Raw genomic sequence first — 133,114 nt, 5'->3', positions numbered from 1 at the left:
TGCCTCCTTTGTTCTTCGAGCCCTGAAGTAAAACATGGTTCAATTGTTGGCAAATAGGGGCGTTAAAGAACAGGGTCACTGAGTAGAAAAATGAAGCCTGGGTTTGATAGTTCATTCATTCAGTAAACACTGCCAGAGCACCTACTGTGTGCCAGGCACTGTGGCAGAGACCTGCCTTCAAGCACACTCAGAATGCCACTGAGGTGTAAGTGGTGTGGAAGAGAAAGGTGCCAGGGGCTATGGGAGTCCAGAGAAAGGGCATCTAACCCAGTGCTGGGAGAGGTCGAGTGTCCAGGGCAGCTTTCTCCGAGAAGTGATGCTTGAGCCAGGGCTCAAAGGACAAAGCCAATCAGCTAGCCTGATAGGGAGAGCGAAAACTTATATGTTGAGGTCTGAGTGAGCTCAAGTCTTTCCAAAAACTCCAGCAGATCTGAAAGGCTGAACAGGTATATTTGGGGTATGGTAGAAGGCCAGATTCCTGACCGAAATCCCAGGTAGGACTCAGGCCCAAGTTTCAGACCCTGAGCTCCCAGGCCAGCCTCAGGCCAGGAGCCAGCTCCTGGAACAGGGCAAAGGTCAGAGCCACCGGGCTGACCCAGAGTAGAACTTTCCAGCTCAATGACATGAACAAGTGTGCCTCACCCACCGTGATGTATCTATCCTGTGCTTGCCTCTCTGGCCTGAGGCTTGTTGACTACCATGCCTCAGAACAGACCCGAGCTGGTGCCTGGGGGTTCAGTGGGAAAACCTGGGGAACCGGGGGACTTCAGGGCCAGGAGCTAGCCAGGTCATTGTGGAACAACCTTCCTCTAGAACTCCCTGCCCAATGTAGTCCCTGAGGGTAAAAGCAGATCTGAGGTCCTGAGAACTCAAGGTGTGTCAGACATGGGCATAGTGATGGGACTGCCCACCTCCCAAACCTGCAAAAGTCTTACCTGTCCTGTTTTTGACCTAAGGAGACCCCCCAAGCCAAACCCCACCCAGCCAGTAGCCTGAGATACAGGGTATTCTGACCACGGAGTCTATACTCTTTTCCCTGTGTTTGTTGGCCTCAGTGGTGTGTGTGTCTGTGTTGGGAAAGTAGGGAGAAGGTGAAGAGCACTCATTCCAGTCAGTCTCTTCAGGCCTGCGGATGGAATTAGATCTTTTGCTGACCCTAAAGCACCAATCATGGGTTAGCAGAAGAGCCTCACCGGCACCTCCATGCCTGTTTATCCCCTCAGCTAAATTTTCTTCTTGCCAAATACAAGGCCTTTCTTCCCTGGGCTGCCCATTACATGGCATCAAGAACTACATAGTCTTCTCTCAGAGTTTTCATGGCCTTTACCAATCCAGGTTCAGCCATTTCTCATCTTTAGCTCTTTCTGCAACCCCCACTCCACCCCACTCCCCAAACACACACACCTGCATGAGTTCCATTAGGAGCTGGGCCTCCCAAGATTTTCTTCCCTGATTCTTATGGTTCATCCCTCACATCAGCTCCCTCTTGTTCTCTGAGGCCAGAAGAGCAGCTTTCAATCAATCTACTTCCCACTAATGGCCAAACTTCTCCAAAAAGTTGTCCATACTCCACTGTTTGTTTCTGATGATTTGTTTGTTCCACCCTTGGCTTTTCCTCGGTTTAAAGTCCAGTGACTTTTAAACCCATAGGAACAAATAGATTTTACATTACAAACCAGAATACACACATACACACTCAAGTGAAACAAAACTTTCCTGAAACAATACTTATCTTTACTATGTATGATGCACTTCTATTCTATTCTATTCTATTCTATTCTATTCTATTCTATTCTATTCTATTCTATTCTATTCTATTCCACTATAAAATACTGGCAAGATCTACTAAATTGATATCATGCCTCACTAATGGGTTGTGACGTACCGTCTGAAAAATATTGATTCATATTTTGACACTCAGAGCCTCAAAGTAGTGACATTACAGCAAAAATCTGTCAAGAAAGAAAAGTCAACTCTAAGATTTTCAAATAGGCTAGAGACAATAGTTTGCAAAGAAAAGACTTTTAATTTTCAAAAGCCTAGGAAATTTCCCCTTCTAGGCAGGATACAATAGATTGTGGCAGGCCAGTACTCCTATTGCAATGAAATGAAATGAAGCTTTCCAGCTGTTCCCTCTCCCCGCCCCTCAGGACATTTGCCAATATGGCTAATGCCACTGGCTAATGATCAAGCTTTGCCCAAAAGGAAGACCTCTAATGGAGGAAAGAGAAAACAGCAAAGCTTTTAGTAGCCACATGGTACTAGAATGCCAAATTGGAACACAGGTGGCCTTAAAATCACAACCAATTTTCTCCACATGACATGACATTTGCTGAGTTTTGGGCCTGAGAATGTATTTAATAAGCAGAGTGAAATCTTCCACAGTCCCACCGTGCTTAAAAAACAAAGGCTCCCCAAGAAGAAAGGGCCTGCCTCAAACACAAGGCCAGCTCCCGCCTCGTTAAATTTGCCAGAGTATGACACTCCATGGGGACAAAGTCTGGAAAGATGAATTGGGGAACCTCTGCAGGGCAAAGCTGAATCTCCAGTTTTCCATGGCTGAAGATACAGAGATCTGCAAGATTCCCAATCAAAATCCACATGTGAGGAATGGGGATAAACCAGAGATAGATTAAGTCTTGCAAAAATTGAAATTCAGTCCAAATCCTTAATTCTTCATTGGATCGAGATGATCATTCCTCACCCCCATCTACTTAACAGAAAAAAGAAGGAATGCTTTATCAGAATACATCACCTGAAGTCTCTCTACCTCCTATGCACAATATCTGCATATAGTTAAAACAAAAAAGAAAGAAAAAGAAAAGAAAAAACATAGTCAGGTGAAGAGGCACAAAAATACTGGGGGTGCCAAAAAAATGTATACAAGTAGACACCACTTTGGTCAATGTTGCTCAAATAGTTGTTCGCCATCATCAGAAGTGTCTGGATGCTGATGGTAACCACTTGGAGCACGTCTTGCAATTGCAAAAGTCAAATGTGACTTGTATTCATCTTTTGTTATCGGTACATTTTGAGTATTACAATTTTAATACAGTTTTCTTTTCTTAAATGTGTATACATTTTTTTTGGCACCTGCTGTATAATTTATAAGCAAGAGAAAAAGTAGACAATAGAAGCAGATACCCAGATCATTCAGATGCTGGAGTTAGTAAACAAGACTTTGAAACAACTGATGGTAGAGAAACTGGAACTCTCACACATTGCTGGTAGAAAGGTAAAACGGTATATCCACATATCAGCCAAAGTTCACTCAGGATACTGAAACCACACAGTAATTTGGACAAGCAAATTTTAATATAAAGAATTAAGTATAAGAAGGGACTATCTGCCTACTAAGCAGAAAAGCGAACTCTAAAGAATATGGTTAAAGCAAATATGAAGAACAGCCTCTAGGGCTGAGGCAGAGCATCCAAGGAAGGAACAAACTTGTATGAGGCCCTGACCCTCACCTTCTACCAACAGGCTGAGATCCATACCTTGTTGGAGCCAGCGCAGGCATGACCCACTGAATGATGAAGTTCATGCAAGTTCCATGCAGATGGAATTCACTGGAAAGCATTCCTCTTGGGTGCTGAGGGAAGCCATCCATAGAAAGGTGCCATACTGTGAAAGTTGCTGGAAAACCTGCCACAAGAGTGATGCACTGGAAAGTCAACCTCTGGAGTATTGGAGGAAGCTGCTCGTGGAGATGTGCTATGTGTTTCTAGTCGCCACATTTGCAGGAACCATGTGCTACAGGATCCTGCCAAGTGAGCATATCAGAACCAGGAAGAGAAGCTCCTTTCTCCTGTAGTGGCTGTTAGTGCTCTCCACTGACAAAGCTTAACATGGCAAAGGAGAAATGTTTGCAGGGTCCAGACCCATTACCAGAGAGCAGGTAATTAAGGCTGGATTTGGAGCTGAGAGGCTATAAATTGATAACTGGCACAACTGACTTTGAAAAACTGTTTAGTGGAACCTACACCTGAACCTTCAACCTTTCTACTTCTAGGTACATCCCTAAGAGAAATTAGTAAATATGCTCACCAAAAAACATGTACAAGAATATTTATAGCAGCTTTAGTCATAAAAGCCCAAAACTGGAGACAACCCAAAGGTTTATTAACTGAAGAATGAATAAATAAATTGTGGTTTATTCATATAACAGATCACTATATGGCAATAAATAACAATGAAGTACTGATACATAAACAACACAAATGAATCTCACAGACATTATATTAAGTGAAAGACGCCAGATGCAAAAGGCAACATATGTGAAGTCCAGTAAAAAGTAAAACTAACTGATGGTGACAGAAGTGAGAATAGTGGTTATCTCTCGGGCGGGGGAGAGTGGTAACCGAGTGGGAAAGGAGAGCTTGGAAATGTTATGTATCTTGATGTGGGGGTGGGGGTGGGGGTGACATGGATATATACAAATGTGAAAATTCACCAAGCTATGCATTAATGATTAGCCCGTTTTACACATTTCACTGCAAAGTCAAATCATCCCCACCTAGATTAGTGTGTTGAATAAAACAAAAGGTAGATAAAATAGATGAAAGGAGAGAAAAATGTCACTAGATAAGTGGAATCTACAATAAAATAAAATAAACATTCTAGAACTTAAAAAGTATAATAACTGAAATTAAGAACTAATTGGATAAGTTTAATATCAGATTGAATACAGGATTAAAGAACTAGAAGACCAATCAGAATACACTAAAACTAAAAAAAGATCAAGAGAAAAGGAGATAATAGTATAAAACACACGTGGATATATTCAAATGCCTAACATTCCTATCACTGGAGTCCCAAAAGGAGAGAGAGAGACTAGGATAGAAACAGTCTTCAAAGAGAAAATGGCAGAAAATTTTCCAGAACTGGTGAAAAACATAAATCCGCAGATTCAAAGAGCTTGGTGAATTCCCAACAAGGTAAGCACAAAGAAAACTACATGCAGGCACATCATATTAAACTGCTAAAAACAATAGCAGTTTAATTTTTAAATAATTTTTAAGAATCAGACATCTTTTTTCATTGAAAAAAATCCTTTGATCAACATTTCCCAGAGCTGAGAAGCAGCAGAGCTTGGCCAAAAGCCATTCCCTGCCACGTGAACAGTGTGGCCTGGCCTCTCCACAGGAGACACCCTCGATGACATTCTGCAACTTGGAGCCTGAGACCAGTATCCCGGGCATTTCTTCTCAATAATCATCTAGCTCCAGCTTGCAAAACAGTGGAAAGATGATTGCCATTCATCGCCAGATGTTTTCATGAGTCTTAGTATTTGAAATACTGTCATAACAAGTCAGAGAAAGAAAAATTGCCTGGATTTTTGAAGCTGAACTACAGGGTTTGCTCATTTAAATTTAGCCCAGTTTTCTGAAATCCAGGAGCAGCATCCCATTGACAAACAAGACAAGAAACCATTTTTAAATCCCTGATGGTTTGAGTTTTCAAACATTATTTTTACATTAAAACAAATATGGGCATGGTACATAATATTCCAAAATGTGCATAAATCTTTGTGAGAAATATTGGCAAAGTTTAGAGAATTCAGAAGGCCATTTAGCATTCAGCCCTCAGTCTTTGGGGCAGTCATTCAGGATGCTTCAGGGGACACAGGGAAGGAACAGTTTTCCTTAATGAGGTCCTAGGGAGTTGACGTACTCAAAAGCTTCTGTTGTTGGACCAAATAGATGGGCGAGGAGTTCTGTTCTAATGGGAAGTTACAAGGGAAACAAGTCCTGCTCTGCAATCCCCCAGAGGAGCCTAAACGACCAAGGGGCAAAGCTCATTACATCTCCAGAGGTATCAGGAGCCATGAAGGTCAGAGATGTCACCCTACTTGCAAGCTAACAAGGTATCCTCACATACTTGGATGGATACCGGCAGCCGATGTGAAACTCTTGGGTTGGAGATGAAGGATAGGTTTTACTCACAGCAACAGTATGAGCCAGGTTATTAGCATTTTTGCACAGATTTCCTGAACCTCCATTCCCATAGGACAATACAGAGGGACAGGTACACCTGCGCATGCCGCGGGTTGTGTTATAGGAGAAGAACCCTGAGCTTCGGGAAACCAAAGCTTTTACACCGAGAGTGAATATGCTTTCTGTAGAGGAAGACATCACCTCTATCTTCCAAGGCTGGAAGCAAATCTGCCCTTTGTTTAGAAGAAGATACTATATTATCTTTCGGGGCTGTTCACTGTATAAACATACCTGAAAAGACAGTTAGGAATAAAGGCAGTGAGTGCCTCTGCTTGTAAATGTCTGCCACCAGGAGACCCTGTGATCGGACTACTCTACAATGTGCAGAATGTCTCCTGGCCATCTCCTCACGTCTCAATAAGCCTGAGTGGTGGGTGCACAGGTTTATTAGTCCCACTCATGATGGGAACCTGAAGTTGCATGATAAAAGACTCACTAGAACATAGCTGGGACAACTTGTCCTTCAGGGACGCGCAATACAGATCAGCAGTTTGATGGGAAGCCTCAATGGCTTCTACAACATGAGGAAAATGCAACACAACCGGGTTGTGTTGGTAGGCTCACAGAAACAGGCTGCTTCCGGTTTGTGGCTCACTAGCTTATGTTTGCAAAGTCAGCCTCACAATCAACAAAATCTGCTAGAACTAATAGGTGAGTTTAGCAAGGTCTCAGAATACAAAGTCAACATACAAAAATCTATTTTTTATATACTGGCAGCACATAATTGGAAAAAAAGTAAAAACATAACAGCAATTTCATTAATAGTAGCATTAATAAATAAAATACAAATGACTTGCAACAATGATAAAACATTCCTGAAATGAAAAAGTAAATAAATGGGAAGATATGCCACAGTCACAAATTGGAACACTAAATATTATTATGCTAATTCTCCCCAAGCTAATCTTTAAATTCAATGCAATCCTAATCAAACTTCCAACAGGAGTAAAAGAAACATTAGCAGGTTAATTCTGAAATTTATAGGAAAAGCAAAAGACTTAGAATAGTTAAAGAACTCTGAAAAAAACAAAACAAAACAAAGATGACCAAAAGGTGACATACTGTATGACATGATTTATATATCGTTTTCAAATGACAAGAATTTAGAAATGAAGGACAGAATAGTGGTTGCCATAAGTTAGGGATTGGGGTGGGGGCACCACAAAGATTCCTGTGTTTAGGATCTTGACTATAGTGGTGGATACACAAACCTACACAGGTGATAGAATTTTATAGACCTTTACACACACACACACACACACACACGCAGACACACACACGAGTACAACTAAAACTGGGGAAATCTGACTAAGATGGGTAAATTGTATCAATGTCAATATACTGATTGTGACATTATACTATAGTTTTGCAAAATGTTACTATTGGGTGAAACTGAGAATAGTGCACAAAGAATTTCTCTGTTAGTTTTACAACTATATAAATCTACAATTATATGAATAAAAATTTCAATTAAAGAATGAATTTGAGATGAATCATAAGCCTAAATATAAATTTTAAATAATTCTTTTCATTATCTTTTTTAAAAAATACATTTTACTGGGGAATATTGGGGAACAGTGTGTTTCTCCAGGGCCCATCAGCTCCAAGTCGTTGTCCTTCGATCCAGTTGTGGAGGGCGCAGCTCAGCCCCAAGTCCAGTCACCGTTTTCAATCTTAGTTGCAGGGGCCACAGCCCACCATCCCATGTGGGAATTGAATCAGCAACCTTGTTGTTGAGAGTTCGTGCTCTAACCAACTGAGCCATCCAGCTGCCCCTCATTATCATTTTTAATAATTCCTAGTATTATAACTTTTTCATAACTCCTAGAAGAAAATAAGGCGAGTATCTTCATGACCAGGGGTGGGCAAAGAATCTTTAGGAAAAGATGTCTTAGGGCAAAGAAAACAATAAACATAGAATTTTTTAAATCCATTAAATTTCATCAAACTTTTAAAACTTCTGGTCATGAAAGCCATCCTGGTAACATTAAACTGGCAGATGGGAACAGAACGTGCAGCATTCCACATCTGATACTTCACCTCTTGGGCCCAGAAGTAAAACTCATCCCTGCCACCCTCACTGAGGAAAACTAGTCAAATGTTTCCATCTGGCTGTAAAGAAAGTGGTGGCCACGGCGACCCTTGACTGGGAAGCTGCCTCCCAGCAGTGATCCTACACTCTGAATAGAGAGCATGATACCTTAACAAGAACAGCAATAGCTTTACTGACAAGACGCTTTAAAAGACATCATCTCTCTCCACAACATTTCTGAAAGGTAGGTATTACAATAGTCCCTGTTTTAAAGACAAGGAAAGGAAACTAAGGCCGAGGAACCTTTAGTAACTTACCCAAACTCACAGAGATAGGCGATGGTAGGTCCAGCATCCAACCCAAGTCTTTTTGACTGTAATGCTCCCAGTTCTGCTACTCCCAGCTGCCTCCCTCACAGTAGGGACATGTTGTTAACTCATGGAAAAAGAAAACATAATACGTGGAAACAAAGAGGTATCAGCCTGGACAAAGATGTAGATGTACAGTCTTATCGTCTAAGATAAAAAACTGAAAGTTATCTGGGCAAATATGTGGACGGTGTTGGTTTTGCTCTTAAACTGAGGAGGTTCACTCTTGTTTTACAGTCACATCACAGTTCTGAGGTGTTTTAGTAAAGAAAATGTTCCCGTGTGCAATTTGGACCACCGAAGGGTTTCCCTTGAGTAAATCACCACCTTGTGGCAATGAACATGACTTGCAAGAGAAAGAATAAAGGATTTTTTTTGGTTTGTTTTTTTTCAATCTTTCAGACTCCAAAGCACAGTAGTGACCCTTAAAGTTCGAAGTTTTTGCATGAAACAAAGCAAAACAAACAAACAAAAGACTTCCCTTAGGGCAGGTCTAATTAAAACAGATGTCTTTGAAAAAGACATCTGACTTTTGAGCAAAGAAATCAAATCACTGACCCATATCATAAAATATGTAAAAAGCGGAAATTTCATTAAATCAAGATGTACAAAGCTGGGGTGACCCAAGGTGATCCATTTTGGGAAAAATTGAAGAGGCTCCATAGTGTCCAAACTGTACATTTTTTAAAGTAAAAAGGATTACTATTAATAATTGCATGGGACAACCCGTGTAAAATTAGGGTGCCCCAGGCAAATTGGGGACACGTGGTTCCCTTAAGTTTCTTTCTGTGGTTTAGCCTGGCAAAGATGTGACTACGTTTTATAGTAGAAACCACGTGGTGAGAAATCTAACCCTTTCAAAAAGAATAAAAAGTTTCTTTCAGTGTGCTGGCAGGAGGAATTTAGTGTCTGGTTTGAATTTTATTTTGGGAACTAAGTTCTAAGGGAGATTTCAAACCATTCAAGAGCTTAAGTAACCACCACCCTGTGGCAACAAACACCCCTTGCATGTAGTGGACCTACTTTGCAATGCTGTGTCTTATAGACACCATCGTCCGGATGTGCCACAGTTTGATTATTCATTCACCTACTGAAGGACACCTTGACGGCATCCAATTTGGGGTGATTATGAATAAAGCTGCTATTAACATTTTATGTGCAGGTTTTTGTATACACATAAGTTTTCAAATCGACTGGGTAAATATGTAGGAGCACTACAGCTGGATCGTATGGCAGTGCTGTTTAGCTTTGTAAGACACTGCCAAGCTGTCTCCCGAAGTGGCTGTATCACTTTGCATTCCCATCAGCAATGAATGAGAGTGTCGGCTGCTCTGTATCTTCACCAGCATTTAACACTGTCAGTTTTTTGGATATTAGCCATTCAATTAGGTGGGTAGAAGTATCTCCTTATTGTTTTAATTTGTAATTCCTTGATGACAAATGAGGTTGAGCATCTTCTATTTGCTTACTTGCCGTCCGTGTATCTTCTTCAGTGAAGTATCTGTTCAGATTTTTGCCTATTTTTAAATTGGGTTATTTTCTTATTGTTGAGTTGTGTATATTTTGGATAAAGGTCCTTTATCAAATTAGTGTTTTGCAGATATTTTTTTTCCAGGCTATGGCTTGTCTTTTCATTCTTTTTACAGTCTTCTGCAGGGCACAAGTTTTTAATAAAGTACAACTTAAAATTTTTTCTTCAGGTATCATGCTTTTGGTGTTGTGTCTAAAGAAGTCATTGCCAAATCAAAGATCACCTAGATTTCCTGTTTTCTTCTAGAAATTTTATAGTTTTGCATTTTACATTTATGTCTATTATCCATTTTGAGTTAATTTTCATGAAAGATGTAAGGTCTGTGTCCAGAATCATTTTATTGCAAATGGATGGCCAATTATTCCAACACCATTTTTTGAAAAGACTATCCTTTCTCCATTAACTTTCCTTTGCCCCTTTGTCAAAGATGAGTGTTCATTTGTATAGGTCTATGTCTGAACTCTCTATTCTGTCCCATTGATCTATGTATCTATTCTTTCACTAATATCACATTGCCTTGTTTATTGTAGCTTTATAGTAACTCTTGAAATCTGGTAGTGCAAGTTTTCCAATATTGTTACTCTTCTTATCATGTTGGCTATTCTGGGTCTCTTACCTTTTCATATAAACTTTAGAATTAGTTCACTGATTTCCACAAAACAGCTTGCTGGAATTTTGACTGAAATTGTGTTTAATCTATAGGTCACATTGGGAAGAACTGACATCGTAACAATATTGATTCTTCCTATCCACAAACAAGGACTACATCTCCATTTATTTACATCTTTTTTATTTCTTTCATCAGCTGTTGTTGATTTCTAGTTTAATTCCATTGTGGTCTGAAAACATACTCTGTATGATTTCTATACTTATAAATTTGGTAAGGTACGTTTTGTGACCTAGAATATGGTCTGTCTTGAATGTTCCCTGTGAGCTTCAGAGAATCTCTATTCTGCTGTTGCTGGATGAAGTATTGCTTAAACGTCAATTAGATCAAGTTTATTGATATTGTTGTTCAGTTCAACTATATCCTTGCTCATTGTCTGCCTGGTGGATCTATTCATTACATAAAAAGTGGTGTGGCCCTTTTGCCTTGGGAGGATGCAACATGAAGACAGCCATATATAAACAAGGAAACAAGACTTCACCAGACACCAGATCTGCCAGTGCCCTGATCTTGGACTTCTAAACCTCCAGAACTATAAGAAGTAACTTTCTGTCTTTTATAAGCCACCTAGTCTGTGGTATTTTTGTTATCACAGCCAGAATAGACTAAGGCAATATGATTCATGAAACACTGAATTGTACATTTTTAAAAGGGTGCAATTTATTATACATAAATTGAACTTCAATAAATCTGACTTAGCATACATTTCTAATAGCACCAAAAATATAAAATATTTGGGAATAAATTTAACCAATTGCATGCAAGAATTCAACACTGAAAATAATATAATATAGCAAATACAAAATAATGAAAACCAGAATATAGGGAACTATACCATGTTTATGGATTAGAAAACAGTATTATTAAGATGCTAATTCTCATTAAATTGTTAGATTGATGCAAGCCATTCCATGTCAAAATCCCTCAGAGTTCCCACAGCAATTCAATAAAGAAAAGGATATCATTTTTAAAAACTGATGCTGAACAATGAGATTTGTGCATAAAAATAAACCATATATAAGCAAAAATGAATTCAGAACAAATCATAGGTCTAAATTAAAATGCTAAAGCATTAATGCTTCCAGAATAATATATAGAGTATATGTTGCGACCTCTGGGTTGGTGAAGTTCTTAGGAGAGATTCTCAATCATCACTAATTTATTAAAATTAATGTTTTACTAGATAAGGGTTATTCAAGAACTTGCTCTCTTATCTTTGCAATTTTTAATTAAAGATGAAATTATTTGTAAATATGTTTATCAAAAAATAAATCTAAAGTCAGCATGAAAAAAAATCATTGTATTTTACCTAATCAACAGAGATCATTATAAAGACAAGGTATTGCAGGAGGGAAAAAAAAAACAAGTGGTGTGAAGTCTTCAGTTTTAAGTTGGTCTATTTTTCCTTGCAGTTCTATCAGTTTTGCCTCATGTATTTTGATGCTCTGTTAAGTGCATACACATTAAGTATTACTATGTCTTCTGGAGAATTGGCCCCTTTAACGTTCTGTAATGCCTTCTCTTCATCCCTGATACATTTTCTTGTTCCGAAGTCTGCTTTGCCTGAATTAATACAGCGATTCCGGCTTTCTTTTGGTTAGTGTTAGCATGGATAGCTTTCTCCACCCCTTATTTGTGTCTTTATATTTAAAGTGGAATTCTTGCAGACAACACATAGTTGGGCCTTGTTTTTTTATCCACTGACACGCTCTCTTTTAATTGGTGTAGACGATTCACACCATTTTTGTAACTGTTTTCTATTTGTTCCCCTTGACTTCTATACCTACTTTTGAGTTTGTAATTTTGTGTTCTCTGTCTTACAGCGAACTCCTCCAGATCCCTCAAAAACTGGAGCGACCCTGCCTGGCATGCATTAAGTAACAGTAAAAAGGCTGCACACCAGCTCTGGTGGAGCAGGAGGGATGCAGGGATTTAGGGCGCAACTGTGTAACACCTGAAAGCACAAGGTCTCTTTCTGCTTGGCGGGGTCCAAACTCCCCAGATACTGACAAACATTTCAGCCAATGAGAGCATTCTTTCAGACCAATTCTGAAGACAGTGGGCGGGACTCCCTCCTGCCCTCCTGCGGGGCTCAGAGTAGGCGTGACTTACATGTTTGTTACCCTGCTGACTTGGCTTCCGGCTGTGTTGCCACGACGACAGTGGCTGGGTCGCCACAGACTGGGTTGGAAACTCTCGCTGCACGTTGAAGACCGTGTACCTGTGCAGGGATCGTTCGCGGTGGTTCAGTTTCCCAGGAATACATTTAACAGTAGGAATAACCGTGTTCTGTAGCCTTTTTACGCCCGAATTCATCCACCGGCGCTCCGATGCCATGGTTCGGAGCCCCACTCCGGTCTCTGTGTGCGCCCCTCCGCAGGCTCCGCGACTAGGAAGGGGTTTCACAAATTCGCAGGAAACCCTGCGGCAAGCTACGAGCTCGCGGGCTGCAGGCTCCGCTTCCCCTGTGGGATGTTCATTGCATCGGTGCATTTATTTGCTGCCACTTATCTTTACCTGAAAGGGGTTGGGGGGTGGGGGGCTTTGTCTAAAGGAAGCTTCCTGATCCACGCAGCTGTTTGTCACAAGGCTGTGGCCGGGGCAGGTCCCAGCCAACAGTAACAGGGCTTTTGTCTTCTTTGCAGAGCTATGGGCAGCAAGAAGAAGGAAATTGCTCTGCAGGTAAGCCTCAACGGGCGCTTGTTTCCAGCACTTGGTTAGAATTGGGGGACAAAGAAGACGGTGGGGAGCCGAAAGTGCAATAGAAGTGATCTCCAGTTTGCTAGCAGTATCTAGAATATAGACCTCGGACCCCTAGTGATAACAAATTTTTTCGTGCACTTAAATATGAACAAATATAACATTGGGTTTATTAAGCTCTTTATGCTCCTAGTGCTTATGCAGCCTTAAAACCCTAATATGAGTTAAAATAAAACTACAAAAGCAAGAAAATGTGGATCAACATAATTCAATGGGACATATTTTTTGTTTAAATATTACTTGCAACTTACTGCAAGAATATGATACAGGTTCTTGAGTTTTGGCATGCATCTGTAACTGTGCTCTCTGGAGACCCAGTTCTCTCATGACTGCTCTCTGCAATCATTCGCTTATTTGACAAGTATGTTTTGATATTTATGTGCTATGCATTCGTTATATAAAGTGCCTTACTTCGTTTGCGTCTCAGACAAGTCAATGGTAAGTCAGTGTCTGTTCTCTTTTCCATGTCCTGGACAATAAGTAGTGAGTGGGTGATTCTAAAGTGATAGTAAAAACATACAGGCAGGGCCGGCCCGGTGGCTCAGGCGGTTAGAGCTCCGTGCTCCTAACTCCGAAGGCTGCTGGTTCGATTCCCACATGGGCCAGTGGGCTCTCAACCACAAGGTTGCCAGTTCAATTCCTCGAGTCCCGCAAGGGATGGTGGGCTCTGCCCCCTGCAACTAAGATTGAACACGGCACCTTGAGCTGAGCTGCCTCCCGGATGGCTCAGTTGTTGGTTGGAGCGCGGGCTCTCAACCACAAGGTTGCCAGTTCAATTCCTCGAGTCCCGCAAGGGATGGTGGGCAGCGCCCCCTGCAACTAAAATTGAACACGGCACCTTGAGCTGAGCTGCCGCTGAGCTCCCGGATGGCTCAGTTGGTTGGAGCCTGTCCTCTCAACCACAAGGTTGCCGGTTCGACTCCCGCAAGGGATGGTGGGCTGCATCCCCTGCAACTAGCAACGGCAACTGGACCTGGAGCTGAGCTGCGCCCTCCACAACTAAGACTGAAAGAACAACAACTTGAAGCTGAACAGAACCCCCCACAACTAAGACTGAAAGGACAACAATTTGACCATTGTTCCCCAATAAAGTCCTGTTCCCCTTCCCCCAATAAAATCTTTAAAAAAAAAAAAAAAAAAAAAAAAAAAACATACAGGCATGGGCCCTGGAATTAGGAGGGAGTGCTTTGTCAGAGAGATCATTGGGATGGTCTGTAATATGGGTACATTTTAAAGTACAATGTCTCATAGTCAGCTCTGCCCAAAGGATAAATGTTCAGGCTACCAGCACCCCCTGGAGAGTAGAGCACCAGTGGTCTTGAGACACATGATTTCTCTTTTATTGTCCTCAGTGGTACCAGTACTTTGCATGTGAATTTCGAAAGCCTAGTGATTTAAAATGGGAGAAGAAAATGTCAGTCTAAGGATACCACACGGAGGGAGGGAAGAGCTTTGCACCGGAAGCCCAAAGATTTGATGTAGTTCTTGATTCTTCTCTTAGCCAACTCTGGGACTTTGGATAAATCACATCACCTCCCTCAGCTATGTCAGTTCGCCCATCTATAGAATGAAGATGTTGGGTGAATCATCCCTTAGGGCCTTCCAGCCTGATGTTCTAGTAGTCTCAAATTACAAAACTTTCCATCTGTCTATATTCTGTCTGTAAATAAATTCTAAGTACCTCGTCCTAGCACTTGTTGCGGCTTGAACGATTTCCTCAACCTCTCTGAGCCTCTATCTGTTTTATGTAAACAGGAGCGATAATACATAATCTGCAGAGTTATTGTGACAGATTCATTTAGACACTTCTAGGCTGGTCTGAACGCTGTCTGTGGCGGCTCTAAGATTTTTGCCTCAAATGATTATCTTGTGTCTATACCCTATATCCCCTTTGGGGCTAATAACATTTTTCAGTATTTTTTTTCCATGTGTATTCCCCAGAGCTGTGAGTTTAATGTGATACTCAAAGTGCTTCCATCTGCTAAGGTAGGTGCAGACAGGGTGTGCACTGAGGCATCTATGTAAACGTGTCTCTCTACCAGGTCAACTCCTTGAAAGCAATGCTCTAAGGTCTGCCAACCAAGGAACGCTTTCCTCTCTGGGGGTAAGACTACTTAGGGTTCCTTCTGTGACTGAGACACAAATTGCAAGACATTCAGAGACAGTGTGGTCAAAAGGTGCCACACGTTCCCCATCCATTCCCTAGCAAAGGTAGGGCTTAGTGGAGTCCAAATGTTCCCCATACTGTTCTGCTCCTGCCCTGCTCCTAGAAGGGAGATTCTTCCTTTGTCCAAAGGGTCTTGGACCCACTGCTGGTATGGCATGGCTCACTCCCCCACAGGCATGCTTCACAGAGATTTGCCACTGGCTGATGGCTGAGCCTCTGAAAGTGATGCCTGTGAGCGAGAGTGTGGTTTCCTCAGGACTATGGTTGTGAAACCCAGAATGACATCAGTTCAACTCTCTTACCTCAATTAAGGCATCAAGAAGACTTTTCTGCTTTTTCTTTCTTTTTTTTTTAAAAAAATCAAAACAAAAAAGTATGGAAGCATGATTTCTTCAGAAAGATGGAGTTTTAATAGAGGATTTGCAGATGTTACGTGTTTCCAGCCCATTTAAAGGGACAAAGACCTTAGCATATCCATATTTAGAACAAGTGGCAATTATCATGGTCTTTTAATTTATAGTTGCAAAATAGCTCCCCACAAAAACTTACTAATTACAAAGGGAAAGAGAATAATTTCACAAATAATTTCACAGTGGAAGGGCCTGACAGACCACCTTAATCAAGTGATCACAGTGAGCATCAGCAGTAATGAGGCAGATGGAAATTGTGTGTCACCTGACAGGATGCAATGAGAAGAACACTCTTCTGTTTCTCTGACACTCCAGCCAATTCCACCCAGCTCCAACCGATCCAACTAATTCCAACAAATCCAACCAACTTCAACCAGTTCCAACCAAGCCACCCAGCTCCGACCAATTCCAACCAGTTCCAACCAATCGAAAGATGCACGGCCTGACTGTAATCAGGAGGAAATGTCAGACACACCCAAACAGAGGGACATTGTATAAAATAACCAGCCTGTAGTCGTCAAAAGTGTCAAGGTCATGAAAATAAAAGAAAGACTGGAGAACTATTCCAGACTGAAGAAGACTAAAAAGAGACTTGACAAATCTAGCACATGATTCTGATTAGAGCTTTTGCTTTCAGGATTTATTGGGACAATTGGAAAACTTGAATGGAGTCTGAGGATTAGATAGTAATAATGTATCAGAGTTTATTTCCTGGTTTTTATGGTTGTATTGTGGTTATGTAGGATAATGTATTCAGGAATAGAGATATCAGGTTGGTAATTTACTTTCAAATAATCCAAGGAAAAAATGTTCTTTATACTGTACTTGCAAATTTTTCTAAATTTGAAATTGTTTCAAAATAAAAACATTATACAAAAAATTAACTACTTATAAAGACAGATAATACATATTTCTCCTTAAATTTAATTTTTGATGTAAACCAGAATACTTTGTAGATAAGAGAAGAATGTGAAGAAATGGCAATAAATATAACTTAATTATTTCTCATGTGGATGTTTGGATATATTTAACAAAATATGTGCAAAATGTATGTACAGGGGCAGCTGATGGCTCAGTTGGTTAGAGCGCGAGCTCTTAACAACAAGGTTACCGATTCAATTCCCACATGGGATGGTGGGCTGCACCCCCTGCAACTAAAGATTGAAAATGGCAACTGGACTTGGAGCTGAGCTGCGCCCTCCACAGCTAGATTGAAGGACAACGACTTGGAGCTGATGGGCCCTGGAGAAACACACTGTTCCCCAATATTCCCTAATAAAAAATTTTTTTTAAAAAAAGTATATGCAAAACATTGCTGAGAAAATTAAGGAAGATTTAATAAATGATAAGAAACATCATGTTCATGAACTGGAAGACTCAAGCTTGTTAATATTTCAGTTTTTTCTTAAATTGACCCATAGAATCAATGCAATCCCAATTTTGCAGAAATTGTCAAGCTGGTTCTAAAATGTATATGGAAATGCAGAGGACCTAGAATCGCCAAATAGTCTTGAAAAAGAACAAATATGGAGGCCTTACACTGCCTGATTCCAAGACTTATTGTAAAGCTACAGAAATCAAAATTGTATGGTACCGGCATAAGGATAGATAAATAGATCAATGAAACAGAATAGAATCCAAAATAAATCCATCCTTACTCAATCGATTGGTTTTAACATAGGTGCCAAAGAAATTTAATGGGGAAATAAATCTTTTCAACAAACTTTGCAGAAACAACTGTACATCTACATGGAAAAAAAACACACATCACAATCCTTCTTTTCCAACATACACAGAAATTAATTTCAGATGGATCAGAGACTTAAATGTGAAAGCTTAAATTATAAAGCTTTTTTAAATATTACTTTCAGGACTACAAAACAGAATAATGATTAGGTATTTACACCCCTCACAGTGATAACCCCACCAAGTCTACTACCCCTCTGATACTGTACATAGCTATTACAATACCATTGACTATAAAGCTTTTAAAAGAAAATAGGAGAGTATCTTTGTGACTTTGAGGAAAGATTTTTTAGAAGGACATAGGAAACACTAACCATAAAACTAAAATTTCAATAATTAGACTTCATCAACATTAAAAATTTCTGTTCAACAAAAGACACTGTTAAAGAAATGAAGAGGCAAGCCATAGACTTAGAGAGAATATTTACAGTACATATACCTGAGAAAGAACCTGTACCCAAAGTATATGAAGAAACCCTCTATAATCTAATACAAAGGCCAACAATCCCATAAAGAAAATGAACAGACCAACAGACACTTCTCACAGAAGATATACAAATGGCTAATAAGCATGTTAAATACTGTTCCACACTATTAGTCACCAGGGAAATGAACTCAAGCCACAATGAGATACCACTACATCACCATGAGTGTGGCTAAAATTAAAAAGACTGACATCAGCAAATGTTGGTGTGAATGTGGAGCAACCAGAACTCCTGTGCTTTGCTGATGGAAGTTTAAAATGGTACAACTGGTTGAGGAAAAATGCTGGCAGTTTTATATTAAATTGAACATACATTTACCCTATGTCCCAGCAATTCCACTCCTAGATACTTACTGACCAAAGAGAAAGGAAAACAGAAACAATAAAATTTAATAAGAATGTCCATAAGTCTGTATTCATAATAACCCCCAACTGGAAGTGACCCAACTATCTATCAAGCAAATTATTATATAGTGACACAATATAATATGCTCAGAAATTTTTTAAAAAATGGACTAATGACTCTACACAGATGAATCCCAAAGATACACTGATGAAAGAAGCCAGCACAAAATAATATGTTGTATTATTTCATTTATATGAAGTTTTAGAATAGGCAGAATGAATCTATTGTGACAGAAAGCAGGTCAGTGTTTACCTGGGACAGGGAGTGGGGAGTGACTGGAAGAAGACATGAGGGAACTTTCTGAGGTGATGCAAATGTCCTGTATTGTGACAGGGGTGTGGTTACAGAGGCGTATGCATTTGCCAAAACTCACTGAACTTAGTTCACTCTATAGAATTTATATCTTAATAAAATATATAAGAAAAGAAAAAAAATGAAAAAGTAACTCTCTGAGCATAAATACAAATGTCAAAACTTAATGTTGAGTGAAAACACAAATTATAAAAGGACATCTACAGTATGTTACTATGTATGTACATTTACAGGCACAAAACAATTTTGCATATTGTTTTTGGACAAGTAACAAGCAAATATTATTTTCTTTAAAATGCTTGTGATTTTCTTAGGATAGTGGTTATTCCTGGGGAAGGAGACAGGAAGAAAGGAAAGGAGAAAAGAAGATTGGGGAAAGAGGACAGCTTGAGTTGTACTTGTAACTACTTCATTGAGAGAGAGAGAGAGAGAGAGAGAGAGAGAGAGAGAGAGAGAGAGAGAGAGAGCCGGAGCAAGCAAATATATCTAATTTTATCCTCCTCATGCCCTCAGTTAACATAGTGTTTGTTCCTCTTTGATGTTAGGTCAACATCAGCACCCAGGAGCTTTGGGAGGAAATGCTCAGTTCCAAAGGAGTAACAGGTAATTTAAGATATGTTTTTAGATCCATTCTTTTCAAAATTGCTAACTGACAGATTGAACCATGAAGAGAAAAAAGCTGCAGTGACCACCATTTTCCTATAACCTTGAGTTTCATGAATCAAAGACCAGGTGATTTCTTTGTACATATATATCTGGCTTGAACATCTGTTGGTAAGTTCAGTCCAGGAAGCCAGTCCGTATTTGTAGTTAACAGGGTTCCCTTGTTTTAGAGCCGATTGTCATACTCAGGGGTTGTTTGGTGTTAAGGAACAGAATCCTCTTCTAATGACCTGAGGCACAATGGGGGAAGACATTGGAAGGAATATGGGGAGCTCGTGGAATTCAAGGGCTGGAAAGAGAGCCAGGCATCCCGAGGCACTGGAACCAGGGACCGCACTGTCCTTTGGGAAACAGCACAGCCATTATCGCTGGGCCTCCTCGTCCCCTGTCCTCCATGTATCAGTTATCTATTGCTGTGCAACAATTTAGCCCAAACCTTTAAAACAACAAACAGTTATTGTCCCCCAGTTTCTGTGGGCCCAGAATCCAGGTGTTGCTGAGCTGGGTGCATCTGACTGTAGTCCCTCACCAGGCTGCATTTAAGGAGTAAGACAGGGAATATCAAGGCTCCACTAAGGTCAAATTTCTTTCCAAGCTTGGTCCTGTGGCTTTGGCAGATCTTACAAGGTCATTTCCAACTTCATTCATGTGACTATTGGCAGGATTCACTCCTTGCTGGCTGTTGGTCAGAAACATCAATTTCTTCATAAGGCTACTCACAATATGGTAACTTGTTTCCTCCCCCAGAGCAGGGCTTAGAGAGAGACAGAGAGAGAGACGAAAAGCATAGTGTTTTTGTAACCTAATCTCAAATGACATCCCATCACTTTCACCATATTCTGTTTGTTAGGAGCCAGTCCCTAGGTCCCGCCCGCACTCCAGGGCAGGGCCGTACACAAAGGCATACATCCCAGGTGACAGGAATCATTGGAGGAATCTTAGAGGCTGCCAACCACACCCCACTCCCCCAGTACTGCTCTCTCTTTTCATTGACTCTAGATATCTCTGGCCTCCATTTCTCTCTGTGTGTCTGCTCAGTTCTCGTCTCTATGAATACGCCAGCTCAGTCAGCTGTATCTGTCTGCTCTTACCTCTGCATTGCCACCACCCCTGTGACTTCAGCATTCAAGCCCCTCGCCTCCCCTCTCTCAGGACTCAAGCCGTCTTTCCAGCCCCAGAACCCACTGTTCCCTGAGCTCCAACCTTTTTCCTGAACATGCCACAAGTTTTCTCACGGCTTCACTTTTATGCATGTGGTTCCCGCTACCTGGAATATCATGGCCCCAGCACAACCTGTAGAAATCTTTCTCATTCCCAGGCCCAGCTCAAAAGCGGCCTCCCTGCAGGAAAACTTCCCTGAACTTCTGTGTGCTCACTTCCCCCTGGGAGTCTCGAGCATTTGAGGGTGGGGGGACTCTGTCTCAAAGCCCCCCAGCACACACCCAGCTTGGTGTTCCCCATCTGGGGGCTCTCTTGGCTTTTCCCATAGACTTGAAACCCTGTGGCATTGTTTTCTTCTCCACCTGTTGCAGACTTGTCCAGGCCTGGGGCTGAGCAGGTGCTAAACAAACCCTGGTTGCATTGATCCAGGAGTGTGGGTGGGAGTCTTGTAATTCTTCTACTACTAGAAGAATTGCAGAAGCTTTTCTGATGGTGCCAAGTCTTAACTATTGTGTCCATGTGTCTTGACTGTGCAACTAGAACATGGCTCCAGGGCAAAACAACAATTACTTTTATTTCTTAACAACAGTCAGAAAACTACCACCTCATCAATTTTTGAGAATCCGCCACATGCCAAGTACCCTGCGTGACCATAGCTAACACCTAATACATGGGGGCTCTCTGCCAAGCCCTGCTCTGAGCCGTGCAAGGGCCTGTGGTGGCTAAAGGGGATCTTCTGCCCCTTCTCATCAGACGGCCTTGACGAAGACACGCTCTTCCCTCTTTCTAGAGCCAGCAGAAATTTGCTTCCAAAGTCAACCACCATCTTGGAAGTCTTGCCTTCTGCTAGCTCACTTTCATCGGCCTTCAAACATGCAATAGTTTATTCAGATTTACACACACACACACACACACACACACACACACACACACCTTTCATTTTCTCTGCCATTCCTTTCCTGCCAGGTGTCTTCTCTGTTTTGCTCCCTGTCTTCCAAACTCTTCATATACTTCCTCTCTAGCCCTTCACCCCCACCTCATAACCTTGTGAAGTGTGCCTTTGTCCACACCACTCCTTGGAGAGCCAGGGCGAGCAAGAGGTGATGGGAAGCTGATCCAAATGACTAGGCTGAACTATCAATGCAAATCTTACATAGAGATTCCTAGCTAACTGGGTCCCAGTTCTTTTCACTGGAGCTTGAACCTGCTCTCCTTGGTGGGCCTGAGTGCAGGGTCCTCTTAAGTCTTCAAGGACTTTTCCCTGGCTTGACCCAAATGCCTCTCTCACCCATTACTCCGGTGTACTGAAACCCCCAGGTCCCTTAACTGTGAAGCTGTTCTCCTCAAAGAAGCCCAGAGTTTCATCCCATCCTGGGTGCTCAGGAGCCCTACTCCCTCTCCTGCCTCTGCTGGTGTGTGGGTGCCTTTGAGACCACTTGCTTAGATACTCTAGTTGGTACTGGAAACTCACCGTGTCTAGAATCAAGCTCACTTTTCTCCCTCAAACACTGACTCCCTGCCTCCACCCAGTTCTTTTTCTCTGCCAGGCTCAAAGGTGGGGTCCTTTCCACACCCACATGACTCTCACCCCAGGCCTTTGCCTCCTTTTCAAAGTCTCAGGGATTCCTCCATTCTTTCCCTCCTGTCCGAGCTGTCACCCTGTGTCTGCCTTCCTCATCCCTCCCATACCCAGCTTGGTTCTCACTTTCTTTCTGCAAAACTATGCTGCTTGGTTGAACCAACCAATATTCCTGAATTTGTTCATCTTTGCTTCTTTCTTGGAGCAGCTGAAAGAGCGGGGCTATGGCGTCAGGCAAACCTGGGTTCAAAACTTGGTTTCACTGGTTGAGAATTTTTTGTTTTAACCTTGAATCAGTTACTTCACCTCTTTGAACTTCAGTTTCCTCATCTCTATAGTGAGATAATAGTACACATATCGTTTGTTTTTTGTTTGTTTGTTTTGTTTTAGAGAAAAGCCGAGTGCAGATACCCTCTTGCAGCTCAACAAATATTAACGCCCTCTGCTTTCTAAAGTTGACTGTGAATCTTCATTGCCTAGGAAATGAGGATGAAACTCCTCAAAGCCTCATTCCACACTCCTCCAGTGGTCTCTGCCACCAGTGCCCACAGCCCACCCCCAGGCAGTCTGGTCCACAACGCTGCCCAGGGCCCCTGGAGCCCCCACCTGTGCCTGGCTGCCCATCTTCCCGCCTCGGCTTCCCACTCTGCCCATCCAAGCCTGGCATTTTCCACAATGCCAGTGCAAGTCACCTCTCCACTGGGAAGCCTTCCTTCCCTAATTAGTACAGTACAGTGCTGCCAGAGTCTATGCTAATTTTAATAATGATGATTTATATTGTGTTTTATTAATAGTTCTCACACGATGTGAAAATTGTGAAGTGAATCTTCGAAAAATAAAATCACAAATGGCATGCTATGACATTTGGGGGGCCTGACAGTTTCTAAACAGTGTCTGTATTACCTCCCTGTGACTGCGCCGCGCTAGCTGAACAGAAATGCCCACCTGTGTGGATCTGGCACAATCTCTGAGTGTGGTGGTTTTTGGAGGACATCCTTCCTCTAACATGTGACCACGGGTGCGTCACAATTTAGCACTTGCTGTGCCTTCATGATCATGCTGGGCAGGTCCCATATGCATCCAGCACATGTGAGCTGGCCTAGCTCCCTTACAGGCTTCATGGTCAAGTGCAGACGAGAGAGGTTCCCTCACACTCCACACTCCAGCCACGGCACACTGCACAGATTGGGACCAAAGAAGAAAAAGGTACCCAAGTTTCCACCTAGGTGTCGATCAGGTTCACTTTCCAGGAAAATAGTGTGGATTGTACAGTGTAAATACAACTCTCCTTTACCCAACGCAAGTGGCTTTTCGTTCAGCAGGGGGAATGGTCAAAGCTGTGTTTATCATCAAAGTAGCAAAGAGTTGATTGTATGCTGACAGGTAACCTCCAGTGACTTCTTCCTTTTAGAACAGATGGTTTCAGTCCAACTCAAAGATTTATTGAGGGCCACTTTGGGCTAGGCCTGACCCTGAATGTAGCCTGGAAATTCCTTAGGCTAAAAGGGTCCCTGTTAAGAAAATGATTTTTCATTATGTTTAGAATTCAGAACACTGAGTTGCTAGGAGTGAGGGATACCTGTGTTTCCATCCTTGCTCATAATCTGATGGGATAATAAATTCCTGGAACCATTAATAGCCCTGCAAACATCCATCCATCCGAGAGGGTTAGAATGTGCAGGGATAAATCTGGCCTGAAGTGGTGGGCGCTGATGCTCACTGATCGTCCCTGCGTTCCACGCAGTTGTCGATGTCTATCAACGCTGGTGTGGCCCCTGCAAACCCGTGGTGAGCCTCTTCCAGAAGATGAGGATAGAGATTGGCCTGGACCTTCTGCATTTTGCATTGGTATGATCCTCTCTTAGCAGCATGTCACCCAACACTGTAAAATAAAATTAAACATTTCAAAACAGGAACAGGAAGTGTGAACTGCCTTTTTTTCAGCTCACTGAAAAGGCATCAGCTGTGGAATTTTTTGTTATTAGTCTCGATGCTTCATAATTTCTCTAGAGATGAAGATTCCTCGCTGACAGTCACTCTGGGCTGGGGCAGTCTCTGGAGGCTGAATACAGGGACAGAATACGTGTCACCCCAGGGCATATGCTCCTTCTTGGCTCAGGAACACTGGGAACTCGGACGTTTCACTTTCAGAACGCAGGGTTTCAAGATTTCTGTCCTCTGCTCCTAAAGGGGAACTTCTAGCAAACATTTACTTGGATTAATGTATGGAAATAGGAATACATTCCGGAGTGAGCAAGTGACACTGGATATGCTGCCCAGGTTGGAGGTTCATAGACGGAACACAGGAGAAAACAGACGTTACGCGAATCTCTCAACAAGCTTGACTTAAGGACTTTGCTCTTCCTCCCTTGGGAGTCAGTTTTGATGCTTCTGTGGAGTGTATGGAGGAAATGCCGGGACGGGGGACTCGTTATGTCCATGTATGGCGTTTCTCAGACACTGAAGGCAGTCGGAAGACCTTCTGTGGCTGCAGTCATGGCAGCAGTAGGATGTTAGACATTGGAGCTGCCCATACTGGAGGAGTAACTGGGTGGGGAGCAGGAGGAACCACACTTCCTCCTCAGTTTCTTCTTCAAAAAGTACATTGCCAACAATTTTTGCCCAAATGTTGACAGGACAGTTGTTATGATGAAAAAAACAATAGAAGGAGAATCATGAGAGCAAGCCAGAGCTTCACCTGGGGAGGGCAGTCATGGTGTATGTGTGTCATCTGTAGTGTAGGGTGTGTGTGTGGTGTGTGGTATGTATGTGGGTCTGTGAGTGTGTGTAGGGTATGTGTGTGCATGTGGTCTGTGTGGTGTGTATGTATGGTGTGTGCTGTGTGTGTGATGTGTAGTGTATGGTGTGTGTGTGTGTGTGTGTGTGTGTGTGTGTGTGTGTGTTATCCCGTGCAGTTCTCCTGCCATCATGCCCCTGTCCCCTCTGTGCCTCAGGCTCCTGCTGACAGCTTGTTTTCTCTAGGCAGAGGCAGACTGTCTTGATGTCCTTGAAAAATACCGCGGGAGGTGTGAGCCAACCTTTCTGTTTTACGCAGTAAGTACATTTTCAGACCAAGAACTATTTGATGGTTGCAAATCATTAGAGTTCAGATAGATGCGTCTCACTGGCATTAATTCTGACTGAGAGTCACCAAAGAGCCTCACTGATTCAAACAAGTGATGTGGTTTTCTCCTTGCTGTCTTTATTTTGGCTAAGGACAGTGCCCTGAAGTCATGGCAATGCAGGCCCCTGCCTGGGATGGTGGCCTGAGGTCACTGCTTGCAGGCGGAGAGCTGGGGGTGACACAGCTCCTGGGTCACTCTGCGCTTGGGCGGCCTTCCTGACTGGCTGTGCAGAACAGGGGTGCTCCTTGTGTCTCACACACACTCCTGCCTGAGGTGTCACGCTCAGAGCAGGTTTCAAGCTTTCTATCCTTTGCTCCGCAGAGGGGAGTCTCCAGCAAACAGGAATTCTCCTTTGTGGGGAGGACAAGCTCTGCGTTCACCTTTATGGATTCATAAAACGTGAAGATATGTTTATAGAAAGTCAGAAAAGAGGCACTATTGAAGAAGGCCACGTGGTTCAGTGTTTGAAGCTAGTCTGATGTCTCTGGGTGTGACATCATGCTCTGGCTCCACGAAACCTCAGGGCCGACTGTCACACCTGGCTTCCTAGGTTTCGGTCACCTGCCAGGCCCTGAAGGCAAATGACTGATATGTGCCTCCTGGTCTGGTCCAGCCCCCTCATCATACATCAGGCAGACGGGGCCCTACCCCCAACCCCAGCGCCCAGGTCTCCTGATAGCCAGGCCCTGGTTGTTTACTTTGGAAACCTTTGCGCTTCTGCCCTCAGCACTGCAAGTATTATAAATTGGAAGCATATCAAACCATGATAAAACATTGTTTGAGCCTTGGGTTTTAGTAGGGAGACCGAACGGTTATATGATGAAACATGGGTGGAGGTGGGAAGGAGAAATGGGAAGGAATTGAGATGAACATGCCCTACAGCCAAACTGACATGGGGCACAGTTGCAGAAAAGGGAGCAGTACCACAGTGGTTTGGTTGCTGGAGCCCGTAGTGATTAAAGCAGCATCATAATTGGCTGTGTTAGAACGTGTGCCCGGGCGACAGGCTCCATCACACTCTCAGCCTGTGGTGGTCCACTGGGGGTGGGTGGGAGGGAAATGGAGGAGAACCCACTCTAGGTGAACTTCTCCCTCTCCGGATTGCTCCTTTGTGAGTCATATGCATAGAGATTGCTGGAAAAGTTGAAGCAGGAAACTCAGCATCACCTCAAACACCACCTCCACCTGACCACCTGAGTCGGAGTTGGGAATCGAGTCTTGCCCAGAACCCCAAGCGTCCTGTACACTCCCCCTATTAAAGCAATGATCTTACTCTATTGTAATTGTTTCTCTGCCTACTGGGCTCCCCACTCACTCACTCACTATGTCTTTCCACGGTCAGTGTTCCTACTCTTTGCCTTTGACTGGTGCTTGGCAGAGTAAGTGCTCAATAGATACTTGTTGAGTGAATGAACCATGGACAGGCCACACTTGGTCACTCACAACATCGTGTGCCCTGTCCCTCCCTTAACTAACTCCCAGTTGCCCTGAAGGAAGTTTTGAAAGGAGGGGCATGGGGCAGAAGGCAGAGATGGGGACGGAGGCTGGGGGCCTGGGGTTGACCTTGACCTCGGGCACACTGCTAAACAAAGCTCTTGGACACTCTCGCTGGCTCTTGAAAGAGATTAATATCTGGCAAGAGGGTTTCATGAGGCTTCAGCAGCACGTTGTATTCCAGGGAGGAGAACTGGTGGCTGTGGTTAGAGGAGCAAATGCCCCACTGCTGCAGAAAACTATCCTAGACCAGCTGGAGGCCGAAAAGAAGGTGTTGGCCAAAGGCAGAGAACGGAAAGTGGTAAGGAGGTCACTTCTGCAAGCAGCAAACTCACAGGTCTGCTCCCAGGGCAAGGCCAGCCATTCCGGCCCCTGTCCCATTAATTTTCCCAGAGCTGTCAGCTGGAAGCTTCATTCAATGACCACCCAGGTCCTCACTGAGAGTCCAGGGGAGAGCAAGTGCTATGGTCATCATGACGTGTATGCATTTTGAAGCGTTCTTTTCAAAAGTCACCCCCTTCATCCAGAACGCGTTAACTTCTTTTATCCATTTCCCTTGCATCCCCCACTTTAACTGGTAACGGGTTTCTGGATCACTGACAATGAATTCAGAGATGAAAATAAAGTTATGGACTCACATAGTGGGTAGGAGAACTCCAACCTCAGGGTGAAATCTCTCCTGGTGACTCGTCCTCCTCACTTCCCATTCCTGAAAGTTTTGCTTGGGATCGCAGAGGGTTCACGTCTTGAATTTAGAAATTAAGCTCTGCCATGACCATGAGAAGTAGGGTCGGCATAGTTTGTGATTTTGGTAAATCGTTTCCATGATGACATAGACAACGAATTGGCTGCCTTTGAAAAGTTAGGTAGAGAGAGGTATTTCCTGGTGCTTTGAGCATCTGCCAAACAAATCTTAACATTGTTCAGGGTTCATTGTTCAACTTTTCATATTCAATTCCAAATAGCAAAGCCTGTTTTTATAGAATGGATTAGAATCAGACCACATTAGTCCCCCAGAAAACTGGCAATTTCCCCCCCAAAGGACAATCACAAATGTGTGTGCCTCCTCCAGGGGAAAACGAGCTCTCTCTTTACTGCCCTGCGCTGTGTAGCCAGTGACTCAATATTTCCTTGCATTTCAACTCGTCCTTTGTCTTCTTGCCAACTCTCTAGTTGGTCTCTCTTTTTCCTTAGTTTCTGCTCGATGCTTGCGAAAACAGGCAGAATCTAAACCTTCAGAGCAGCATGGATTTCCTCGTCTTTGAACACCCTCCCCCCACCTTCCACCAGCTACAAGAAAGGATCTTGCAGTTTCCAAGACTGATAACCCTGACCTTCTTTTCTTGTTCTGTATTTTGGGCCTTTACTTTTTTGGTTTCTGGAGGTTCTGGAAGGTCCCTGTGGTAACTATAATTAGCTAACTACTTTCTGTTCATGACCAATTCGTACTAGATTAAAGATGAGGCTCTTTCTGATGAAGACGAACGTTTTTCCCACCAAAAGGACGACGGTGAAGAGGAGGACGTGGGTGAGTGTAGAACTAACAAGCAGGGCAAAAAGGCAAAGCAGACTCAGATTTGATATGGTTTGAAAAAAAATATGAGTAATCAATGTATTGAGCAATCTGAACTCTGGGAAGATTCACCGTAAAACATTTTGTCCCCAGTCACCTGACTTCAAACACAGTGTCAGATCTCCCTTCTGACCTTTATTGACATTTGGGGCACTTTTCACAGCTGTCTGATCATGTTAAAATATAACAAGTGTGACTTTCATGGCAATTCCCAGGCATCAGGAAAAGCTCCATTTAATAAAATGAAAGGTAGTGACATTAATAATGTAAAGTAATGATGCTTGTGTTTCCTTAGTCCTTATCTGAGCTAAGGAGCTCAAGTTTCTTTCTTTCACCTTTTTTTCCCCTGAAGTGTCAGAAAGTCAGCTGTACTGAACACCTTCCCCCCTCACAGCCCTGCACCCTCTTCCTCTTCCTCCCCAAGTATCAGCTCGCGGATTCTACACTCAGGGCATCACAGTTCTCCCTGAACCTCCACTAGGAGAAGAACTTGACCTGACAGTGTGAAGAGAAGCCAGAAGTCAGCAAGGTTGTTGCTGGGAAGAAGGGAAGGTCACGAGAAACCAGGGACACCAGGACTAAGTTCAGGAACCAAGACGGGAAGAGAAGGAAGAGTCTGATTATTGCACGAAGTAGAAAGGCCGTTTGTGTGTAGATAATGAGGACAGTTTTGAGTTGGATTCTAACGAGGAAAGAGGCCCAGTGTAGGAAAGCAAGAAACTTCAAGTGTGAAAAGAACAGTCATCGACTTGGCTTCCACGGGAAACACTGGTCGCGCCCTTTTGGGGTTATCTCCTCTTCCTGCCCTCCCCCATTGTTTCTTCTTAAATCAAATCTCTCCACCTCGAAAACAGCAAAACCCTGCCCTTGCCCTGAGCCTGCCTCTCCCCAACGCTGAGCTTCCGAACTTCATCCATAATGCTGGGGCCACCCACCTGCTGCTCCTGCCCTGCCCTGCGGACCTGGCCTGTGTGCCCGTTTCTCACTGAACTGGTGCTCACCGGGGCACCAGTGACCTCCTCTGTGCCAAATCCAACAGGCAATTTCCAGTTATGTATCCGACAGCATCTTTCTGCAGATGTGGGTGATGTCAAAGTGTCTTCCTTCTCAAAACCCTCTTCTCTCTTGGTTTCGTGACCTTTCTCATTTTTCCTTCTACGTCTCTGACCTCTTCTCAGCCTCCCCTCCACTGGCTTTTTTTCTTTTGCTCCCTTTTCAGGCTGGAGTTCTACGGGCCCTGCTCTGGCCTCTTCTCTTCTCACCCTACGCCTCTAGCTGATCTCACTCATTGGTGAATTTATAAGGAAATTTACTGTAAGAGTCCTTTAAAATCTAAGTGTTCACAGGATGTTAGAAATAGTACTCAAAGAAAAATGGATAGATTTGTTGCTGCAAATGATTTACACGTTTTTAAAGATTTTTCAGAGGCAGATACTGTGAAGTTTCATTGCAACACAACTGATGTAAAAGCTGAGAACAGACTATAGTCTATGGGGATAGAGAATCTGTGGGGAGTGTAGGTAGCTCACCAAGGCCAAGTTCGTACAAACAGGGATACATCACGGACTGGCCACTGCCCTCTCTACAGCTTCTGCGGGCCTGAGCAGACTACAGTCATGTGGCACCTTCCTCAATGCCACAGCTGATTGGACCTATGGACACTGACCAAAGGACAGCCGGTCAGTAGACTGGTCAGTGAGCTACGACTGTTGCTTTGGCTGCAAACAACGAACAGACCCATCTGGTCTTCTCTCAGGAGAATCTGAGCTGAGTCAGAGAAGACTAAAGTTGCAGTTTGGTCGTATGTGCTGGCGCTGCAAAGTTATGTAGACTCAGGGCCTAGGACAGCCATTATGGGCCACGTGGAAAGTTAAAAAGGAAAGTTAAAAAGAAGCATTGGCAAGGGAGTCAGTAGAGTGAGAGGAGAACACAGTAGACAGCAGTTAGAGGCCACGGACCGTGAGAGGGTGTGGCCTGCATTACCTCTGTGCCAGCTCCCCTTCTCCCCCTGCATACCAGCTCTCTCAGTTGTTTATGGGTTTCTGTTCCTGAGTAGTGTTTGATCTCCTTCCCATCCTCACCCCCCTTCAAAGCTCCCCTTCCCAGGTTTGTGACCCTTGCATGTCTCTGTCCCTTCCAGCCAGGTTGAGGTTAAGGTCTAGAGCCTGACCCATGCCTCCACTAGAGTCCATGTCTGCAGGGACACAATCAGAAGCCCAGGCAGGGGAACCCTGGGAGCTGTGGGCAGAGGGCTGCATGGTCCCTGTGGACGGCCTCCTGAGAGCCTCAAAGATGGGTGCTGGGAGCCCAGCATCTGACAGCACCATTCTTGGCTTATTGCAGTCTCATCAGAGAAGTCCTGCACCTTGGCAATCATTAAACCAGATGCAGTGGCCCATGGAAAGACTGACGAGATTATTATGAAGGTAAGAGACACCACAATTATCCTATGCATTGTCCTCGTGTCTCCTCTGGTGGAAAAACGGATGGGGCATCGTGCAGCAGTGTCCTAGTGGGAAGAGAAGGCGTCTAAGGAGTTTGAACCAAAATCCCATTTAAATAAACCAAAAATCTTAAATCTCAGTGGGACAGATATGACGACAATGAGGGTATTCACTGCTTTTAATATTGCCTTTTCTATTGTCTTTTACTTCCCAACACATTTAAATGTGAATTTAGGCTTGATTACATTTTCAGAATATGCATGTGTGTATATATATTCCACAGATCCAGGAAGCTGGGTTTGACATCTTAACAAATGAAGAGAGAACCATGACAGAGGCAGAAATGCGACTCTTCTACCAACATAGGGCTGGAGAGGTCGGCTCCTCTGCTTCCATACACCCAACACATTCATTCCTTTTTTTCTCCAATGTTAATGTTTATAGGTTCATACTAGTTTGGGAGAAATGAGAGTCTTATGAAGAACAAGAATATGAACAGCAAGTGAATTGTGAATTTGCTCTCAGAATGATTATAGGTTGTATCAGGTAAAAGTTCTTTGGTTGCAAGGAAGAGATTTTTGACTCTAAAGTAATGAAACAAGTAATTTATTGGAACAATACTCCAGAACTCCCAGAATTAACTGAAGGAAGAGAACTGAAGGGCGATGAACAGAAGATGTTGGGGAGAAGAACCAAGACCGTTTTAGGGATCTCAGGAGCAAAGCCTTAGGTGCTGCCATTGGAGAACTGAGGTTCAGCCACTGTCCCTTTGCACTTGCTTATAACTCACCTCCTGGGAGGGAGGGTCTGGTTCGCCTCGCTTGGGTCACAGCCCCACCTCTCAGGTGAGGTGTGTGTATGGGGGTGGTGGTGGGGAGGAATAGGCCTCATGGTTGTCAGGCAGACAAGGACCAAGTGAAATGGGGAAGGGCTGTTCCCCAGAGGGAAACCAGAGTGCGGTTACATGAAGAAAGGGGAAGGGTTACAAGGCTCTGTAATAAAAGTCTTTACATCCCACCTCTGTTATCCAGCATCCACATGATTCCCATACACGTGGTCTTTCAAATGCCCCTATTTAATGTTATAATCTCATGTTCAACCCAAAATGAGTCAACTCAAAGTCTCATCTTTCTGTCTTTAACTTGTATATGGGTGCCTCACCACCACCCCACCCCTCGGTCCCTCCCCCGGCATGCTGGCTGGTGGCAAGGCTGCTCATGGACCTCTCCCATCCTGTGGGTGGGGTGGGCCCACTGACCCTCTGCAGGCCCAGGCCCCTGCCCTGGGTCCATCTCCCCTTCCTGTTCCAGGAGGCATTTGAGAAGCTGGTACATCACATGTGCAGTGGACCAAGCCACCTCCTGATCCTCACCAGGACTGAGGGCACTGAGGACGTTGTCGCCGCCTGGCAAACCCTCATGGGACCCTGTGACCCCGATGTGGCAAGGAGGGAGCAGCCTGACAGGTGATGTCACCAGCTGTGATTCTTTCATTTATCTCGAAACCTGAATCCGAGGAAGTGGAGAGCCCTGCTCGATGCTCAGCCTGGAATCCTGGGTAACACAGAGGGCTCTCTGACGGCCATGAAGCCCCCTCTTTCTTATATATTTGGGGAGACCTTGACATCCTCACCGTCTGCGCCAGCCCCCAGCCCTTTGCAGTGTGCCTCCTGCGACCTGCCTCTGTGCTGCCTCCTCTGCCCTCTTCTGACGGCGGCTGCGGGACCCAGTCCTCACTGCTCTGGAGCCAGGGGCCCATAGTGTGGTCCCAGGACCACTTGCAACACTCACCCAGGAAATACAGACTCCAGGGCCCCACCCAGGCCTGCCAAGGCAGAGATTCTGGGTGAGGCCTAGGAATATGCATGGCAGACTCAACTCCCCCGCCTACGCCCCACCCAGGGTGTCTTGAGCATGAGCGCCCTGGTCTGTGTACAGCACTAGGCTGCTTTGGGCTGCTCCTTGCCCCCGTGCGTTATCTAGCCTGGCACCACCAATGCCAAATCCACTGTGTCTTTTGAAGATGAGAGAGGCCCAGCCAACAGGAAAGAAATGAGTAAGAAGCCAAGTAACTGAGGTTGAACCATGTGGTTGTAGGGGGCCAGGAACATTCACGTATGAGGCAGCGTAGACTAGGGAAAGAGCCCGGTGCTCGGATCTTAGGGTACTGCACACTCAGGTAAGTCCTTTCTCTGAGCCTCAGTTCTCTCATCTGTAGAATAGGGATATGAGCACCTATCGTGGGAGGCCGTACATTGTCACGGTTAAGAGCACAGCTTTCAGAATCCCTTTTCTTCCTCTTACTGTGTGACCTTGGGCCAAGCTTTAATCTCTCTGTGTTTCAATTTCCTCATCTGAAAAAAAATGGAGACTGTAATAGGACCTGCCCCAGATATTGATATGAGGATTGAATGAGCACATACATATGAAGCACTTAGGACAGTGCCTGACGCACAGGAAGTCCTAGCAATATTAGTATAGTATTATATTACAGGGTTACTGGGGGATTAACTGTGCAAACTCATGTCAAGTCCTTGGCAGGGTGCCAGCCCCTGGTTGTAACATCAACAAAATAGCAGCTCCTGGGCTTACACTGGGGCTCATGACAGAGTCTCCCTCCCAGGGCTGTGGAGCAAATGAAATAACAGCACATATGTGAAGCACCAGCAACGTGCCCAGAACACCGCCAGGACGGGATGAATGTCAGCCACTATCATCCTGGCTGTTTTCTTGGCATTTCCAACAGAGAGAAAGCATTTTACAGAAATGCAGGGTGCTGATTGGTCATTGATGACCATGTTGCCTGAGAGCAAAACATTTCTTTTGCAAATCAAACAATTGTGTCTTGTACATTTTGCCAATGTTCCCAGTCTCCGCGCTCAGTACGGCACAGAAATGCCCTTTAATGCGGTCCATGGAAGCCGGGATAGAGAAGACGCCAGCCGAGAACTGGCTTTGCTCTTCCCCAGTTTTAAGTTTTCAGACCAAGTTCCAGAAGCCGCTCAGGGTAAGTCGTCGAGGTACGTTTGGTCTTTAGTGAATCTGGAATGAGTATGTGGGGGACTGATAATAACTATGTGGTAACAAGGTCTTCAATCAAATAAGGTCCTTTTCAGACAACAGGAGCCATTATGTAACTTCAGTAGCAGTCCTAATCAGTTTTGCACGTTCATAGAGTAAGAGAGTTGCTTTTTAATACCGCATTACATTTTTGCTGCATTCCTACTTTGAAGCCATATTTTCGTTGCAAAGTTACTTTGCATTTTCCCGTGGAAACCACTGGAAAAAATTAGTTTGGAAGCCTACAGCAAAGCCGTTCAGAGGCCAGATGTCACCCCCTCACTTCCTCTGTGCTCTGCGTACCCCATGCTAAGCCCTTGGTGGGGTAGCTGAAGAGCAGAGGGGCCATCTGCCTGGAGCCTGCTGCGACCCTCATATCCCTCAGCCCCCACATTTTGGGAAAAGCATGCTGGGTCATCAGCTCTGAATCTGGGTGAAAAAGCCAAGGAGTTCAGAGGGCATGTTACTTACCCCATTCCACAAGTGGGAGACGCAGGCCTGGCCCACGCTGCTCCTGCTGCCCAGGTGCACTCCTCTGGTTTGAGCCTGAGCTGAGGAGGAAAGGGTTAGGGGGTGAATAGCCTAGGAAAACCAAAGGATGTGATGGGGGATCCTCAGGAGGAGGCTGCATGCAGATCTGAAATGGTAATAACCTGTCTCCCTACATGTTTGGGTTTTAACCCATGTATTTACCTAAGTGTTTGGTATGTTCATGGTCTCCTCAGATCTGAATCCAGCCAATAAGAGTAGGTGGTGTGAAGACAAGGTGAGGTTGGACCGGAGTGTACCCGTGCTGGCCCTTGTTTAATACTTGCTGCTGCCTACTGCCCACTGCCCGCTGAGGGCCAAGCTGACAGTGCCATGGCGTTTAGGGAAGTGAGAACTCATGGAAAGTACCAAGTTTACACTTCCAAGTGTTTGCTGTGGTTCTTCAAAGCCATTCCCCTGCCTGGAAGAACTTTCTCACTCTGGTGATGGTGGTACTGCTAGGGCCAGCTTGCCTCTGGGGATCTGCCCTCAGAGAAGACCCACGATGCATTTCCTTATGTGCCCATGGTCATGGGACATCATCCTTTGAGGGGGTGGGGTGGGGTTTAATTGGAAATAAATAGGTGTAACCCAGGACCAAGTTTGGGGAAGAACAAACGGAGTGAGAAATACTCACCAGGGTTATTGGGAAGAGTGTTGTGAGATCATCAGGCTGACTTTTGGGCCTCAGGTAATAATGAGCACGGGACAGTTCCAGAAGGGTCTGAGCCCATTTATTCTCACACCCTGGGAATACATGCACAGCCTCCTGCCGGCATTGGGGTGCTGTGATGCCGCTTCATAGGGGTGCTGATGTTCTGCCCATTTGCTTGACACGTCCCGCCCAGCAGTGTTTCCTCTGAGGGGCCGGGGCTGGGGGCAGGGGCCAAGGGCACTGGAGACAGAGAATCCTGAGTTTGAATCCTGGCTCCACCAGCTGAAGAGCCTCTGGAAAGGTACTTACCTCTTCTGAGCCTCCTCTGTGAAATGAGGATGACGCACCCACTATAGCCCCATAACGCCTCTGTAAGAATCATCTTCCTCATAGGCTGTTGTGAAGATGAAAGGGGACAAAGGATGTCAAGTTCTTAGCCTGGTGCCTGACACACATTCAGTGCTCAACAAATGTTCCACATTCTCCTTAATCCTTTAATTCCCAGTCAGCAGCACACATATTAGGATCTCTCTTTGCTGTCCCTTCCGCCCTGACCCCTGACTTTATCTTCTGAGATGTAGTTAGAGCCCCTTTTCCTGTTCCTTTGTGGATGGGACAGCCTGTCCCAGCACGGGACAGGGCTGTTTCAGAAGTGCTACAGAACAGCTGTCGTTCCACAGGCCATGAGGCGGAAGGAACCACGGGCCCCACCCAGGTGCTTCGCTCCCCCGAGGACGCGAACTGAGATGGTGGCGCCGCCTTCCAGAGCATGTGATGGGGCGAGGTTATGACATGTCAGTGCACTTGTGTCTGTTGCCTACAAGGAAACCTCTAGAAGTCGACCTTACTTTTTTGAGCACCAATACATTTTTGGTTTAGCTATCTTTTATGGCCAATAAACATATATACTTTCCTGCCTTATTAATATATAGAACACATACTTTTTTTTTTTCTATCTCTGGGATTTTACAAAATAAATGGACATCAGTTATTGTACTCTGCTGTCACATGGTGTCATCTCAGGGGACACTGAGTTACATAGGACAGTGTCTCCCAATAATAAATTTACTTTATGGATTAAACAACTTTTGAGCTTAACTTGGTAACTATGAACTTGAAAATAGTGCACGAACATTGGGTATGACACTTCCAGGCATATCAGCTTGGAGGCAAGTAGATATAAATAGGTCTTAAATCTTCATGCTGCACTCAAGCCACAAGGGCAGTCCTGCCACACTGCCAGATTTGCCATTTGGGACCTCCCTGAATCGGCGTGTGCATGTAGTGCTTGGGGTTACATTTGGAAACAGGGTTCATCTGATTTTCCTGACGCTCCCTTCCCCGATATTTTGGGGTTTCTGATTCTGACTAAAGTCTAAGTTTGAAACCTGAGAGCTCTTAGTGGAGCCAGGTGGGCTCCAGCTTTAACTAAATTTCCTGGGTTAGCCGTGCCTCCATTGTTGCACCCTTGAGGGATACCGGTTTCCAGTGAAAAGTAACTATTATTACCCCATGAATATTAACACGCACACCCATTCCCTCTTACCAGCTTGCTCTTTGGTTGGTTTGTAAATTTACTAAGCCCAGGCATACTCTTTCCTCTCTGGCTGAGCAAAAGGCCGGGTTCTTCTACATCGCAAGGCAAATGTCAGTGATTTCCTGCTCATTTGCTGGTTTTCTCCAGAGAACTTCGCTCTCCAACTTGAAGTGCTTTAAATAGGCAGTGAGCTCCCAGAAGACGGCCCTTCCCAGGTGCCTTCCTCTTCCTGCAGCCTAGAGCACAAGACACTCTGTGCTGGCACTGGAGGTAGGATGAGTCAGGCTGCATGAAGCTGGAGACCAGAGCCTATGACACTGGGGGTGGCTGCCTTTCCCACGACTGTGTCACCTCTGGATGGACACATGCATGCCCATTCTGCTCATCAGCATTGGTACAGACCCATGTGAAACAATGGAGCCCTGACAGGATAGTCAGGAAAGTGGAATCCACTGTTCCCGATTCCCAGACCACCCCGGGGTTGTGCTCGATTGACCCCTTGTGAGTGGGCTCAATGGCTGTGCCCACCTCAGAGCTGATAAATGCCTTGGAGAAGCACTAGAGCCCTATGCCTGGCCTTCCACACCATGGGTGCCATGTGCCTCTGAATGAGCTACTTGGGGATGTACCCAGCTGACAGCTATCTGATCTCCCCAGAAGCTGGGAAGCCACGGGTCTTCCATCACTGGATAGAGCAGATGAGAGATGGAGCGACAAAAGTCTCTGAAAGCAGGGGAAAGAGAGGAAGAGGAGGTAAGGGAACTGAGGTGGTGGGAAGTGATGTGCGTTGATGTCTGTGATGATTTTTAAGCCTTCCCAGGAAGTAGCTGGGAGTGGCAGTGCTGGGAGGGAGAAAGCAGGAGGGACGCCAGGTGATAGGGCTAGAGTGGGAGCGGTGCTCACACCCCTTCCTTCCACTACATGCAGGGCTATTTCTTTTCTCAGACTCCAGAAGGTTCCTGGCAGAAGGAATGGGGAGAGGCAAGGGTGGGGGAGAGAGAAGGCTCCTGAGAGTGGCTACAATGTCAGCCCAGTCTCTGAGGATGGAACTCCTTGGCAGAGACCCTGGCCTGGCTTCCTCCAACAGAAGAAAAACAGGGGCTGCAGATGGCCACTGTCTGGGGCCTCAAGGCCTCTTAGCTCCTGGGTGTGTGTGCCTGACAGGCTGGAGGGCAGGCCCAGCTGCATGAAGTCCAGAAAGTTGGCTTCTTAAGGACTGGCTCTGGCCCTCCCTCAGCGAGAGGGCTGACTGCCTGGTGGACAAGGCCAGGAGCCAGGGGGTGCAGCGGTAGAGGGAGGAAAGGCAGGCGGCTCAGGCCGGCCATGTTGTGGCCCTTGGGGGTGGGGGTTCCCTCAGCTTTCTCTGAAGCCAGGTCATGGACCAAATTTCCCTCATACTGGGAACTGACCTGTGCCTCTTTGCCCAGCAATCAGAAAAAGTCAGTATAAAGGGGCAGGACTGGGGCAGCAGCAGCCATCTCCCAGCTGGCAAGGTGTTGGGAGCTCTCTGTCGGCTCTCCATCAGGATCTGGAGTCAGTCTCCGTTTCCTCTCCTCCTTTCTCAGGCCTCACTACCAAGTGTCCTCTGTGGCAGGGGAATTCCCTCCCCTGCCAACCACCTCCCCATCCTCCCCCCAGGTTCTGGGGCAGGTGTCCTTGGCTTTCTCTCTGGATCTAGTGAGACCAAGAAACAGGAGGTGCTTCTCTACATTTTAGAGCCGGGGGAAAAGGAGGCAGCAGTGAGTGACAAGTGCCTGTGAGTCTTTGCAGAGGGACAGCAGCTGCCTGTGCTGAGCAGCGGGGCATCTGCCACACTTTGGGCCCGAGTCCAGGGGCTGGTGGCAGCGGAGGTGTGCATACATAAGGGGAAGAGGGGGACTGAGGGGGTGGAAACATTGGGGGGATGCTGGTGGCTGGGAGTGGCCATCCGGAAAGGGTCTGCTAGCCTTCAGGAAGCCAAGAGAGGGGTCCCCAGACGGCTGCAGATGCCCTGGTAGCTGTAGTGACCCTAGGGTATGGGCCACCCCCTCTGAAATGCAAAGTCACGTCCCAGTTTCTCATTCACCAAGAATCACAGGTTGCAGAAGCCAGTACACGTTATTTTCTAATGCTTCCTAATGTTCTAGACATTTGGAAAACAGACTCCTTTATAGAAGTTGCCATGATCTTTCTTGGCTTTTATTAGCATGTGTTAAAATCATATTATCCAAACACTACCAGAAGAACATGTATTGTTCTGCATAAAGTGCTTAAGAAAAAAAATGCAACGTATTAAACTGGACATTCTTTCTAGTTCATAAGTTTTGGGTTACAATCAGGGCACAAAAGGAGAAACAGAATGCAGTATTAGAGAGCGAGAAGCTTAGTTAAGAACGTGGGTGGAGACACAAGATCACGTCCCATTCCTCCCACCTCCTTACGGACTGAACACTGCACCTGTGTAAAGCAGCAAACAGCTTTGTTTTAATAAATACATTTTCCTTCATTCAAATCAGAAAAGTTAATTAAAGCACTTTTTCTTTGATCATCTGTTTAAAGCCACAGGCAAGATTTATCCACAGAGTTTAAGTGTGAAAGTGTTATTTCATTGGGCCTTCAGCTTTCTAATGCTACCTGGCTTCAAGATTGTCTGAGCAATTCATTATTGGTTTCTTCATATTTACCTGGTACTTTGAAATACCAACTCTATAGTGTTTTGTGTTACATATGCCAACCAAGGATATTTTCTCAGGACTACAAAAGTCAATGGAGTGGGCCTAAATAAGGCTTTATTCCCAATAAACTAGATTTTCTTTAAACTGGCTTTCTCACATTAGCACACTGACAGCTGCACAAAACCCAAATCCCTGTGGTGACAGATTTTTAAATTGGTGATGTGCTGAAAAAATAACAACTTGGAAATCTCTGTGTTTGAATCTTGGGTGGTCATGTTGAGAACAGGAAAAATTGCATTAAATACATTTAAAAACATTCATTTGCAATCAAACATATGTGAATCTCCCAAGGAAGGTACAGGGCGGTGGTGGGGCGGCTGCAGGGCGAGAATCCTCACCAGGGGTGGCTGGTGTCCTTGGGCCTGTCAGTGGCACAACTCATGGCAAGCTTCTGGGCTGCAGACCTCGCTTCCTGCCACAGTGCCTTTGACCTTTTACAAAGGGAAAAGGAAGGCTGGTTGTACCTTCAAACAGTCAAGAGCAACCTCTGTTGAGTTCACTTTGAAGCTGACCCAGAAGTTGGAGCAGGTGCCAAGCCAAGGGCTGCCGAAGGGCTAAGCAGCACTCGCTGTGAGAAGAAGTCATCTTCGGTCCTCCTGGGGAAGAGTCCCTTTCCTTCTCTCAAACTTCAGTGCTTTGGGTTTCACGCAGGAAAAGATCTTAGCCGCATCTCTTACTAAAATTTCATTTTACAAAAGGACACTAACTAGCAGTCCTGAATTACTGAGTTAGCTAAGAGAAAAACAGCTTTTAAAACTATCCTGTTCTTTGCTTCTTTCCACAGATGGATCTATAGAACGTTCTTTAGTTTCACAGTGATAGACGCTGTTTCCGGAAGCACAAGGTGATTGGATTTTGTTTCCAGAAAGTGATGACCTACTTTAATTTGAGCAGAAGGTTCCATGACTGGTACTAACTCCTGCCAGATACTGCGACACCAAAGACAGGATTTAGGGCAGTTGGGAGGCTCTTGGTGCCCAGTTCCTGCCAAGGGAAGCCTGCCAGAGACATGGCTGGGCTTTCACTATCAGTAGTTATATTTTCCTTTGATGTCTTAAAATGCCTATGATGAATTTGTCCCCTCATTCTACTCTGCCCTGTCCATCTGTCTTGGAAGCCTGAGAGCTTATTGAATTAGGCTGATATTGACGGCAGTAAGATGCTAGCTTACTATTTTGCACAGCACCATTTATCGTGCCTGTTATTCAGGCCAACTATAGCCAACCTTTTCTTTTTCTTTTTTCTTTTTTTTTTTTTTTTATAAAGAAAATCTATGTAAGTTGAGGTTCAGAAATGCATATATTTTTTACTTACAAATATTCATCTGACCAAAATTCAACATAACCTTTATGGAACACTTAACAATTGTTTTGTTTTTAAAATAACATTTCATTCAAACTGTATATAATTCAGTAAAGTTTTTTTATACAGCAAGCAATGCTTAAACCCTGGAAAATCTGTAGAAAAGAGATTTTCACACAAAATAAGAAAAGAAAATTTGAGGTATCCCCCCACACACATCCATTCATCCTGACCCACGTGCACACTTTCACACGTGCACACTTTCACACACACACACGTGTGTGTGCAGACCCATTCATTCTCACTCACAAAGTGGCTGCAGCATAGGCAAAAAATTGTAGGTCCAAAGGAAAATGATTGATTGTTCTAATAAAGAGTCCAGGTAGCTCAGAAAAAAAACAAAAAACAAACAAACAAAAAACAAAAGAAAACACAATAGTCCTCTGAGGAAATTACTACCTCAAAAATATGTTCTCAAGATGAATTTGAGATCTAAGCCTACCAAATTGCTTTTGCAAAACAGCTCCCTGCAGTCCAAGGTGACTTGTGCAAATAGAAGGAATCAAATGAGGCTAGTTCCTGTACTTCCTTTAACAAGGACATGGGATGCTCGCAGGTGCCCAGGGTGCTCCCGTCACGCCAGGTACTGCTGCAGTGCCGTCTTGGCCCTGAAATCACAAAGTTCCTGTTAAACATCATCTCAGAAGTGTAATTAAGGGAAAAAAAGACCTGTGGCTCAAAGATGGTAGTAGGGTTAGTCTAAAAAGTTAGGTCCCCAAAAGGAAGTAGGGTGAGCCCCACTGGGCACCTACCCTAAGGGGCAGAGATCCGCAGTGGGCACTTACTTCCAGCACATGCTGGCTGCACTCCCCTTCCTGTGGTCCTCTTAGCAAGGGCTGTCCTTGCTCTGACAGCTGCTGCAGCCCAGTGACATTCTATAGTTTTCCTCTGTCACTGGCATATGGTTGTCATGGATTTGGAATTCTTTACATTATCCTATTGCCATGCAGGTTTTATCTAGTGCCACAGGACACTGGGGAGGACACTTAAGGTTCTGGGAAACTAGGAGGAAAAATGACCAAGGAAGAAGACGTGTAGGTGATTAGAAGGTCCATGGAAGGGGCAAAGAGCTCATGGGATGAGGCTGTCGTGGTTCCAATGTCTCAAAACTGAGGAAGAAAAGTTATAATCGCATCTCGTTCTTCTCATCATGCCTGATGACACTGGTCAATGTGAGAGGTGGGTTAGTTAGGGTGACTGGGAAAGAAGGTGGCTAGTTGGAGAAGAAAAGATGTCACATGGGCAGTGACTTGACCTATCCCGATCCTTGTAAAAGTGACTTTCTTTGAGCTGGGACTGAGGAGGCCTCCTTTACTACTTTTGTTATAAGCTTCAAGTTTCTAAAGATCCTGCAACTGTGGGAATTAGGAAGTCCCTTCTACATTATGGAAGAAAAGGCTAACATTTTCAGTTAGTATGAGTGCATTGGGCATGCGACAGCTGGACTCAAGTGCAGTTTCTATATAGCAATGTAATAGACATAACCTACACTTTTAAAAGTGGTATACTAAGAGGTGTTCTTACAATTATCTACGACTTTTAGAAAGATGATAGTTGCAAACAGTCCAATTCATCAGAACAGAAAGGCTCTATACAGACTATCTCCAAGTTATGAGTGAGTTGGAGTCTAAAGGTCATTTTCCTACATAAACAAGGTTATTAATGATGCTACATGATACCCCTTAATGACTGTCCACCTCATCTGAGGCCGTCTGAACCTGGGGTGGAGACGGCTAGTTAACAATAGCTCCTCATCTGAAAGTCAAAGACTCACAAAGCCTTAGAGACAGAGGAACCTGAGAGATGTCTTCTTCGGGTCCCAGACTTCGCTGTGCCATGGTAGGAATGTCCACTAGAAGGTCTTGACTGAACTTCTGTATTACTCTTTAAAACTGCCAATTGAGACTCCTTCTGGGTCTTTCTCAGGGGTTGGCTATGTCTGATTGTATTAAACCTCCAAGATCATAACCTTATTCTTTCTGCTACTTATTATTCTCTAAGGAGTCTTTCGGATAGATGATTTTGGAGGCAAGATCATCTTTCCCTAGAGAACTTACGGTATCTCAGACCTTGATTCTTTTAAGGGTGCTCAAGAATACTGAAAACTTGTGTGCCACACAAATTTGGCAAAATAGCACCAGATTGGTCTAAGCAATGTAGGCCAGGGCTCAAACCTACTCCATTTCAAGCTGGTGAGGCCTCTTGTGGTGTTTTAGGTCATCTCAGAGATAACACGCAGCAGAACTATTTTCATTTCTGAACAAACATGGGAACCACCAGCTCGCAGCCAGAAGAGACGGGGTGACAGAGCCCACCCACCATTTGCGTCAGCAGCTGTTACTACTACTGTGGAGGGGCAGGTTCCAGTTCTCAAGGTGCAGCTCAATCCAGCCTTCAGCACGTGGCTGGCCTTGACTTGCCTTTGAAGTGACAGACATCTGAGCAGCAGCCTTGGGCTGCAGTTATTCAGGGATTTGTCTTCGTTAAGAGGATGGCAAGCTTCAGGAAGTTATGGGCCAGTTCTCTGTGCTCCAGAGTCTGGCATAGACATTCACTCAAGGAGCAGTAACCAACTGCCTCTTCCTCTCAGTGGGGCAGACAAGCAAGCTGACAGCCATGACACAGTGTGGTATGTTCTGTGGGTGCTACGGAAGCACAGAAGGGGTCCCTGGCATAGCTGGGGTGGTGGGGTGGGGTGGTGGAGAATGTCATCAGGCAAGACTTTGGGGAGTTCTGGAGGATAAATGGCCACTGACCAGGCATTCTCTTCCCTTGCTCTCAGGACACCTATGCACCTGGGTCTCTGCCTGCCTCACTGGTTGTTCCTTCTGCTTCTTTGCTGGGTATTTCTCATCTTCCCCTAAATGTTGGAGGGCCCTAGAGTGTGGTCCTTAGCCCTTCTCTTTTCTCTCCTTTCTCTGATTCTCCCTAGGTGACTCCATGACTTTATACACCATCCAAATTTACATGTTCAGCCCCACTCTCCCAAGTCGCTGGGTATCTAATGGGCATTCCAAACTTGGCACGACCAAATAAGAACTCTTAATTCTCCCTATCCCTACCCACTTCTCTTGTATTCTTCACTGTCTGGGTAAATGTCAACCCCTGTCCAGGTGCTCAGGCTAAAACTCCAGGCATTTTCCTTTCCTCTTTCTTAAACATCCTACACTGAATCCATGAGCAAATCCTGTTGGCTCTACCTTTAGGTTAAATCCGGAATCTGACCACTTCTCAATAGTTCTACCATTACCACTCTTACCTCTTACCTACATGACAACAGCCTTTAACGGGTCTCCCCGTTTCCATGCTTGCCCTACTAGATGATTCTGTACACAGCCACAGTGATCTTCGAAAAATTCAGATCAGATAATATCTCTTTTGCTAAAAACTCTCCACGACTTCCTACTAAACTCTAAATCAAATCCAAAGCCTTTACTATGGCCTACAAGGCTCTTTTCTTCATTTGCCCCCCCTCACCTCCCACTTCCATCACTCTCCCCTTTGTTTTTCTCCAGCCTCACCGGTATTCCTGCTGTTCCTTGAACATGCATACCAAGCTCATTCCTGCCTCAGGTCCTTGAGCTCACTATTTCCTTTGCCTGGAACACTTTTCCTCTAAACATCTGCCTGGCAGACATTCTGATTTCATCCAGGTCTTTGATAAAATGTCACATCCTCAGAAAGGCCTTTACTAACTAATCTATGTGAAAAGAAACTTTCTTACTCTCTATCCCCTTACCTTGTTCTATTTTTCTTCAAAGTACTTCTCGTTACCTGCTATCATATTATATATTCATTTGCTTATTGCCTGTCTTCTGTACTAGAATGTAAGTTCCATGAGGGTAGAAACGTTACCAATGTTATTCACAATTATATCGCCAATGCCTAAAACAGCATCCGGTAGAGGTTAGTATTAAAAAACAAACCAACATCTGTTGAATGAATGAGGATTCAGAGGAGAGGGGACTGGGATGGCAAATCAGATGGAACAGAACGTGTAAATGCATGAGGCTGTGATCCTGGAGAGGGCAGGTATAAGTGGGTACGGGGTTGAGGGAGAACACAGGGGATGAGAAAGGCAGGGCCAAATCATGAAAGGCTTCTGAGCTATGTTTAAGAGTCTGGAGAATGAAAGTTAATGTTCCTTGCTGTTGTAATGTACAGAAGTGAGCTGGAAAGTGAAAGCTGTGTTAGAAGGGAGTGTACACAGCTAGGAAGAACACTTTTGGCTGTTGTGAGGGTAGAGGGCTCTCTGATTATGGCTCTTGCCTCTCCCAGTGAATGATGAGCTCTTTGAGGTCCAGGACTCCACAGTGGTCACTGCTGTATCCCCAGTGGCCAGGCCAGGATGGCGTAAGGCAGGTGCGCAGTGAAGTTTTGAGCTACTGAATGTTTTTATCATTGGCCTGCCTTGCTGCTTTCCAAAAGACCACATGCATTTCTATTCTGATGATTAAGGGAATGTAAGGAGTAGCCTCTGGATCCTCTCCAGTTACCCCCTAAGATGACCCAGGCTCATGTTGATTCCGAGTAAGATGAGAGCCTTTATTAATTTGCTATTATTAGCAATAATTAATAATTATATATCATTGTTATAAGTAATAAGTAGTTTGTCTCTTACTCAAATGTCACACAGTTGGCTCACAGAAAATTAGAAAGGGAATCCAAGAATCTAAAAGATTTTGTTTGGTCATGTGAATTACTAGGCAATTCAAACTCTTTTGTAAAAGAATCCAATGTACCCCAAAGCAAGGCCCTTTTATTTTGATACTCACTTGTCACAAAGGTTTGAATCTGGTGACTGACTCAGTTTGTGTAGAATATCTACGATGCCCATCTCTCGTAATTTATCCTGGCGTTCTTGTGAACCTAAGAGATGAAAGCCAACAGGTTACTGGGCACATGTCCTGGGCTGTCACTCTCCTTGGTACACCATCAAGGACCTAGCGCCTGACCAGTGCCCTCCACTCTCCACCCTTTCTATCCCCGTCCTCCACTCTCCCCAGTGTAGTGGCATCCCTTATGCTTGGATCCTCCAATAGCATTCTAACTGGTCTCTCTGCTTCTTGGCCCTCTTTCCTGTTGTCTATCCAGGTTCTGCTCCTGAATTCATTTCTCCAGGGACCACAGGATCCAGGTCAGATTCTTCAGCCTGCCACAAGGTCCTCTGCCATTGGGCCCCAGTCTCATCACTTCTTTCTGGCCCAGCAGGTTTTGTTTTGCCCCTTCTGTCCTCTTCCACCCTCCACGGACCGTCCAGCACTGCCTGCTGCCCCTCGTTAGCATGTGGCAGATTCCAACTTCATACTGCTCTGGTCTTTCCTCCAACAAGAACCTCCTTGAGGGGCAGCCTTGTTTCCCTGGCACCCGGACAGTCCGTGGACTCTAGGGCCTGTATGCTGAATCCAGTTTCTCCTCCTTCTACTTGTTCTGGACAGAGTTGCTGAGCAGAGTAATCCTCCTGGAGTCCCTCCTCCCGCCTGAAGAGCCACAGTGACTCACTCATGCACTGACCTCGTCTGGACCCAATGAACCAGAATCTCTAGGGGTGGAGCCCAAAACTCTACATTTTAACAAGTGGCCCAAGTGATTTTCATGCAGCCAACCCAGCACCGAGTCCCACTGCACTCCTGCATCTGTTTGCTACCTTAGTTGCACAGTGGAATCATCTGGGGAGTTTTGAAAAACACGTATGGCTTCACACAAACCTGAGCCCACCCCTACTCATTCTGATTTGTAAGTAATTGGCCTGGTGTGAATATCCCCAGGAGAGCCTAATACACAGCCAAGGTGGAGAACCTCTGATCCACAGAGGCCGTCTGACAGCTTCACCCATCACACTGCATTGCTCATTTATCACCAATGCACCCTCTGCTCCAATAAGCTTACTTGCCTGTAGTCCTTATATGTGCTTTCTCTGCACACAATGAAAGGCCTACCCTCCTTCCCACTGTCATCTCTCATTTTCTTCAAGTACATCTCACAATCCTTCTCAGCTCTCTCAATGGCAGGGGCTGCCAGTTCTACTGTGTTTCCCCAAAAATAAGACCTAACAGGAAAATAAGCCCTAGCATGATTTTTCAGGATGACATACCCTGAACATAAGCCCTAATGCATCTTTTGGAGCAAAAATTAATAGAAAACCCGGTTTTATTTTTGGGGAAACACGGTACATTGTTGAGTCCAAGTTGGGAGCTCAGTGTTAAGTGTCCAGCTGACTCAGCTGGTCCCATGGCTCCCAAGGCAACTCTGTTGGCTGCCTGGGGCCCAGTGAGTGGTGCCTCTGCCCAGGGTCTCAGAGCCCCTGCTGCCTTCCCTGGCAGAGAATTCCTTTCCAGAATTTTCTTCAGAACAAATCTCACCATCTCTTACCTTCCTCTTCATTCCATATGAGGTTTGATATACAAAACATAGCGGCAAGCTGCAGCTTGATATGTGAATGACCCTATTTGATGCAGAGAAGGAAAATAAAAATGGTGGTAATCTCATTTTAGATCATTTGTTTTGTGTGACATAGCATAGGCAATCCCAACAGCCTAGGAGTTTGGAACAGGGGTTTCAAAATCAAATGCCTTGAGGGGCCACAAAGTTAGCACTAATAGGGGAGTGGGTTGGACTAAAGAAAATACGGAATGGGGGAGAATGTGGTGAACTGGGGAGTGAAGCCTTGCCAAGACACTCATATTTAAATTTTAGACACCCTCTGGCCACACAAAACACCTCTAGGGCCATAGTTGCAGCCTGTAATTATCGTTCAATCCATGCACACAGGAACACTGGCATAATTCGATGCTTTTGACTTAAGCTATGCTTCATTTGTACTGGGACACTTTCAGTTTACCAGTGGCTAACAAATTGGATGGGTGTGCATTTCGTATTTATCTCTTCAGCGACTGACTATCTGATTCAAATTACTCTTATTTGTATAGGAACATCTCCAAAAACTGACTGAGTCTCTATTTGATTTACCTTATTTGAGTCTCTACTTGATTAATCTCTACTATTGTTAAGGAGACTCCTATTCATCTGAAACACAATTCTACCTATTTTTCTTCATGTACTGAAAGTTCAACCATTTTTGTTTAAGTTGGATCATTTATCCATCGAGAGTGCTTTCTCCTAAATGACAGAGGACCCAGTGGTAAAACAGTCTTTACGGATGGTTTTCCTAGTAGATAAAGAAAAGAAAAAGTCCCTAGCACATTTAAATAATTATGCATATCTGAGGAAAAACCAGTGGTATATGCTCAATGGCTTCTTAAAGGCTAGGACAGACTTATTTTGCCATGTAGGACTGTATGTCAGCATAGACAAAGAAATGGATTTGGCTTCCTCCATTAGAATTCTATGTTGGTGATTCGTTTTTCCTTTTACCTGCCGAGACTTTTTAAGAGATGTCCAGCTTGGGCTCCATTAAAACAAAACAAAACAAAAACAAAAAACAAAAACAAAACTTATCATCTGCTCCTAGTCTCAGGCCATCAGTAAATACTTGTTGAATAAATGATCTTGTATACAGTACAACAATAATCATTTATTATGCATAAGTTCATTCATCATTCATTCAATGAGTATTTTTTAATTTTTTTTTTTTTTTCAGTTACAGTTGACATTCCATATCATATTAGTTTCAGGTGGACAGCATAGTGGGCATTTGGATAACTTATGAAGTGACCTCCTTGGTAAGTCTAGTACCCACAGTTATTACAAGATTACTGACTATATTCCCCAGGCTGTACTTTACATCCCTGTGACTACTTTATTACTGTCAATCTGTACTTCTTAATTCAATGGATATTTTTTGGGGAAACAAATTGCTGTGATTGAGAAAACTGGAAGGTGGAGGGGTGGCAACATAATTTAGGTGGAATATACAGAAAAGATCTCTTTGAAGGAGGTAACATTTAAGCACAGACTTAAATAGGAAGGTGCCAGCTGGGCAAAGAGGTAGGGGCTAGGGATTTGGAGAAGGAGAAAAAGTTCCTGAAAAGGTCTGAGGTAGGAAGGAGCTGTATGGCTTGTGCACACTGAGAAAGAAAGTGGAGCAACACTGGTTCAGAGAAGTAGGCATGACTAAATTGGGGGCCCTTAGAGGCCACAGCAAGGATTCTGGGTTTCATGCTGAGTTGACAGGAAGCCCCTGAAGGATTTAAGCAGTGAAGGGACAAGATCTGATTTACATTTTGGGAAGATTACTTGGGCTGCAGGGGTGTGAAGGCGGCTACTACAGCCAATCAGGCAGGCGACACTGCGGCGTAGACTAGGTGAGGGCAGTGGTCATATAAAGACAGATTCCAGGTCAGATTTGAAGGAAGGGCTGACAGGACATACTGATCAATTGGATTAAGGTGAAAGAGCGGGAGAAATCAAGATAGACTCACAGGTTTGAGCAACGGGGTAGATGGCAGAGGCACTACACTGACACAGAAAGTCCAAGAGAGGAGAAATTGAGGTTTAGAATAATTTTTAAGCATCAACATTAAAAGGCTTCAGACAGTCAGATGGAGATGCTGAGTAGGCAGGGGGATACACAAGTCTGGAGGTCAGAAGAGAGGTCTAGGCTGGAGGTATACATTTCAAAGTCATCAGCATAGAGATGACAGCAAAAGTCATGGGAGTATATGAAATTCCCCTAAACCAGTGGTTCTCAACTACAGCTGTACAAAAGAACCACCTGAGGAAATTTTAAAAACCCTGAGGCCTCAGCTACTCACCAGACCTAGTAAATCAGAATCTCAGGAGGAGGGGTACAAGGCAACAGACTTGGAAAGCTCCCTAGGAGGTTCCATTGTGCAGTGACACGTGTGCAGCACTGATCTCAAAAGGAGCATGTAGGTGAGAACAGGAGGAGGTCCAGGGCTAAGCAGGGAAGTATAGTGCCATGGAAGCCAAGAGAAAAGGATGTTTCCAGGAGGAGGAAACACTCAGCTGTGTTGAAGTTTGCTATAACTGAGGTAAGACGAGGAGAGAAAACGCGCCTTTGAATCTGGCATCATGGAGGTCATTGGTGACCTTACCCAGAACTGTTTCAGTAGAGCACTGGGGATGGAGGCCAGATGAAGTGGGTTAAAGTGTGGATTCAGAGGTGAGGAAGAAGATAGCATGTGCAGGAGAGGCTTTTAAGAAGTCTGGCTTTGAGTATCAGCAGAGGAACAGGCATACCTCGATGGGTATGGGAAATCAACAGAAACTTTTAAAAGACAGAGACACTATGTGGACCTGGTATTGGAAAGATTAGGGGGTTCCAAGCTGAAGCAGTAAGCTTCTCATTCAGCAAATATTTACTAAGCATACAGTAAGGGCCAGGCACTATACAAGGCGATGGATATGCAATTGTGCTCAACACTGATACAGTCCGTGCCCTCATGGAGCTGCCACTCAGTAGGCACACAAATAAACCAATATGTATCACTATAATTGAGCTAAGTGCACTGAAGGGAACAGAAATAACCCACACAGACAAGAGCCCATGAGGCAGAGTCAGGTGAGCGAAGGGCTGAGCGGTGAGACGGCATGCCAGGAAGGAGTGGGGAAAAGTATTCTGGGCAGAGCAGCCAGCGTGTGTGAGGTTCCTGAGGAGGGAAACCACATGAGCTTTTGGAGGATCTGAAAGAGGTCAGTGTAGTGAACAATGGGAAGAGGGGAATGAGAGGAGTTGGGGAAAGAATCAGGTCATGCAGGACTTCACAGGCCATCACAAGGGGAGTATGGATTTTATTCACGGTGCAACAGGGAGCCGCTGCATGATTCTGGCCTCTGTTCTCTTATGAAAACAAAAAGCGAGGTCACCACTAAGAGTGATGAGAGGGAGAAGTAAGGTTTAAACAATGAGCAGGTAAGAACCTCTTCTTGTAGAGAATGGGGGTGCCCGTTTGCTGGAGAACCACAGGAGGGAACTAGTCTGTGCTGAGTGCCTATCTGGGTTATATAAATGTGAGTTTAATACGAAACCAGTCAGCCTGATTCTGGGCCATTCTCTACAGCCGTTAGCTCGGGCATGGCAGGCAAAAGAAGACAGGTTCCCCCATGGTTAGGGTTTTGCTAGAAGACGTCAGCAGAGTAAAAAGAGGAGGGATATTTGATATCCAGATATTGGCAATACGCAGTTTCTGGTGCCAGGATCCAGGGTACTCCCATGACAGTAGGTGGCTGAGCTGTTCGGAAGTAGGTGACAGATTATGTTTGAAAGCAAACAGGTCAAAGAACAGGTGCCAGAGGCTAGAGGGTCATCTGCATAGGACTGAAGCCTTGAGAGGTAAGACAGGGATTGCAGAGGCTGAGAGAAAGCCAAACGCTAAAGTCTTCGCAGAATAACATGCAATCAGATGACACGGGTGGGGAATGCGGTGGCGGGTGGTGATACTGCCAATGGCACAAGCTGCAAGGACTTGCTGTTGTTTCTTTTTGTTCAGGATGAAAGAGAGGTCCTTGAATCTATTTCAGAGTAGTCTAGTCTTCTTTTGATAATCTCTGCATGATTCGTTTTGCGCTAACAGTGCTACAGTCACTGCCTTCTTTCTAATGTGCAGCTAGTGAAAAACAGTGAAAGGGGACAAAGGCCTACCATGTAATACTTGATTTTCTGCAGGATGTCATCATTGGTCATAATGAGTTCTTTTGCCGTTGTCCCATCTGCTATGTTGGCTAGGATGCACAGTGTCTGGAAAAGAACAAAGGGCCAGCAATCAAGAAAGCTCTTAAGTCTCCAGACTCAAGGTCTCTCAAGAACTTGGGCAACTTCCCCCCTCAAGTATGTGGATTCTCACCGGTTCCACTGTGAATGCCTTGATTTCTCACCCCGTGGCCTCACTGCCAAAAAGCATAACATACCTAGGAAAGACTACCCAAAAGAACCCAAACATTTCAGGGGTTTCTTTCTGGGCAAAGGCAGGCACGTCATAGTTCATGCTCTCACATAAATCAAAGGGAAAACATAATTTGTTACTATTTTCTCGAAAACTCATTTCTAAGAGAAGCTTCTGTCCCTGACCCACAAGGTTTCTTCAGGGAGGTAGTCTCTTTGGTGGAAGCTTCATAGGTGCTGCAGCTCCCCGCCTACTCCCTCTCCCTCTCCCTCTCCCTTTCCCTCCAAATGCTACTTGTGCCCAAGCGCATGACCTTCTGGGTAAAGGCCTGTCCATTAGCCATGGACGGTTAGGACCTCTTGACTTTCTGAACCCTATCAGAGGAACAGAAAGGGACGCAAAATGTGTGAAGGAGCTTAGTCCAAATGGGCCTACTGTGGAGACTGGAGGGAGCCTGTGCCAGCTGGCAGGACATATTTCACCACATCGGTACTAGAGGAAGGAACTCTCACAGGAAGAGGCTGTTCTTGTCAGCTCTTGCATTCTCACAGCCAGACAAGCAGGAGGCAAGGATTAAAGTAAAGGTGAAAGGACTGAGGTAGGGATACCAAGCCAGTGTGCCAGCCTTAGCAATTCAACAAACTTTACTGAGCACCTATAACGTGCACGCACTGCACAGGGGCATTAGGATGAGGCACGAATAAGACATACGCCCTAACTTTGAAGCCATCGCACAATTACATCTCACTGCGGTGTGACTGAGGTAAAAACAGAGATCCAAGAAAGCACAGAGTAAGCACACTTGCTTGATACTGCGAGTCAGGGAGGGCTCCTTGGAGAGAGCGACACTGAGTCCAAGAGCAGTCCGTCAGAAATTACTCAAAGCAAGTGACGAGAGGTGGGGAAGGGGTATAAATCCAAATAATTTTCTCCAACTTTAATCTTTCTCTTGGTTAGACTTAGCTAATTAAGCTTGTGGGTGATAGCTAATTGAGGAGACTTGTTCTCTTTCTATGGCCCAAACGGTAGATACCTTAAAGGGTGTTTCCTAGATTAAGATATCTTAATCTAGGAAAAAATATCTTATTTTTCCTAGATTAACATACTGTAGTAACTAAACTATTAGGGAGTGAGCCCTGAGGTTTGAACCAAGAAAGGCTGCCTCTGGAATATAGGAGACATGGAAAATGCAATTTATAATCTAAGACCTGAGCAGGCACTGGGGCAAGAACTATTCCAGGGCACTTAAATCATGATTAGGAGACCTTGACATGCCCCAGAACTGGGACACATGATCTGGGGAAGATGTTAGATTTCAAAGTGATCTGGTACCTGGTGAGTGAGCCTGTCAGAAGCCTCGCAGGTACAACACCCTTGTATTTCTCAGGACTGAGGGGGCAGCAAGGGCAATAAACAGGTTTGAACTATTTTCTTCCCTAACTTTTTATTATTAGAAGTTACTAAACACTGAAAAAAGTTAAAAGAACAAACAGTACAATGAACACCTATCCATATACTATCACCTAGATTCAACATCTACAAACAGTGTACCAATTTGTTCTAGAGAGTGAGGGTCTGTGCAAACATGTATGTGTATGTATGTAGTATTTATTTTTTCTTTACGTATCTTTTTTGGGGGGGCTAGCAAGAAGACGGTGGCTGAGCTAGCAAGCGCAGATTGCAGTTAGCAAGTGGGGTTGGTTGGTTGTCAGAGAAGCGGAACGCAGGTTGCAGATCATGTGGCTCCTGCTTCCTGTCTCCAACGCAGCCGCCACTGAGACTATGGCGGTATGACTCCCCTATCTGTGGCTCCGTGCGTGTTGCTTTTTGGCCTCACCATATCCTGCGTTCTTATGTGGGGAGCGGGACCAGAGACCCCGCATGCACCCTGCGTGATAGCTCTGCATCCTTGCTAGCACTTTGTATTGTCTCTAACATTGTGTAGACATTCTAAGAGATATGTAGTGATATTTTGGGGAATATCTGTTCATATCTTTTGCTCAGTTTTTTATTTGGTTGTTTCCTTATTGTTGAGTTTTGAGAGTGGCTGATATATTCGGGCCCCAAGTCATCTGTCAGGTATCTGATCTGCAAATGTTTCCTTCCAGTGGATGGCTTGTCATTTCATTCTCTTAACAGTGCCTTTGACAGAGCAGAAGCTTTAAATTTTAATGAAGTCCAATTAACCGATACTGGAAGATGCTTTTAATGTCATGTCTAAGAACTCTTTGCCTAATCTAAGATCTCAAAGACTTTCTCCTGCATTTCTTTCTAAAAGTTTTACCTTTTACATTAGGTCTATGATTCATTTTGAGTTAATTTTTGTCTAAGGTGTAAGGTAAGAGTTTAAAGTTAATTTTTTTTTTCAGTTGTTACAGAACCATTTGTGGAACAGACCATTCTTTCTCCATTGAACTACCTCTGCACCTTTGTCAACAGTCAACTGGCCGTATTTGTGTGGGTCTATTTCTGGACTCTATTCGGTTCTACCGATCTCTATGTGCTCTCCTTTTGCTAACAGCAAGTACACTGTCTTTTGATTACTGTGCTTTGATAGTAAGTCTTGAAATCAGGTACTGTGAATCCTCCAATGTTGTTCTGTTCTTTTTTTTTTTTTTTCAGAACTGTTTTGGCTATTCTACTTCCTTCATCTTTGCAACAGATTTTGGAATCTATAAAGACAGAGGTTTCAGATATGTACACCTATATGCATACTTACCTAAAATCATGTTGGGATTTTCATTGGGATTGTATTAAATCTATAAACTTGGGGAGAACTGACATTTTTAACATGGTATATTTTGCCATTTACTTAGGTCTTGGATTTTTTTCATTATCAGTATTTTGTAGTTTTTCGTATACAGATCTCACATCTCTATATAAAAAACTACGAAACACTGATCATTTTTATGCGATTTCTATATAAGCATTTCATTTTTTCTGAGCTACTATAAATGGTACTGTTGTTTTAAATTTCCACTTCCACTTGTTCACTGCTAATATATAAAAACACAATTGATTTTTCTATCTTGTGATGCTGCTTAACTCATTGATTAGTTCTAGATTTTTTGATGATTCCATGGCATTTTTACAGACATTCATTTCATCTAGGAATAGTTTTACTTCTTTCCAATCTGTATGCCTTGTATTCCTTTTTCTTGACATATTATACTTGGTTGGAATTCCTGTACGATGTTGAACAGGAGTGGTTAAGAAGGGAAATACTTGTCTTGTTCCCAATCTAAGGCAGTGAAAGGTATGTTCACCATCTTGACTGCGGTGATCATTTCACAGATATATACATATGTCACCGTATCATATTCTATACTTTATTTATATGCAGCTTATATGTCAATATACCTCAATTAAAAAAACCCCAAAATTTATCAGATGCTTTTGAAAAGAATTAAACTTCCAGCTCGAACCAGACAAAGCCTCCCACAGTTGCCTGCTTTTGGACCATCACCAAAACCTGTGAGAGTATCTTTTGGGTTTTGCCAAAACATATTATTGCTGTTGGTCTTTTCTTTTGCCCTCATCCAAATCTGGCCTCACTTTGCTTCACTTTTCAAGTTAGTGGATTTCTATCTAGGTGAGTTGTCTTTATAGACAAAATTCATTCCTATGCTTTCCAGGTAGAACAGTTTCTTTTGAATAATGTGTCTTCTTCATTGTTCTAGTAATGAATCTCATTCACCCTAACCTCAGGGATGCTTAAGAGATTATATTTTTTCTGTGTTAAATTTTTGTTCGTCAAAACATAGTTGTTTATTATTGAATTTTAAGAGAAATCATCTAAAATATCTATCTTAAAACCATTCTGTCAAATCTGCCACCTTTTTTGACTCACATATTCAATCACAGCTCCTAAATCCTACTGCTCTTACTTCCTGGACTATTCTTTTGAAGTCAGCTGAGTTACTCCGACTCAGGAACACAGAGGATGAGGTGCATGAGCCCTGTAATTAGACTCTCTGGGTCCAACTCTTCACTGATGACCTTGGGCAGGTTTCCTCCATACATGTAAGTGTACAGCTCAATTTTGAAAGTGAACACACCCATATAGCCAACGTCTATGCCAGAAAGTTGAACCTTATCTTTACCTCAGATCTTGTGTTAAAATTTTAAGTTTGTAGGTGACATTTTTTAAAATAACAAAATAAAATACGTACTATATTAAAAATCCTATAATAAATCCCAGGAAATAAAGAAAAGTGCTTCCCAAACTGCCCTCTGACGAATGTACAGCTTCTGTATTTTTATGCTTACCCTAAACTTGCCTTACTGAAACTCAACAAAAAGTAGGGCTATGGGATAGTAATAAAGAACAGAGATGCATAAAAGTAAAGAAACAAAAACTGTCTCCAGCATAAGGGATTATCTCATCAGGAAGTTGCAGAAATTTGGGGTCAGAGCATGGTGGGAGAGAGGGCGAGAAATGGTGACTCCTAGACAAAGGATTTACTCTAGAATGATCACAGGTGGCTGACCCCTCTGAGATAGGAATGGTGTGTACAATGTACGACACAAAGGATAAAACTAAACTCTTACGTTTCTTCCTATTCCAGGAGGAAGAATTCTTGAAGACAGTGTCAGGGGTGGTGGCGAATCTTTTTTGGTATTAGGTTGGTGCAAAAGTAATTGCAGTTTAAAAGGTTAAAAATAATTGCAAAAACCACAATTACTTTTGCACCAACCTAATACAATCAGAAGGTAGTCCTCAAAAAAAGGGAACGCATACCTGTTCTTTGACCTCAATGTTATGCTCCCCTTCCAAAATAAGAGTGACGGCTTGCATAATCTGCTTTCCATGAGTACTCATTATTTTATCTATATGCTGTAAAAGAATGGGAAATCCACAATTAGTATCTGGGAACAAGGAAAAAAAATCACAGGAAAGAACAGAAGGCTTCTGAACATACAATTGTTGCAAAGTGAACACCACAGTATATAGAACCAGATGCCAAAAAACAGTGTTTATTGGATTTTGAAGCTGCATTTTGCCTTCAACATTTATTTATTTATTTTTTTGGATGACTTAAAGATGAAGAGAGCATAGGCATGGCCAGATAGCATATAGAATTACAATCACTTGGGATCCTCAAGCCCAACGATATTAAAGAAAAAGAGGCAGATAAAAATGGGTGAGGGAGGTGGGGAAAGCCGGACCTGAAAAGCATGGTATCGCTATATTTGCTATCTTTGGGGCACAAATGTACAAAGCCTCAAAAAACAAGTGATATAATACATAAATAATATACAATAGTATATTAAAAATATTGTATATAAATTAAAAAATTAAGCTAATAGATACACAGTTTGGTGGTTGCCAGAGGCAGCAGGGTGGGGAATAGGAGAAATGGGTGAACTGTTTTTTGGGTGTTTTTTTTTTAAGTTTAAATAAATCGAATAAAAAATAACAGTGAAGCACAGAGAAGGGACCACCCATGATTCTTCATCTACATGAAGGCCACTGACAATGTTGCTCAGGGAACATTACAGAACAATGACAGGGACCCACCAGCAGGGCTCAGCCTCTCGCGCTCTGACATACACCCACTGTTCTCCACACTGACCTCTTCAGAGGTCATTCGAGTAAATGGGGGCTGAAGGGGGGTGGGGTGGGGTGTGTGTGTGTGCATGTGTGCATGTGTGTGTGTGTGTGTAAGTATGGAATGGCAGTGAAAAAGATTCTCTAAAGTGAAAGAAGCAGAAGCCCCAGAGGTAAGTGATTTAGGCAGACAAGAAAACCCACCCTGGCCAGCAAACCAGGTAAGACTAAAGTAACAGATTAAGACAGGCTTGTATCCTTCAAGGAGGAAGGAGAGGGAGATGGGACAGGCAGCAACGGAGGGCCAGGTGGCTATATGGGGAAGCAGCTCCCAGATAACCTATGGTGACAGGTCTACACATCAACTCCGTGCTTCTCTAGGAAGGAGCAGTTTCTGAATCACACTTGTGGGCAGAGGTCGACAGGAGCAGACAGGCAGGGCAGTGTTTTACAATGTATACACAGGGGTAGCTAATCTGGAAACCTGGGTGGTTTTACTTACAGGCCGAGTAGACAGGAGATTTCTAAGAAGTCCCAATGTCTTCATCAGCACATTCAAATCTGAATCTGATAATAACCGGAATAGCTGTTCAGTACTCAAGCTTCGTAAAATATCTGCTTTTATTTTTTGTTCAGCCTGAAATGCCATATTCTGAAAGGATTAAAGAAATTTAAAGAATCATGTCTATATTTGCTTAATTATATTTTAATAATAACTGATAATTTTCAGAGTACTAACAGAATCTGCAGAAAATCTTTAAATATAAGTCACATTATTTTTGATTCCTGTTAATCATCCATAGTTCTGTCAAGAGAAATATAATTATCACTCCTGTACGAGGAATATGACCACTTCTTGACACAGGCATTTGAGTGTCTTAAGATTTCTCAAATACTAAATACAAACTCCACTATTACTTTTGAGAATATCCTTGTGGTTATCAAGTTGCCTCCCACGTACTTTAATGGCAAAATAACTATTAACAACTATACTGTGCCATGCATTTTGAGAATTACTTAAAAGTACTCACTTATTATGGGTGAAAAAATAAGTAGTATGTTTGTTAACTTTACTGGTATGAAACACCTATTATGTTCACAATACGATACTAGCTGTTGATATGGCTGGGCCATATAATTCAAGAAGCTCTCTAGGGGGTAGGATGTGTTTCCAAGCAAACCCACTATCAACCCCAAATGGCCAGTAGCTATTTTTCTCCTCTTTCTCCTTCGTGGACATGTTATGGATTATTATCACAGCCTAACCTGAAGTTAGTAACGTGTATGAAGAAAAACAAGGGCAAATTCCAAATAACTCATAAATCAACTTTTCGTATAAAAATTTCTTATAAATTAGAGACTTATTAAGATATGTGGTTACTGCCCTCCAGGAACTTATTTTTAATCAAGGACCTAAGACATGAAAGATCAGTTACTTAACGATGCAAGGCGGCATGGAAGAGCAAAAAGAGTACTGGACTGCATGTCAAGAGACATGATTCTAAGGTTTTATATTTAGTGGAGAGAGAACATAACAGCTGGTAATATGGAGATTGATGAGAATAAGACAGTCAATATGGATTTGAAGAGTGGCTCATATCCTTCAAGGAGGAAGGAGAGGGAGCTGGGACAGGCAGGGATGATAAGTTCAATTTTCAACACTAAAATTGTACACGTTAAGGAGTCCTCAAATGAAGTCCCGTAAGTTGTTTAAGTGATAGAACTGGGGGATAGGGGACAGTTACATCTGGATATGTACGGATAGCAGTCTACTTTCATTCTTTTGCATGTGGCTTTCCAATTTTCCCAGCACCATTTATTGAAGAGGCTTTCTTTTCTACATTGTGTTTTTGCAACAACATGGATAGATCTTGAGATTATTATGCTAAGCGAAATAGGTCAGACAGAAAAAGTCAAGAACCATATGACTTTACTCATATGTGGGATATAAAACTGAAAGCAACAAAACAAACAAGACAAACAAACAAACAAACAAAAATCATAGACACAAACAACAGTTTAGTTACCAGAGGGTAAGAGGGGACGGGGGGGTTAGAAGAGGGTAAAGGGGGTCAAATACATGGTGATGGAAGAATTGACTCTGGGTGGTGAACACACAACGCAATATATAGATGATGTATGAATATTATAGAATTATACTCTTGAAACATTTAATTTTACTAACCAATGTCACCCCAATAAATTTAATAAAAATTAAAAAAATAATTAAGTCCTGGGAAAGAGTTTCAAGAAAGGAAAGTATTAAAAGCTAGTGCAAAGTTAAGGAGAAAAAACAACTGTGAAGCTACTGGATTCAGTGCTTTCTTAGAAGATGATTATGTCTGTCCCAAAGTCTGTGTGAAAAGATAGCAAATACACCTGGAACAGGAATAAGAGCATGGGCTTGGGACAGGTTCAAACCCATTTCCATCACTGATTAGCTGTGAGGCGTTGGACAATTCATTTACCTTCCCTGCGTCCCAGTTTCCCACTTGTAAGGGGGATATGTACTAGTATAACTTAAAATAAGAATTAGAGATAACAAGTATAAAACACCTAGCTTAGTGTCCGGTACGTAATGATAAAATTGTTACTATGTTTTTAAAAATCCATGTAGGATTACTCTATTTTCAATTTTAATTAATTTTAGTTTTAATAAACCTTAAGGATAAATGGTCCTCTGGCTTCACAGTTATAAAGTTTTAAAAATTAGGTTATAAATTATTTACTAGAAACTATGAAGAAATTATTAAGTTTTTATGTACTAATTCTATCATGGGAAAGTTATTAATCACTCTGGGCCTTACTCATTTGCAAAATATGGCTACTCCCTACCTAGCTTATTTCACCAAGTTGTTAGATAGAGCAAAGGAGACACAATAGTGCTTTGTAAAGTAGGGAGCTCTATACAGATATCAATACGTTTGTGATGAGGAAAATTTCTCCTAAAATTAGACAAGTTTCAACATCTGTCCACTTTTCTTAGTAATAAATAGGAGAAGAGATGCACACAGTAGCCATGCAACTTGCTTACATTCAAATTTGAAAGCTGAATATGGAGTCTTCTAGGTCCTAGGCCATTAGAAAACTGGGCAAAAATGTCAAGATTTTGTAAAAAAGAAAATTTCAGACATTTTAACACATTCTTTCATTTGAATTTTGAAAATAGCTCTATTCTCTTTATAAATGATGACATACATAAAGAGAGAGAAACATACCATTAGAGCCCAAATTCCATTCACTCGTAAAGCAGGATTTTCACTTTGGGTTAATCCACAAAGTAGCTCTACAGCTCCTGATTCTAAAATCGGCTGCCATTGGAAAAGAAAAACAACAATGAAAAAACAGCTTTAAGTCAGGTTTGTAAACTAAATGCATACATACCCTGACACTCTGCCTATGACATTTTCCCCAATTCCAAGCAACTTTCACAAAGCAGGGAGTGAGGTGACCATAAATATCACCCTGAGAAGGGCAAGGACAATTATTCTCTCTCAAATTAAAAAATATAAATAATCCTTGTGAGTTCCTTTTTCTTTGTAGTCCCAAAAGACTCATGAGATACACTAATAGTGTACATTTCGCACATACTCCGTATGATCCCACTATCTAGTTCCACACTCTCATTCTCACCATCCTCCGAGACTCCATCACTCCTGCTTTGTGTGTCATGTATCTCATGTGTCGTTTATAAGCTGTGACTATGAAGCTATAGTCTGATTTAGATTGGAATTTAAGACAACCTGACTATCTCCCTTCCAAATTGTCATTCTTATTTCAAACATGCTGCAGAATTCATCTTTTAGAACTACTTTCAGGACTACTTCTCAATCATACAAGCAAAACAGCCTTGTACCTTTATAGTCATACCACATTTTATACCTAAAATAGCACGCTTTCACCTGACCACTTAATTTACTCGTATTTACGTGGCTAAAAATGGGTTTTGATAATTTCTAAAAAATTCAAATGTTAGAGAACTGATTTACCATTATCAATGAATGTTTAAAAGACCATCTGACAAGTGGATCCTTTAAATGCCTTAAGCAATTCATACTTAAATACCCAGGAATAGGACAGTGCCTTTCAAGATGACATTTTTGAAGAAGAGTACACATTCTTCTACTTGTACAAAATGCAGTATTTTACTTTTTATTCTGAAATAATTTCAAACTTACAAAGTACTAAGATTATATAGAGGGAACTTCCACATTTCTTTTCCCAAATTAATCAATTTTTAACATTTTGTCATATTTACTTTATCATTATCTCTTGTTCTATACACCCACAGGCACATCATTTATCTTTTCTGAACTATTTGAAAATAGAGTGCATACGTCATGCCCCTTTACCCTTAATATGTCAATGTGTATTTCCTAAGAACAAGGACATTCATTCTCTTAGATAACCACAGAAGAGTTACTATATTCAGACAATTTAACATTAAAACAATATTTTTATTGACTTGATAATCCATATTCCAATTTTGTCAACTGGCCCAATAGTACTCTTACAGCATTTCCTCCCCTTCCAGTTTATGATCCAGTTTATTTTTTATTCATTTATTTTTATGGAAATATACTTGACATACAACATTATGAGTTTCAGATGTAAAACATTATTCGATATATGTATGTATTGCAAAATGACCACCACAATAAGTCTAGTTAACATCCATCATCACACAATACATACTTTTAATTTTTGTCCCTTGTGACGAGAACTTTAAAAAGCTACTCTTAGCAACTTTCAAACACACAACACAGTTTTGTTAACTACAGGACAGTTTATTTTTACTTTGGAAAACCAATTGCATTAATGATCCTATGCCTGAGCTCATCTACCTTACTTCATAACTAGACCCTAAAATTTTGAAGGTAGATCTGAGGCAACGTAACAGCTATGCAGGAGGATTAATGGTGTTACACTGACTGCAAACAGATTGTCATCAGACCAAGATTCCTACCACCAGGGCAGAGAAGAACAGGTGGAAACTCTTGCATCTTATCTCACCTTTGTCTTCCCTCAAAATAACTACGTTTCTCTTTCCCCTTTCGTTCCAAGATTTTTGCTTGTTGAACAACTGTCTGTCTCTGAACCTCCACCTTGTTACTAATGCCTTCCTAATTACCAATAGTCAAAAGCCTGCAAGGTGTTACAATGCAGAAAAGAAATTCAACAAAAATGGGACTACTAAATGTACAATAAAGGACAGTGTCTACAGCTCCGTTCGTGATTGGGCAGACCAGAGATATTTCACCACAAATGAAACTATTTGTGTAAGGTTTCCTCCTTCCTTTATTAAAGTTTATTTTAATTTTCCCTATAAAAATAATACATCCTCAAATAATGTACAAAATGCATTAAAGGGGAAAATATCTCCACATTTAATCCTTCTCCAAACAACTACCATTAACACTAAACATTAAGAAGATTATTTTCTGATGCCAGCAGTTATCTCCTTGAAATGACTTATAATACTGGTTTACAAAACTGAGTCTTAATTTATTCTTTAGTAAATATAATTTGAAAATAGTCTATTATTTGTGTAATTACTTCTTACATTTGCAGTTGCAGGCCATTTAGAGTGACTGTAAACTGTAATATCTTTTAAATAATCTGAATATGCCAGGCAGAATAAATGGGATAATAGGAAATTATGATACTCATATTAAAAAATAATTGATTTTGCTGCCCGCCCCCATCTTTAAACAAACCACGAATAGTTTTTAAAATCAATCTTCAAATTTCAATGTCAACTACTGTGAAAATTATTTGACTAAGTTCTTGGTAGGACCAGGCAACCCAGGAAGAGAAAATCAATACAAACCTCTTTGCTTGGAGAAAATTCAAGAAGAAGATTACATAGCATGGAAGATGCTACTACTAGGATTTCATCTGGTGCATTTTGTAAAACCTATGGAATTAAAAAAACAAAAGGATACTATTAATGGTTTGTAAACATGGAGTTGAGATCATAAGAATAAATGAGAAAAAAAATTTATCTTTCAACCTGATTTCTCATATGGGAGAAATGGTTAGGAAAGACTCACTTGATATCGTGTCAGCCTCTATTTAGTGTTATAATTATGACCAAGACCCTCCCTTCTATCTTGCTGGAGGAGCTACAGCCCCACTGCCAGGATGGGGTTGCTGCATGGAAAAGGAGCTCGACAGTTGGGGGGTGGGGTTGGAGGCTCCGTGTACAGTTGGAAGACCATGGGACTGCTTTAGGGCAACGTAGCTTATTCTACTTCATCATATCAGGCCAATTACGAAACCACCCAGGGTCCAAGACTTCCTAATGCGTCCCTAGAAGGACTTGTTTGATGAGGAGCATGGATGGATAGAGCTATTGCACAGGCCGGGTATTGTGGGGAACTGGTTTTTGAGACTGGAGTCACACAGTGCTGGTTCCAAGCCTTACTCCTCCACTTACTAGATGTGTGCACTTGAGTACATTTCTTAACCTCTCCGAGCCTCCAATTGAGGAATTAAGGAAAACAACACTTCCTTGACAGGACTACTTAGGATAAATGTGATATGATGAATAATAAAGGAACACAGACTGCGTGAGCGCAAATTTTAGCTCAACCACTAAACAGGTATATGAATTCCCTGGCTGTAAAATGGGGATAATAATAGTACTTGCTTTATAGGGTTGTTGTGAGAATTAACAAATGGAAAGATTTTGGAAGAGTAACTGGCACACAGTAATGACTATATAAGTAAGGTTTTTAAAAAGGTACTTTACTGCCATATTGTCGTCGTTATCAGGCATATGGAAGCTACATGCCATGGACCCTCACTGAACTCAAAAGACAACATAGCAAGATGACCAACGTTAGTCTCCATTAGCTATTATCAGAACCTGTTCTTCCTCAAGTCTAAGAGAGAAGGCTTCATACACACTACCACTTGTATGCAATAACCACTTCACTTAAGTCCTTCGCATGTGGGCTCAGATCAGGATCAGATCATGATCCCAGAAGGAGTCCTAGCAGCTCTAGCTGTGCAAATCTGAAATGGAGAACCACAAAAAACTTTAAGAGTTAAATTTATTATCTGCTTTCTTCAGCTAAAGCAAGTCTGAAGTCCCCAAGTTAAGAATAAGCAAGAATTACAAAATAGCAGCAGTTCTTTTAACACACCATTTTAATTCTGTGAATTGTTGAATCTCAAATCTCATATATGATGCATACTGATCTCTGTGTCTGCCACACACCCGTTTAAGCCCCTGTTCCCCTTCCTGCATCTCTGGTGCACCTCAGTACCCACGCTTTAAGACCATCCATTCGAGAAGACCCCCTGGGCCCTTCCAGTCAGAAGTCATATTCTCCTCCTCTGGGCGTCCACTTCCATTGCTGGGGACCTCCTAGGACCCTTAATGCTGCCCACATGATCCAAATTGTATGAGCAGACATGCCCATCTCTTTCTATTACCAGATTTAAGCTTCTGAAGGAATAATCTATATATTTATGGTCTAATTTATCCTGATCTGTATCAACCAGGTGGCACTGCACAAAATGTTTGTGAAATAAGAGAAATAATCATTTTCCAAAATTACACTACTTAGAATCACTGGTTGAAATAAGTGAGTGCCTACCCAGGCTTTAAAAAGTTGTTTTGCTTAATATGATTCACTGTTTTAAATCTTTATTGTTTTACAGAGATTAATGTGCTTTTATCAAGTTTTATTTTCAAAGTAGATTAACATTTAAGGATAAACTAAAACAGAAGAGATTCTATGAAATTTTTAAAAGCATTTACTCAGTACAGTGTAAGATACAACATGAAATTCGGAAGTTAACATCTAACGCTGACCAAATAGCATTTCACCAAAATAATAACAAAAAATAATCACAAATGAAATTTGTAATTAAAATCAAATGGCTACTCTGTGGCTTGCTAACCAACAGTTAAAAGCAAAAAGAGGGGGGGAAAGCAAAAGAGGGGGGAAAAAATCAATAGACATGCAAACGTCTTTGAACTAACTAAGAGGAACTGGAATATTTGAAATACATTACTGATTTACTTCCAAGCTTTTAAACTATATCTTAAATGTGCAACAAAGTAGTAGCTTGACAGTATAATAATTATACCCACATGTACTCAAGCACACAAAATCCTTCTAGGTTGCACACCAAACCTTTTCCCAGATAGAACTAGCTAGAAACCACATGTTCCATTTCTGATTCATATGATAGAGGGGTACTTAGCTGAGCAATCAGAGAAAATGACTCCACAGGAAATATTTGGAGGTTATTCTGGGAAACAGGGAATGCTTAAAAGAAACCTTGAATGGACAGAATCAATAAATCAAGATTAAGCTGCTTGTCCAGGTACAACCTAAGGACAAGAAGGAATGGCAATAGGAAAACCACTTAACTGGAGAGCACTGGTCCAACTCTTCACCTGGCGCTCATATCCCACCCCTCTACTAGTCATGAAGGCACCCTTTATGGTTCCTGCACATACCACACGTAGTGTCTCTGTTAATGCCATTTCTCCCTCTGGAACATCCTCCTGCCTTCCGTCTTCAAAGGTTACTCCATATTCATCCTGCCTGAAGCTTCCCCTGACTATTTCTACCACACTGATGCCTCTACTGGAACCTCAAGCTTTAAGCTGAGAGCAAGAGCTCTAGAGCAAAAAAAAATTGGGGTAGCCGAGAGGCTTTCATAGCAGGTACAAAATGAAAAACCAAAAATGTCAACAAAACAGGCCAAGTTGACCTATGGTTCTATAATAGAGCAGGAATAATATTACTGGCAGCAACTTGATGCAAGTTCTAAGCCTCAATCAAGATTCAATTAACCAGAACAACCCCCCCCACCCCTTAAGGAAATACCTAAGACCAAAAAAGTTATTTTGGAGTAGAGAAGCAAGAGGTGACAGTTGTGTTAAAAAAAATATCCAGGGAGTGCCGAAAGAATAAGAACAAGTTATAGCTTATCTGTAAATGGCTGATTCCTTTTCTTTTATAAGTAAAAACTGCAAAGACAACTCTGCATAGAAGTCTAAAATGCAATGCTAATCACATAGGGAGCTCAGATGAGTCAAGTTTTATTTAATAAAAGAAAACCAGGCAGCACATACTTCCCTGTCACACACGAGATGCTGTTCTCAGGAACAGGGCACAGCAGATCTACAGATGCTCAGAACATGAGATTTGAGGAGATTAACTGTTCAAAACGCCCTCTCTACACAAAAATCACACATACTCCTAGACCAGGGAGTGCTGTCAGCTATGTCAGCTCACTAAAGGCTCTGGGGGAATGGGTGTAACTTGCCCCCCTTTCTTTTCTTACCTTCATTAAAGGTTTCCACACGGCGTGATCTTGGAAACTGGTTCGAAGCTGCTGCACAGATCTAGATAAACTGTGCAAACATCTAGGAAGAATAATCAAAATTAGCTCCTCGAGAAGCTGAAACTTTTACTTTTCAAACACACTGGCATTTCACAATTACTAATATACACTTCAAGTATATCTACAGACATTGTTAATTCAACTACTACTTCAGAACACCTCATGGGCTTTTCGGGCTAGCTTCTCTGTTTAAAAATTCACCTGGGCATACTTTCGAGTTACATCTGGATTCTGCGCTTACTCGGTGAAGGTCCGGAAAGGAAAAGGTTAAACACACAGCAAAGGATTTTTATTCAGACCATTTAAAGCTCATACCTGACAGCAGCTAACCGCACCTTGACACTAGACTCAGACAAGCCAGTCACAATTCGGTCCATCATATTTTCAGTCTCAATGATCTGGAGAAAAAGGTTAATGCTGCATAAATAACAACACGAAGATGACCAACTTCACTGCTTGTAAATGCAAGTATGCTAACGTCATTAAAAGCTTACTGTTGTTTTCAGCAAGAGTTTTTACCTCTGGAATAATCACTTTGTGGTGGAGGCAGGCATCACATCAGAAAGGGAGGGCTAACCCACTACGGACCTGCCAGACTGAATGACAGGCATACAGGGTAGATTACGTGGGTTTTTTTGTTTATTTTTTAAAACACTTAATAATTACATGGCATAAATATTGCAGAGGTGCTGCATAAACCGTCTTGAGAAAAAGTAAAGGATGTAACTGAACTACCACGGAACAGGTTGCTGCCAGAGTGAGAGTCTAGACACTATGGTCCACACTCAGCCCGCATGAAATGGCATCTGTGGGTTTCCGACGTCGCCACCTGTGGCTACTTTATTACTAAGCAAATTGAAACTCAGTTAAATATTTAGAAAAGTAACCCTTGGCAGTTTTCCCTGTAGCACCAAGTCCTGCTAAATGTAATCACCACAATCATGAAGCTTTTTTATAAAATTTAAAAACAACAGTCTATAATTTTGTCATTAAGCAACGTATAGTAAAAAAATAAATGTGTGTGGAAGAAAGTAAGTTCAACTTGTGTGGGTCTATGGGAAAAATAGCATATCAGAAAAAAATGTTAATGCAATCTCAACACAAGTATTAACAAAAACAGCTAAATGGTTTGAGTACTTCCTACGAGCCAGGTGTTGCGCTAATAATAAGCCTGTTACATTATCTAATTTAACGCTTTTGTAAATTTCATCACGCTTGTTCCCATCAGATTAGGAACCTGAGGATTTAGAGAACACAGGGCTTGCCTGGGATCACAGAGCTGATCCTGAAACCCAGGCATCTGACCCGAGTCCTTACACTTCGCCATCTTGTAACATGGCTCTGGTTAGAGAAGTGGTCTCGTGCTCCTCAGGTCGTCCCCAGTACGGCCATGCGTTAATGGGACCCATTGCTCCCATGGGAACAGCACCTGGGGAGCTTTAACAAAAAATCTCAGGCCCATTAACTCAGATTCTCTGGGATGGGGCTCAGGCACCTGTATTATTTTTTTTTTAAGCTCCTTGGGTAGAATCCAATGTGCAGCCAAGGCCGAGGAGCACCCACATAGACTAAAATGAAGAGGTAGAAGGCTGACCTCAGAACAGGAAGGGGTAGGAAATCGCAGGATGTTCAAGCCAAACGGGAAGAGAAAAAACAGAGTTGAAATGAACAGTAGTGGAGAGAAGAATAACAACTATTAAGAACAGGGAACCACCCTGTGGCTGTAGGATAGTAATGGTCATTTTTATACAGTGATTTCCAGCTTCCAAAGTGGCTGGGGTCTACTTTGGAAGCTGGAAATCACGTATCGATCTACTTTTAAACGCACACCAACGTAATCTCCCCCTTACCTTTATGCACCCCCACCCTTCCTCGGTCACTTCTACCCCCTGAACTCCCCCCTTTCTCACTGTCGGCCTCCTCTTTTTGACCCTCACATACCTTTCTCCCTCACCTGGGTGCCCTGCTCCAATACCCACTATGTAGACAGATGCCCTTTTTCACTGTCCTCCCACCACTCATTCCTGCTTCATTCACGTCGCAAACTGCTGATATTCCAGGAGAAAAGCCACCAAACCTGGCTTTCAGTGTGTGCTACCCCACTGCTGCTCGCCCAGGCTTGCACACACCCGCAGGAGATGCCTGTATTCCCTGGGTGTTTACTTCACATTTCAAAGTATTCCTACCTCCCTCACGCCCTCAGTTCCTTGTATCCACCTCATTTTTGTACGGACATTGCTTTCTTTGTGGGACACAAGTTGCCTCAACTTCTTTCTTCTCATTAAAATGTCTCCCTATTTTTTTTCTCCACGTTACACTGAAATTGGGTACTTCAAACTCAACACTTTGATCCAGAAATGACCTCCCCACACCTTTCTTGCATCTTTACTCTGCCCCATCCTCCACTCCCACCCCTACTTAAAAGACATAAATGCCCTAATTTTAGCCTCTTTAAGTTACAGTCCTCTCTCTCCTGCCCTTCCTTAAATGTGTCCGGCGGCTCTATTCATCTTTCACCCTACACATATGACAATGCTGTGGCTTGGTATGGTGACTTCCTGGAATTTTAATCTACAATTCTTTCCTAGAGTTCGTTTCTGACCTCTAGCTCTGTATTCCCAACTGCCTGCTAAACACAATCTGATGTGTGGTGGAACTTCTACTCATGTTCTATACTGAGTTTCTCTTCTCTCTAAACCTGCACTTTCTCTATCTCCTTCCCTCTCTCCTGCCCTCGCTCCCTCCCAATGGTGTTCTTCTCCGTCACCAAGACACTAAAGTTGTGTATAATTCTGACTCCACATCTCTTCCTAAATTCCCAATCAAATGACTTTGCACTATACCTTATATTAATTCCATCATCATTTTCACTACAACAAATTAGTTAGGACCTGATTACTATTTCCTTGGGGTGATGGTGTTTTCCAAGTTATCTAATCTGCTGTGCCACAGCAGCTGTCAAAGATTGGTCGGATGACAGCTTACTTCATTCAAGCCCTAGTCACTGGTCTTGCAACAGTCAAGGCCAAATCAGGACCTTCAGCATGGAAAGGAAACTAAAACCTGGGGCAAAAGTCTCAGGCACTGAATGGCTAGACACTGAAGCCAGAAAGCTCCTTCCTAGTGGCTTGGGAGATTGTTTTTACTGAGGAATGAGAAGTGATAACTTAGGAGAAACAGTTGCCTGTACTGAGTGTAATTACATCACCAGAGAATAAAAAGTGGTGTGTGCGGGGAAGGAGGTGCAGGAGCACGATTGTTCTACAAGAACTGGGAAACACTATTAACACGGGCTCCAGGTGCTTAAGAAACCTGGGCATGGGCAAGACATGAAAGAGGCTTCTGGATAATGTGTGCTGGTCACATTCAACCAAATATGTACATGTGCCCAGGGACAGGGCAGGAGTAGCAATTATGGAGCACATATGATGTGCCCTATAATCTTGAGCAACTCACTCTGCCTCTCTGGGCCTTCAGTAAAATGGCAGGTTAGACAAACGATTACTTTACCTCCAATCCTCTGCAATCAGTAGGGAAATAAAAATCGTGATAGTCTGGGCAAGACTAGCGTGTTGTTCAGAAGCAACATGGGAAGCAAGGTAGGTTAGAAGAGACTGGAGATAGTGCAGGTCTCCTTAGACAGGGCATCAAAGTCAGGGAGAAGGCAAGGAAGGGCAAATAGGGCCCAGCTCCTCCCTGCGTGCCTGTTTATTTACTCAGCTAATATCTACATAAATAAATAGTACCCACTGAGTGCTACACATGCTTTCGAAACTTGAAGATACAATGGTGAGGGCGAGGTGCCTGTGCTCCCACCAAACTTCCAGTTTTGAATAAGCAGGTGCAATTAGCTGTTGCATGAATGCTATAGCACTTGATTCTTTGTCAGCAAGAGCACTTTAAGAATGACAGGTGCCGTGGGGCTTAAGGCAGAGTGAAACAAATATCTACAAGACATAGGTAGGAAAAACACCCATTCTCAAGAATGGGAGTTTTACTATCGGTTGGGAAATGGCCACCAATGACCTCACCAAAGAATATTCAGGCTCAGGACAGAGGACAGTGAGTAACTATGTTAGTAGCCAGTCACTGTAATGTTAGAGCAGAGCTTCATGCTTCCAATTTTCTGGGGGGTCTGATGGCTGACGCTTTGGGGCTAGAATACAGCTGTAGGGCGGCTGGCAAACATTTCCCCTGAGTAAGGCTGTAAAACAGTAGGACAAGCTGGAGGAAGCTTTAATTTAGGCACACAGCAACCCTTCTCAGGCCACACGATGTCAAAATATCTGTAGCAGATGCCCTGGATTTGTGACCAAACTTGTTAGGGAGGGACTCCAGCAACCCTGCTAGGGTTCCGGAAAGCAACCCTGCTCAAGTTCCAGAAATTTCAGCTTGGACTACTTGAGTGGTCCACCTTCTCCATCAAGATGTCAGTCTGGGAGGAAGAGGAAGAATATAACGGAAAATACAAATGTGAACCTAGGGTTCCAATCCAAAAGGACATCCTGGGAGGCCATGTGAATGAGCAGCAGGGTCTTACTGTGGTTTTGCAAGCTTGAGGACATGGAGACCATCTGAGCAGGGATAAAAGGAACATTATAGAGTGTATACACTGACCAAAATGAGGATAAAAATGTGATTATAAGACAGGAAAACGTCTGGAATTGAATTCAGAGAAAATTTTTTCAGGTCAGCAGGGAAGGAGTTGGCAGTGGCTGCCGCCACAGCCCAATGACCCATATGAAGGTCTATCAGAGAACCAGACAGCTTTTCCAATATGGGCTTCGAAAGCCAAGAGCAATGAAACCTAGTTTCCATGGTGCCTGTCAATGACCCCAGTGCCCTGCTATATGACCTTGACAATGATGGACAGCAAGTCCTAGTGCCTGCAAAGACTCTTAGGTCCTTTCAGGATGTAAGAGCAATGCCAAATGCAGCTGGGAATTGTTATGCCTCATGAGTCTCGTTGGAGATTTCTCAGCCAGAGCTCAGCAGGTATGCTCTGTGGTACAGATTTTGGGGCCAGAGAGAGAGAGAGAGAGAGAGAGAGAGAGAGAGAGACGGGGAGAGGGGGAGGGGGAAAAGGGAGAGAGGGAGAGAGAGAAACACTGTCCCTCTGCCTCTGTTACACAGATATTGTGCCCGGCCAGGAGGAGTATTGAGTGCTGGACTGAACCCTTCAGAGTGGAGGAGGCCATCTCTCTTTCTCTGCTCTTCTAGGTACCTGGACTGTAAATTTAACTCCAGAATTAAATCACATTAAAAAAATGCTGCATCCTAATCTGAGCAAGTTTTAAGTCAATGGACCAGATGTTATGCATTTCTCTGGGGAGTCTTTAGTCTTCATGACTACACACTTTTGCTTTTTGTCTTTGCCAATGCAGCTCTTGCATGGGTACATAGGATCTATAGAAGATAATCAGAAGCCGCTGTCATTGGGACAGGAGATCGCTATGACCTATGGGAGAGAAGTGGAGTCAGCCTAGAGGGTAATGCAGAAAACACAAAACCCAGAAAATCCTAAAGCAGACACTCACTGCTCACAGGGTTAACAAGTAAAAGATGGCTTTGGCTTAGAAAGGAAATCCTCAGGCCTCTACGAGCTCTAGTGGGCCCTTAACTTAGCTGTGACCAAGTCATGCACCATCTTTTTGTCAGAACATATAAAGAACCGAAAGAGTCAGAAACATGGTCTTCAAAAAAATAAACCCAACTATTCTTCCAGCATGATCCAGGAGCAAGCATTTTCCAGGTGCTAGAAACTTCCATTTGGACTTTGAGCTGTGATCAAATCAAGTCAAGCAGAGGATGTGGAAACTGAAATCAGGCAGATTCTTAGTGGTGTCATCAAACTTCTCGTACAATTCAAAGTGGGTGGGCATGGAGTCAAGAGAATTGAATGGCAAAGTGGACCTTCTCTTAACATCAATTACTTATGCTAATGTACACAAAGGCCAGGTAAATACAATTTAATTCCAAATGGGCTTCTGTGAAAGGTTCCCAGAAAGAGGATAACAATTAGGTAGAGGGTAACCATTCAGAACTGGGCAGAAAGAGTGAAGACTTGGAATCAAAATTTGTAAGTCAGAAGAGGCAGCCATGTAAGATCTCAGTGAATAAAATCCAACAAGTCTAGTTAAAGCAGTAGGGATTTATCAGCCAAGGAGGGTGTGGCACGAGGAGGTCTGGAAGGAAAGTAGGTCTGGCAAGTAAAATGGATCTACAGTAGAGACTAAACCTGTGGCGGGTGGGTGGCAATGCTTTAGTCTCGTTAGTGCCAACACAGATGAGCCCCAGGACACACACTTGCGTCTTCCCTGTGAGGGGCCATGTATTTATGGTCTGGCTCCTCATCTGACTTTTCTTTTTTAAAGGAGATGAGCCCTAAGAACACAGGTCTGACATCAAAATAGTGAAGAGACTGGTTTTGGAAATGAGGTAGAAATCTGGGGAGGAAGACGAGGGGTTATGAGGTAACATGGTAGACACAAGAGTGAGATAAGCATGTACAACCCACTTATGTGGTGACTGAGTAGATTCAGTAGGGGGTTGAGGAGGCATCCATTCCTCAAATGGAAAACCAAACCTTCCCCGGCTCCCCAGGCAGTGATCATACTGACTCTGCCGCAGAATGCTTAACTGAAGGGCATGGTGCCACGCACATCACGGAAACGCTGCTGCACCTTCCATCTACCATTCCTGAGTACATCCTTCTGCCTCTTCCCTTTTATTAAAACAAACAAAACCCGACAGCATATGACCTTCCATGAATCAAGCCAGGGCAGCTGCAGTGCTTGCTCCTAAACAGGTTCCACTGGGAAACCAAATCTCTTACTGAATCTTCTGCATGGCACTGGTGGCAACAGACATAGCGGAAAGAACTAAACTACTATGCTTGTTCATTTGGTTGAACAATGTGAAAATCTGAAGGAGTCTTAGAAATAAACTCATCCAACTTCTTTAGCTAATCAATGAGGTCTTGGAAGTTCCGTAAGACTCAATCACTGGTCCAGGTTCTCTAGGCACACTGGGGCAGAGCTGGGGCTCCCCTGGGTTTTCTTACTTCCACTGTGAGGTCCTTTCTACTCGCCGTGCTATAAGGATGAGACTTTTGCTTAGCCTTAATAACTAAATGGAGATCTGACTTTGAAAACTGGGAAAGAAGAGAAGAACTTTAAAACTTTATCAGAGCTAGGGAACTACAGACTATGTATACTGACATGCTAGGCCAATAAAGGTTAGTATACCATAAGCCCCAAGAGAGGTCATCATTAATAAACTGAACTGACAAGAAAAAGATACTTTTCACAAGGCCTCCAAGAGAGCAAAGGACAAATCAATGATTCAGCTTGGGTTGTGGGTACAAATGCCAAGGGTCGGAGAGGATGGAAGCCAACGACAAAAAAGATAAATCAAGAAAACACTGTGGAGAAACCACAACAGTGAGTTCTGCTGACTTTTCAATTTAATTCCCCAATGCTCTCCATTCTAGAATCAGGATCTAGCTTGTGCAGATACTGCCTAAACAGAACTAACATCCTACTGTTTTCAGGCCACAAACCCCATCTGTTCTGGATGAGAACTGCAGACCTTCCCAATCACAGCCTACTCTACGTAGTATCTTTGCCATTGCTCCAGTGTAAGATTTTCTGACATTTTCCTTATTTATTTTTTAAATAAAGGATAGTTTTTACCACAGGCTCTTTTTATTATAAGATATACAGCTTCTCTTAGAACAGATCACTGATCAATATATTATATTCTAAAGTTTCAATAAACATTTTACAAAGTATTTCTTCCTTTCTCTCACTCTTCCATTACTATCAACTCCCACATTCATATCAACTTTCTCTAATTCCACAATCTTGGGAGGCAGGGGCTAAGGGAAATAGTGTATCTCCTCTCAACCATAGAAGTGAAAAAAAAAAAAAAAACCCCTCATAAGAGTTGATCTGCAGGGCTTCCTTTTGGTCCTTTCTCTTGATGGCACTGCACTAAATTAACATCTAATTTCTTCTGGGCCTAAGCCTGGGAGCAGTTTCATCAGTGCTATTTTGTAATTTCTACATTGGAACCTGTCTGTCTTTTTAATAGCTGGGAAACTCACTTACATTAAATGTGTAGAAGAAACACTCAAAGTTCTAAACTTTGCTACACTATGGGGAAACGTGGGAGCTCTCTCTCGGCCTGACTTGGCCTGACTTTTCCTTCGCCTAAAACCAAAAATATAAACACACTGTGTCAGAAATACAGTGTCAGAAATACTTATAATGTCTAAAAATATCTAAAAATAGTTCCTCTATCAAAAAATATTTTTCTACATGTAATAGTTCAATTTTTAAAGTTCAATCATTAGTTTAATGGCAGAATAGAACTTGAATAGCTTAGCACAGAAATAAAACCATCATAAATTACTATTCAATAACAAAACTAGAAACCTCCCCTCCATTCTTACTGTTTCCCACAGATCTGAATGGCACACTGTGCTAAGAATTGTGATACAACGTCCCTGCTGTCCCCTACTCCTCTCTATATAGAGCCATACACACAACAGTCTTAATTATCCTACAGGTTGGCTGGCTGAATTTTCACATCCAGACATACACAATTTACTCAATAAATACAAGCTACTATATGCCGGGTATTGCTTGTCTAGAGCTTACATTCTAGTTACGAACATTTTAGCTTGACAAGGAAGTGGTAACTATTAAGAGAAGTTCCAAGGATTCAAAAATGTTGCCTCAAGTTTAAATCTATTCCATACGAAAGCTGTCTACAAAACAGAATGCTGAAATAGCACCCCTATGACATCATTAATTCTGGATGCCTTCTTTCTAGAACATTAATTAACAATGTAATCACATCTAGACAGTTCCCATAGAAATACGTATTCAGTTGATACAGAAGGAACACATATTCTGTTGGTCAAAATTTCTGAAACAACTGATTTTAGTATTTTGGAAGGAGAAAGTGAGAATACTTTCAAATAAACTTCTTTATAGGAGATGGACTCTTTCAGACTCATTCACAATAGGCTATTTTAATTATAGTCCTATCTTAATCATAGCTGGGTGTATCAATCATGACAAAACGGGCTTTCAGTGTAGATGAGGCCCTGGAGTTACTACATAGCAATTTAGTGTCTCATCTCCTTAGCTACTTTAAATTGTAAACTCCCACAAGTTACACACCAGTCTTCTGCTTCATTCTTGGGCACATAGGAGGAGGTATATCATAAATGCCAGATGAATAAGTGGATATAATTAAAGCATCTCATTACTCACTTTGTACCAAAAACTATGTGAGAGGAGACACAATTTTTCTGCATCTGATGTTTTGCAATCAGCTAGGAAAATAACCAACCTGTACTTCATACTTTAAAAAAAGAACAGGAATTGTAATTCAATGGTTCATGCAACTACAATACCACAATAAATACTGTAATACTCAATTTTATGTCTCCATTTAATGAAACTCTGAAATAGAAATTACTGGATTTCATAAATACCTCTATTATGTATATAGCATTATCACTCCCAGGTGTGCTTCTTTCAGTATGCAGAAGGCCAGGGTCTCAAAACTGTGGGCAAGTGGCAAACCCTGGTCCTGTCACGGTTAACTCTTTAAAAATACTTACCATCATGAATGAATGTTGCAGAGTTCATTTAAAATTCTTTGGTAGATAAGCTTTAAGAAGATAACTAACAATTTCACCACAGATTAAATCAAGGAATTCTCAATTCTGAATGAATTTGTTGTTATTCAGTAGCAGAGCCAAGTCCTGCAGGGTGCTACTTCTGTGGTACCGTCGAAAAACTTCAAATGTTCGAGGTGTTTGTTTCAACATGCAAGCTAAGGCTTAGAAATAATTCCTTGCATCTGCCTGATTTCATGGCAGAGACCAATACAGAGTTTCGACACCGCGCCTTTTAAATGACCATTCAGAATTATTAAACTTGGCAAAATATTTAAAAATATAAATTCATGGAATAATTATACTGTTACCCAGGAGAACAACTAGTAATGAAATCAAGCTATAACAAATGATAAAAATGTTCAAACAGAAATGCTTAGTAAATTTCTGAGACAGCAGAAAGATATTAAGAAATACTAACCTAAATTTACAAATACACTTTAAAATCCCGTAACTTCAAAAATACAGAAGAATTTACATTTGTTCAAAATTTGAACATACATATTTGGGATTTGGTTTCATATGAATGAATGACAACCCTTTAGAGAAATGATATCTATGGCAACCATGAACAATAATACTTAGAGAACTAAAGTCAGAATTTGGCTTCCTTACTTTTCCTACCTATGATTTTAACCAATTATTGATTTTACTGTATATTCTACTTAATTTTCTTAAAACCCACATTTTATTTTGGTGCTTTGAAAGGCATGCTATAGCAACAAAAAGTTTTTAAAACCAGAATTTTAAATATATTTAAAAATATTATAAAAGTAAGAATACATTTTGTCATTAATAAGAAATAAACTAAAGAGCTTATGCTTCTGAAGTATAAATATTCTTACTATAAAAAATAAATAACAGAACTGGAAATTTATAAAGCTGCTATCTTCATTGCAAACCTTTTTGATTTATGCCCCAATGTTGTTCAGCTTTTCTGATACACTTAAAAATATATATTTATTTTTAATCTTCCAATGAAGTCATTTAAGAGATTCTAACAAATGCTTCCATTTATTGAGCACCAATAGGCACCATTCTAAATATTTTAAATACATTGTATCTTATCCTCACAATGCCCCTACAGATATAACTTCCTTTGCTAAGAAAAAGAAGGTAGAAGACAAATCCTCATTTTTCTTTGCCTATACGTCTCAAAATATTTGTTCAGTTTAAAAAGAAAAAAACATCCCACCCTTGACCACCTTCTTCACGTGTCATGTAAAACCATTATGATTGGATGATTTTTCCCCCAAGGAACAAATATTTAACATGTTTTCAATTTTTGAAAATAAAAAAGGCATTTAGAAAAATTAAAAATGACCAAAAAATAAATTATTGATTTTCAAAATGATTTGAGGATAGCACCACTGATATATCACCATGTCCATTTTAATGGTCTCCAAGCAATTCCTTCAGCCCCTGGCAAATTCTTCCTGGCCCTTCCTTACTTTTCTCGGGCTTTCTGAGGCTTCATTATAAATGCTGTGTTTTAAGAGCATGTTTATTGCTCGTTATCTCATCGCACAGCTTGTCCCACTCCCTTCACCCATCAGACAATGTTTATACAATGTAGGTAGTTCAATCAGTCTATGTAGAATTGAATTAAACTACTGACCTTAAAAATCTGACATTCATTAATTGGGAAGACAATAATGTATATAGATGTATATCACTTTACAGAATAAGTTGATTCCTGAGAGTGAGGATAACTTCTACAAACCAAATCCTACTTTTATGCCTAGAAAAAAAATTGGTCCAGATTCACATTTGTAAATGTTGTACATTTTTTTAAAATCTCACCTCTAGAAAGGAAAAAAAAAAAACCACTATGAAATAATGGTAAAAATAATTTAAAAATTAAACAAGTACCATGCCATAAAACATGTTCTCTTTGATATCAAACTGAGTAGAAGTTTGGGATTATCTGCCTCTTGAAAAATGGGAATTTCCTGCAATTTCTTTATGCTAAGTATAGTGAAACCCCTTGCCTATGATCAGATATGTATTTCCTCTCTTCACACACCTGTTGAATTGCTAGTAAAGTTATGAAAGTTCTTAATGCAGGGAGGCCCACATATAATTCAATTAAGGGTGCTAATAATGCAATTTTGCAACATGGTTCATTTGTCCATCCATTCATTTTTTTCATTCATTCTTTCTTCAAATATTTATTAAGTGCCAACTATGTACCAGGCAGTCGTCGATGCTGGGAATACAGTGACGAACAAACATAAAAAAAAAATATCTGCCCTCATGGAGCTTACATTCTAGTTCCTCAAAAGGAATCTCTGGCTAAAATATAAATACTCAAAATCCAAAAGGAAAGCTTTCTGAAAGGCTCCATTAGTCAGATACCTCAAAGGAGCAAAGGCTACAATAAGTACTACATTTAACGTTTCTAATGTTTTATTTTTATCAAAAGTAAAAATAACATCCTGTTAAGTTTATTAATTTCCTGGAATTTTAATTTATATTTACTATTTCTAATTGTCCTCCATTTATACTTTCTATTTCTAATAAATTCTACTAGTTCCTTGAAGAAAGTAAAAGAGAGACAATCCTTTTAAATTTCCAACCTAATTTATGATAAACAGGTACCAATCAAGTGATGGTCTTGGTAAGAGCAATTCTTTGATATAAAAGAATCAGCCTCACAATTATAGGATTACTTGCCACGGCTGACTCTGCAGGACTTAACCACTGGAAATGCCAGTACCTGAGAGAATGTTAGGTATCGTAACTTCTTTCTTTTTCACTGTCCCATTAACCAATCTTATGCTTCTTAGTCAGCATTAATATATGGTGAAGCTATCATTAGAAACTAGACTTTCCCCCTGGCAGAGATTAGAGTTAATTTTTACCTGGCATTGCTGTGAGTGCAGTTACTGCTAATGTGCTCTGGACCCTTCTTCCACTGAGCTCTCAATTCCTGCCTCTGCCCTTGCTTTCCCTAACCAGAATTCTTGAATTATTCTAAGTTAAATATGGCCAAGCTACATCTGTTGTCAAGCTCAGTGGTCCCTTCATCTTTTCTTGGGTTTCTTCTCCCTCTTCATGTCACAGTAATGTTTTCCACTCTCACCTGCAGAACTCTTTCTACCCTCCTTCACTCTCTGACAGAATACCACAGGAAATCAGGAAATTTGTAAGTATGCCACAGAGTGATAAAGAATGCAAAGCTAGGAATTAGGCTAAAGAAAGATCCGGGCACACTGAAGGAAATGTCACTTTGTGTATGATTTCTACATTTTCATTTCTATATTTATTCAATATTTATTGAGTGTTTCTTAGGTTCCAATGACTATTATATAGTTGGTTTCTTTTTATGGGAACACACCGACACTGCTCCAGAGCAGGAATGGTATTATCTCTGACCTATAGGTCCTACTTAGTCTTCAGCTAAATTTTGTCTAGCACAGAGAGAAGGTATCAAGAAATGAAATCACGGTAGGCCTTTAGCAGCCTTTAGAAGCAGTAAGACACAGACAGAATTCTATGAAGGGAGAAGGCATGTGTCTTTCTCCCTTACAGCTAAGTCTACCTCTCACTGGCTCTACCTCTTTGCTCTAGTTTTCTTTTCTTCATTCTGCCTCATTTCCTTAACTGACCATAACAGGGCAATGGGATATATGTTACTTCCTGTATTTATTGAATTACATTCCCATTTTCAACTTAAAAGGCAGACCAACTGAACATTACATATTTTTATCCTGAAATAAAACGCTTTTTTTTTTTTTTTTCTTTTTGGGGTCCTTTCTTTGAGGGGGTGGGTAGGTCTACAGTCCTCAAAATTTGTTTCAAAGATTCTCCTTTTGTTAACTCAGTAAATGGAAATTCAATCTTAGCAAGCATAAATATTGCATTAAAAAAATAAAACAATAATAAACATTGTACTTCAAGAATAGACACAGAAAAGAAATATAATCAAAGTTCTTAAGGCATAAGTGTTAAAGATAAATATTTCATAGAGAAGTAAATAAAAATCTATCCAAATAATTATTTCAACAAAAAGTGGAATAGAAATAAATGCATTCAAAGGAAAAAGGTTGGCATTTATCATTTTTTTATACACTGAAAATAAGGATTCTCCACTCCTAAGAACCATTTTCATGTAGATTTTATCACAAAATGACTTATATTTTCCATTTTACAATTTCTCTCTTCAGTGGTTGCTATGAACTATAAATTATTCAAACACTTAATTTCCCAGAAATTAAATATCTTCCTAAAAACTCTGAATAATCCCCATTACATAAGAATGTCACAATATCTTTTCTTCACCACACAAAAAAACTATAATAATTATAACTTATTCTTTATTTGTCATCTTTCTACAGAAATTATCAGGATTTAGCCTTACGAGGAAATTATACACATTAATGAACACAAGTTTTAATAGACTACTGATTATCAGACTGTTATGATGCAAGTATTTCTACAACACGATATCACAAATTAAGTCATTAATTCCAAAACATAGTTTATTAACAAAAAAGTACAAAGAAGTACAAATGGACATCCTATTTCCCCCAATTATGGTCCATCTATCTATCTCCCTTTCAGTTCATGGCACGGCCTTCTTGAGCTAGAAGAGTGGGTAAAATACTTCTTCTCTTTCTAACAGGCCCTAGTAACTAACTAAAAACAAATCATTATGTATTTAAGTTATACAGTCCATGTCAATTTTTAAAAAATGTTTTATCTATATGAATTGCCATAAAAGCCTCTTCCCTTGCAATACACCATGTATCTAAACTGAATGAAACATATCAGAATCAACATCCAAAAATCATGTTGAGACACAGGGACTATCATATTACTAGTACGTTTGCCTTTTAGTAACAGTTTACATATGAAAGCTTAGGGGTATCAAGAAGGATTTTCATAGATATTTACTAAAAACACTTCAAGTCAAAAACATCTTGTTAACTAAACTGAGGTACATGGAAAACATTCAGTTTAGTTGTGTATTTTTGCACTGATTGTAAATCAAAGCTGCTCACATATCTAATCTTACTATTAATTTCAATTTTCTTCAAGAATAGTTCCTTTTCAATTTATTTCAATAAACCTATGTTTATTCCATACTTCTCTCTCTACAAGCCCATAGTACTTCTCTGAATCATGGTAAATTCCCAGTATTTTGTGATTCCTTTCCCAGGGCTTCTTCAAATACCAATATCGATAGAGAGACTTAGTAAATTGCCATGTTCAGTAAACAATGCCCAATTTGTTCTTTCTGCATTGGTTCATCAAGACAGAACAGGTGGAATTACTTTACTGATGGTTCCTAAAAGCCATGCGTAAAATTTATTAGATTATATATTTTTTTGAGTGGTAAGCTCCAGTCTTTCGGTTTGAGGAGGAAGCCAGGTCAGAGCTTACCACTATACTTTGCTTCCTGCTTAAAACTATTCTCATAAAAAATATGAGTTCAGTGTTGGACTAGGCTGTAATAACATAAGGTGCTATACCAGTGATACATTTTTTGGGACCTGGAAATTCAGATGACCACTCACTAAACATAAAAATCATCATTCCACAAAGATTTTATTCACATCAAACTTGCACAGTAGCAAAAAAATCAAACATAACTAAGCCACATATCAAAGAACAATATACAATATTTAAATTTCTCAATGGCATTGGAAAGTATTTCCATAAATAACATTTACAATTCTAGTGTTAGGTCTTTCAAGGTGTCAGAAGCTTCACAGTGCTAGAATTGATTTTTATCAGAACACATGCAAAAATGTGCAACATAATAATCCATATTAATGACACAAAAAAAAAAGCACACCAGTTATTTGTCATTCCAGCACGGCCATGCCACTCTATGTTCTAAAAACAAACAAACGACCCCCCAAATCCGGGTCCCATTCATTCTTCAATTATGCCTTTAGTCACTCTGCTTTATTATATTCAAACAGTCACTGTTAGTGCTCTTCACCACGACTTTCAGGTTGACGTCACTCCCTGCCTGCTGGCTGTCAGGACTGGGGGACGCCCCTCTCCCAGACTCACCTTCTTCCGGATGTCTTCATCATTTGCTCCGAGAGAGGCATAGAGCTTGAATGCAGCCTGGCGGAGTTCATGAGCATGTTTTAAGTCATGATCAAGCTATGGGAGGGAAAAAAGGTATGTTACAACTCAATCCACAAATTACATTTTCAATAAAACTAATCGAGTAGAGTTTGAGAAAAGAAATGTTTAACAACTATTAACATATTAACACGTTGCGTATGGATCACGAGAATCTTCACGAGGGATTTAAACCCCGCCGTACGCAACGTGTTAATGCGCTCTCATTGAATTCCTGATTATTTTGGGGTTCTGATCACATATGACTGAGACCTGGCTGTGTTTGTGTCAGCATGGTCTAGAATACAGGCAGTCGGCTTCTGTCTAAAAGTAAACCCCACGACACTTGACATTGCTATAAGAAAAACCTTTGTGAACCTTTGACACCTAAAAATTCAGTGTTCCTAGAGAGTGGCCTTAGTGGCACTGATGCCTGCGTGCACCAGCTCTTTGCAATGCTCTCCTCAAAAACAAAGCACACTCAGCCCCGGAATACAGCTGACAACTGGAGCGCTGCTGCAAGAACGTCTTTAGCAGGCTTTCCCAAACATTAAGAGTAGTGCTAGCCTAATCTCAGCATTTAAAAAGCTTTTAGAAACAGGGAACACTCTATGAAAATCCTTAATGAACAATGTACATGGTAATCATTACTATGTATCTATTACAATTATCTGAGATTTACGTTTGAGGGCTTTTTTTGATAAATCTATTAAAATTATTTACTGGTATGAAATAATTAATGCTATCTTTCCATATGCATAACCAGCTTTCTAAGTTATCAATTTCCCATACACCTGGTTTGACCAAATTACCATAACAATAAAATAGAAGCGTCTTCTCAGTACACTTTCAAAGAGGGATTACAAACCAGTAAATATACAAGGCATATCAATAACGTAAATAATTTTATAACTAAGAGATATAACTTCCAAAATATTACTACTTTTTCCAAATGAGTTGCCTTGGAAAGGTTCACCCTTATGCAATGATGGACGTGTTGTTTAGAACATTCTGAGACCCTCTTTTGAAACTTCCTAAAGAGCTAAGTGGCCTATTAGCTACAAAACCCTGACAATAACATATCTTTATGAACTAAGAGAGTTTTAATTGTCACTGATTGTGATGTGTAAAGATGGGGAAATCCAGCTGGGTAACATCGTTTAGTGTAACAAAAATAACAACAAAAACTGAAACTCATTTGGGGTGGTTCTGAAGGCAATCCTTAAAAGTAGTTCCAAAAATGTTTTGATCAAAGCAGGTGCTGGTGGACTACGGGAGGAATCTCCCAATATATAATGAGGAACACTCATTTTGACATGTAAGTTCTAAAATACTTATTCTTAAAGTTTTAATTACATTCTAGTCATCACATATATTAGAATACTGAGCTGGACCACAAAAATCACACATTTATTAACATGTAAGAATATTCAAGCTTGGCATTAGGAGATCATTTAAAAAATTATTACTCTAGTTTAATACTTTGATGAAAATAAAATGGAAAAAGTCTTAACAGAAGGGATAATCTTCTACATACTATTAAATGATTTGCAGATGCATAGGAGAAGAGTTCTTCTACGCTCCCTCACTCTCATGTCCATCAAAGTGTTCTGTTTGCCTTGCTGGGATGGTTCACTACGGGTACTCAGGAGGCTATAGATAAGACTTGCTCATGTATCTTTGAACCAGTGACATACTGTGTCAGTGAGAGAAGTAGCCAGAGGGAAAATAAACAAGGCAGCTGGTTCAACATAACCCATCACGTCTACTGGAAAAACGATCCTACCTTCAGTAGGAAGAGCAGGCTCATAACCTAAATATGCAGAGGGCAGTATACATTATTAATACAAATATCAGTGGAGGTTATTTTAGACCCTTCCTGAGACAGAGAAAAGACATACCCTTAATAGTTTATTTTATTCTCACTGTTAAATGCCAAATGAACCATTGCCTGCCAGATGAAATTTTTTGGAACTCAGGGGCATGGGAGAGGTCAAGAGAACAGTTTTTAAAAATTTACCACTGGGACCACTAGTATCAAAAATACAGTCACATTCATGAAGCAGTACTGGTTACTGGTTAATTAGGAGGCAATGCTCTCTCTACCATGACCTCCTTAAATAAACTTTCTCTAACAGAATATTTATTTATCTCTTATGCTTAAAGAAATGGATATGACAAACAGGCTGACAAAAACAAAGTCAAAGGAATATCCACCAATTCTAAGGAACTTGTATTTTGAGAAAAAGTTAGCACATTTTGGTCCTTAATGGTCTCAATCTAGAGGTTAAATGGGCTTTAGTTGTCACCAGCAAACCCAAAGCACAGTATAAACTTCAAAAAGGAAAAAGATGGCAAAAGTTAGAAGGTAGCAAAAAAGAAACAGTGGTGGAGAGTGAAATAAAGCCACTCAGTCACTTGTAACAAAAGATCACCCCTTGACCTGAAGAATGAGAATATAGCAACAGAGACAACTCTGAGAACTTGCATAGGATTCGATAACACTGATAAAATGTCAATAACCAGCTTAGAGACCAGACCCCAGTATTTTGGGGTTTTAGTTGGGAATTGGGGATGCAATTTTCTTCTTTCCCGATTATCTCCTTAATAAAAAAGTTCCTAATAAAAAACATGAAACAAATTGGATTCAAACACTCATAAAGCAACATCATCTATGTTACCAAAAGTACAAGATCCCTTTATTTAAAACGGCTTTGAATTATAATCATCACTTGATTCAAGGTTGTGAGCAGTAAGTAAAGCTTTAAAAAACTCCCTCTTTTGAGCTGCTGAAAAGGAAAAGAGAACATACCCTTTTAATATCAGTGATGGCGCTCACTGAGCTGGGATACTTGAAATAATCAGCAAGCATGGCAATGAGGTGGTCGGTAATGCTAGCAATTCTCTGTAGCTCAACATCTGGTTCAATGAGATAGGCGAGTGTCTCAGCTCCTTCCACTCTCTCCTCTAGCAATCTCTCCTTACTGCACATTCGGACCAAACAAGGCAATGTCTGGAAGGCAGTGAAATGAATTATTTGCTTTTTGGTAAAGGCAAAAGCTTGGTGGAGAGCACAAAGAGACTGAATCAACTCAATGGTTTTCACTGGGAGTCACGTTTGTGATCCAATTCTCAATAAAGACTTTTAAAGAATAAAAGGGTTTTTTGGAATGTAAAAATAAAATTCAGTGCCTGTTAATCATTTATGCCAACACACTAAACTAATCAAAGCACATTAATACAAACTCTCATTAGGTTTCTGTGATCGTGAAGACTGAAGCATGAGTTATTCTGCAACCTTACGAAAGTCATTTAAGAATCCCTAATAAATCATGTCTGATGTTTCTGCCCCATCTATGTACTTATTTATGTAAAAGATATCCAGTAGTTTAATCAGGAACTATTTTGCCTCAGAAAAAGTATGCTGTTTTTTCCTTAGTGAGTAATATGGCTGGGATGACTTCTATTTTGTTTTGTTTTGTTTGGGGATTAATATGTATAGTTGCAAAAAAAAAAAAAAAAAAAATACAGCTTTAAAACTACAGTGACCTTACCATCACGCAAATTCCACCAGTTCTCTTATAATCCAAGTGAAATGCATTAGTCGCAGTTCCTACTCTACGTTTTCCTTAGAACTCCCTGGAAAGGCTGATACCTACTAGTCCAGTTTTATTTCTGAGGTCCTTCAAAAACCTTGGCACTGGTCTTGGTACTTTTTCTACATCAGATTCTCAGTAAAAATACCCTATCTTTTTACTATTTTTAAGGCTGATGAATCCACTTTAAAGGATAATGTGGAAGTAGAAACTGAAATATTAGTTATAGGAAGACTTCCTTAACTGCCAGTCAACTGTGCTCTGCTCTTTTCTGAGTTCCTGTTACATCTTTACCCCCAAGTTTAGCACTTTATTGTTCACTATTGACTTCCGGCTCGTTCGGGCTTTACCATACAAACATCGGCTTCCAAGAGGAAAGCCTCATTCTTATTTTCCCATGAACAGTTACTAACATTTATCAATTCCGTAAATTCATGGATTATTGAATTTAATGCTCACAACTACTACACGAAGAAGACACTATTAACTCAGGTTACCAATAAGGAAGAAAAGGAGGGGTAGAGCAGTTAAGTAAATGAACTGAGATCACTTGCTTCACAGATGCCCTTAGCACTCTCTGCAGTGTTGCTGACTTAGGGGGCTCTCAGATCTCATTAAATTAATTGACTTTCTTCACCAAAGACTAAAGCAAACATTGGTCTTCTTTAACCCTGGGTTCATTTTGAACACTGATAATGAGAAACCTCACATTCATAAAATGACACACAATTTATTTATACCGGTTTTGTTCTTTATAGCTAATGAGACGTTTAATGTATTTACTATATTGTTATTCTCACTGTAAACCTGTGGAATAGATGAGCAGGAATTATTGCTTCCATTTTCATAATTAGGAGTCTGACACATCAAAAAAATCAGAGGTGTGCCCAAGGTTACCAAGTGGTGGGAGTGCTAAAAGCAGAGTTTAGGTCTTAGGACTTTTAGGGTTAGTCTCTTATCTGGGTTTTGCTGAGTCCTAGTTGATTTGGATATACCACAATGATGAGGGTTGCTTTCATGTGTGATTTACTTATTCTTTCTCATTGTTTGATTACATGCCATGAGGGTGATAAAAAGTCTTTATCTGCAGAGCTAGTGAACTGCTTGCCTACAGACCTGTGTTACAAACTTAATGAATACCAAGGACTAAAATATATTTTCTATTTCACCTAAGTTTACATATTCCTACAATTGTACATACTCTCAATTACTATAAAAATGAAAAAGGTATGACAAGCAAAGAGTTATTTCACTTTGACTTTCGAAACACATCTAAAATCAATTTTTAAAACTACATGGCATCCCACTGAAAAGAAAAGCAGTGTTTGATTACTATTTTATGCTATGCACACATACCATAGTGATAAATGTGTAAAAACAAATAGGAATATCAATATTTAGATTCAACACTTATGACTGGATAATTGTCACACGCTTGTAGAGAGAATTAATTAGCTCACCTTTAACACTATACAGTTGTCATCTGTCCGAATTGCTCCAGCTCTACACATGTAAGTTAAACTGGAATAAGATGGCAGAAAGTAAGTTTTCGCTTGTGTTTTAAAGCTTTAAAAGGAAAATTACTTGCCTTTAAGATTTTAAGAAAAAACAAAATAGAAAGACAACTACTCTCATTTACCTTAATGGAGGTTTTGACATTCCTTTATCTGAGGTTAATTTAATAGTCAAAGACAGCTAATTTATACAGATATTTTTTTAAAAAACGACAAATTGTTTTAAAAATAAATGGCCTAATAAGTGGATAAATTTTGAAGCTAGACACTGGACACATTGGAGTTCTTTGTACTTTTCTCTATACTTCTTTATGTTTAAAATTTTCCATAATAATAATAAAAAAAAAAAAACCACTGAGAATAAAATATAAAGTTAACAAAGTAGCTAAGTTTAAATGAAGTTAAGTTGGGACATTACAACTTCAATAGCAACAGAATTATCACAGAAGCAGTTAACTCATAATACTTACAAGTATCCATAAAAAATTAACTAACTATTCAGAGGTTACCAGTAGTAACTTTGAGAATTAGGCAATGACTTGGTTCTTCACAATTATATCTGGCTTTGAATAAGAATAAAATTACTTTGTACTCTCAAAGCAGGTAATGAACATTAATCACTTTAGAAACTTGAATTAACGAATTTCCTTTTTGAATTAGATTCCTTTAGTAAGCTGAGGGAAAAAAAGAAACACTAAAATACCCCATACTCTGACTTCTAGGAAAAGCTATAAACAAATCAATAAAATTCTTTACTTATATTGTAGAGGGTTGAACTTTTTATAGCTATTATCATTACCTTAAGGCTTGTTACCACATTGTTTTTTAAAAGCAGTTCTATGAGAGGATTACCTTACTAACAAAGAAGCAAATACTCAGTTTTGAAGTTAAGACAAAAAGCAAACAAATAAAAAAAATACAAACAAATAAAAAATAAACAATTCATGGTACACGAGTAATTCACTGAAATTCCCCATTCTCGCCAAACATTAGAGAGCCACAGCTTCTTAAATACTGAAACTAAATAATTCATGTAGCATAGAACCCTACGCAACCTACCTGTTACTCAACCTGTTAATGTGTTAACAATGATAGAATTAACATGTACTGAAGGCTTGTATGAGCCAGGAATTGTGCTAATAAGAACTTTATACAACTATCTTATAAACTGTCACATCTCTGTAAGGATTCTTTGTTTTGTTTTTCCTAAAGATGAGAAAGCCACATTCTCTGAAACCATGCCTTGATTATCAACTTCAACTAATTCTCACTCTGTATTTCTATACCTTTATATTTTCCTGGCTTAATACGCAGCATAATATGTGTTGGTTAAAGCTGATCTAATTCTGTATTATTGCAAGTGAAATATAAGGAGAAGGGAATAAATGTAATAAAGAAGATAATAATTTTCTGTAGATAATCTTAGATGTTATATGAGTTCCTGTTCTACACACTACTGAGTAAACTGAGTAAAAAACTCACATCCATTTAAGAAAATATGAGACAACTGCCTGACTTTCTAAAAATCCCCACACATAGTGGGGATTGGAAGGAAACTAATTAGGCCGTCCAAAAATACTCTAAGACAGTGATAAAGCTCTGTCTTTCTTCCCACATTGTCTTTACTTTTACCATTTTGCTGATGTGAGCTGCATCTCAATAGGCTTATCCCTCTGTAACATCTTCACAAAAATTTGTGGTAATAATTCTCCATCAACCAAAACTAGAAGTAAAACAAACAACAAGAATTAAGGAATTCTTTAAATCTACAAAGTTCATAAATTAAATCTTGTAGGTTCCACTGAAAGTTCCAGCCTACCATTTACCAGGGTCATCGATACCTGGGGGTTTTCAAAGGCTAAAACTGAGAAGCATTTCAGTGCTTGCATTCGAACCTGTAGAAATAAATGAACAAAGCATTTATTTTAATTTTGCAAATATGAATTTTAATGTCTCAGAATCTAAACTGAAGAAATAACTTTAAATCTGCTTAAAGTACTAAAGGAAGGACTAAGGAATAAAAACAAGGCCTGTGCATCTGAAGAGTGCAGTAAGTTAAAATTATAAAAAGTTAAAATTAATTTTGAAGTAACAGAGAAGAAAAAACAGTGAAGAAGTAAAAGTGAAGTAGATAAATTCCTAATCAAATTTAAAAGAACACTGTACAAAATACAATGTTGGTAAGGCAAAGGGAATTTAATAACAATTAATTACCAACTGTCTTCCAAATGGGACATTTCTTTTTCCCAAACTACCAAACAGTGAACTAAAGCGAAAGAGACAAAACAAAAAAAAAACAAGGAGTACTCTTATAATTGTATATGGGATGGGGGTGGGGGAAGAAAGGAAAACAAAATTACAAAAAAAGTTTGAAAAGGACTAAACCAATTTAACTTTCAAAACCCCAAACGCCTATAAATTTTGCTACCATTCCTTAAAACCAGGTAACTGGTCTGGGATGATACCAAGGGCCCAAACTCTTGACCACATACAACATGTTTTTAATTTGTAGGAGCACCATGACAACGGTTATTTTTCATTCTTTCTGTTCAGTTTTTCCCAGCTGATCTAATCCTCACTTCCAAGCCCACGTACATATTTGATATCCTTTGTGGAAACTGAGATTGGCAGGCTAGGTAGCTGAGGTGTGAAGAAGCCCTGTGCCTCACTTGGGCACTGCTCCTATCCTTGTGAGCTCTTCACAGAGATGAACTTTGGATGTCTCAGGTAGGGAAAACACACGTATTAGCGGGCTGAATAAAGCTAAGGACCACGAGAGCAGACTACGATCGGTGCAAGTGGATAGAAGACAAAACGACAGCCTCTCTGCTCTACAGGAAACTCCTGGCATACCCAGCTCTAATGTGACACAATAAGGACAATGTCCCAATATTTGCTTCCATTTGCTAGTTGAACAATGAAATGTCCAAAATTTTAGCCACATGCCTGACAATGTATCATGATTCTGCTTACCCAAAAGACAGGAAACAAAATTTTATTAACAAATCTGAAAACCCTTGACTTTTAAACTCAAAATACAAAACAGAACACATTTTAAATGTTGATGTATATGTGGGTATGTGCTGTAAGTTTGAGTCACTGTGGCTAAATAAAGGTCTCACAGAGGAAATCCCAAGTCTTTCCTGATACAGCAAGCCACTGTTCTTATATCCTATAAGGCGTCAGCTTTGACACAGACAACTAACTGGAAGAGACTAGTAATGATCACAGGTGAAAATCAACAGCAACTCATGCCACAACCATATCCTGAAAAACAAGGAAAGGCAAGAGTAGATTTTCTTTTTTAAGGAGAATTCTATAGGTAAGACAATGCCCCATAACATTTTACTAATAAAATACTACTCTTGACCACAATGTCTATCAAAGAAGCAATAAAATAATGTGGGTCTCTTTCTAGACCAAGATTCTAGAAACCAAAAATAAAGTATAAAAATCTGGCCATAATTTTTAACATCTTACTTTATAAGATACTGAGGTTAGTAGGTGAGCAATATTCTGAACTGCACCATGGTTAAATAAAATTGTTTGATGATCTGGACCCTGTAAGAAAAGAGAATATAGTAATACATTAAGAAGAGTAATAATTCATTACAATAAAACATTTACTCAAATGTAGAAAACCACACACAATACAATGGAGAATTCTTCTCTTGCATACAGCCATCTCAAAAAAAAGCAGGGCAGACACTGTTTTTAGTCCTGCAAGGAGCTGCCATACCTTACCTCATCCCAATGCTGCAGAATTACTGCCTTCTTTCCTCCCCAAAATAAGGAAGGGTGCACAGAAGCTATCCTGGCACAGCCCCATTGTATTTCTTAAACAGACACCCCTACAGCAACAGAACCACTGTGAATTCTGCATTTCTTGTGCACACCCTCACCCTATGCCCACAGGAGACAGTGGTAGTCATTTTTACAATTAAGATGGTGAACTAGACAGGAGATACCTAAAATAATAATTGTAAGATGAACTGGAGCAGTGACGAATCAATCACAACACCTCAGGAAGTCTGAGTAATAAATGGTGGGAAACACAGCACCCCATCACTGAGAAGTGAATAGCGTGTTTTGGTATCTGTGTCTATCTCGTTTCTTTTCCCAAAACCACCACTTCTTAGAGTAGGAAACTAAAGAAATAGAAAAATTCAGGTATTTTACTTTTCATCAACTCTGTTTTCTACTAATGGATTTACTGAAGATCTTTAAAGTGGCAGAAGCCAAAGGTTTAGCCAAGACTTCCAATTTGCCACAATTCTTATTCATTCATTTTATGTCCCACTCAAATAATGAAAAGACAATTAAAGCCAGGACAAGGATGGTATGTCATACTTATCATTATTCAAAAGAGACAAAAACATAGGTAGGCTACCTGTCTGGGTTTACCAGAGGAAACCAATTACTAGTCTAGAAAAAGAGCTGTCAAATTTCTCCAATCCACTATTTAGCCAAGTAACCACTATCGTAGGGGTGCTCATTCTTTCTTAGACCAAAATAATCATCATTTGAAGTGGGGAGATTAGCATTTGTACTTCTGAATAATAAAATAGCCATATTCTATTTTATAGGTAAAAGCCCCCTAAACATTTTACATACAATTAAAAGGGTCCTTAAGAAAAACTCCAGCAATTTCTCTTCATTTCTATACATTTTCTAACTTCTGATTTCTTATTTTCAGTCACTACGTAAGATTCCAGTTTACTCCGGCAAACCCCCATTGCATATTTCAGGCAATTTCTAATGTCTCACTATTATAAACAATGTTTTGTTGAACTTTATTAAAGCTGCATCTCAGTGCAGATCCTTAGGGTATAAAGATAAAATTCCCTGAGTACAATTGCTTGATACATTTATCACTACATATCCATCTAGAGTAGTGCAAGCTTGCTTTTATAATGACTGAAAATGCTGACATTCTCAGGGCACAGGCTGGAAGTATGCTCTCTCCTACCTCATCCTCACCCCTGAATCTGCAATTATAATTATAGGTACTATTTACTGGGTACTTGCTATGTGCTGGGTACTGCTCTAAAAGCTTTACTTGAATTATCTCATTTGAAATAGAGGCGTCTCTGGCTGATTCATTATAAAAACAGTGGTAGATGGAGACTGTAATGGGGGAGCCAAGGAAAGAAGGGTCTCTTAAGAATCAGACCTATTTTTTTCCTACCTAGTAACAAGTAGGTAACTAAAATAAATTGTGAAGCTAAGCCTGAGAGAGCCTTGGCTAATGTGAAAGCATACTAAGATGGTTCGGCCTTCCTTATAAACTTTAGCACCCCAAATTAAATTCCGCGGTGCTTAGCCGGACAGTTAAGGAGGCGCAGTGCTGCCGCCACCCCTTGCTCCTCACTGTTCTTCCTCCCCTTCTTCAGCCAGTCGCTCCCCTGCTTTGAGGCAACTTAAAGCTAGTAGATTATTTTATGTTCCTCACGGCATTTATACATATACAAAAAAACACATAAGTATATTCTTTCCCCCTATTTTAACACAAATGGTTGAATACCATATATAGAGATGTGTGTGTGTGTATATATATGTGTGTGTGTGTGTGTATATATATATATAAAGTATTATGTGTACTATAAATACATATATATTGCCCTAAATCTTTTATTTCCTTTATCATATGTCTCAGAGATAATTTATATCAGTACATAAAGAGCTTTCTCATTTCTTTTTGGGCCTTATTCATTGTATGAATGTGCCCTACTTTAACTAGTACCCTATAGTTAGACATTTAGATTGTTTTCAGTCTTTTACTATTATTATACATACTCGTACATCACGTCAATGAATATCCATATGCATACATCTTTTATTTCCTAAGAGCTAAATCACTTGTGGAATATCTTCACTGATGGAATCGCTTATGAATAATGGTGAAAAGATCAAGCACAATGCAATTCTCTGAACATAACTGTTCACCACTGCTTACAAGATAATGTATTTTTTAATCCCTCACATTCTTTGCCCCAAAGATTGCAGCAAATATTTGTTACAAAAGAAGCTCTTCCTACTCTCTGCGGTCATACATAGGATTGTGTAAAAATAATTTTAAGGAAGGAATTAGTGGCTGAACCAACTAGAGAAGGAGGAGCTATCATTTGATTGTTATCAAGTCTCTCTTCAATCTCTTCAAATCAACTTGCATGAACCTGGGGTTACTGAGGCAGCATCCACAGGGCAGGAGACACATAAGCCCTCATGATCTTAAACTCCAAAAGGTTATTTCTATTGTCATTGGGTTTATAAATGCAATCATGTTTCCTGAGGTCTAGTTATAGCTCAGAAAACTTAATTTGGTCATTTCAGTGCGGTAGCAAATGCTAATTATCAGGCTAAAAGAAAGTGAGTTAAGATGATTTCCTCTGACAACACCTTCAGTTCTGGTAGTGGCATGAGGGTGCCCGCAAACTCTTGCTCAGCCTAAGCTTCTCTCCAGCAAAAGAACTAGTGACTTAATGATATTCCTTCATCTATGATTTCAGCTCAGACAGAAATGAGAAGTTCCAGATGAGCAAGCCTGAAAGCGTTGAGAAGTTTCTAACGAATACTTCTAAAAGCGATTTTAGGAATGGGATTATTCCAACGTCTCATAACTGAACATAATTTGACATGTAGGAGTTACATACATCCAGATCCAATTTTCCGTGCCCTTTTGGGATTAGAGTGGTTGTAACGAGTTGATGCTGTGGTGTTCTCGAGCACTCAGGTATAGATGCTCAAAGATCGTTAGTGATGGACAGAGTTCTGGAGAACCCGTTGCTACCTGCCAGAGCTGGCTAGAAGACATCATTTCATTGCTGGAAGATTCTAGACACTGTTGGTTCAGCTCATTTTTAGCGAATGAAACACAACAAAATTGTTGTTTTTTTCAAAGCTTTTCTTTGCCCACTTCAAAAGATTAAGGATTGTCTGACATCCATGGTCTTGTGAGTTAGCTTACCCACTGTCAAAGCAATCTGGGAAGAGAAACTTCAAAGATTTTTGACAACAATCTCAAATTCTGAATGCCTTAAATAGAATTCAGTAGGCTGTGATAACCAGCTAGGATTTGGGAAGGGGTTTAAACATTTAAATTATAAGCAATAGGTAATTTTTTGGGAATCAAATGATTTAATTTTCATTTATTTGGGAAACAGATCTAAAATGGCAAAGGTCTGTGATCTTCCTACTTTAGTACGTAGGTACTCACTTCTCTTTCCCTTCTTTCCTATTGTTCCTCAAACTCTTCACTTTGCATTTATATTATAAATGATAGTTAGGTGACTAATGCTGTCCTGAAAAAAATTATGAAAGATCTCAAATAAATAACCGCCCATAGTTATCAAAAGAGTACACTCAATGTGTAAACTATGAAGCAAATTAAGAACTTCACACCACTTTTCAGTTATGTTCAGGTCCTTTTAATAACACACATTTCTCTCTGAACAAAGAGCAGAGAAGAATCTCTCATTTCTCCTTGTATGAGATCACTTAAAACAACTTCCAAAAATGTGGAAACTGAGGATGTGGGGAAACAGTCATGATAACACCCTGCTTTTAGGGATATAAAACAGTACAACAAGACAGTATGTGGTAAAATTACAAATGTATACATTCTTTGAGTCAGCAATTCCATTTCTTATACCATATCTTACATATAAGGTATTTGTTGCACATTGTTTTGTAATAACATAAGACTGGAAACAAGTTAAATGTCCAACAACAGAGAACTGGTTAAATAAATTACTGTACATCTATACAGTAAAATACTATATGGCTGTTTAAAAAAAGAATGAGGGAGCTCCTTATGTACTGATATGGAATAGCCTTCAAAATATGTTAAGTGAAAAATGCAAGGTGCAGAAAGTGTAGGTATGGTATACAGTCATTTGTGCCAAAAAAGGGGGAGGGAGATATATACATAGGTCTGCTTACATGTATAGCTTATCTCTGGGAGGACACCCAAAGGAGGCCCGTAAGATTGTACAGTACAGAGAATACTTATTCTGGTTCTTACTTTACAGCAGTGGGAGAAGATCTGACAGATGTACTCCTGGGTGTAGCGGGACCTGCTAAGCAGCGCCATGAGGTGCGGTATCACCGTGGCATCCTGGAGGGGAAGGGAAGGAGAGCACAGCAACCAGGAACTTAGACACTGTGAGCACAGCTAACACACTATTGCCACGAGCAGGGACTTTGGCAAGCCTTTTATCTTAACGACAGTAACTTAAGTCTGCTTAAGGAACACAGCAAAAGAAAAGCAACATGGCCATCAAAACTGTCTGCGCAAAGGACAAGGAGAGGGGCTTTAACATTCATACAAGAACAGAAAACTCAATTTCTTTCCCATAAACAGCCTACATTCCCATGATAAAACAAAATCATTTCAGTAAGACTTGACAGAAATCTGTTCTGAAACCCAAAGTGAGATAACTAGTAAGATATCAATAAACAGCTTATAAGGAGGAATTACTGTATAAAAATAAAACCTGGCAATTTTGATCTCTGAGATGTTAAGGTAAGGATCAGTAACCAGTAACAATCTCTCATAGCTAATTTCCATCTTCACAATAACAACTCTTCACTGACAGCATACTCTCTACTATTGTTGACACTTAGCCACATACATGATGGTACAGAAGAGAGAAGAATCCACCCAACCTGCTGCAGGGCTCTCCAAGTATCTCCTTTTTATCGGAGTGCAAAAGGAATTAAAAGTTGAAAGGGGATTTGAACTGAACTGCAGAAGGAAAGGAGATTTAGCTCAAGCATCGAGCCAATGCTGTCATGAGTCCTAGAGATATGCCTCTCAAGTATGAATGTGCATGCAAATTCCTAGGGAATATTCTTTACATGCAGATTCTGGCTCTATAGGTTTGGAGTAGGTCCTAAGATTCTACATTCTAACTAGTTCCCAGATGAGGCCATATAGACCATACTGCGACAAAAGACAACAAAGCGCAAGGAAGAAAACTTAAAAGAATACCACTGTTGGGATGAACAAGATTTGGGGTTTCCCTTAGAATGAAAAAAATACCCAAGATATGTAAACACTAAGTTAAAAAAACAAAACAGAAGGCTGTTGATTCCCTACAAGTAGAAGCCTCTCCTTTTACTTATTAGTACAACTCTTTGAGTTGTCAAAAACAGTTTAAAAACAAAATGGTAAAATTAGAAAACCACAAAAAAAAAAAAAGTCAGGTACTAAATGCATAGAAAGAAAGGGAAGAGAGAAGATGATATGTCAAGTATGTGTTTATTTCACTGGGGAGCTGGGAGACAGTGGTTCCATGGGCAGAAGACAGGGAAGGAGGCAGCCACTAAGATACAACAGGCAATCGAGAGGAAGATAAAAAAAAAGACTCTGTTAGGCTCCTAAACCCACTTCCATCTCCTTCCTTTCCCCCAGTGCTCTTTCATTTCTCAGTCTTTCTGTCACAACAGCCCCATCCCATTTCTTAACACCTACCCCCCTTTCTTCCAACTGTGTTACATCTGCAGTTTATAATTCAGTAAACAGGCAAAGAATAGTTACATAATTTGTCCAAAGTCACCCATCAGATAAATAGGATTTCAAACTAGACATCTTACCCTCTTCCAATTTGACGACTGTCTTGAGTTTAGTGCCTGAGTTGCCATGGCAGCTGGCCTCTACACAATCCAACTCACAGACCTCAGTTAATTACACTGAAACACTACTCTCTGTCATTAGCCTATCCAATACTTTTTATGAATTCTCCATTGTCTCTGAAGCATAAAGTTCAGATATTTCAGAATTTACATGTTCTTACTGTGAAAGTCACTCAATGTCCCTGGTTCTTAATTTTTCTCATGTAAAAAAGTTGATATACACTAGTTTTCCAAATTATGCACCATGATTCATTAGCGAGTCAGGAAACTAAGTTAGGGAGTGAGGAGGAAGGAATTAAAACAGCTGGCCAGAGTCAATTTCTCCCTCTATTACTGGGCTGGAGATTGCAGAGGAACTTCTAGAATAAAGAAGATAGTGGGTGGTTTAATCTCTTAAACAAAATAATACGACCTAAGGAGAACAGATAGGCATTTACTATGCTCAAGTTTGAGAACGACTATAGTAAACAATTTCCATATTGATGAGGCATGGCCCCCTGAGGTATAAAATTGAGGTATGTCATAATTTACAGCTTCCCTGTGTGCGAGGTGACCCACACACCTCCCTTACAGACCTCATGTATCATTACAGGCCAGAGGAGAACGTGCCTCATGTGTGAAGGATGGATTATGGAGCCATAGGACATGTCCCCTCTTCATGCTTGCTTTGCCTATGCCTCTTGATTGCTTATATTCTTGAAATATTTGTAAAGGCTCATTCTGGACAAGATCCCTGACTCGTAGGTGTACTATGCGACATTCTGGTTCTTTGTGTTAGCTCAGAGAAGCACAACCAGCATTTTCTTTAAATGATAAAGCATAGAATAGAAACCAGAGGAATACTGGAATTATTTTGTAAAGATTGCCTCAGGATATTCTCTCTCTTTCTCTCTCTCTCTCTCTCCCCCACCCCCCTCTCTCACACGCACACAAATTCACACATATGCATGGGTGACAATGGAAAATATATTTCTGACTGAGGATTATAAATAAGTGTATTTGAAAAACACTGACCTGGATAATTTTCATTAAGAAAGCCCCATGTAATCAACATATACAACTACCCTCTAATAATCCCTGAGGTTTTTTAAAACTACTGAATGACTCAAAAGATATTTGGATTCTCTTGCACGTATTCTCTGATTCTTGCCTGGCAAGTAAGCCTCTTGCAAGCTGACACTGCCTCCTCTCTCCAGTCGGAGCTAATGCTGATGTCCTTCTCGCGTTAGACTATTCTGCCCACTGTCCTGCCTATTCTCTTCCCCAGATCTTCACCAGACTGGCCTCTTTATTCTCCAAATCTTATCCATTATTCAAGACCCAGGTCAAATTCTGTCTTCTCTATAAACCTTCTCGGCTGGATTTAACCTGGAGTGACTAGAACTCCTTATCACTCATTTAGTATTAAATATACTGCCTTATATTAAAAGATCAAATGGGTCTTTTGTCCTAAAACAAACAAACAAACAAACAAACAGCTTAGAAATCCCTCGAGGTCTGAGACTATCTTTCACTTCTTTACAAAGCCTAGAACATTTGACACTTGCAAATTAGCAAGAACTCAAGTACTTCTTGAGACTTTTCTGTAACACAACAGGTATGATGAGTTTTGAGATGCTCAGTAAGTTAGAAATATGCTGTTAGTGAAATGCAACTGATGATTCAAAAACACCTAAAACTCACTGTATACAGTAACTCCTCTGGAGTGACAGGACTGGTGAAGACAGTGCGCAGGCATCGCAGGCAAGCTTCAATGAACTTCAGGTCTGGGGACAGTAGTCCTATTATTAGAAAATAGATTTGAGACTCATCCTTCTTTCAACCTGCATTTGAAACACTGCAAACCAATTCTAATTTTTACTTGTACAAAAATGACTTCCCTACATACCTTGCAGTAAGGCAGGGATAATATGGCAATCTAGTAGAGACTTGACATTGTTTTCAGTACCCATAGCAAGACTTCCCAATACCACTGCACATTCAGTTTTCAGCTCTGTGCTTGACGTTTCTTGCTGAAGCAAGTACAACAATCTAAAAAGAAGAACTTGATAAACAGAAGGGACTAAAAAACTTAAAAGTAAATTAGCTGAAAGTGATGTGACAGAAAAAGGCTACAAATACATTGCACATACTACAAATACAGTTGGTGAGCTTACAGAAGGCTAAGAAATGGTTGTTTGTCTCTGTCAGCTGCTAATTTAATAGAGGGATATCTAGAAAAAAATCTAGAAGAGCTTTTCTTCATTTTGATCAAAATAACTATCATATAATCTCAGAGTTTATCAGAACTATAAATGTGAAAGTTGTCCAGAAGTGGTCTTTGTAGAAACAGCAGCACCACAGTTCATGTTATCTGCCACACAGGATATGAAGACTCTCAATGCCAAGTGCTGCCAGGTCTTAAATTCAGACTCAAAATGGACCTTGAATATCCACAGTTGAGAGATTACAGAAGTCTAGCCTAGAGGGAATATTCAGTCCTTATGCAGTAATTCAAGCAAGGGAAGCTCTCTTCTTTCTCCAATGCTCCTATTTGAGGGATTAGGGGATCCTCCCATTTCCACTCCAGCCCAGCCTGCCAAACAACTATTCCCCAAATTCTAATCATCCACCACTTATGACCATCTCCCTTATGTTCTAAGGTAGAGCCCTCACGTTCCCTAAAGCATATTTATATGTACTGAACACTAATCCCCTAAGAAAGCTTACTGCTTTATGTTTATCAAAGTATATACTCATACTTGAAGTTAGTTATAATAAAAACAATACAACCATTAATCCCGTATCAAAAGATAGAAAAGAAAGAAAAGAGAAAAACCCCAAAATATTTTAAGATTCTAAGTGAAAAGCCTACAGCAACTGCATATAAAACTTAGTTCTGAGTAGCAAAGCAAATAGGAAGTTATACAACTGTCACTGCCAAAATGGAGCTTATTAGGTTATTAGAAGAAATCAAACTTTCTATATTAACTTAAAAAACAGCAAATTCTAAAAATTAGCAAGAAAAACAAAAAAGTAGAATTAAAAACCAAGCAAGTCTTTTTTTTTTAAATTCAAAAAAGGTTTTGAGAATCCTAAGAAATGATTACACAATCACACAAAAACTGCCACAGTTCTAACAAGACAGGGGAGAAAGAATTGGGCTGCTGTCTATTGCCTACCTACCTGACACACCCTTTTACTGCAGGTAAGGCCAATGTTCTTCCTGAATTCAAAAAGTACTCATACATTTGCTTCATATTCCATTCTCTGGTGCTTTAATTTGTGGGTGTTTTTTTTTGTTAAACAAATGCTTCATAAATTCATGGCATTTAAAAAAATTAAGAGGCTTTTCAAAAATAGGATAGGCAATACAGAAAAAAGATGGGTCTCATGGCTGAGAATGAGAAATACATTGGAAACTTAGTATGAGTAGCAGAAAAGGGGATGACAGCAAACGTACCTTGGAACAGCTCCTAAGACAATGAGGTTGGCTTTCTGCTTGTTGTTTCCAATAACAGCATTTTTCATGTCTCTGAATTCAAGGGAAGAGAAAAGGGTAATATATGTTGAGACATCACAGAAAAATCAAAGATCAGTTCTTTCCACTTTATCTTTATTATGCAACATCTTAGACTGGCAAGTATAGCAGTTAGTGACAAACTCAAAGCACTGACACTTTTCCACTGGAGGGCCACAGAGAAGAGACAGAAACAGGTGCCGAGTGAACCCGGGGGGCTATAAAGCAGGAGAGCACTGAAACGGGGGAAGAGGGGATAGCCTGACTGCTGGCAAAGGACTTCCAATACAAAAACAAAACTGAGTTCTTCAATAAAGGCCACCAAACCTTTGAATATAAAGAAATACAGACCACCTTCTCACTCGGCTCTGGGAGTGGAGAATAAAAGCAACCAACCCACAGAAAGCATCTGACCTTGTTTCAGGGAGAATGATTTTGTTTACTCTTTTTCAGACTTCTTTTGGACTGAATATTTTTTATGATTCCATTTTATCTCCTTTATTGTTTTATTAATTATACCTCTTTGGGTCTTGTTCTATTGTTTTTTAGTGGTTGCTTTACAATCTACATGTGTATCTTTTCACTCATCAGTCAATCTTCAAGGGATATTACCCCATTTCTTGTGCACTGTGAGGGCCTTGCAAGTACATACTTCCACTTCCCCATCCATTCTTTGTGCTGCTACTGTCACACATTTTATTTTTAAATTAATTAGAAACAATATATTATTACTATTTTTGCTTAAGCAGCCAATTATCTCTTAAGGAGATTAAAAATAAGAAAACAATCATTATATTTCTCACATATTCACCAGTATTTTTGATTCTAGCTACACTCAGATCTTTACTTCGCCAGGAATAAAACTTTATTCCACAATAAGAGTACCTCTATCAATGACCAACTGGTTCACAAACATGTAGTTGGTCCCAAAGGACAGATGGAGAAAAAATAAATTGCTCCAAATAAACCTCGTACTACTAATAAAATGTTTAATAAAAAAATACCCTAATTGGTCAGCAGTACTATCTTACCCTAGAACACTGGAACACTATGGGACTCTATATAGCAGTGGTTCTCAGTGTGAAGAAGAGGGCATTATAGCCCCCATAGGGGTTTTTCAGAAGTGTATGAGGGTATCTGGGAATTTCTGGTCATAGTTTTTACAAACAGAAATAATTTTTTGCAGTTTGAAAACACAACAACCTGTATTTTTCAGGATTGTACCTGCCCTGTAAATAAAAGGGAGATTATCTTTTGCTAAAAGTTATTTCATTTTCGAAAATCAGATCACGAGCACAGTGGCACTCGTGGTATTTGAGTCATCAATACCACATACTACCTTAGTCATATTTGCAGCTCTTGCATTCACTCTACCTCATTAGGTTCTCTAACACAGTCACGCCTAAGCATTTACATACTGAAACATCTTCTTTTTAAATCTATCCTTTACATTACATTATAGGCAGAGCAGGCATTTTTGGAGTTACGTATGTGAGTAGGCCATATTATTATGGATTTAATTTCTGCACAGTACAGGACGTGTTACAAAATGTTTATAAGGGAAAGTCAGGTTTGAGAGCGTTAAGACCATTGCTATTGCTATACAGCCTCCAAGTTCTTAGCTCACCCATTTCTTTTCTATCCCATTCCTATCCCAAAGTAAGCTCCCCAGATTGTCGTCCAGCATCCCTTTTGAATTCCCCTTTTAGGTGGCAGAGCTCTACAATATATAGGAACTTTTTGCCAACCCTGAAGAGTTACAATCCTGAAAAAATTCTATAGCTGGCAAACCAAAATCTTGTAGGAAAAAAAGAGTAGAAAACAGGGGTGGGGGTGGGGAGTTACTTTTAAAACATCAACAACTAAATGTTACAGTCAGCATATATTTCCAATACCAAGTAAATTCACTGGCATTAAAAACCTTGGTAATAATTATATCCTTCTCTTCAATTACCTTCTTTGATTACTGCAGAAAGCTGATTCTTCCCACAAGTTTTTGAATAACATTTTCACAAGTCTTGCCTCGTACCTGCCTAGTCTTCCATTAGCTCAGTGCCTAAAGGTAGGTTTCTTTTTCAGGGCCTGATCTCTCTCTATATATAGAAACTATCTCTATAAACTATCCCTCGGATCTTCCATATGGTTCACAGGGGATCAGTAGGAGTATTTTTTTGTTTATAGGACCAAACTGAGGCTTACTAAGGTTTTTACCACATTCTGATACATGATTATAAAACTATGTGATCTCAAAGCCTCATTTAGCAAAGGATAGTTGGTGAGAGAGAGTAGGATCCTGCCTCCTTATGGAAGCCTGTGTTTTCTTAGAGACTTACTCAGCAATCATCAGCTTACAGACCTCACCTTGCAGTTTGTCATGTACTCACATCTCCATCTCTTCTCAGAATGTGTTGTACCTAACTAATGTAGCACATTCATTTGTCTAGCAGCTAACCATTGAGAGTGTATTTTATGCCAGGTGCCATTCTGGATATTTTCTCTATTCTGGAACTCCCAACCATAACATTTTCTGGGATTTCTCCCCATTCTTCCTAAACTAAGCAGAAATGAGATATCCCCCCATTACCATATAAACACATTCCAAATATCTGAAATCATGCCAGAGTAAATTTTTTTATAGACAAAAGCAAATAAAAATCCCTCCAAGACCAATTGTCTAGTTCTCCCAACAGTTTGCAAAAAGTACATGAGGAGAGACAGCTGGTAGTTATAGAGTAAATACAGACTAAAGAGAACACGATTAATAAAATGGACCAATGTCTAAAGAAAACAATTCTTGCTCTGACTCTAATAAGTAAAATATATCTATGCTACATAAGAACAAATGTTAATGCCCAGCAAATAAATTCTATTCAGCTATTACTATAAAGGGACACTATAAGATCATGTGAATGAAAGAGTTAAAACCAAGATGAGAATCATCACATGTACTCAGCTTTAGCAGATCTAAGTACAGTGTAGGATTCCATTTCAGAGCCAGCCAGATGAAGCTTCTTTCAGTTCCCAGAGTATAGCTCTTCTCTAACTCCTTATCCCCTCCCTCATAACCTTCCCAGGCTAACCACTCGTCTTTTAGGTCTGAACTCAGATGGCAATATCACCTCCTTGCAGAAGCATGCCCTGACAACTCCCAGGTCTGGGTTGGGTGTCCCTCCTGGGTGCCCTCCATCACAATACACTCATTACTTTGTTAGGAGAGAATTCTGTTTCCTCTGGAGAGGCAAGAAAGCCAGTATGACCTGGAAATAGCAAAGAAGTTACTATCAATGGATCATAAAACATACCATGTTGAAATCCATTATTTGTATAAAGTGCACATTCACAACTATCATCCAAGGTGCGAGCACAACAAAACTATGCAAGATTTATATATTGCTTTGAAGTTTACAAAGCATTCCATACCCATTATTTTATTTAATCTTCATCACAACCTTGAGTAAGATTAACCCTCTTTTACAGATGAGGAAGCTAAGACAGGTTTGGTGCTTTCTTCAGAGCTCCACATTCAAGGACAGAGCCAGTCTCAAGCCACATCTTTTAGGCCAAGTATTTTTTTCATTACCTCCGGCATATTAGGCATTCAGAATATTGTGATCAAAAAGAAAAGAATTCATGAAATATGTTTCCCTTTTTCCTCCTGTTTCAATTTTACATTTTTATATAAAATAAAAGCATTTCTAACTTTCAGTCAAAGACATCCTTTTTCTAGTAGATCAAAGGAACATAATCTCATGTCTACCAACTCTTAATGTTGGGGGGAAAATGCCCTACTTACATACTACTGAAATTCAACAATTAGTTTTGGGCTCAGCGTGTGCTAGGCTCTATGAAGAACACAAAAGCACCATACAATGGGATGCCTAATCTAAAGAGTTTACAATCTCCTTGGGGAGAGAAAAATACCACTAACAATGTAAGGCTGGATTATAAATTGAGTGCTTATAGAGCTGAGAAAGGTAGATGATAAAAGACAAGATTAGCAGGTTTTGAGGCAATGGTGGGAACTAAAGATAAACCTTAGAAAATGGCCAGGATTTGGATAGGTGGATGGAGACGGCAAAAAGAAAGGCCATCCATAGAAGACCATACTGGAAATGAAAATGGAATGTTTCTGGGGCACTACCGGGGGCCTGCATTGAAAAGAATGTTCCCTTTAAGATGGCATGGAACACACAGTTAGAAAAGTGATAGGGAAAACAGACAAACTAAAGGGAGATAGATGGATTAAGGAGCAACCATGTTTTTGATCAGAACACGGACATGAAGGAAGCATTAACTAAGGAAGATAAGCTGAATACGGAATGGACTGCAATGCAGGTAATACTAAAGTCAAGAGAGGCAACTACATGGTCAATGTCCTTCCTCTGTGGTCCCAAAACCCCCTGCGCATATCATTATCATAGCATTCACTAACCAAATTACCGTCCGTGTCTCTTTAGTTATCTGTCTCCTCCTTTAGATTTTTGGATCTTCCAGAGCAGTGCCTACATTATTTATCCTTATATACTCCCATACTAATGTGATGCCTACCTAGCACCAGCTAGGCACTCAACAAATGTTTGTTGAAGGAATTAATCAATCTACCCAGGTATCTGATTATGTGAGACTGATTAGGGTGGCAACTATAGGAACCGTTAATACAAAGGACATTTTGAGGAAGCAGTTAACAAGGTGATTTGATCAGTACAGGAAATGTGATATGTGACATATCTTGAGTAACTACTTCAAGTCTGGGCCACTGGGTGCAGAGAACACCAGGAAGCTTAGAGAACAAATCCCTTAGCAAGACAGGGATCTATCTTCATTTTGGACACATTGCATTATCTTTGAGGTGAGATAAGCATAACCAGATAGAAAAGCTAAAAGTAAACCTTGGGGATAGCCCACTCTTTGAGAATGGGAAAAGGGAGCCAATATTAAGATGTTACAAACATGCATTTATCAGGGAACATTTTCAGCTAAAATTTAGCTAGAATCTTAAATATGCCCACTAATAAATGAACTCAAGAGGAACCTAATTTTACATGTAAGCTAACCTTTCTACTTCCATTCTTTGCTCTGAAAGAGTTAACTTTCAGCATGGTAAAGAAAAAAGGGTTCAAATATTAAAATTACATATACAGTGTCTACCATAGCATATGTCTTAGAAAGTTACAAACATACTCACTGCTCTGTCTTTGTAATTATAATTATTATGTTCTTTTTGGAGAATGTAATATCCAAACATACAAGTACAGTAAGTTTTCTATTATCCAGCATGGTTAGGGAATGATATATAGACATATTCCAATTAAAGTTACCATTGTCAATTTTCAAAGAATTAAATAATAATCTATTATTCAAACTAAAGTCATTTTTAACATAGGGCTTTGATTCAGGAGGCACTTGAAAAATTTATAGTGAACTTCACTTATTGTGCACCTACTATATGTATAAACTGAACAGAACTAAGAACTGGCAGTAATTTAGTTCATGCTTATAAACAAATTACCTGTGGTGTAGATTTTTGGAATATATGTAGTTTCAGATACAGTTCCAATTTGTATAAATACCAGCTCAGAAATGAGGAGTTACTGTATTTAACTCTTTATTTTATCAATATATGATAATAAATCACCAGACATTCTCCAATAATGAAGAGAGCAATTTAATAATTGCATTAATAATAAATGCCCAAATATTTTATGGCATGTTAATAACTTTTTATGTATGTAATCATTCCAAAGAACATCGAAAATGTGTTAAAGCATTGTGGAATATGGTAACAGACAGTTAAGTGGTTTAGAAAAACAAAAAGATACATACACATATACAAATACACAGCTCTTCTTGATATCAAAGTTAATACCACATATACAAACAACTTATCTATCTATATGAAAAAACTATACCAGTTTGATCTAATAATTTCTGAAGAATCTTACCAGACTTTAAACCATAATTCTCTGACAGAATTATTTCAGGATACATAGCTTTAAACTAGTAAGACTCAGAATTACTCCCATTTCATTTTGTATTAAAGGTCATCTTTATGTTTACCTACAACGCTTTTAAAAGTAACTGATTAAAAAGTATTAGAGGATAAATATACCTTTACACACACGTATGTATATTTCTTATTTCTTTATTAGGATATTTCTTTTGAATTACCCTAAAACTTATCCTTTAATTTAAAATTTCTTAAAAACCAAATGCTTCATCATGGGAGCTCGTATCTTTAGCTTATGTAAGAAAATGGAACCTGTCTGTATCCTACTGAAACCAGAGGTACACAATTTCCGGGAAAATCGAATAATCACTACCAAAATAAACTTATTTCATCAGTCCATTAAAATCCTTCAGATGATACTTTTTAGAAACGGATACTTGGCAAAAACCACACAACAATTCTATAGTATCCACAACTGCCTGCCTGAGTTCACCAGAGAGATCCTGGTCTAGTTTCCTGTTTCTATACAGCTTGAAAACTACAAAGCCAGCCATATTTGCTTGTATCATCTTTTGCCTTTCAACATGGGGAATATCAGCACAGGGCCACATAGGTTTATCTGCTGATCTTTTCATGGAGAATCACTAATATAGAAAACAGATCAGGTGCTCTAATTTAGATATGTTAAAAAAAGTTTTTAGGCAGATTTGACTCACATTCTACAAAAACATCTGAAGAGTTCTTCTTCAACTATGAGATTTAACATGGTTGACCTAAAACCACAGAAAGTTCAAGAAAAACAAACAAACCTGTAATTGTTTTCTTTTAAGTCATATGCAGATCTCCTCACTAAAGGAAGCTCAGAATTTGTAATTCAGTATAGTTTATCTGATATACCTACTCTCTGTTGTAGTTGCAAAGGCTATAGTTTATAACCTACACAACTAACCTCCCTGTTCTGTCTGCTCTTATCTTACTCCATATCTAATGATCTTCTATTCACTTATGCATTTGAAATTTTGCTCTGTTGGTACCTGATTCTGTATTTAAACCTTTGATACAACAGGACCATTCAAATTTATGATAAATATTGTACTGCTAACAAAAAAGCTATCTCTAGATAACTCCTCATTTTTTAACAGTTGAAATTAAGCAGTTCTTATGCTTAATAGTATTTTTCAACAAGGTCATGCTCACTAACCAGGTAAAACGGTCCTTTATGATGATATCTACAAAAAGGTCCCTATATTTATGGGTAGGGCTATGGCTGTAACTCAGCTGAGTAGATTACAGACCATGATGAAAATCATTATTCACATTTAATTTCTTCAATTTTGCATTTCCTGTTATGTTTTATGTGTTCACAATCTTTACTGAGAAAAATCAAGCTAATATAGCTAGAAAAATCATAAAACTGGTTGTCTTGTAGCTAAAGCTAATTGTCAATTCTTTTATATCTTTCCAATTGGATATTTCAGATTCGAAGCACATTACTTCAGTCAGTCTTTTCCTTCCCTAAAATTAGTAGGCCACCTTTGGTTGTTTACACTCTGTGGCCACTTCCATTCTACCTACCTATTTTGGTCTAGCAATGGTCTCTGGTTGATTCAGTAGCGACTGTAACATGTATAAAAAGAGTTGGTCAACTCTCTTTTCCTAAACTTCATTTTGGTTCCCTCTTTCCTCTATCAATATGGTATTATTCCAGTATTAGAAAAGGTTACTTAAAAATAAATGTTAAAAATATAATTCACTTATTCTCTTGACTATGTATAATTAATTTTCAGACAGTTCCAAAGGTCAGGAAACAACTGAATCAGACAGAATAAATATTTCTCTCTGGGGTAAAGGAAGCTTTACCAAAATCATATTACATATACCCCTAGAAGGCCAGCTCTATTCTGACATAAAGTGAAATGATTCCAGGTGATCTGTCCCTTTCAAACTATAAACAGATTTATTTTATTATTGTGAGTAGCAATCACGTTTCTCGTAATGTGTTATCACTCACATTCTCGTCTAAATCAAGAATTCTAGCCCCTCTCCCTCTTCTCCTTCAGTTTGAATTGTTTTATCTGTTTGATATTTTTTATTTGAGTTTTCTTTCTCTTCTTTGAAGAAAATCATCTTATTTTTGAAGTTGTTTTAAATTAGAGACAACACTGATTAACCACAAAGTGCCAATTTGTGGGTATCCACATCTTAATTCTTCCGCTAACTTGGCAAGATGGCCAGTATCACGCTCACTTTACAGATGATGAAGTTGAGGTCAAGGACACTAAGTAACTTGCCTAAGTACACAGCTAGGAAAGGACTCCACTAAAAGTGTTAGAACCAGAAATCGAACCTACTACTGTGTGTCCCCGAAAATAAGACCTAGCCGGACCATAGCTCTAATGCATCTATTGGAGCAAAAATTAATGTAAGACAGGGACTTATATTATATTATATTACATAAGACCCGGTCTTACATTATATTAAAATAAGACCAGGTATTATATTAATTTTTGCTCCAAAAGACGCATTAGAGCTGATGATCTGGCTAGGTCTTATTTTCGGGGAAACACAGTATTGTCCAACTCCAAAGCCCATACTCTTTCCATTCCACCATTCTTTCACAGAAACCTTTCTTATCTGTCTTAGCTAACAGCTAAGTGTCTAAGACTTGATTTTTTTTAAAGAGGCACTAAGGCTATCAAACTACACCTTAGCTGGTTGTTATAATATGCTTTTCCAATTTTTTAATGCTTTGTTTGATATTTTATCAACTTTCAAGGAGCTAGTGTTCTTTGGTAAATTAAAAATTTCTAAAAATGAAAAGTAACATTCGAATTAGCTACTCGTATCAGATACAACTCAAGATACAAGTACTTTATGTAGAATCCTTGATTGATAAACTTAGCTTTTTTCTTAAACAACCATAGTCACAGTGATAATAGAAAATAATAACATTATTTTCTACGATCATTCACTGAACACTTAATGAGTCTGACATTTCCAACTAAACTATTTATTGAGGAATCTTACTTAAGTGTGTGTGTGTGTGTGTGTGTGTGTATCAGTAGTGGAGGATAACAAGCAATTTTACAAACACTAAAACTAAAGTAAAGAGTTTATACAATGAAACTGGCTGCATTTCAGAGGGTTAATCATGATTAAAGACCTGTGAAAACCCTCTGGAATGATTCTCCAGCTTGCTAAGATTCTGAGGGGAGGGTTCTTACCGTGCTATCTGCATCTGAGTTATCACCAGGTTCTTTCTAACAGAGACTGGAGATTTTCAATTAAGACTTTGTGATTAAAGATAAAACCCTTTCCTGAAGCAAACGTCTGGAAATAGGTGGCAACCCAATTCTAAACATGCAGCGTTGCCATTAATTGTCTAGGTGCCTGTAGTGGGTGGGAGGGATTAGGAAGAAAGTATGTCAGAACAGAAATTAATCTGGGCGACTAGATTAAGTCACCTAGTGATTGCTAAGATTATCAATATACAAAGCTTCTGGCTGTATGTGTGGAGTGTCTGCCTGTCTAAGGAGGAATATTAAATTAAACCTATCCCCTCAACTAATTTGTGTATGTAGGTACAACCCAAACTGATTTAACAGATGGATTTAATACCACATTTCCTCCCAGTAATAATCAAACTAGTCAAAAGGGGACTGATTAAATCATTATAAAGTCTCCTAGTTAAGGGGACAAAAGCAAAGTTAGCATAAAGAGAACAAGAAATATCATCTCCTGTTTCTGTAAACTGAGAAGATGTGAAGACCGGGTGTCAAGTATCCCCGGTGAGTTTCCATCCACCTCCCCAACTTCCCTTCCAGCTCAATCTGAATAGTCAAGCAAGCTTATTTATTTTTAACTTGCCTCCACTTTACAAATCCACATCCCCAAGACAACCCTTCTGTAATCACTGCCTTGGCGGGGTAGGGGGTGGGAGGAGGTTGGGGTTTGAATAAGAATTGCAGTTAGTAGAAATTTCTATAAGCAAAGCATCTGACCTAGCCTTGTCTTGGTTGAGCAAGAGTTAAACTGAAGGTATTATTTGGCTGATAACACTAGCAGGGTTAAGAGAATAAGAAAGGAACTGATTTCTGCCTTCACTGCCATCCCAAATGGATCTCATCCTGACCCTTTTTGTGTCCCCCTTACTCTGGACAGAGTTCAGGACTGTTGGTGCTAGGTGTTTCCCACCCCTATGAGCGGGTCTTAGGCTAGACCTTATTCCTTAGAACCAATGTGTTAAGAGAACGATAATCTGCTCTCGGAGAATCCATCTTTCAAGCAGTTGCAATCTTATCACACCTGTGCCACTTAATTATTTAAAGTATAATCACCTCAGATATGTTGCCTAAAAATGTTTCCTCTTATTAAACACAAGGGAATTTTGAAGAAAAGAAGGGCATTTAGGTTATCAAGAGTTTATTTAAATTTTCTAATGACTGCTTTCTAAATGCTGATATTTAAAACATCACTAGGATATTCAAACCGTAAGAGACAGTCTATGAATTAACCAAAATCAAAACCATAACAAAAACCTATTCTCCCGCCCCTTTCCAAATTATCAAAGATCATCAATTTTATGCTCTTGCTTTTGCTAGGTATTATAAGTCGCAAAAGCATTCTCCAAAGGAAACATTGTTTAAATGTAAAACAAGTATTCTACCAAAAAAATGAAAGTAAGCATGTCAGTTAACAACTACACAGCAGACAATTCTTTCACAATATTAAAGTCATGAATGTTAAGGGTCTTTCCAAAATGGAAGAAAAAAAAGTTATAACTCTGCATTTTCAGAATTATAATATTTGGCAGATTCAAACACGAAAACAAATAAGACTTTTGATAGACTCTTAAATACATACTACTTACATGACACCTTGTAGAACTTTCTGGGGATCAGGGTCAAATAGCCTGTCAACATAGTGGCGACTGCTAGCTGTTACTTCCTAGAAAGTGGGGGGAAAAATTATGACATCTGAAGCCATGCAAATAACAAATTCACAGCATCACCCCAACATCAAATAGCTGTATCATCTAACTTAAGGTAGATGCATTCGAAATTCTATAAAATACTTAAATCATTCTGAGGAAAACTTGTGCCGTAAGATGACATAAATATTAAGATGGGGAAAGAAAGAAGACACCTGGTTCTCACTAAAAACATAACTAGACCATAGGACCTTTGTGGTGAGCCCTGCGAGCTTTGCCAGCAGAGGGACTGAGCCTGAGTGTTAGGACTAGCGAAGTTAATCAAGTGTGGAGGTCACCTACATATGAATAAGAGATGGGCACGTGGCTTCTGTTCAGCACCCACTAAAGGCAGAGAACGTCTGGCTGTCAGCAAGTGAAAAGGGTCAGGACTGTATGGACCGTCTACGAGAAACAGCTTATGTGCAAGAGGAAGACCCTCAGACTGGTGCAAAGTAGCTGCACTGCTAGGAGGCAGACTTATGTAAAAAAGAAAAACAAAAAGAAAGAATTGTCACACTTTCTGTGAGGGAAAAACAATTAATAATTCGAGTGATTTTTCAGGTCCAAAAAAGTTATCTAGTCTGAACTGGCTACGGCTGGGTAGAAGGGAAAGAATCAGAGCATAATGGGCAAGAGGAGACACTTACCTCCTTTTATTTGTAAACTGGAGCTTGCTCTATTATCTTATTTCTTGTAATACTTATTTTGGGGAAGTAATAGTGATTTTTTTTATATTTAATTTTCAATACTAACATTATTTAAAACAAAGAACATCAGTTTAAGAACCAGAGAAACAGCATTTTTGTCCCTTGCTCTTTCTTTCTGACGCCTTCTGGTACACACTCATGGACAGCTACCTATTAGCAATAAATTACTATAGAGAGGAGGAAACACTTTTGCAGTTTACCCAGAACCCCTGGTGAGGAAAGAGTTAATTGCCAAGAAACAGTGCCAGCTTAAGCTTCTGAGTCATGAAAAATAACTGAAGAAAAGCTACATAATTTCTAATTTCTGACAATACAGTTAATCCAAAATCTAAGCATATTTTCATAGCATGAGCTTGCTACCAAAACATCCTCACAGGCAACTCAAAGACCCACACTTAGTATTTCCTCCATGTATAAAGAACAAACAGTGGCAGCAAAAGCAAAACGAATGAAAATTCTTGTGCCCATGAGGGTACCATTTAAGTACATGCTAACAGGCTCTGGTTTCCTCAAAATAACAGAATCACAGAGTTAGGACTCTGATAATTATCTGTCCCAATCCCTTGCTTAACAAATGAGGGATGACCTTTACCCAGATTTCAGATTGTCAAATGTTAAGCAGGGATGTAAACTATACAAATACATCAAGAAATAATATATCAAGAGCAAAATCCAGGGTAAAACTGAGCACAGCATTCCTGTAATAGAAACAGACGAGTTTTGTCAGTCCATTTGAGCACATGTGCTTTCCTGGCTTTCGATCATGGCAAGTTCTTCTGAGCACCTGACCCTTAGCCTCCCTCCGATTTAGGGACTGATCTTTGATTTTACTGCTCCTCTCCACACACCCTCTGACAGCTTATACATCTCTTGTCTCTCAATGTGGTTTAAAAAAAGGTATTTGGTTTTAAAACCTGTATCTTAAACAACATAAATTTCACCCATTAGTAGCAACTTTCTTAACTGTTCTGTGTCTGGTTCATACAATTTAACAAGCACTGAGTACCTACCATACGTAAGGCACTAGGGAAGTCATTAAAGATTTAATGCCAGTCTCTGCCCTCAATAATGCATATTCTATTGTAATTGTGTTTACATATTTATATTCTCCACTTGAATACAAAACAGAAGTATACACATACATATAAAGGCAGCACTGAGAAGGGAGTTAATAAACCAGGAGAATCAGTGAAGGCTTCTTAGGAGTTGGTTTTGGAAAATGAGTAAGAATGCACAAGAATAGACAAGGAAAGAAAGAGAGAGTCAGTGCCCTAATCACAGCCACAGGGCATGTGCAGCCAGCACCCATCAGCGAGTATATCAGCAGCTGGCATTGAAAGAGGAGGGAAGGTAGAAGTGTAAAATACAAAAGGCTAACCAACAGGTGGCCCATAATAGTAGAGGTCAGATCGCCTTTTGGTTAAAGTTCTATGCTAGGTGCCAAAAAAGGTAGAAGAGAATGTTAAGCCTGAGCCTTGCATTGAAGGAGCTTACAATCTATAAGAAAGTCAGTCATACACACAAAAAAATAATCCTCTGACCTTCCTAAGTATTAGCAAGCTGAGGAGATATAGCCACTTATTCAATCTTATTTTACTTTGTGCTTTTTCCTAACATATTCATTTGTTTGAATGGGGCAATTCTTATTTCACTGCTTTCCTTTGTAGATCAGCTCACCTCTTTCTCAGCCCTCTTTTCTTTCAAAAAGCATCCTAGAAATGTAAGAACTTGAGAGAGAAGGCAGTTAGTACAAATATTAAATAGGTTGGTCGGGGAAAGCTTCTCTAAGAACATAACATTTGAACAAATACCTGAAGAAGGCGAAGGAGTAAGTCATGCAGCTATCTGGGAGCAAAGCTTTTTAGGCAAAGAGAATAGCCAATGCAAAGGCTCTGAAATGGGAAGTGTCTGCTGTGATCAAAGAACAGGTCTTTGTATAGCTGGAGCAGAATGAGCAAAGGAGAACGCAGTAGGAGACGCGTCAGAGAAGAGGGGCCAGATGGTAAAAAGCTGTGTGGTCCAATATGACAGCCTCTGGCCTCATATGGCTACTCGGCATTTGAAACGTGGCTAGGAAAGGGATTTAAAAATTTTTTAACTTTAATCAAAATTAAAATTTAAAAACCAACACTGGATTCAGTTATTAAAAAACTCCTAAGAGTGTTTAGAACTACTTGGGTGTGTAAATCTACTTTTTCTGCTGTAAATTTTATGAAACCTAAATACCAAACAAGTATTTCCAATCAAAATTCAGTATCCAAATTGTGTAAAAGACACACCAGATTTTGAAGATTTTATATAAAAAAGCAAAATAATTTCATTAATAATTCCTTACATAGATTACATGTTGAAATAATACTTTGATGTATCAGTTTAAATACGATATTAACATTGATTTCATCTTTTTTTACTTCTATATCATGGCTGCTGAAAAATTTAAAATTACATTGCCCAGAGCTGGTATAGAGCCTTGTTGGTCACTGTAAGGATTTTGATTTTTATGGTAAAGTTTGGAAAAACAGAAATATGATCTGACTTGTTTTAAAAGGATCACTCTAGTTGCAATTTTAGGAACAGGCAAATGTATGGAGAGGGGCTAGAGGCCAAAAGCAGGGATACTCCGTAGGGGCTATTTCTATAACCAGAAATGCTGTTATTTCAGAAGGATGACGGTAGCCTGGACGAGGGCAAGGGTTTTGGAGGCAGTAAGATTCTCTCAGATTCCAAATAAAAGTCGAAGTTGAAATGACTGTCAAATTGGATATGCAGTCAGACTAGATGCGGGCTGTAAAAGAAGAGAGGAGCCAAGGGTAACACTTAAGGTTTTTGCTGAGCATCTAGAAAGACTGAGTTGCCAGTTAATGAGATGAGGAAGACCGTGGGCGATGCAGGTTTGAGTGAGAAGATCAAAAGTTCAGTTTGAGAACATGTTAAGATCGAGAATTTGGAGACATTCAAGTGAGAATGTCAAGTTGGCAATTGGATATGTAAGTCTAGAGCTTAGGAGAGAGCTGCGGGACAGAGAAACAGGCAGCTGTTTAAAACAAGGCCTGAAGACCGAACTCGAACAAGCGTTCCATGCGGTGGAAAGAAACTCAAGAAGCCAAATCAGAGAATGTTTCAAGGAGGGAATAATCACACATGCCAAATCCTACTACTGTGTAGCATAATATGATGGCCAAGACCTGACCAGTGACTTTAGGAATACGGAGGTCATCGTTGGTGATCGTGATGCTAGCAGTACAGGCAGAGTGGTGGGGCCAAAGCCTGCTTGGAGAGGGTTTAAGAGAGAATGGGAAAAGAGGAATTAGAAAAGGTAAATATAGCCAGCTCTTTCAAGGACTTTCATTGTAAAGGGGAGTGAGGGAATAGAATACCGTAGTACCGTATTTCCCTGAAAATAAGACCTAACTGGAAAATACGCCCTAGCATGATTTTTCAGGATAACATCCCCTGAACAGAAGCCCTAATGCGTCTTTTGGAGCAAAACTTAATATAAAACCTGGTCTCATTTTTGGGGAAACACAGTAGCTAGAGGGAGAAGTGGAGTCAGGAGAGTTTTTTTTTTTAAAGACTGAATAAATTAGAGCATGCTTATTCATTGATGGAAACTTTTTTAATAGAGGAGAAAAATGGATGCTGCACTGGGGCAGGGGGAGAACTTCCGAAACAATGTTCACGAATAATTGAGGGGGAATGGGATTTACGACCAAGTAGAGCATGGAAAGTACAATAACCACAGGGAATTAATTTAGGTGGATATGACAGTGAGAGCTTTTTAGACATTTTAATTATTTCTATCTTTTGAGAGTAAAAATGGCAGCAGTGGAGGTGGGGGGTGGTAAAGGTTGGCAGTTTGAAGAATGAGGAGAAGGAATAAGACAACTGAACGGGCCAGGAAAATGTACCAGAACTGCCAGGCAGCACTAACCCTCCTGAGGTTGGTAATTATGAATCTAAAGTGAGACCAAGTAAGCATGGCTTTCCTCCAGGTACATTAAAGTGTACAGAAGTGGGCATGAAAAAGAGAGTCAGATCTAAACAGGGTTGGCATTTCACCAGACAAAGCTAGAGGAAGAGGGTCAGCTCAGTTGAGGAGGTAAGCAAGGTTGTGATGAGGATGGGCCTATTGAAGGCCAATGAAAGTTGCAGAATTAATATACGTACTATAGGGAACAGAGGGCTTGAAAGATTGTTGGCACTGGGGTCAAAGAAGGCATGGTTTGAGAGGACAGGAGATGGTAGCTAGGATGTTTGCAATTGCAATTATGGAGGGATTTTAGTTATCAGTAAGGTCAAAATCTAGGAAATAACTACGAAGAAGTGCCTCATGGCAGGACAGAGAATATGATCATTGGGGAAGTCTAGAAAGTTTTAGAAAGATTATCTATGTACATCACAAAATGTCCATAAGTGAACACCGAAACAGTGCTAGAAAAGTGACCATGAACTAGGAGCTAAAAACTTAAAGAAATAAGGGGGAATAATCCAGGGGTTCCATAGATGAATACAACCAGGTAGGCTGATGAGATTCAGAGGTGGGGTGTTGTAAAAAGGCCGGGGGCGGGGGCAGTCTGAAAAGCACAAGGAGGAACAAGGCTCTGTCTCCACCTGTAGATCAAGTGATATGAGGGAAACGGGAAGGAAAAGAGCTACCAGCTGAGAAGACTGCAGGAGAAAGACTTCAGCAGGCAAAAAGGTCAGTTGAGTATAAAACACATGAAGGTACCGTTGAGAGAAGAGACTGTGGATAAAAGAAACTCGTGAAAGCAGCAGGAGAATGGCAATGGATCTGGGTACAAAAGTCAACGGGCAGAGTCATGTGAGCATGAGGAATGACCCAGAGCCCTGGACTTCTTGTGGTGGTTACTGTAAACAGAGACGGAGGGATTGATCCTGATGACCTCCTCAAGAGGAAGAATGGGAGCGAGGCCATGATATGGGGAGACATGGGCGTGGAGAGAATTCGGGGGTCTTCTTCATTAGTGCCAACAACAGTGTGGATGCTGGGGAGGGGCAGTGTGATCCGGCCACTTATTATTTATTCCAGAAATACGAGAAGCACGGAGGTTTCTTCTTCCCTTCTCCCCACAGCAAGGCAAGGAGGGTTTCTGATGTTCTGACCTTTCAAGATGTGGTTTTACCTTCACTTCAAAACACCAGTGCCCTTTTAAATTACTTTGTGTAGCTTCCAGTCGCTGGACGCCGGTGGGTACATGGTGATTCCTCCACTTTCCCAACCAACAGAGTATGTCAAGCAGCCACGCTAAAGCTCAGTGTACAGTCTGCGCCCATGAAAAAGAGCAAAACTAGCTGGGGTCACACTATGACCTCCATCCGCCTTTTGGAACAAGGTTTCAAACAAATGACCTAGCAAGTCTTCAAAATCTGGCTCGGAACTCATTTTACACATTCAAAGCTGCAGTACAGCCACTGCAAATGTATGTATTAAAAACCTGTGACACACTGTTCCCCAGTAAAGTCCTGTTCCCCTTCCCCTAATAAAATCTTTAAAAAAACAAAACTAAAAAAACCCTGTGACATTTTATGCTTACTAGTACCCCCCAAATTATACTATGTGAAAATGTACATGGATCCCTTCAGCAGAAAGTCTGTAGACACCAAATTTGTGAATTAGAGTTAATTCTAAGAACTGAATTGAATCTCCTGTGAGTACAAATAGGTACTGATGAAAGAAAAGGAAAGAAAAGAAAAAGAAAGAAGAGAGAAAGAAAAGCTTAAGCACATAATTTCTTGCAGGAAAACAAAAACAGAAACAGGTTATGAGTTGCATTCCATTGTGAAGTATTATACAGAAGCAATGCCCCTTTTATTAGGGTGACCATCTGTGACAGGCAGCCTCTGGAATGGTCCCCAATGATCCCATCTCCTGGCATTCAAGCCCACTGTAATGTCTCCCCTCGAGTAAAGACTAGAAGTAGTGGCTTGATTCTAGCAAATATGGAGAATGCAGCAGAGGTGATGGGAAGTCATTTCAGTTCCCTCTTCCTCTCTCCCTCTCTCTTTGTCCCCTCCCCTGAATGTGTGTGCACACACACAGTGAAAAGCCAGCTTCCACGCTGTGAGTTGCCCTATGAAGAAGCCCACATGACACGGAACTGAGGCTCCTGGCCAAGAGCCAACAAAGAAATGAGGCCCTCAGTCCAACAGCCCACATGTGACTAAGTCCTGCCAATAACCATGTGACTGAACTTGGAAACGGATTCTACCTCAATTGAGCCTTCAGGTGAGACGTGGCTCCTGCTGACACCTGACTACAACCTCACAGGGGACGTTGGGACAGAGGTACCAGCTAAGCCACACCTGAATTCCTGACCTACAGAAACCAGGAGATAATAAACATTTTAAGCAGCTAAGTAACTGAGGAGAAATACATGTGTTCAACAGAAGTTTTGGGATGAAATGATGAGTTTATTAGACAATGAACAATGACACTTTAAATATTAAGAAAATATTGAACTATTTTTTTATTTCGTGAAAGTCTTGCTCTATGTATATGTCATTAATATATAACGTTCTTTACTTCTAATACTCTCAGGTATTGTGTGGTAGGAAGAACAAATAATTTGGCATTTCTTAAGACTGGGATTTGAGTCCTAGTTCTACCACTTACAAGCTTGTGACTTAGGGCAAAAATAAAACTCTGAGACTGTTTCTTCAATTATAAAATGGTGACGTTACCACAGAGCTCACTCAGAGTGTGGGTCAAATGAGATGACAGGAGGAAAACCCCTTGTAAACTGTAGAAGTACCATACAAATACTGATTTCAGAGAATTTCTATTTTTGTACAAAAAAGAAAATTGCTTTAAGTGCACTGATGCCCCTCTTGGTTATTCACATTCATCTTCATGATTAAGGCCTAATTATTCAGACAAAAATACCTTTTCTCACCTAATAACAGCTTTTTCTCAGAGCAAGCTAAGTACTTAGCAAGAAATAAATATGCATATGAGTGCTGAACTTAAAAATCTAAACTTTTCATTACTTGAGATTTTTTTAAAAATCACTAAAAACGTATAAAGTAATAATTTGTGCAGTTTTTATCACTAACTTTAAATGTTACACCGTGGACACAGAAAAAGTATAAGATCACAATTAAGAATACCAATGTATACAGTTCAAGGAGTAATTGTTTATTTTATAGTGGTCTCTCTCCCATACAACCGACCCAGAAAGAAAAGGTAGACAGATAACAAATATTTTTACAATACATGACACTTGTTTAGTATGTTTAGTTTACAAGGCAATTTCATATCTATTTTCTCAATTAATTAATATGCTCTTGAGAAATTAAAATATAATTCTCAAGGGGAAATTATGACCCCTAAAACAATGAATATTTAAACTAATGATTGGTAACCAAAATGTAACATGTTAATTATTCCGCAAACTACTAGAACTTCAAAAGAAAATTGTGCATAATGTTCATTCAGTGCTGTCAGAGAACATCTTGGTTTGGGGGAGACATGAAACAAACACAAGTAAAAAAAATGGATATTTGAACTCATAAAGATTCAGTTTAAAACCTATTTCAGGCTGAAATTCAACATGTGAATATCTTTAATTTACCAGGTAGTATGCTAGGTGCTGGTAATAGATAAGATAGATTCCTTTACCCTCAAGGCGTTCACAGCACAGGAAGGAAGATATGTAAGCAAGTTACAAGGGTAACTTGTAACACATGATAAGTATAACCAGAAAAGTGGACACAAGATTAATAATGGAAGGTGGTGGCTAAGCAGTGAGGAAAGACTAATATTAATTTGCCAATGGGAGGGGGATAAAAAGACAAATACTCTAGGTGGAAAGTATAACACATGCAAAAGAGAATTCTGAAGCAATGCAGTATGTTTGAAAAATGCAGTTTAGTATTATGATACAGTGTGCACTTGGAAATACAAAACAAAGCTGAAGCTGTACTCTTATTCAGCCAGTCAATAAATATTCAAACAGCTATGGTGGCTCTGTTCTAGGCAATGAACAAGGACACTCCTGCCCCCAAAAAGCCCACCTTTGCAGAGCTTACATTTCAGCAAGGGAAGAAAGACAAAAAGCAATAAACATAATAAATAATATAGACTAAGAGGCTATACATGCTATGGGGAAAATGTCTAACAGCACATTTTATTTCCACATCCTTATACCAGACACTGTCAAAAGCTAGGGGAAAGAAGTGCAGCAGAGAAAGAGACACACATACCATTCAGAAAGTCCCCTGCTCACAGCAGTCCTAACCGGGCACTGCGCTACTCCGTAAGGTATGTTCTATAAATTCATGGAAGTGGCTTTGCTGTCAAAATGCCATCAGGTCGTGCTGATATCTAGTGGGCAAGGACTAAGGGTGCCAGATGCTCTGCGAGGCATGGGACAACTGGCCCATATCCCAAAACACTTTCCACTAGGCAGTCATATAGGCAAGAAACCCATTTTTAATTATCTGAGACTAGAATCTAGCTCTATTTTACATATAAACACAAAATATGTTTTGTACCTTTATAATACAATTTTCCAAGAATACAACTCCCATATAAATAAAGAAAAGGTATACTTTGACCTGCTAGGACCTTTACTTTTTGACTTCCTTTCAGAAAGTCACATTAAAAAAAACCCAAAAAACACTTAAGTAACCATTACAACATAACTAAGTCAGTCACAGTGTAACAGTCACATCCATAGCCAAACTTGCACATGTATCACTACTTTATTACCTCTTTTTAGAATCTTCATGTCTGAGTATTTACTTCTTTAAATGATATATATTAGTTTCCTGCTCTCTCTTAATACAGTTGCGGCGTTACACCAACTCTTTAAACGTTACATGTGAGGACAGTTATCTTACCTATGGATTCCACTTCAGGATAGCCAGGCAGGTCCTACAAAAGGTGTTACGTCTGGCAGAGTTGAGAACCACTAACTAAAACAGCCAATGTTCCAGTCAACAGGGAGCCACAGAAACTATTCCCCATCCCCCAAACAATTTGAAACCAAAATTGGATTTTCTGATGTCTCCCAAACTCTCAGTCCAAAAAAACGCTTCCTTTTGTCACTTTGATAATTTTCTGAAATGCCAGACAAATGGCTTAGATCAGACACAAATTCAAGTTATTCATTATAAAGCCCAGGAACATTTCATGTGTTTGTATTTACTTCTCAAGAGATTAGGGCTGCCACAGTCCAGAATATCAGCTGTCAATACTTTAATATCAGCATTTTATTTAACTGTGCCTTAATTTCAAATTATATGTCTTCCCCTTTGTTTATGGTGAGATAAACTCACAAAATCCTAAATACTGATGCCTCACTGTTGGAAGAGTTCTGGTGAAACGCAGTATTTCTCTGCCAGAGCATTTATTTCACATTTATTTTAAACAAAAGTAACTCCTACATAATTCTTTCCTAATTTTGAGGGAAAATATCTGGAACAATACAAAAAGGATAACATCATCGACAAAGACTAACTTGTTCCTTGTGGACAGCTATCATGACCTTCCAATGTATTCCAAAATTCCCACTCGCCTCCCAAAGGAAGAAAAATCAGAAGAAAATGCACAAGTATTATTTAAAACCCAAGATTTTGGTGGGCTTTTTTGTTTTGCTTTCTTTTACCTTTTGTATTCTGGTAAACGTCTGGCCAAATTATGACTCATTTTTGCAACTATTTTTACCCCCCCCCTTTTTTTTAAATCATGAATTCAGTCTTTGGTGTTTCTAGAGGTTCACGGCATCCTCCTGCCCCAAATTAATCAAAGCCCTGCTTTTCTGCAGCCTCTAGCAAGTTTGAAAAGTTTATAAAAACACACTGCACAGTTTAGCTGGGTCCCATCAGTATAGAATGCAAAGTACTTATGACAACCAATATTCCCAGAATATAATCTGCTTTAATTTCCCAAACACAATTATGAAAACACTTAAATATATAATTTTAAAATTAATCTTCTTGGATAAGAGGCAATCCTGACCTCTCAATAAATAATTAAGACTGAAAATCAGGCTTTACATGATAACATATTTTAAAATAAATAGTAAATAAATCAGTGCTCACAAAATAAGATTCTGGTAAGGTTGTGCACACAATTTTTTAAAATTTAGGTGTCTGGAAATCTGACTCTGACACTTTATATAATAGCATATGACAGTGGGGAAGTCAGCCTCTCTGGATCTGTTTTCCCCAATTAAAAAAAATGCCAAGAATGAACTAGAGATTATCTGCAGGTTTCTTCCAGGCAAAGATTCCATAATTTTACACTGACACAAAGGGGGATCTTTCTTTCATAATAGAAAAACCAGACACCATTAAATTTAAAGGTGTATAAAGAATAGCCTTTTCTTTTTCTGTAATGAGGTTTTTTAAGTAATGAAATATTAATATAGGCCTTGTGTAATATCAACAATTGCTACAAACATGCTTTTGTGGTCACAAGAACTGAACGCAATTTAGCATTCATGCTTCTTTCTAATCACGGATTGCAACGTTTATCCTTTTAAAGTATGGTACAAATCACAAAGAGCTCTATGGACCTAGATGACCTTTAAGGTTCCCTCTCACTATGAAATTCTATTCGTTTACTCTTCAGTGTAGATGGAAATGTCTGAAAACTGAGGGCCAAGAAGAGATGCCTCCAGATAGAATAAATGAACTAAGTAAGAATCTATGGTGAAAAACAGTATAATCTGGAAGTCCAAGAGAGCCAGAACCATCTTACAGCAGTGACAAGAGTTGTGAGAAGTCTTACAAAGATGGAGATACTCCCTGCGTTGGCTGAGGTTCATTTAAATGCCTCCCAAGATGATAATATAGCCCAAGAAATCTAACAGAATGCATTCAAATGCCGACTTTTCAATCCTGACATAACAGAGTGAGGCTATTCAGATATGGGTATGGTGTTGTCTTGGACCGTAAGTTTAAATTATTATTCATGATTTCAATCACGTAATGACTTAGAGATCCTGAGTACCACCTTTCATGGTATACCTCAGTAGTATTGTCCAGACAGACTAGCTGCCTCCTGATGAAAAACAGCCTTATTTGCATCAGAGTCTTAGAGGCAGTAAACGCCCTTGCCTTGGAGCTATCCATGGTGCTTGACTTAGACTCAGCCCACCACTTCCAGCAATTGGTGTATTAGCTTTCCCGTTAGAGTACCACTCAGGATCTGCCTGATCCATCATCCACATTGTGGCCTGTGACAATCACGTCAATATTATGAGCCACTTGTGTCTCCATCTACTCCACTGTGCCTGTGCCCAGACCCACAATGCCTTACTTTGTCCTATCTTGCATCTCCAGCTAACCTAGCTCTGCCTCCCAGGCCTGCTACACAGAGCCCAATACATCTTATGGAAGATCACTAACATACTCTGGGCAAAGATTGTTGTTCTTCATAGCCAAGTCCTCCTCATGATACCTTACGTAAGTTTTAAAGCTGTACTGTTACAATTTTTACTATTCCAAAATGATTTTAAGTGACTTTAAAATTTTCCTGTATGTGTTTTTGTGATTGACTTTGGGATGAGTAGAGAATAGGAATTACTAACTCAAGATGATGTGTGAATTTCAGGGAATCCATGAACTCCTTGAAATTATGTGATTCTTTAGGTAAATGCATGTTTTTCTGGGAAATGGGATGTTGAGACTGCTATCTTTGAAAGGTTAAGAACCAGGGCGGCTGGATGGCTCAGTTGGTTAGAGCAGGAGCTCTCAACAACAAGGTCGCCAGTCCAATTCCGGCATGGGATGATGGGCTGCACCCCCTGCAACTAAGATTGAAAACGGCGACTGGACCTGGAGCTGAGCTGCGCCCTCCACAATTAGATGAAGGGTAACGACTTGGAGCTGATGGGCCCTGGAGAAACACTGTTCCCCAATATTCCCCAATAAAATAAAAAAAAATTAAAAAAAGGTTAAGAACCACTGATAAATATGCCAATGACTCCCAAATAACATCGCCCCACTTATAAGCACTAGACCTTGTATCTGTGGTGTCATAAATATGTCGGGTCTTTGTCCCAGTTCTTGGCACACAGCTCATAAAACCCTTGGAATTCCCTCAGTGATGAGAGTGTTTTTGGTCATTCATAAGGAGCCCCTTTGTGAGCACAGCAGGTTAATGCTAATGAATGAAGAGGCTGGACAGCCTCAGGATGGGACTCATCACCAGAAAAGACCAAGTGATTAGAGGGCTGGAACTTTCTGTCCTACCTACCAACCCCTGGGAAGGAGAAGAGTGGGGGAGGCTGGAGATTAAAGGTCTATAAAAAAACCTCTTTAATAAAATTTGATGAGCTTCCAAGTGGGTAAATGCACCCATGTGCCAGGAGGGTGGCACACCCCCATTTCACAGGGACAGAAGTTCCTGTACTTGTGACCCTCCCAGATCTTGTCACATGTACCTCTTCATCTGGCTGTTCATCTGTATCCTTGTAATATCCTTTATAATAAATTGGTAAGTAAATGTTTTCCTGAGCTTTCTGAAGGGTTCCAACAAATGATGGAACCCGAGGAGGGAGCCATGGTTGGTCAGAGGTACAGACTTGCAACTGGGGTCTGAAGCAGAGACAATATTGCAGGACTGAGTCCTTACCCTGTGGGATCTGACATTACCTCCAAGTAGACAGTGTCCAAATTGAGTTAAATCGCAGGCTATCCAGCTAGTATCCACAGAGAACTGGAGAACTGCTTGGTATGGAAAACAATCCAGAATATCCAAGTGCCTACTGAACGCCTCTAAGTGGATGTCCAGGAAACACTTCAAACTCCGCATGTCCAAAATAAAACTCGTTTTTCCTCCTTACTCCCCTAAGATATTCTTCTCCTAATCCTCACCATCTCAGTAGATGATACCATCTAGTTGTAAAGGTAAAAATCTCATGAATCATACTTGATCATGATCATGACTCTTTCCTGTTCCTTATTCCCCTTATCCAATCAGTCACTACTTAAAACTTTTCGAAAGCCTAATAAATTCTTAAAACACTCCTAAAGCAAAAGACTCATGTGTTCTGTAATCATTTTCCAGGCGGTAAAGATCTCTATATATTAACAGATCCTACAGACTGGAAATTCTTCCCACTGGACCAAAACTTATCATTTGTAATAGAAAGTATGAAGTCTCATAATTCCCCTTCCCTCAAGAACTGTATTATGAATGTGCCAGAAAATAAAGGTCATTCTTTATTCTTTTGATTTTATGGAATGAGATCAAAACAGTTTTCCTTTATCAAAGAGACAAGCGGAGGCTGTTTCTGCAAAACAGCTCTTATTTGGAATACCTTTCATTCCTATCTAAATGGTCCCAAGGATCATAGTAACACTGCTCAGTGAAGGCAGCTGTTCTCCAATTTCCAAAAAGTAACAGGAAATTTTCCTTTGTTAATAATTCCATATCTTTACCCAGAAACCAACATGACAGATGGCACTGCAAAATAATTGCCAAATCAGAAATAAAAAAGATACAAGTCAAAAATCACTGAAATTCCTGGCCCCCGGCACTGTTTTAAAATTCTCAATGAGAAGGAGAGGAGATAGGAAGGCTAGATCTCTCCAACAGAAATCGAAAGACCCTACACAAAGGCATTTCTAATTCTTGGTAAAGCTTAGATGTCTTGAGCACTCACTGTCTGAACTCAGGTGGCAATCTTTCCTTAGAGAGACAGCAAGAAGTCCTGAAATGTACAACGAGCATCTCCTGCTCTTCACACATTGCCAGTGCAGATTAGGAAGTTCATACTGATTAATTTATTTTAGGATCCCCTCCAGACATACCCTCTGCTTATTGGTGCCTTGTAAAGTGAACTAATGGCAAACAATCAAGAGATGCTGAATTCATGCTTATAGGATAGTTGGGCTTAACTTCTACCTATTGTCAGTTGTCTATGTAAGACAACAATCAATTTGCAGCTTGAGGCCAACAAAATAGACTAGTTCTGTATCTTGACTGTGGTGGTGGTTATACAAATATACATGTGATAAAATGATACGTACCTATACACATACTTATACCAATATTAATTCCCTGGCTTCGATATTGTACTATAGTTATATAAAATGTAACCAGTGGAGGACACTGGGTGAAGTATACACAGGAATCTCTCTGCAACTTCCTGTGACTCTGTAATTATTTCAAAATAAAAAGTTTTTAAAAATGCAATTGATGTAAAAATCATCCAACAGTTTGGGAAACATGAGAGAATTTATAAATTTATTGAAAGGGTGATGTAACACTAAGTGCACACCAAAGGAGGATAATGGGTGATCACGGTGCAGCCTGGAAAGAGCTGGAGTTTGTCCAACTCCCCAAAATATAGTCCAATCAAACATTTATTGAGTACATAGTACATGAGGACAGTGATACAAATAGTAGCGGGATTAAGAAAAATAAGTTAATTTACTCTCTAAGTAGATAGAATAACTATTAAAGGCCTAAGAGCCTCTGAAAAAGCAGTTCCCTTTGCTTTTAGAAAAATAGAATGCTCTTCTATTTTTCTAGTTAATTCTTAATCATCCTTAACTGTCAGTTCATTGTCACATCTTCAGGGAAACCCTCCCTAACCTCACTGCCCTCCACCGTAGATCATATTCCCCTATTACATGCTTATAACAGCACCCTATATTTTTCATTCATAACACTAACTGCCATTCATAAACAAAGAACTGTGTGACCATTTGATAACTACTTCTCCTATTAGGCTAAAATCTCCAAAAGGGCATAGACAGGTCTGTGTAGCTCGCCACTGTATTCCCAAACCCAATGCCATGCAAATGACAGAAGCTCAAAGCATATCACGTGAATAAATCTATACAAAGCTATAATTCTTATGTACAAACAAGCAGGCTGACAATAAGAGTTACTGGGGTTTGGATGAACCCTAGATCACTTCAACTTGAGAAAGCCAGTTTACCAGGGATAGAAGGTCCATAGAGAGGATAAAGAATCTTACATCCGAAGCTGAGAATGAAATGTCAGCCCTTCACCAATAAAAACCCATTAAAAAACTGAAAAAGGGCATGGCATGTCCAGTGTGTTCTACAGAAAAGTTAATGTGGAGAATGAACTTGAACTGAGAGGGTAAGACCCTCGAGGCAGTAAAATATACTTGCAAGGACCCTGTGGTAATGCAGGCACAAAATGATAATGTTCTGAATGAGAGGGTGACCATGGGAACAGACAGATGTGAGCAACACCAAGAGTAACGAGCTAACAGAATTTAAGGACTGATTAGATACAGGGGCATGAAAAAGGGAAAGAGCCAGAGATAATTCAAGGGCTTTACAATACGTTATAAGTTAAAGATACTGTGTTTCCCCGAAAATAAGACCTAGCCAGATAATCAGCTCTAATGCGTCTTTTGGAGCAAAAATTAATATAAGACCCAGACTTATAGCCGGTCTTATAATAAAATAAAACCGGGTCTTATATTAATTTTTGCTCCAAAAGACGCATTTGAGCTGATTGTCCGGCTAGGTCTTATTTTCAGGGAAACACGGTAGTACCATTAACAGAAATGGGAAGTCATGACTAAGTCTTCTTAGGAGATGCAATGTGCTTTGTTGAAAGTGATGGATAACATCCATACAACTGAAGACGTGAGATTAGATGGACAAAAGTCAAGGCTGGCAATGTACATGTGTGAGTTGATCACAGTTATGATCACAAGAGTGAATGAAACCACTCAGAAGGAAGAACCTATAACAGGCCTTGAATAAAAACCCTTCAAAAACTGTTTGATTTGCCCCTCACACGAATTACGTTGAGCAAGCGAGTCATTCAGACTGTGACGCTCCCTGAAGGGCATATCTGATCTCATCCTTGCATTCCCTAAAGTATATGTTACAGGGTGTTGTACATAACTGGTGCACAATAAGTAGCCTATTAAAGGAATCAATTATTTTAAAGATAATTTGATTAATATTTCCTGTTCCACTTGCACGTTTAGTTTCAAAAAGTGACACCCTGGGCAGTACTTTGAAATGAACAGGATTCACTTTAAATTAGTATAATCAGTGAGTTTTAAATCATTTATCCAAAGCTCTGATTTCTTAAGGCTCTAGGACTGAAGAATGAACAGATCAGACTTTTGGACTGTAAAAACTTAAAAAATAATAACAATAATAATGAAGCCCCCAATGAGACGAGGGCTAAAGCAAATCCCCACTAGAAGTAGGGAATACTCTTCAAGAAATTTTTTAATAAAATTAAACAAGAAATATTATTTACTGAAGGCATGAAACAATCAAAATTTTCAATTGTATGCACATACAAGTTAACAATATACAAAAATTAAAGAAGCTTCAGGTGAAATAAAAGACAAAGGAAGTAAAAGGGAACTGAGAACAGTCAAGACACGTACTTTCTTTAAAAATGAGGGGAAAGTCGTTGGCCTGCTCTCCCACAGAACATTCCTGGCTATTGTAGTCAGAGGTGGAGTAATCGGCTAATCTGATTCAATACTTAGGTGAACAGTATTTCCCTAGTTGCAGTTTAAAAATAAGAAAAAGGACTGCTAAAGTGGATTAGGAGACAAATTTATTGACAGCTCCCTCCCCAATTAAATTATCAAGGTTGCAGTACACCAAAATGCTCTAACCCTGAATGATAAACAAATATCCTAGGTGCTTCCAGATATCTGAGTGTGTTTGTGGGAGAAGTTAGGGAAGAGAAAAGAAACCAGCTGGAGTCACAGACCCTAAGAATCTGACTAGTCGTCTGTAATCCAACTACCACCTCATTATCAGACTGACTCTTCCAGAAGTCTAAAAGATGGTCAACTAGTGTTTGCCTGCTTGTTTCCAGCAATAGCAAATGGACCGTTGGTAAACGGACCATTCAGAGTTGGATGGATCTAATTTGTTCCAAAACCCTTCCAAGTTATCGCCCAGTAACTTTCACCTCTCCTACTGGTTCTCTCAAGAGTAACATAGTGAAAGTCCTGTTTTGTTTTTATTTTTTACGCTAGAGAAAAAAAACAACAACAGCAAAAACTAGGTATTACTTCCTGGCATGTCAATACGTTCTCTTCTTTCAATAGTAGGAAAATTTGATCTGGTTTTTCAACGTCTGACTCCCCATTAAAAAAAAAAAAAGAAAAAAGAAAGAAAGAAATGCTAGGCGAAGGTTCCTTTAGATTCAGAACTGCGACCTCCAAAGTAAAGAAAAGGGATTTAAATAACTACATACACTAGGAGACGTTGCAACTGATATGAAATCCCCGTTGCCAAGAAGCTAGCTGCTTTAGCCCGTGCCCGGGTGCTGAGACGCGACAGAAGCCAAACAGACCTGGCCTGGCATCTCGGAGGCTGTGGAGCCTGCACCTCTTCTTGCCAAAGCCTCGGCGGGCAGAGTGGGCGCTAGTTCTCAGGCCAGCGGCAAGCCCGGCGCCTTACAGGACAGAGCCCTGCGCCCCAGAGAAGCGGCACCACTAAGAGAAAGGCTCAGGGAAGCGCCTGGCAAAGCCAGAGCCGCGTCGCCAAGCCAGCTGCCCGTACGCCCAACCACCCCACCCGCTGGAGGCCGTCCTGAGAACCGGCACGGGTGGGAGCTCCGGGAGTTGGAGACGTCTCGGGCTCGGCCGGGGTTCCGTCTATCACTCCCGCCCACCCTCTCTCACACCCCGGCCCAAAGCTGAGCCGGAGGCGACCCTAAGGGGTGGTGCCCAGGAGACACGCTGCGTTTTGGGTGAATGCTGCGAGCGGGACCCGAGCTCCCAGGTGGGCGGCTGCAGCGGGTCACTCACCGAGAGGACGCTCATGCGGATTGGGGTCTCCAACAGGCACGCCATCTTGAGCCTTCCCACCCGGCTACAGCCGGCGCCGGCGCGGGGGCCAGCACTTTCGACAGCGAACTCTTGGGCCAATGACAGACACCTCTGCAGAAAGTCGGGCAGGTAGATGAGAACGGAGCACGGTCTACACACCGCTGAAGTACGGCCAGGGCCCGCAGAAGGGAAAGCAAATGGAAACCGCGCCAGAAGCCTCCTTACGAATCGTCCTCTCGGAAACAGCAGCTACTCTCAGCCTGGGTTAGAGGTGGGAGCGGGCAGCAGTTTCCGCATGCGCAAGGCAGATCTGCCGGCCCCACCTGCCGCTCGCGGTGGGCGGAGCCTCAGGGGCGGGGCCTCGCTCTGGCGCTACAACCTTCGCAGATTGATTCGTAGCAGTTACGAGTTCGCGTATTCGTACTCCGCAAAACTGGTCTGTGGTGCCACGTACATAATTTGAAATTCACTTTCACATTCATTATCTCTTTCTTTGCACCAAACTCCTAGCGTCATATGTCTATTTTACAGTTGGAGAAACCGTGATCTCAGTACACGGTCGTCTGCCACCAATAAGAGCGTTTCACGATCCAACACTGACGTTTGACCTGCTTTAGCGTTGTCTGCCCTATCTATTTATTCTGGTGGTGTGTTAAGAATAGATACTCTAGAGGCAGAACGCCGGGTTTAATCCTTTCTACTTCATTTATGAGCTGCATTACCTCCAGCAAGTTACTTAACCTTTAAGTTCGTTTCCTGTTTTGAGGATGGAGAATATAAAGCTCTTACACGTAGAAAGCGTTATTACGTTAGCATTTCTCTAGCCTCTGAGTCAAGTAGAAAAAAGAAATAGGGCAAATGTTGGAGTAATTCACACCAAAACGCTCCGATAACTGAAGCCAAATAAAAACATGCTTCTAATAATAGTATTTTTGATTGATTAAGTCACCTCTCCACTCCGTGTGTGTGTGAGTGTGCGTGTGCGTGTGTGTGTGTGTGTGCGTGTGCGTGTGTGTGTGTGTGTGTGTATACAAAACTGCTCTGGACTTGGCTGGACAGGTTTCACCTCCGTGCTGCTTGCAACCAGTAAGGTTTTCACAGGATGGTTGCAATGAGCCTGTTACATTATTTGTCTTCCTTCCATTTCTATAGCCACTCCGTAATTCAGGCAGTTATTATCTCTCCCCTGGACTAGAGCAATAGCCTTCCAACTGATCTTGTAGCCTCTAGCCTCTCCTTCACTTTACTCCTTATTACTTTCCTGTCTTCCCCTGTACATGGTTTCTAAATTTATTATAACCTTAATTATCCTTGCTTATGGGTCTGTGTGTCCCTAACAAACTGTTGAGTTTCTGGAAAGCAGGAATTTCTTTTTAGATTCTCCTTCTTCTACAGCACTGTTTCCCAAACTTCATTAATCTGCATATCATCTACACAATCTTTGCCAATCTGCATCCAGGTATTATTGCTCAGTGTTTTTCTTTAAAGCCAATTTCAACTCATTAAATAAGCCTCATCCTAAACCATAGTACTCTGTAACGTCAAGTTTATTGTGTTGTTTATTTTTATTTTAGTACACATTAACATAATAACCACAAAAAAGTTAAAATGTCCATCCATGTATCACCTAAAATCATGTCATGTACTGCATACCACAACAGAGCAGAGCATAACACACAAAGGTATCAATTGAGTTTTCAGTTGACATTTGTATGTTATGGAGTTCTTCTAGCTGTATTTGATCCACTTCATCCATTAGCTCAAGCAATGTATACCTCTGAGGTATAGGTTAGGTGACTTCTCCCCCATGTCTTCATGCATCTCTCTATTCTTGCCACTTTAACATAGCATCTCCAACAATATATTGTAATATTTTTGGTAATCATTCATTTGTTTGTTTCCCAATTATACACTTTGGGGCAGGAACTAGGAATTTTACCTTCTAGATCTTTTATCTCACTACCTAGCATAGAATAGTCACTTAGTAAATGTTTGTTGAATGAAGTTTGGCTTAGTTTGGGCACCCCCAAAGGCAGATCCTGGGACAATGATTTCGGTGCTGATAGTTTGAGAAGTGTTTCCAGGGAACAGAACTGATGGGTAAAGAAGAATGAGAAAAGAAAGAAAAAAAGTCAATATCAAGGTCCATTGTTGAAGTCACTGCTTATTCCTTGAGGACCTCTGAGAAACATACAGAATGCTCCCCTGGATATCCCTCTCGAGGTTGGAGCATTTATTCACTACTCTTAATCCTGTACTGGTTGAGGGTTTTCCCAGGGCTGTTAACTCCTTACCCTCCTGGATTGTACTTGTGCACAGAATAGAGAGGACTTCCTTAACCTGCTGTAGAAAAGCAGAATCTGTATGCTTGCTTTTGTGGTGGGATACAGGCAGCATGAATCTGAGCTTACAAAAGAATGATCATTACAGCTGTGGGTGAAATCAGAATGAGGAGGGGCTAGGGAATGTGACTCAAGGCATCCCACATCTCTGCTACCCAGGCTTTCCTGTTTTATTTCCAGAAGACTGATATGACTATTTTACAAGAAGGAAGCATTGATTAGCAAATTCCTAACCTTGAGAATCGAATCAAAATTTGCTGCTATATAACCTTAGGTATACTCTTCAAACCTAAATAATTAATAGCAAATGAGGGAGAGTAATAAATTTTGATTCAGCCTCCACATACTAAAAACAACAAAACAGTTAACTTTTGCCCTGTGGGGTGGAACGGGAAATATCCACACTGATTCCCCTGCAAATAAGAATGAAATTTCTCCCCATCCTTCCTTGACTCTTATCTGAAAGCAATATTAATTTTTGAAAAAATAATGAAAACAAAGTGTGAGTTTAATTTTTTTTAAAAAAAGTAGAAATGCAGAACATTAAGTAGCCAGAAAGAAATCTGAAAAGTATTTATAAATATCTAAGTGGATAAAGAAACAACACTATATTTTTGAAAGTAGAAACATACCTATGCAAAAGGAGCAAAACTTAAAAGTGTAGAAAAGTAGATGTAAACCAAAAACTGAATGGCCTCAAAGGAATTTAGAAGAACCTTTAAAAAGATTTGAAGACAAAGGAGCTTCTTCATATAAATAAAAAAAGAAAATGGACTAAGATATCTATAGAAGCGATATAGTTCAGTTCAACAGACACGAACTGTGGGTTTACCTGTGCACACATTGTA

The 133,114-nt window shown here is 40.6% G+C and overlaps 2 protein-coding genes across 9 annotated transcripts; one reads left to right on the top strand and one right to left on the bottom strand.

Annotated features, from left to right (window-relative positions):
- The first annotated feature begins 12,697 nt into the window (after positions 1-12,697).
- NME9 (NME/NM23 family member 9) lies at positions 12,698-38,070 on the top strand. 6 transcript variants are annotated; one of them, XM_074312898.1, is made up of 12 exons: positions 12,700-12,866; positions 13,240-13,276; positions 19,425-19,482; positions 24,027-24,130; positions 25,265-25,336; positions 27,086-27,202; positions 28,354-28,429; positions 30,818-30,900; positions 31,202-31,294; positions 32,229-32,383; positions 33,788-33,924; positions 37,355-38,065. In XM_074312898.1, the coding sequence occupies exons 2-12, from the start codon at positions 13,244-13,246 to the stop codon at positions 37,486-37,488; spliced, it is 1,062 nt and encodes a 353-aa protein (XP_074168999.1). In that variant the 5' UTR covers positions 12,700-12,866; positions 13,240-13,243; the 3' UTR covers positions 37,489-38,065. The 6 variants fall into 6 exon arrangements, with proteins under 6 accessions (XP_074169003.1, XP_074168999.1, XP_074169002.1 ...); XM_074312901.1 differs by lacking the exon at positions 37,355-38,065 and adding an exon at positions 35,841-37,326 and having other exon boundaries at positions 12,702-12,866; positions 33,788-33,937; XM_019747746.2 differs by lacking the exon at positions 37,355-38,065 and adding an exon at positions 35,841-37,326 and having other exon boundaries at positions 12,703-12,866.
- Positions 38,071-40,691: 2,621 nt separating this feature from the next.
- Positions 40,692-130,186, bottom strand: ARMC8 (armadillo repeat containing 8). Of its 3 annotated transcripts, XM_019747775.2 has the most exons (22): positions 129,904-130,186; positions 111,342-111,418; positions 100,468-100,539; positions 98,914-99,056; positions 98,709-98,806; positions 95,413-95,505; positions 90,870-90,950; positions 89,209-89,284; positions 89,022-89,112; positions 87,336-87,396; positions 85,092-85,292; positions 82,223-82,318; positions 66,817-66,899; positions 66,442-66,523; positions 62,960-63,046; positions 60,348-60,440; positions 57,632-57,781; positions 56,320-56,415; positions 51,338-51,433; positions 47,146-47,218; positions 45,549-45,642; positions 40,692-41,381 (listed from the first exon to the last, which is right to left on the bottom strand). In XM_019747775.2, exons 1-22 carry the CDS (start codon positions 129,946-129,948, stop codon positions 41,348-41,350), a joined length of 2,022 nt encoding a protein of 673 aa, XP_019603334.1. In that variant the 5' UTR covers positions 129,949-130,186; the 3' UTR covers positions 40,692-41,347. The 3 variants fall into 3 exon arrangements, with proteins under 3 accessions (XP_019603334.1, XP_019603345.1, XP_074168998.1); XM_019747786.2 differs by lacking the exon at positions 111,342-111,418 and having other exon boundaries at positions 129,904-130,171; XM_074312897.1 differs by lacking the exons at positions 111,342-111,418; positions 129,904-130,186 and having other exon boundaries at positions 98,914-99,069; positions 100,468-100,523.
- Positions 130,187-133,114: the final 2,928 nt, after the last annotated feature.

The sequence above is a fragment of the Rhinolophus sinicus genome, linkage group LG10 (assembly GCF_036562045.2).
Source record: "Rhinolophus sinicus isolate RSC01 linkage group LG10, ASM3656204v1, whole genome shotgun sequence".
In the NCBI taxonomy this organism is placed as follows: Eukaryota; Metazoa; Chordata; class Mammalia; order Chiroptera; family Rhinolophidae; genus Rhinolophus; species Rhinolophus sinicus.
Note: the sequence above shows the minus strand (reverse complement) of the source record. Positions and strands in the feature narration are given on the sequence as shown.

Coding starts and splice junctions, on each gene's coding strand:
- NME9 (XM_074312899.1), top strand. CDS start 13,244: ATGGGCAGCAAGAAGAAGGAAATTGCTCTGCAG. Junction 25,337..27,085: donor CAACCTTTCTGTTTTACGCA/GTAAGTACATTT, acceptor GTTGTATTCCAG/GGAGGAGAACTGGTGGCTGT. Junction 27,203..28,353: donor AAGGCAGAGAACGGAAAGTG/GTAAGGAGGTCA, acceptor AATTCGTACTAG/ATTAAAGATGAGGCTCTTTC.
- ARMC8 (XM_019747775.2), bottom strand. CDS start 129,948: ATGGCGTGCCTGTTGGAGACCCCAATCCGCATGAGCGTCCTCTCG. Junction 87,397..89,021: donor CAGCTCACATCAGCAAAATG/GTAAAAGTAAAG, acceptor ATCTTATTCCAG/TTTAACTTACATGTGTAGAG. Junction 41,382..45,548: donor GATTCAAACCTTTGTGACAA/GTGAGTATCAAA, acceptor TTGTGATTTCAG/GGCCAAGACGGCACTGCAGC.